This window comes from Schistocerca piceifrons, chromosome 1 (genome assembly GCF_021461385.2).
Source record: "Schistocerca piceifrons isolate TAMUIC-IGC-003096 chromosome 1, iqSchPice1.1, whole genome shotgun sequence".
NCBI lineage: Eukaryota > Metazoa > Arthropoda > Insecta > Orthoptera > Acrididae > Schistocerca > Schistocerca piceifrons.
Window position 1 is genome coordinate 1,142,555,279 of NC_060138.1, and position 144,179 is coordinate 1,142,699,457.

Here is a 144,179-nt window from a genome sequence, read left to right on the forward strand (position 1 = left end):
GTTCTTAATTATATTATATGTAAAAGATGTTGTCGTTCCCCTTTGGAACGGAACTGTGTAGCGCCCGCAAATTGTGGTTGGCCTAGGTAGAAAAGGTGGAACCAAGAGTCAGTCGGGGACGAGCTACCAAATTGTGCACTGGCATGTAAAAGTTGTATATTGTGCTGGTTCCGAGAGAGGCTTTTTCTGCCACTTTCCAATGCCTCGGATGGATGGATAAATAGGTGGAACGATTCTGGAATTGGTATCCATCATCGCCACTAAGAAGGGACGGAGTCCAGCAATTTTGCCTGAAAATCCACCTACCAATATGCAATTGCCACCTCATTGCGCAATCACTGTAACGGAATACTATAATAATGTACAGTGAAGGATCAACTTATTGGATGTGTTAGTGTGCTCAAATATAAGGTAACTTATGATTGAATTCATGTACCTACCTTGATTTTTCCTATCACAACACCTCTCAGGTTCCTATCCATTTAAACTATGATTCCCGAGTGTCCTAGTTTGTAAAAAAAAATGAAAGCCTCAGAACATTAAATAATGTTGTTTGATCTTTGGTAAGAAGGGTGTGTTCAGATTTACTGCGGATTCGGTGGAATTGTGGGAGGTAGTAAATGTAGTCTTGTGAAAGCCTCCCAGGGACGGAAATAGTCTAATTTACAGTTTTATGGAGTTTCTAACTCACCTATTTAATCATTTACTTGAAAGTAGAAGACTATGGTAATAAAGACAATTTGCATTTTCTTTTAAAATTTAAAGATTAAATGCACTTAAAACTTAGGCTTATAAAGTGTTGCTTAGTTAATGATCATAGTGCTGCCTGTAGTAAATTTTAAAAGGTGAGTCAGTTTCTTACAAATATGTTAATTTTGTATCTCAACGCAGTAAAAGTGCAAAACTGCAGTTGTGGAACGTTGTATGTTCGTGTTTGCTAAGTGTTTGTCTATCTTGTGTATTGGAAGTGCATATTAATAGTATAACAGGATCCACAGATTGCCTATTGTGCTAATGCTAGGTAACAAGTAACGGGAAGACCACTCTTTTATGAAAACAATAATTTCTTTATTCAAAGATAGTGAGAAGCAACCTGTTAGTGGATTCCAAATAACTTTCATTTTAAATAGTAAAGTATTTAACTGAGAGAGACTTAACCTATGTCCAATTTATGAGTCTGCAGTGAATGTTAATAGTAACGTTATAAAACTTGTTCCGTTATCTGTTATATTTATGTAAATAGTCTGTCCTGCTCTGTCAGCTTCCAATCTTAACCGTGGACATATGCAGGTGTCAGAGTTCATTGCACTCGTGTGTGGTAAAATATAGGTTGTGTTTGTCCGTTAAAGTTACTAATAACTGTTTTCTTAAATAAGAATGTTAATCATTCTCTTGCCTAATTAGGTTGGCGATCTTTTCCTTTATTCTTTAAACAGTGTAGCTAGGTAAAATATTATTTGCTACTCTTTGAATATTTAAGTAATTCTGACTTTCACTTCCGATAAGCCACTTCCGTTAGGTACAACGCAGTCAATATAACAAAATTCCTCTCAAAGGGTAACACTGCTCTGTTGCGTTTTACCATAATTGCTTTAACAAGATAGTTTTATTTCACAACCTGCCTCCAACTTTAAGTTTATGGTGTAGCAGTAGCATACAGGAGTGTTATAAACTGAGCAGGAACTTTAGTTGCCAGCACAGCACGGTAGCACTACCAATCTGATGGAGTTTGGACAACATAGTGATACAGATTTAATGGCGCCAGTTGGGCGCCGACGAGGAGCCAGTGTGGCGATAGATCCAGTCGACGTTGCTGGCGACCCGTGTGTAGATGCCGGGGTAGGGCGGCGTGGCGCACTCGTAGCCCCATGACGTCAGACCCTGCAGCACGCCCCCGTGCAGCACTGGACCGCCAGAATCACCCTGCGGAAGCCATTCAAGGACATTAGGTTTCACTGGTGACATTTATGATTAGGAAGTTACGTTTTCAAATATCCCTTTGTTCGAACCAGAAAGGTTCAGGTCATTTTCAATGGTTTACCTTCTTAACAAAGGAAGTCAAATCTCTGTGCGGCGAACGGGCTGTAGTGTAGACTGCTTGGGAAATGTGACATCTGTTCATGCTATCACGGTTGATTGTTAACATGAAAGCAAACAAGTTGCCGGGAATTAGCCTAAGTTGTCACCTTTAACGTCCCAATCAGATTGGTTGCTCCTCAACCATATCAGATGACCCTGCTCCATGGGACAATGTGAAGAGCTTTTGAGGTTACAATGCAGGACAGAGAGGCATGGTCAGCTTGTCAAAAACTGTACATCACCTCCCTTAGTCTAAATACACTGATGGGCAAAAACATTAAGACCATTTGCTTAATACCTTGTTTGTCCGTCTTTAGAACGAAATACATCACTGATTCTGCGTATCAGGGATTCGACAGCTTGTTGGTAGGTTTATGGACGTATGTGGCATTATATGTCTGCGCACAGGTCATATGATTTGCGTAAATAACTAACTGCTTATTTGAGTACGCAGTGATGGCGCCCTATAGCGACCTAGATGGGTTCCACAGGATTCACAAAAGGCGAATTTCGTCGCCGAGACATCATCGTGAGTCCACTATAATGTTCCTCAAACCACTGCAGCACGATTCTCTCACCGAGACGCAGACAATTTTACTGCTGAAAGGTGACATTGCTGTAGCATGAAGGGACGCAGGTGGTTCCCAGCTGTCTTCGATTACTACATCTACATGGGAATCCATTCAAGGTAAGTGCCAAAATTAATGACTTTTTTACTGTGACTTCATTATTTCCATTCTGACGATACCATCCATGCAAGCGGAGGAGAATGTCTCCCATAACCGTAACACTGCTCCCATCAGCCTGCGTCCGTGGCACGCTGCACGTTTCGAGCCGCCTTTGTTCACCTCGATGATGGCGTTTGTGGAGATGACCATCGACCAAATGTAGCCAAATGCGGTTAACTCTGTAATGGTTCTTTATTTATGTGATCATTACGGCACTCCAACCCCAGTTCTCGATACCAGTAATATCGTACTACTTTTCTGCGAAGTAACAGACATATTTTTGTGACAATATTCACATTTGGTTTTATTAATGTATAGGTACTCCGATGTATCGATATATTACAGTGATATGGTACTTGTGTGTGTTCATTTCTGTGAGACTGTCATAATCTTTTACTTACTTGTAACCGTTTTGGCGCGAATGCACACAGAGCAGTCTGTTTCACTTTGCAGAAGTTAAGTTGTTATTTCGCTTTTTAAAAGAACAGTCAAGTCTTGAGTTTGGTTAAAGTGGAAATTAAATATATGAAGATTGATATAAAACTGTTTTCTTGATGATATGACAAGTAAGAAGAACTATATGTGAATTTACAAGAAGTTTAAGAAAAATGTGGATCGTGAACACCAAGTCAAAAATTATTTCTACCATACCATTGTTCTGATCTGGGATTGTTTGGTCATTAAGAATTTCCTGAAAAACGCTTTTGTTAGGTCTTCAAATATTGCTAAAATACAGATCTGGACCTTCTAGCAGTCAAAGTGGAATCACCCTAGAATCAACAAGATGAGCCATAACAACTTCGACGAAATCTACATGGGAATCCATTCAAGGTAAGTGCCAAAATTAATGACTTTTTTACTGTGACCTCATTATTTCCATTCTGACGATACCATCCACAGTCAATAACTTTGTTGTTGCCCGATAAAGCGAACATATGCTGCGTGAGCAACATTATTAACCTGATTTATAACCTACTTTGCAAGTGGTGGTATTGTTAGAACCCCAAGAGCTGACATGTTTTCATTGATCGACGGTCTAATCCCGATAGTCCCGTGCCCACTGCAATCGTAACTGACGATGTCATTGGGTCAACATGTGAAGATGTAGGGGTGCTCTGCTGCATAAGTCCTTGTTCAACAATGTACGATGAACGGTGTGCTCCGAAACACTTGTGCGTGCACCAGCATTGTGCAGATAATCGTCTATCCTACTTTACAGAGCACTTAAGTCTCCGAAACCCACGTTTTGTGAAGAGTCGTGGACGTCCAACCATTTACCACCTGGTGATAGTTTCACTGTCCTTCCAGCTCTTTCCGTAGGTGCACATAACGGTATCACGTGAATATTCGACTGGCTTCACCATTTTCGAGACACTCGTTCACAGAGTCTGAGAAATAATAACCAGCCCTTTGTTAAAGTCGCTTGTCTCAATGGATTTGCAGCCCATATCTTCGCTAGGGTGCCCCCCCCCCCCCCTGTCCGTGTCTGCCCCTTCAACATACCTTTTTTTACCGCCTCACGTGCCCGCAACGACACCAGGTGGCGTCGAACGTTGCAGAGGGACGTGGTCATAATGTTTTGGCTGACCATTGTATTGTGCACGACAAACTTTTTTGCCCACTCACATTTAGAATTGGCTTCCAATGTCTTAATCCTAAGCATGACCTCTTGGCCACACTATGTCATGCGGGATGTTTTTCTCAGTTCGCAGGAGTAGTACGATTTCTTGGAATGACTGATCATCCAGTCACTTATCCAAGTTGGTCAGCGAACCACAGGGGACACACTTATGTCAGAGATTATCTGTCGCATTACAGAAAGCGTCTTAAACCTTTATGATCAGTTAGTCGTGACCATGATGGCTAAGTCAGCCGTTAACTGTCGAAAATCCAAGACAACGTCGAAATTTTGCACAAAATCGGAAAATGTAAAGGAATGGATGTCATGGAAGGAATGGAAATATTCATTCACAGACCAAAAAAAATTGAGATAATATTCTAAACGAGGTAACTGAATCCAAAAACTAAAAATTCTTTGGTAGCCTTAAGGGTGTTCTAAAGTAACAGGTTTAAGATGTGGCACTGTTTCCTTTTCGACCGGGGTCGCAGCGTAAAATACGTCATAACATGACATTTTGTAATGAATGACTCCAGGCAAGCTGCAGATAGTTTAATTAGTAGTCCCTCTTCCTTACTACATGATTGTTTCGGCTATAGCGCCATTCTCGAGTAAACGTGTTGCTGTTACAGTGTTCTATGGTTTGTACAAGTTGTACATATAGGTCAGTTTAAATATTCTTTACTTACGCCCATGCTGTACAATTATTTTCGTGAAATACTTTTGACAACTAGACTGACACTTGACATGGATTTCCGTCCACTCATTGTGCCCCCCCCTCCCCCCTACCCTCCCCCTCCCCCTGCAAATACCTCGATAGCCAATACACCATCATAATTATCAACAAAGCAGTATTCTAAGTTCATTAAGATTATGACATTTTATCTATAAGTAAAATATATTTCTATGCATAAAAGACTGATGAGGAAAATTTCCAGAAATACGCAATATATTAAGTGAAACATGGGACAGTTAAATGTGACTGGTAGCAGAAAAATGCAAGTAATTAACTTAGTGATCAATATCCTAAACCTAGTAATTGAGATGAGGAACTATTGGTCAGAATTAAATGTTTACTTTTTTAATCAAATAATGAACTTACACCTTACGACAACACCTTCAGCTCATATGACAGAGCGTCAGCCTTGATGCCTGCATTACAGCGTTTTGTCACATTCACTCGAATGTCCTTGTCGTTTGTTGTACCAACTGCCTACCAGCCAGTTTCGCTCAAGTTTCTACTCAGGTTTTTACATCCATGATTTCCCACACGAATAAATTCATAGGAATTAGAGTGAGTTACCGCTCTGGCATAGGACAGTGCCTTTGGAGGTGCGGATTTCTCTTTTCTTCGCTCGATGTGTTGCGAGATCGAGAAAAATTGCTTGATTCTTCTTGGATCGATTTTTAACTCCAGAGAAGAAGGGGAGGTTATCAATCCAACCAGCTCATGTAAAACTAGTACAACGTCAAATACAGACTTCTCATCCGAATCGGCGGTCGACCATGCTTTTGGCGCCAAATAAGTTAATCGCTACCGCTAACCCGACTTAACACGTGGACAAAAAAATCGTTCAAATGGCTCTGGAGCACTATGGGACTTAACTTCTGAGGTCAACAGTCCCGTATAACTACGAATCGCTTAAACCTAACTAACCTAATGACATCACACACATCCATGCCCGAGGCAAGATTCGAACCTGCGACCGTAGCGATCGCGCGGTTCCAGACTGTAGCGCCTAGAACCGCTCGGCCACCCCGGCCGACAACACGTGGACACAACAGACAAATACGAGTAAGGAGTCGTAACCATTTGTTGATTTGAATATAACTGTTTTATTTCTGCTTGATTTAAATAACGTTGGAAGCGCAATGCTCAGCTACTACCTCTCATTTCGACACCGTATGTTATTTAGTTATCAGGGGAAATACTTAACAGAGTAATCAAAAATGGTTCAAATCGCTCTGAGCACTATGGGACTCAACTTCTGTGGTCGGCAGTCCTCTAGAACTTAGAACTACTTAAACCTAACTAACCTAAGGACATCACACACATCCATGCCCGAGGCAGGATTCGAACCTGCGACCGTAGCGGTCGCGCGGCTCCAGACTGCAGCGCCTAGAACCGCTTGGCCACCTCGGCCAACGCAGAGTAATCATTATCTTTATTTCCCAAGAGCAATTGCGAAGCTAACTGGCGTCCCTATTACAATTTCCATTCCACCTCAATATCTTTATTTAACAGTGCGCAGAAGACAGTAGAATGGTCTGTATTGAACTTGAAATATGGTTAAAATTGAACTTGGATGTGCAATTATTGGCGAAAAAGATACAAACTGTTTGAAAACTAAGTTTCATCATGAATTCCTCTTCGTTACCCAATACGTATTAGGGCAGCAGGCCTTCAACACGATTCCATATGCTTGCCTAAGACCTATTCATCCTTTTCAATTCCAATTGCGGATGCACTGCAGTACATCAATCCACTACGTCAGTTTCACAATATTCCTCCAAACAACTACTGCAGGGGTATATGCTCATGGTCAGCAATGAACACATCAAAAGACGTGATGTAAACATCGTATTAACACTGCACTGTGATACGGAGGAGGTGAATGAAGTCGCCATTCTATAGGCACAGCCGTATTTGACTCACTAAAAGGCAAATTTCCAATGTGATGGCACCAGCCGACCTTCTGAAGTCAGTTCCAACTTGGGCATGCATTTGGCAAGAGATAGGTGCAAAGCCCTTTTTGGCAATTCTAACTTAAGTTTTTCTGAGGTTTCCCTAAATCGCTTGAGGTGAATATTGGAATGGTCCCTTGGGAATGACACGTAGATATCTTTCCTCATCCTTTGCGGTTTAAGCTTGTACTACGTCTGCGACGACATTGTCGCGTGGACAGAACATTAAATCCTAATCTGCCTCACTGTCAGAATGACCAAGGCGGCTTTAGTATCGCAACCGTCTCACCCCTGTCTGGCCAACACTAGAGTTCGACTAGCTGAGGACATAATCAGAAAAAAGACGTTTTGTTTGCAGCACGCTAGACAATGATGCTGTTCGTGAGCCCACAAAGGGAAAAGCCTAGTCCAGCTTCAAGGCTATCGGCAGAATCTACCTCCACATTTGCGCGATTACTCTGCAGTTCACGCTTAAGTGTTTGGCAAAGGAATCACACAGACCCTTTCTAACCATTTCTCGGTCGTTCCAGTGTCGAGTAGCACGTGAGTAAAGTAAACGCCTAGATCTCTGCTTCCTCATATGTTATTGCGATATTCATTTCTCCCTATGTAAGTGGGAGTCAAAAAAATATTCAAGCATTCGGATGTCAACGATGATAATTAAAATTTCGTGACAAGATCTCGCCGCAGAGGAAATCGCAGTTATTTTAATGATCGCCACACCAACTCGCTTATCAAATCCGTGACACTTTCTCCTCTACTTCCTAATAATACAACAGGTCCTGAGCTTCTCTTATTTGAACTTTTGTGATGTCTTCCGTCGATCCTATCTAATACGGATCCCATACTGCGAAGCAGCACTCCAGAAGAGGCCGAAAAAGCGCAGTGTAGGCAGTCTCCTTTGTACATTTGTTGCATCTTCTAAGAGTTCTGCCAATAAAATTCAGTCTTTGGTTCACCTTCCCCACAACATATGGTGGTTCCAGTTTAAATTCTTTGTAAGTGTAATCCCTAGTTATCTGAATCGATTGCTTTCCAATTTCTGTAATTTAAGGTATAGCTGAAACTTAGCAGATTTTTTTAGTACTCATTTGATGGACTTCACACTTTTTATTGTTTAAGGTCAAGTGACAATTCCATGCACATATCTTTTCCAAATCGCTTAGCGTTTACTTTTGATTTCTTAATGACTTTGCTAGGCAGTAAGCGACAGCATAATCAGCAAACAATCCAAGTGCGCTGCCCAGACTGCATCCTAAGCTGTTCATACGGATTAATATCAGGAGAGGTTCTATAAAGCTTTCTTGGGCAACATTTGACATCGCTTCGATTTCACTAGATAACTTCTCGTCAGTTTCTATGAACCGTAACCTCTCTGACAGAAAATGAGGAATCCAGTCACGCAACGGTGCAAGGAGTCTATGTATGTGGCACCCGAATACGATAATAATATTAATGTAAACTAAAATGATCCTAGTATACGACTTTCTAAACGATGTATGTCACTGATAGGCTTTATAATGCGGGTCGCTGACTGTGCACGACTGCAGAGCCAAAGATACTGTTTCTGGTCTGAGATGGTAGTGTTGGAGTAAGAGAGCACTGGACACACAGTTGTAGGTAGCTGTCTGTGCGCGAAAGAGGATGGTGTAAGCGGTTTTTGTTGTGTGCTCTGTGAAGCCACCAACTGTTAGATTAATGTAGGAATTACGAGAACATGTACGCAGAAGTCTTCATGCAAGCAAGGTATACATATTAAATAATTATAATTTTCGTTATGCCAGCGCGTTAGTGTAGATGAGTTGGCTGATAATTTGTAATTGTTGAGTAATCCCAGAATGTACGTAAACCGATTTGATAAAAGATAGTTAGCCATGTCACTTTTGTAATGTTTCTAAGATGTGTTAAGACAGTAGTAAGTAATGTGATGGTTTGGATTTACGCTGGTTTAGTGAGGTTCGATAATACTTGCTGTATAAATCACATTGTTCGTGAATCAGTTAGTAAATATGATGTATTTTTCTGACTAATATAAATTCAATTGTCAGATGTTTTTGAAAAGACAAACTTAACTTGCAATATAATTTTTGCTAAAAAGCTCAGTGTTAGTAATTCACCGCAATCAGTAACGCCTCCCTGTCCAGGTCATGTTTTTCAGAGAAATTGGATTTTTCATAAACGTTTTCATTTATCAGCCAAAAGAATTTCATGTGCATTTCAATTATTATAGCCTGAATAGCACACTGCTGAGCCTGTAGATAGCATGTTTTACTTTTTTCGAGAGAGACCAGAATATAAAGCGGATCACTGTTGTTGCCTTAGACGTAAGAGAATTTAATTTATTGTTATGTGCACAGCGACCAAGGTTATCAGTTTTGAGCAGGGTCAGAGGATTCAGTGCCTAAGGACCTGAATGTGTTTTTGCAGTGACTGTATTTCTTTTTTGGTATTGGGAGTTGCATTACCCAATCAATGCGTTTAAAGTTTTTGCTAACAGTAACGCAGAGTAAGCACATCATTTGCAGTTACAACACGCTACACGATAACTCCAGTTATGTATCCATTCCTCACTCAATATATCAGTCAATAATTTTTAAAAGAACGTTACACTTTCTTTCAACTTAATCAAAAAAAAGAAGTATTCGTTTAAATAATGTTACATCTCAGACGATACTCCGTAAGCAGGCAATGTGATTAGAAGCTGCAAGTGAGGACTGGTGTCAAAAACCTTCTGAAAATCTAAAAACATAGAATCAATTTTGTGGTATTGGTGTTCTGCAGATGGTAAAGGAATAGCAAGTTTTCGTCTGACGCTTACAGCTGTCGTGAGAGATCTGGTCGGCACAATGGTACATTCCCACTGGGTGAGCCACCGCTCCAATGGCTCTGTACCACGAGCGCCCTCTTTCACCCCAATACAGGTGGCCGGGGGCAGCGACTTATCCCACTTGCGTCTGGAGTCTCAACGCAACGACAGCTTCGTTCATCCTTAGTGCAGCGAGCCTCATCCTGGTTGCTCTTGTATGAGATGGACTCTGTTTCTTGCTGCATTAAATAATGAGTCTTGATATTCTTGACAAAATACGAGTTACGTAAATCTTCTGTTTACTATGTTAAGTGGTTCGTTTATCATTTCTACTCCTGTCAAGCTTTACTACGCCCGCAGTTGTCGAACCATTCTGTACCCGTCTCTCCTTACCATTGTGTATGAAGCCGTACACAACAAGTTTGAGGACACCTGTCGAGAGCATTTATCACTCGATGAGAATAAAAACCTACTTATGTGCGTTACTTTCTAAATCGGTAGTGACTGTATCAATAGATCGAGTTCTTAGAGATACGAGGGTAATCCCAAAAGTAAGGTCTCCTATTTTTTTTATAAGTACATTGGCCTGTTTATTTGAACAATGGTTTACATCAGTTTACAGCTTGAACATTTAGCTATTTTTCGACGTACAGCTTGAACATTTAACTATTTTTCAACATAATCACCATTTCAGTCGATGCATTTTTGTAGACGCTGTGGCAGTTTTTGCATGCCCATGTCATACCAGCTTGCCGCCATGCTGTTGAGAAAGTTATGAATCTCTTCTCTCACCTCGTCGTCGGAGCTGAATCGCTTTCCGGCCAATTGTTCTTTTAACCTAGGGAAAAGGTGATAATCACTGGGCGCCAAGTCATGACTATAGGGTGGGTGGGTGATTATGTTCCACTGAAACTGTTGCAGCAGAGCAACGGTTTGCCGAGCGATGTGTGGGCGAGTGTTGTCATGGAGAATGTGTACGCCGTTGCTCAACATTCCTCTTCTTCGGTTCTGAATTGCCCGTTTGACTTTTTTCAGAGTCTCACAGTACCTGTCAGCGTTATTTTTGGTCTCAATGGGCATAAAGTCGACCAACAATACCCATTTCCGATCCCAAAAAACGGTTGTCATGACTTTACCGGCAGACTGTGTTTGAATTTATGCGGCTTTGGCGAAGAAGGATGCCGCCACTCAGGTGTAAAGTGGTATGCCCAGGTTTTGTCACCCGTGACAATTGAGTCCAGAAAGTTGTCCCGTTCGGCTGCAAGGCGGTGGAGAAATGCGTGGGAAGCATCAACTCGTTGCCGCATGTGGTCCTCAGTCAGCATGCGTGGAACCCATCTTGCGCACACTTTTCGGTAGTTCATTGTTTCCGTTAAAATTCTGTGAGCGGTGCTTCGAGAAACCTCAGGAACCAACGTGCAGAGATCATCCAGGGTGATCCGCCCATCTTCACTCTTGCTTTGCTCAACCTTCAACACTGTCTCCGCAGAAATTGAAGGTCTCCTGCTCCTTTGTTCGTCGTGAATTTCGGTCCAACCAGCTGCAAACTCTCTACACCACTTACGAACATTTTTGACATCCATGCACGACTCACCATACAATTGGCGATGGATTTCAATCGGCGCAGTGCCCTTTACGTTCAAAAACCGAATAACTGCATGCAATTCGCACTTGGTGGTAACATCCAACGGGAGCTCCATTCTCAACGATTGCCAAGTCAAGACAGCGCCTCAGCGCTGCGTGCGTATGTTTACTCACAACAAATGGCTCTGAGCACTATGGGACTTAACATCTATGGTCATCAGTCCCCTAGAACTTAGAACTGCGTAAACCTAACTAAGCTAAGGACATCACACAACACCCAGTAATCACGAGGCAGAGAAAATCCCTGACCCCGCCGGGAATCGAACCCGGGAACCCGGGCGCGGGAAGCGGGAACGCTACCGCACGACCACGAGCTGCGGACTACACACAACACGTGAAACACTCTTCATAACAGTGTGACCAACTGCCACACAAACAGAGTTCTGTACTTATAAAAATATGAGACCTTACTTTTGGGATTACCCTCGTAATTCATAATGATCGGAAACAGTATATGTTTCAAAATCCTACTGCAGATCGACGTCAGTGATACGTATTGTCATTCAGCAGATTATTTCTCATTTTTCGTGAACTAGTTGGTCTTGAGCACCATTCCAGTCATTATATACGGAGCTTTTGTCTACCGAGCGATTGTATATGAATCCTAAAAATGGGGCTATTTCGTCAGCATACACGAAAGGAATCTTAACTGGTATACAGTCCAGGCTGAAGACTATAAAATAACTTAAGTTACTTCACTATATCCACTTCCAAATTAGTCGTGTTTGCAACTGTTCTTCATTAGAATTCTGGGATGTTTTCTGCATCTTCTTTGATGAAAGAATTTCGGGAAACCGTGTTTAGTAACTCTCTATTATTGGAGCTGTCATCATAATATTACCATAGTTATAATGCAGTGAAGGTATTTATTGTGCCTTGTTGTTGGTATATGTTACACACAACCAGAATATCTTTGAATTTTCTGCCAGATTTTGAGGCAGAGATTCGTCTCGGTAACTATTAGACGCATCTCGCATGAATATGAGGATAGATTTAGGCCCATTATCTTCCTATGAAGGTGCTCAGATGAACTCTTATCTTAATTATCTTAGATGGTTCTTGTGCACGATCGTAACTATTCCAGTCTGGGAGTACTGTTAATAGCAATTCCCAGGCCAGACAGTCTCAAATCCAGAAGTGATACCCGTGCTTCAACCCATTCCCGTATATAAACAGCAACAGGAAAACTCTTATCTACAACCTGTGAAGAATACTTCAGACTCCTTCCTTAACACATCATGTACGGTTTTTTCACCTTAAAACGGCCAGGATTTGGTCACTGCGACCAGCGGGGAATGTTCCTGCTGTAGCCAGAACAGTGCAACCTCCGTACCGAGGGCTCACGACGCCTGCTTCATGCGAACTGTGTGTGTGTGTGTGTGTGTGTGTGTGTGTGTGTGTGTGTGTAGCACAGCGCTCAGACTGACGTGTCTCAAGCTCAGCACACAACCCTTTTTGTCTACAGCCGACAGCGCCTTAATACTTACATGACAGGTACCGTAGTTCACGTCCTCAAAACGAGCAGCGCAGATCTGCGACGAATAAATGGCGTATCCCATGTCGCCCCAAATCGATGCGCATACTTCTTGGTTCCATTTGTGTAAGTCCTCTTTCTGCAGATCGTCTGTACTTGGTCCCTGGTACTGCAAAATGAATAGTTTATCCTTAGAACCTCACTGTAAGGACACCATCATACTATTCAACTACCGAAATTTAGAAAATAACATCTTTAGGGAATCAATGTACCTCATCTGAAACGAGCAAAGAGTCTTAATGTAAATAGAGGAAAGATGGTACAATTATATCACGCTTTTAAATCTGATACCAGTAATCCGGGAAGTGTTATCCATACTCACGTGTATAATTTTAAGTATCATTGGAAAGTCCCATATTCAGATTGGGAGTTGTAAGCAAAATTAACTATAAATAACAGGTCATGGGTTGGATATATTAACACGAAAAATTAGTGCATACAAACCACACAAGTCTCTCGGTATTTATGTCATTAAAGGAGCATGCTTTTTGCTAGAATAATAAGTACTGAGAAAACTCCAAGCTAATGTAACCTTTCAGCCTCAAGCTAAAACCTCAACCCTTACGGGCTAGGTAAAAAACGACATATATCTACACAAGGTAGTAATATACAAACGCTTGATTCCGCGTGAATGTGGCAGATTACTATACAGGTGAAACCGAAAAGACTCTAGGTAATGGGTTCTATAGCACCAGGACGATCTTGGCCACCTTAAAAGTCAAAAATCAGAGACGGAAGAAGATTGCTTTACTGTGGGTCATTCGATGGACTGTAATAAAACGGAAACTTTCGCTACTGCATCATTGAGGAATCGATTGCTAACTCGAAAGCTGGAAGACTTCATTCATTTGGATGGCGATTTCCTTTTGGACACGATACGAAATATTAGGAAAAATCCATTTCCTAGGTAATCGACATTTCTCTGCTAGCTCAAAGAATTAGGATGATCGATTTGATATCGAAACTGTGGGCTTTCATACAGAGGGCACTTGAACATTCTACAGACTTACACACATCGTAAGAATTAATACGCCGAATTCCGCTATTGACAATCTATATCTTTTTCTCTTAGAAAAATCTCTGACTGCTATAGATACTCTGCCGAACGAAGTCGATGATAGGATTTCAATGAATAATTTCTTTTTGCAGCCCATAAAACTTTATTTAAAATTGGACTTCGACCTTTAAAAAAATAATTGGCATAGATTTCTAATGTCGAATGTGAATGAAATTTTACCGTATTTCTTTCTCCCATGACGTCTAATGCATTGTACCTCTTAAAAACACATGTGATGTAGATAATTGCTATTCAGATGACACTAAGTGCGTCAAAATTGATGAACTAGTTTTACAAAAGGTAACATCAGGTACTCATCATCCTCAAAATTACGGACACAAATTCTTTAGCTCTCTCGTTTTGTCACTCAGCTGCATTTGAATAAATACACAAGGAGTAACTAACAAGAAGGGACCTTAAAAAATAGAGTTATAAGTTATTATGGCATTCCAAGTAACTTTCATTAAATCCCACACTACACCTCAAATCGACAGAGATACATGGCACTTCTGTTCAACATATTCATTAAGTTCTGCAAAGAAAAAAAAAAACGAACGGATATCTATATCAATGGTTTAGCTTCTCGACCATAGAAATCCGCTCCTAGGTCACCGAGAACAGCTTTATGAATGTCTTCATGATTGAAAAATGTCCAATCACTGCGAATCAGTTCGTCGACTGGCATGTAGTCAAGAACTGCACTTTGAATCTGTGTGCAATTTAGACGTTTACCCCTAAACAACCGTACCGGTCCGCGAGCTTCCATTTTGGAGACGTTTCCAGCTGCCGCGTCCATTCACTATCACAGCGTGATGCCCCTACCATCTGTATGGCAGCAGAACTTTGTCTGCAGGAAACCTGGAACATGCACTCTCCTCTGACAATTCGCCACTCTTGATATGTAATGGTCTCAGCGTACGACGACGCTTGTAACTTACTTTTCGAAGTACCCTTCCAAAGTTCCAAAACTTCCATTTAATATATATTGATTGTGCTTAAAATTTAGAAAAACTTCTGAAGCAAGCTTTCGACAGTTTCAGCTCAGTGTTAGCGAGACTTCTCAGAAGTGGGGAAGGGTGGGTCAGGCGGAGGGCGGGGGCAGTGAATCTCCAACGCTCCTAAATTTGACATTGATCTAAAACGGTATTTGTTGGATGTTTTCAACTGCAAAAATATTATCCGCCAGGCCAATTTGATATGAACCGGCAGTGTGGGTCATGGAGATCAAGTCTGTAAGCTTACAGCTTGGCGTCCCTGTGGCTCTAGGGGTCAATAATATTTCAGCGTCAGGCCAATTTGATATGAACCAGCAATGTGAGTCATGGAGATCAAGTCTGTAAGCTTGCAGCTTGTACTCCCTGTGGCTCTAGGGGTCAATAATATTTCATCGACAAATGAGGAAGATGTAAATCAGCGTGCGTTTGGTGGCTGAATCACCACCAAACTAGTCTCTTTCTGCGACGTTCCTGCCATTGCTATGACGCCCACATGAATGTGTAACGAAAATCATTCTACAAACTGTAGCGGATCAGCCTTATTAATAAATAAATTGTTCAAATGGCTCTGAGCGCTATGGGACTCAACATCTTAGGTCATAAGTCCCCTAGAACTTAGAACTACTTAAACCTAACTAACCTAAGGACATCACACACACCCATGCCCGAGGCAGGATTCGAACCTGCGACCGTAGCAGTCCCGCGGTTCCGCACTGCAGCGCCAGAACCGCACGGCCACCGCGGCCGGCGATCAGCCTTATTATTTGTGTAGTGGCACAGGTCAAAAGTGCGTGTAGGTACCGATTATCAGGCTGAAGCACCGAGAGCTCTGTGTCTCTGAGGTTAGTTAAGTAGCTGGCGTCGACTAGAAATCAGTGGCGGTAGTCGAATGTAGGTGTTGAGCGCGTCGCCCTAGACGCTGGCAGACTCTCGCAATGGGCATACTGTGGCAATTGGCACATTTTTATTTAGAGTGGATAGAAAGAGGAATTGTGTGAACAGTACATGAGTGAATGTTAAAGGTACCATCCCAGTCATTACTGGATATTTAAAAAGAAACTCGAAGGAATAATCCGAATGGGACAGAATTCGGTAGATGTGATGTACTTGTACTGACAAACAAATTATTATAGTATCATAAAAACTGGATGATTTATTCAAGAAAAAGAGCTTCGCAAATTGAGTAAGTCAATAACGCGTTGGTCTGTCTGTTGCCGTAATGCGACCAGATATTCTACTTGGCATTGATTGACAGGGTTGTTGGATGTACTTCTGAGGACTATCTTGCCGAATTCTGTCCAGTTGGTAACTTATATCGTCAAAATCCCTGCCCATAATGCTCCAAACGTCCTCAACTGAGGAGACATATGGCAACGCTGCAGGGTGTGGCAACCACGAAGACAAGTAGTAGAGAAGATATTCTATGCCCCGTTTTGTAGCCCTTCTTGGCAAGCCATGCTGGGCTTACTTTTCAGCAAGACAACGCCCACACACTATGAGACTGCTTGTCATCGTGCTTGCCAAACCCCACTTTGGTCACCAAGGTCACTGGATCTCTCCAAAGTAGAGAACGTTTGGAGTATTACGGACAGGTCCCTCCAAACAGCTCGGCATTTTGACGATCTAAGTCACCAACTGGACAGAATCCGGCAAAATCGCCCTCAGAAGAACGTCCAACCAGTTCCAAGCCGAATGACTGCTTGCAGCGCGTTATTGATTTGCTCAGTTTGTAAAGCTCTTTCTCTTGAATAAATGATCCAATTTTTCTGAAACTGCAATCGTTTATTTGTCTGTACATTGCCATCACTACTAGCGATTCCATCCCCGCTCGGATAATTCCTTCGTGGCGTCTTTTTTCTCCTTTCTTGTCTTTTTCCTTATAGTGTACATGCGTATGTGTCTAATCAGAGTGCCGTGTGACTACTATTACTTCAGTTTTGGCTTGCGTCGACATTAACCGTTATTGTTTTTTGTACCTCACATTTGTGTCTAAACAAAATACACTTTTCAGAATAGTAGAACTCCACACCGCCGTTTAGTCCAATGGAACCTATATTCAAATCTGTGTTCGTATCCAGTCCTGTTATATCGTTGTAAAATGTCTCTTTTCAAGCTGATGATCTTTACGCATTAGCCAAGATCAGAAATTAATTTTAGGCTCCATTCTTTATTCCAGTGAAGATTTGTGGCGAAATCTGGAATATTACAAAACTGAAGCAGGATTGTTTTGCTGAAGAGTAGATTTCTCGATTAATTCATTATTCTGTCCTGATATCCAAGCCTCCACATGACTTTCTGTACTACCGCGGATAGAGCACGCACTGCTGCACGTGTGGCACATGGACCACACGCTCTGAAATTACAAAACAAAGTATATTGGGAAACTGCGTCTCCTGAGGATGACGGGACTTCCGATTAGACTCAGGTTTTTAGCACTGACACTGAACCCCATTTTGCAAAGTTTTAATCTGATGATCGCTGTAGACGAAACTGCGTAATAAATAAATAAATATATTAAATTGACTGTTTTCTTCACTAAATAACATGTCCAGTGCCTCGGACTGTAAACTTCGCCAAACGTATTATACTTCACTCACTGTACGAGCAAGCGGAGATGAGACATTAGGTTTCTAATGCAACATTTTCTCGTCACCTTAAAATTCTAGCCCAATTCGGAAAAGAAAGTAGCCACCATTTCCCACACAAACAACACCACTCCGGCTTGTGAGAAAATCTTGTCATTTACAGTGACTGCTCACATTTTCGTTTTGTATTTTCCTATTTTTCAAACTTAGTTCAAAAGCAGCTCCTGAGGAAAGAAACATTTAACGCCGCAACGTCGACGGGCTCGTTAGACTTGGAGCCGACTGGGGAAGAAATTGGCAGTGTTCCTATGAAACGAACCATTCCAGCCCTTGCATCAAGCCAATTAAGTAAAAAAAAAGGAAAAAAATTAAATTACTGGTCGGAAGGAGACTTCAACATGCGTTCTTCCGCTTCGAGGACCAGTTTTCTTTTTTTCTTTTCTTTTTAAGCGGAGAATTTTCCTTGTGCTGTTTAAGACGTTTTATAGTTAATCCGTATAATTAATTGAAATATAAGGACAAAGTTAACTGAGAATCTGAAACTTTGTCCTTGTAAAGCACAGAGACTCTTTATTTCCATAAATTTAAAACTGTTTAACTAAAACTCTTTCTCAAAAATGAGGATTCTAGATCTTCTCCTTTTTCTAATGAAGGAAGCGAAAGCGAAAGCGAAAAACAAGCCTCATTCGCCTAAACGTTGATCTTCTGCCCGGTACGCTTGGCAAGATATTCTCAGTTATACGGACGTCGGCTTCTAGTTAGTGAACGATGAAATCTTAGAGAACGAATTTATTTAATTATAAACAGGGAGGAATCGCAGTGGGCAACGTTCGAATATGCTGACTGTGATCACTGTGTCCTTTCCCTTGCGCCCCCCCTCCCCCTCCCCCCCCCCCCCGCCCGTTCTTTACAATCGTATTTGAATCTCTGGATTCCTGAACCATCTCAGTTCTTCAATTGAAGAAATACCATAGTATCTGCTTAGGTCTTCTGCAAAGGAATGTGGTATCCTGAGCCATATATAGGTATGAGATTTTGGAAATGTTCTTATACTTGTGTTTCAGAGTGCACCTTCTGTTCGAACTTGTTTGGATTCGCTAGACAAAACTATAACAAAAGTATGCGCTATCTACACGTAGCTATCATGCTTACAAGGGAAACTAATCATCGCACGCCACTGACATTTAGTGGTAAGATGGCCCAGTGGGTATCCAATCAAAAACTGAACATAGACTAAACATGAAAACAGGAAGAAGTTGTACTGAACTGTGACAAAAGAAACAAAATAGAAATAGTGAACGCTCCAATCTCAAGATGTGCAACGTCGAGTAAATTGCTGGAACCACCATGTCATGGTTGTGTGGTGACGATATTGGACTACAGAGTGGGAGATTCTTGTTCAAATCTCCCCCGTGCCTTTTATTTAAGAAAATTATGAAGTGACAGTCCGGTCATTGACGTTTCTGTTCGCTGTATACATACTGGCGTCTGTGTCGTGGTGTATCGTCCGCTTGAAACAGGAGGGTGTAAGGAAAGGACTTCCAGGAGTACTTACCTCCTATCTCGTCTACACAAGGACCACGTGTTATGACTCTTGTGCACCGCTTTGGAAGTTTTGTCTCTTGAATTCCTTTGTTGTAACGTAGTCCACACCCGTTTATTTGTTGTTTTCATTTCTGTGAGAGATGCAGAAACTCGCCTGCTCTAACTATTCATCACATTTACTTGCGATGCTAATACATTCTTACCACATGAATCATATTCTATAACCAATACATTGTATGACGGTTTCCAAGACTACAGAAGGAGAACAGACATGTCAATGACGTGATGGAAAGTTCATAATTTAGTAATAAAAGGAGAGGAACGAGGGAGATTTGAATACGAAGTCAGACATCGTGATCGCACAGCCATGACGCCGTGTTTCTGGCAATTCGCTCGATAATGCACATCTTGAGCTTGGACGGTTCACTGTCTCTATTTTTCTTCTTTTTTTACAGTTCACTACACTTTTTTTCTGTTCTCATGCTTGATCTGTATTCTGTTTTTGGTGGGCTATCCACTAAGCTATGTTTCCACTGTGCCGTGTGCTCCTGCGATTTGAATGTTCCGGTGTAGTGTGTTCGATCTCTTTCGATTCGCTTTGCGGTGTGCGGGTTGGTGCGCCCTCGGGGATTCCGTGCGGGAAGCGGAAAGGGAGTTTCAAATTGAGGCACTGTCTTGTTAACTTGTCTAAACTGAATGTACTTGCCTTGTAAAACAGTTCATTACTGATTTTGAGTAGTTTAAGCAGCAGTAGGGCACTCGTTATTCTGGACCAGATTGTACTTGGCATTAATTGCATTGTCTTGGTAAATCGGTGTGCTACGTAAGATTATAACGCAAGCGCCATTGTTGGTAATATTTACCATTTAACTATATGAGTTGGTTCTGTGAATCATTGTGGCACACAAGGTCACCAAAGACAGTGCTACAGTGGGCAGATATTGCTATACGTCTATGATATTATTTCCTGTAAGCCATTGTGCCCATTAGGTTATGTAAGACTTAACTACAGTGACCAGTTTGGTAATTATCTGTGTTTCGTAATAACGTTTTATAAGCATTAAAATTTTAGGAAAGGTTTAAATCTCATATCTGCAGATTGTCTGATGTTAGATAACTTGTTGATGATTCATGTTAAATCAGATGATGTACATTTAAATGGAACAAGTTATGTGTCAATATGTTGTTACCAGTACCCTGCATGAATTTTCTTGCGTAATAAGTTAAATTTTATATTCTATCCTCAATTTGTTGCTCAGCCTTCCACTCCAGCAGCCGTTGTATCCTGCTCTCAACCGTATCAACCACAAAATCTGAAAGGGGTTCGATGGGGTGTTTCCCTTGTTAGGTATTGGAAAGAGTCGCCAGTCGGGCTGGAGAATGTCTTGTAGGTCAAGAACACATGTTGCCGTACGGCGGAGGAACACCAGCCTCTTCCCCTTCCATTGCCATCTGAAAAGCTGGTCACAACAAATACACTTGTCTGCAAGTTGATCTACCAGAAGGCACCTTTGGCATCATGTTCGTAAACACATCGTGCAACATACGTATAGCACGCTATTGTAGTACAGTATGATGAACGTTTCCTCACATTTTTGGCCAGTTTTTATCTGACATCTTAATTGTTAAACCATCTAGCATAGAGAGACAAATAGCTGACTTACCAAGATGACAAAACAACTTGAAACAGAAGCGTATGAAAATGGATTAGAATAGATTCTAGCACTGCACAAAGTGAGAATTAAGAAACTGAAAAACGAAATGTCAGTTCAGTAGTGGTAGCTTTCTTGACGAACTGATAACAGAAGTTAGGTAGACAGTTCTTACCCAGAGACTTCCCCATCCGATCACTGTGACGTTGGCGCCATCTGGAACCTCCTCCCCCTGCGCTGGCAACTGTACTGGCGCCACCGTGACCCCATCAATTGGAAAGGCTGGTGATACCTGCAGAAGCGGAACAATAAGAGTGTAACTGCTGAAATTAAAGCCCCTGAGTGACTGGGGAACACAGTGTCAAAGGAAATAGTGCCACTCAAAATTGATGAAGAAAACATTCATTGTAAAAGTTGGGCTGGGCTTTTACATCAGCAAATTCTCTGCCTTGTAATTTACTTTGGGACTGGCTTGTATCTACTCTAACTATGATGTGTTAGTTTAGCACTGCATCAGGACTACCGTCTTTTCCTTGAAACTAGTGGCTTGAATTGAATAGACTTACATGCAGTATGCACTTGGTCGACTTATAGATCCAGATACTCTAACTTTTCAGCATCCCATGGGTGGGTGATGCATCAAATCGACTCTCCAAAAGGCTGGCTACACTTTGTAGAGGACACAGGTGAGAGCTGCTGAGTTGATATGTCATAGGGTTCCCACGAAATGGAAATTTCCAGAACAACTCCATGTAAACAGCAATAACAAGGGGCCTTGTCACCCGCCTTAATGTAGCACAAAGTAGGAATAAGCAACGGCTGAGGGGGAAGAAAGGAAGATTATGGTTAACATCCCATGTATGGAGAGGTTACTTAGAGATCGTTCACCATCAGCGGAGGAAGTGGAGGCACTCCAAACAAGAATATGGTTACTGGAAGAAGAAAAGTAAATTCCATGTCGATTGGGAGAAACTATAACCGTGAAATAATTTTTTGGAAGTACATCAGCTCGGGGCTGGAGATGATAACCACTCTTTAACAGCCTTAAGCCGTAGTTTTAACAAAAAATAAACTTTAATTGGTTTAATTGAAGTATTTAAGTATTAGTCATAAAAAAGGAATACAATATAATCCTAAGAATCCTAAGAGAGTAAAGAAGTAAGAATACTAGTCTAGATTAGAATTTGTTTGTTTGTATTAACCTGTAAGTAATAGAGAACATAGTGGCTCGCTCTCACTATGTTAAGATCTGTTCCGTAAGAACCTTGTCTCTCTTCGATGTGATGTATAATTGTGAATTGGAAGCTGAAACAATGTATATAAATGATCTATTAGAAAGCATCGGATGATTTTTAAGGCTGTTCGCAGATGATGCAGTTGTCTATATCAAAGTAGCAACGCCAGAAGATAGTAATAATTTGCAGAACGACCTGAAGAGAATTGATGAATGGTGCAGACTCCGGCAGTTGACCCTGAACGTAAATAAATGTAACATATTGCGCATACATAGGAAAAGAAATCCACTACTGTACAGCTACACTATTGATGATAAACAGCTGGAGACAGCGTCTGCCGCAAGATGTCTAGGCGTAACTATCTAGAGCGACCTTAAGTGGAATGACCATATAAAACAGATAGTGGGAGAAACAGACTCAGATTCAACGGAAGAATCTTAAGGAAATGTAATTCATCCGCGAAAGAAATAGCTTATAAGACACTTGTGCGCCCGATTCTTTAGTACTGTTCATCTACCTGGGATCCCTATCAGATAGGACTGATAGGGGCTATAGAGCAGATCCAACGAAGAGCGGCGCGTTTCGTCACGGGATCGTTTAGCTGGCGAGAGAGCGTTACGGAGATGCTAAACAAACTCCACTGGCAGACGTTACAAAAGAGGCGTTGTGCATCATGGAGAGATTTACTATTGAAATTTCGGGACAGCACTTTTCAGGAGGAGTCGGACAACATATTACTTCCCCCACATACATCTCGCGTATTGACCACGAGGAGATAATACGAGAAAAGAGTGCCAATACAGTTTACCGACAATCATTTTTCCCATGTACTAATAGCGACTGGGACGGGGTTGTAGGGGTCAGATAGTGGTACCGAAAGTACCCTCTGCCACACACCATTAGGTGGTTTGCGGAGTATGATGTAGATGTACATGTAGATATCAGTATTGTTAAAATTGTGTTTTATTCCATTGACTCTAAAGATCACCAGTTTTTCCCCTGTGCGATAAATCAGCTAAAGAAACAGCAACCCTTTGTACGGTGACCGGCAAATCCAACACCTTCCATGAAAACCCTGACACGATAAGCAAATCCAGTAATATGTCACATAACTTCGAATAAATCGTGACATTAAATTAACCAAAGTAATACGAGTAACGAGTGAGCAAATGGAATACCACAGACTAACACAAGAATGCCCAAATGCATGTCATACCTTCCCACCGTGAGACAGACGCAGTTCCGAGGGGAGAAACGAGAACAGAAGCCGAGAGCAGAACCGTGTTAAGCTGGAAGGCCCTACGATAAGGGACGGACACCCACGTCGCCAGCTAACCGCTAGGACCACCCCCCAGCTCATGTTAAAAGCTAGAACCCTCCAGAAGAACAGTATAGATCTTACGATAACACAAAAAGGGTCACCCCAGCCCGCAAGTTTTAACGTGAGACTTTTTCGCGTCTCTGTTACGTCAGGACCACCCCCCAGCCCATGTTAAAAGATAGAGCCCTCCAGAAGAACAGTATAGATCTTACGATAACACTAAAAGGGCCACACCAGCTGCAAGTTTTAGCGTGAGGCTTTTTCGCGTCTCTGTTACGTTGCAAACTTTAAAAACATTGCCCCACCACGAAAGGTATAACGTTTCTCATTGGATGGACAGAATTTTTGTAGGCAGAGTTTAAGGTTAACATAGAGACCCTGATTGGTCAGATGAAAACACAGCCAGATAGTTTTTTTAATCCAACTTCGGTAAATTGTAGTAAGGAGAAGTTAGGAGAGAGTTGCTTCCGAGACGGTGAGGTGAGCGGAGTTGTGCTGCTCGCCGCCCCCTGACGAACACCGACAAGGTAATGAACGCACGTGATGCCGCATAACAGTGCATAAAGCTTCACTCAGAACTGCAGAAGTCTCATCTGTTACACCCCCTTTTTGCGTAATACTAGTGTCGATCGTCAATTAAAGCTCATGGTGTTCATATTTGCCACTTGAAGTAAAAATCTGAAACGCGATGATTTTTCTGTTATATAGTTATTGAGAAGCCACATCAGCCACTGTAATTTACGACAAGTTAGATAAGTAATTAATGATAATTGAGGGTCACTGTAGACAATTTTGATAGTTTTCTCTTTTGTGAAACTTAATTTAAACCTAGATTATAGATGTGATATGGCATAGGTCATCCTTTGATCCATTGTAGAACTTGGAAACCCATTGAACGAATATTCGTTAACATTTTTGTTGAACGCAGTTGGTTTTTACCATCCTGTATTAAAACATTTCCTTTTAACAATGCCGGCCGCGGTGGTCTAGTGGTTCTAGGCATGCAGTCCGGAACCGCGGGACTGCTACGGTCGCAGGTTCGAATCCTGCCTCGGGCATGGATGTGTGTGATGTCCTTAGGTTAGTTAGGTTTAAGTAGTTCTAAGTTCTAGGGAACTGATGACCACAGAAGTTAAGTCCCATAGTGCTCAGAGCCATTTGAACCATTTGAACCTTTTATCAATAGTTTTGTGAGTAGAATAAAATTTCCAATGGTAAACTTAACTGCTTTTTCGACGTTATTTTACCAGCTAACGAAACATAGGAAAGCCTTGAACCCCTTCCACTAAATTTAGTTAGTATTAAGATTCTTTTACAGGGAGTGCAGTGGAGCTGACGCTGAAATCATTAAGTATTTGGTTATATCATCGCTAGTCTCACTGAACTCTTCTGAACTCTACATGTCATGTGTGGTCTGACGTCTCCTTACCAGCAACAGGTCCTAGGTTCGAACTAGTCAATTCCCTAAAAAACACGCTCAGAGGGTCGTTGCGCGAAAGTGGTAGGGAGACACGACTTAGAACAAACAGAAAGCACGCAGAATGTTAGACCTTATTTTCGGAGATTGTTAAAAGAGACTGAAATTATAAACAGATAAAGAATATGGACAGCGAACAGCATTGAAGTGATAAAATTGATATTCGTTTTCTGAAATTTTAACGTAGCGAACATTACGCTAAGCGATAGTCAATTTTTCAATAACCGTTCACTATTAACTATCAGCCCAGCATATCTGGCTGCTGTATAAAGCAAGCATTGATATCGTTTTTCGCTACGAAAAAAATTTTTAAAATATAAACAATGTACATTTCAGTTTGCCTGGCCCAAGACTATAAAACCAGATAGCGAAAGACACTTTTATCTGTGATTAATTGCTATTAGGGGAAGTAAATCAACGAAGTTTAGTTCACGATAAAAGTAAACTATATTTAACATTGACCCTGGATACTTTTGCCTTCTTCCACGTCCCTGAGATGCATCGATGAGATTTTCGTAATGAAATGTACTTCTAGAATTTTCACGGGAAAAAACCACGTAACCACATCGGACTTTTAATACAGGTGTTGATAAATATCAACGGGGACAGTTGAAAATGTGTGCCGCGATCGGGATCCGATCCCAGGATCTCCTGCTTACATGGCAGACGTCCTATCCGACTGAGCCCCCAAGGAAACTGAGGACTGTGCAACTCCGTCCTCGATGCCTCAGTCGGATAGAGCGTCCACCATGTAAGCAGGAGGTCCCAGGTTCGGACCCCGGTCACGGCACATATTTTCAACTGTCCCCGTTAATATTTATCAACGCCTGTAAGAAGCAGCCGGCCGCGATAGTCGAGCGGTTCTAGGCCCTTCAGTCCGGAACGGCGCGACTGCTACGGTCGCAGGTTCGAATCCTGCCTCGGGCATGGATGTGTGTGATGTCCTTAGGTTAGTTAGGTTTAAGTTGTTCCAAGTTCTAGGAGACTGATGACCTCAGGTGTTATGTCCCATAGTGCTCCGAGCCATTTGAACCATTTTTTTGTAAGCAGCAAATGGTCTGGATTTCATTGTACGAGGGCAGTTCAATAAGTAATGCAACACATTTTATTTCTCGGCCAAATTTGGTTGAAAAAACCGGAAATTTCTTGTGGAATATTTTCAAACATTCTCGCTTCGTCTCGTATAGTTTCATTGACTTCCGACAGGTGGCAGCGCTGTACGGAGCTGTTAAAATGGCGTCTGTAACGGACGTGCGTTGCAAACAACGGGCAGTGATCGAGTTTCTTTTGGCGGAAAACCAGGGCATCTCAGATATTCATAGGCGCTTGCAGAATGTCTACGGTGATCTGGCAGTGGACAAAAGCACGGTGAGTCGTTGGGAAAAGCGTGTGTCATCATCGCCGCAAGGTCAAGCAAGACTGTCTGATCTCCCGCGTGCGGGCCGGCCGTGCACAGCTGTGACTCCTGCAATGGCGGAGCGTGCGAACACACTCGTTCGAGATGATCGACGGATCACCATCAAACAACTCAGTGCTCAACTTGACATCTCTGTTGGTAGTGCTGTCACAATTGTTCACCAGTTGGGATATTCAAAGGTTTGTTCCCGCTGGGTCCCTCGTTGTCTAACCGAACACCATAAAGAGCAAAGGAGAACCATCTGTGCGGAATTGCTTGCTCGTCATGTGGCTGAGGGTGACAACTTCTTGTCAAAGATTGTTACAGGCGATGAAACATGGGTTCATCACATCGAACCTGAAACAAAACGGCAATCAATGGAGTGGCGCCACACCCACTCCCCTACCAAGAAAAAGTTTAAAGCCATACCCTCAGCCGGTAAAGTCATGGTTACAGTCTTCTGGGACGCTGAAGGGGTTATTCTGTTCGATGTCCTTCCCCATGGTCAAAGGATCAACTCTGAAGTGTATTGTGCTACTCTTCAGAAATTGAAGAAACGACTTCAGCGTGTTCGTAGGCACAAAAATCTGAACGAGCTTCTCCTTCTTCATGACAACGCAAGACCTCACACAAGTCTTCGCACCCGAGAGGAGCTCACAAAACTTCAGTGGACTGTTCTTCCTCATGCACCCTACAGCCCCGATCTCGCACCGTCGGATTTCCATATGTTTGGCCCAATGAAGGACGCAATCCGTGGGAGGCACTACGCGGATGATGAAGAAGTTATTGATGCAGTACGACGTTGGCTCCGACATCGTTCAGTGGAATGGTACCGTGCAGGCATACAGGCCCTCATTTCAAGGTGGCGTAAGGCCGTAGCATTGAATGGAGATTACGTTGAAAAATAGTGTTGTGTAGCTAAAAGATTGGGGAATAACCTGGTGTATTTCAATGCTGAATAAAACAACCGCTGTTTCAGAAAAAAAATGTGTTGCATTACTTATTGAACTGCCCTCGTAATTTGAATTACACGTAATGTCCTCCGAGACCTCGAAAATCTGCGGACTTGAATTTTGTCACCCCATTATAGTCTATGTTAGACAACAATATAGTTCCATACTATGTCAAACACCTTTTGCGTAACTGATATGTTTCTTTGATAGAAGCGGCATAAAACCACGATGACAGTTAATGGTGACTGTTTCTCAAGATGGTCATAAGGATGTGTTGGATACCAAGAGTGATTTGCACCAAAACACGTGAACGTTGATACTATGAACGTTGATACTATGTACATAACGACGAACCTTAGTATAGGAGAACAGACCCACACTAAACAGTATAAAACTATAGTGCAAAATTAGATACTGGAATAAAAGAAAGGTATGTATCCTTGTAGGATAACCTATCTCCGGTCTTATATATGACAGAGATACGAATTATGTTTGTAACGTATTCTAAAATTTCTATAGACACAGGCACACGATAAAGCTAATGAGTAATTTAATAAATTTAAAACTAAGCATTTGTTAGTTGCTGTAAGTCACTGAAATATGAAATTGTTCTACTACACAATGACGGAAAAGAAATGAGGGAATGAACTGTCGTGGTAAATGATCAGATATTCTAGCACCTGTGTACAACGACCTAGAGTTATCATTTGTCAGGAGATAACACATTATATGCTATTTATTCGTGTCAGAAGCATTTACGATGTATAAAATAATGAACAATATATGCATGTGGTGTGTATATACAGGGTGCTTGATTGATCGTGACCGGGCCAAATAGCTCACGAAATAAGCGTCAAACGAAAAAAACTACAAAGAACGAAACTTGTCTAGCTTGAAGGGGGAAACCAGATGGCGCTATGGTTGGCCCGCTAGATGGTACTGCCATAGGTCAAATGGATATCAACTGATTTTTTAAAATAGTAACCCCCATTTTTTATTACATATTCGTGCAGTACGTAAAGAAGTATGAATATTTTGGTTGGACCGCTTTTTTCGCTTTGTGATAGATGGCGCTGTAATAGTCACAAAAATATAGCATACAATTTTAGACGAACAGTTGGTAACAGGTAGGTATTTTAAATTAAAATTCAGTACGTAGGTACGTTTGAACATTTTTTTTTTTTGGTTGTTCCAATGTGATACATGTACCTTTGTGAACTTTTCATTTCTGAGAACGCATGCAGTTACAGCGTCATTACCTGTAAATAACACATTAATGCAATAAATGCTCAAAATGATGCAAATATCCTTCAACTTTCCCCACAGAAAGAAATCCGAGGGCGTCAGATCGGGTGAACGTGCGAGCCATGGTATGACTAATCCACCTGTCATGAAATATGTTATTCAATACCGCTTCAAGCGCACGGGAGCTATGAGCCGGACATCCATCATGTTGGAAGTACATCGCCATCTGTCATGTAGTGAAACATCTTGTAGTAACATCGGTAGAACATTACGTAGGAAATCAGCATATATTCCACCATTTAGATTGCCATCGATAAAATGAGGGCCAATTATCCTTCCTCCCATAATGCCGCACCATACATTAACCCGCCAAGGTCGCTGATGTTCCAGTTGTCGCAGCCATCGTGGATTTTCCGTTGCCCAATAGTGCATATTATGCCGGTTTACGTTACCTAAGTTGGTGAATGACGCTTCGTCGCTAAATAGAACGCGTGCAAAATATCTGTCATAGTCCCGTAATTTCTCTTGCGCCCAGTGGCAGAACTGTACACGACGTTCAAAGTCGTCGCCATGCAATTCCTGGTGCATAGAAATATGGTACGGGTGCAATCGATGATGATGTAGTATTCTCAACACCGACGTTTTTGAGATTTCCGATTCTCGCACAGTTTGTCTGCTACTGATGCGCGGATTAGGCGCGACAGCAGCTAAACCACCTACTTGGGCATCATCATAAGTTGCAGGTCGTGGTTGACGTTTCACATGCGGCTGAACACTTCCTGTTTCCTTAAATAAAGTAACTATCCGGCGAACGGGCCGGACACTTGGATAATGTCGTCCAGGATACCGAGCAGCATACATAGCACACGTCCGTTGGGAATTTTGATCACAATAGCCATACATCAAGACGATATCAACCTTTTCCGCAATTGGTAAACGGTCCAATTTAACACGGGTAATGCATTACGGACTATTGACCCGTGGTCTAGGGGTAGCGTCTTTGATTCATAATCAAAACGTCTTCGGTCCCGCGTTCGATCCCCACCACTGCCTAAATTTTGATAAATAATCAGCATTGGCGGCCGAAGACTTCCGGCATAAGAAGTCAGCCTCATTCTGCCAACGGCCTTGTCAAAGAGGGCGCAGGAGCGGATGGAGGTTCAGGGCACTCTCTTGTCCTACGGGTGGCAAATTGCCCCTAAAGGCGGAAGAATCAGCAATTATCAACGACATGAGGATGCAGAAGGCAATGAAAACCACTGCATTAAAGACACGTAACGTGTATCCACAGGACATGTGGCCTGTAATTGAAGAGGTATCATGATGATTTCTCCATTGGCAAAAGATTCCGGAATAGTCCTCCATTCGGATCTCCGGGAGGGGACTGCCAAGGGGGAGGTTACCATGAGAAAAAGATTGAATAATCAACGAATGGATAACGTTCTACGAGTCGGGGCGTGGAATGTCAGAAGCTTGAACGTGGTAGGGAAACTAGAAAATCTGAAATGGGAAATGCAAAGGCTCAATCTAGATATAGGAAGGGTCAGTGAAGTGAAGTGGAAGGAAGACAAGAATTTCTGATCAGATGAGTATCGGGTAATATCAACAGCAGCAGAAAATGGTATAACAGGTGTAAGATTCGTTATGAATAAAAGGTAGGGCAGAGGGTGTGTTACTGTGAACAGTTCAGTGACCGGGTTGTTCTAATCAGAATCGACAGCAGACCAACACCGACAACGATAGTTCAGGTATACATGCCGACGTCGCAAGCGGAAGATGAACAGATAGAGAAAGTGTATGAGGATATGGAAAGGGTATTGCAGTATGTAAAGGGGGACGAAAATCTAACAGTCATGGGCGACTGGAATGCAGTTGTAGGGGAAGGAGTAGAAGAAAAAGTTACAGGAGAATATGGGCTTGGGACAAGGAATGAAAGAGGAGAAAGACTAATTGAGTTCTGTAACAAGTTTCAGCTAGTAAAATCGAATACCCTGTTCAAGAATCACAAGAGCAGGAGGTATACTAAAAGGCCGGGAGATACGGGAAGATTTCAATTAGATTACATCATGGTCAGACAGAGATTCCGAAATCAGATACTGGATTGTAAGGCGTACCCAGGAGCAGATATACGAGGTGTGGCTAGAAAAAAACCGGACTAGTACTGGTGAAACAATAAAACGAATGCAATAAGGCTGAAAGTCACGTGGCCTGTCACGTGACTCTCGCTCCACCTACTGCTCGAGTTTCATCTGCCTCCTGCACTCAGTCTGGCCGTGGCGTCTGTTTTAAGTAGTTGACGTTTTGTCTGTGCGTCGGAAAATGTTGAGTGTACAGAAAGACATCAAATTTTGTTTCAAACTAGGAAAATCTGCAAGTGAAACGTTTGTAATGTTACAACAAGTGTATGGCGATGATTATTTATCGCGAATGCAAGTGTTTGAGTGGTTTAAACGATTTAAAGATGGCCGCGAAGACACCAGTGATGACACTCGCACTGGCAGACCATTGTCAGCAAAAACTGATGCAAACATTGAAAAAATCGGTAAACTTGTTCGACAAGATCGCCGTTTAACAATCAGAGCAGTGTCTGAGTTAACAGGAGTTGACAAGGAAAGTGTTAGGCAGATTCTTCATGAAAGTTTCAACATGAACAACGTGTGTTCAAAAATGGTTCCAAAGTGTCGCACAATTGAACAGAAGGAACGCCGAAGAATGATTTGTTCTGACATCCTGGAAAACATTGAAAGTGATCCCACCTTCTTACAAAATGTTATTACTTGCGATGAATCGTGGTTTTTTACTTACGATCCCGAAACTAAACGCCAATCGATGCATTGGAAAACTCCTGGTTCTCCACGACAAAAAAAAGCACGAATGTCAAAATCGAAATTCAAGGCAATGATGATTGTTTTTTTTTTGACATCAAAGGGATTGTGCACATTGATTGGGTACCAGAGAGACAAACAGTGAATCAGCATTACTACATTAGCGTCCTGGCTACCCCACGTGAGCGAGTACGGAGAAAACGGAACGATTTGTGGACAAAAAAGTCATGGATCCTTCACCAAGACAATGCCCCAGCTCACAGTGCGTTGTCAGTGAAGACGTTTTTGGTAAAACACAACATTCCCATCTTAGATCATCCACCCTACTCACCTGATTTGGCCCCCTGTGACTTTTTTCTTTTCCCTAAAGTCAAGTCAGCTTTGAAAGGAACTAGATTTGAGACTGTTGAAGCAGTAAAAGAAAAAGCGACGGAAGTAATGTATGGACTTACCGAAAATGATCTGCAGCATTGCTATGAACAGTGGAAAACTCGTATGGAGCGGTGTAGAGACCGAGGAGGAGAGTACATTGAAGGACATAACATGAAATTGTAAATAATTGTAAATAAATGTTTTTTCCAGCATCAGTCCGTTTTTTTTCTAGCCGCACCTCGTAGACTCAGATCACAATATAGTAGTGATGAAGAGTTGAAGACATTAGTCAGGAAGAATCAATACGCAAAGAAGTGGGATACGGAAGTACTAAGGAATGACGAGATACGTTTGAAGTTCTCTAACGTTATAGATACAGCAATAAGGAATAGCGCAGTAGGCAGTACAGTTGAAGAGGAATGGACATCTCTAAAAAGGGCCATCACAGAAGTTGAGAAGGAAAACATACGTACAAAGAAGGTAGCTGCGAAGAAACCATGGGTAACAGAAGAAATACTTCAGTTGATTGATGAAAGGAGGAAGTACAAACATGTTCCGGGAAAATCAGGAATACAGAAATACAAGTCGCTGAGGAATGAAATAAATAGGAAGTGCAGGGAAGCTAAGACGAAATGGCTGCAGGAAAAATGTGAAGACATCGAAAAAGATATGATTGTCGGAAGGACAGATTCAGCATACAGGAAAGTCAAAACAACCTTTGGTGACATTAAAAGCAACGGTGGTAACATTAAGAGTGCAACGGGAATTCCACTGTTAAATGCAGAGGAGAGAGCAGATAGCTGGAAAGAATACATTGGAAGCCTCTATGAGGGTGAAGATTTGTCTGATCTGATAGAAGAAGAAACAGGAGTCGATTTAGAAGAGATAGGGGATCCAGTATTAGAATCGGAATTTAAAAGAGCTTTGGAGGACTTACGGTCAAATAAGGCAGAAGGGATAGATAACATTCCATCAGAATTTCTAAAATCATTGGGGGAAGTGGCAACAAAACGACTATTCACGTTGGTGTGTAGAATATATGAGTCTGGCGACATACCATCTGATTTTCGGAAAAGCATCATCCACACAATTCCGAAGACGGCAAGAGCTGACAAGTGCGAGAATTATCGCACAATCAGCTTAACAGCTCATGCATCGAAGCTGCTTACAAGAATAATATACAGAAGAATGGAAAAGAAAATTGAGAATGCGCTAGGTGACGATCAGTTTGGCTTTAGGAAAAGTAAAGGGACGAGAGAGGCAATTCTGACGTTACGGTTAATAATGGAAGCAAGGCTAAAGAAAAATGAAGACACTTTCATAGGATTTGTCGACCTGGAAAAAGCGTTCGACAATATAAAATGGTGCAAGCTGTTCGAGATTCTGAAGAAAGTAGGGGTAAGCTATAGTGAGAGACGGGTCATATACAATATGTACAGCAACCAAGAGGGAATAATAAGAGTGGACGATCAAGAACGAAGTGCTCGTATTAAGAAGGGTGTAAGACAATGCTGTAGCATTTCGCCCCTACTCTTCAATTTGTACATCGAGGAAGCAATGATGGAAATAAAAGAAAGGTTCAGGAGTGGAATTAAAATACAAGGTGAAAGGATATCAATGATACGATTCGCTGATGACATTGCTATCCTGAGTGAAAGTGAAGAATTAAATGATCTGCTGAACGGAATGAACAGTCTAATGAGTACGCAGTATGGTTTGAGAGTAAATCGGAGAAAGACGAAGGTAATGAGAAGTAGTAGAAATGAGAACAGCGAGAAACTTAACATCAGGATTAATGGTCACGAAGTCAATGAAGTTAAGGAATTCTGCTACCTAGGCAGTAAAATAACCAATGACGGACGGAGCAAGGAGGACATTAAAAGCACACTCGCTATGGCAAAAAAGGCATTTCTGGCCAAGAGAAGTCTACTAATATCAAATACCGGCCTTAATTTGAGGAAGAAATTTCTGAAGATGTACGTCTGGAGTACAGCATTGTATGGTAGTGAAACATGGACTGTGGGAAAACCGGAACAGAAGAGAATCGAAGCATTTGAGATGTGGTGCTGTAGACGAATGTTGAAAATTAGGTGGACTGATAAGGTAAGGAATGAGGAGGTTCTACGCAGAATCGGAGAGGAAAGGAATATGTGGAAAACACTGATAAGGAGAAGGGACAGGATGATAGGACATCTGCTAAGACATGAGGGAATGACTTCCATGGTACTAGAGGGAGCTGTAGAGGGCAAAAACTGTAGAGGAAGACAGAGATTGGAATACGTCAAGCAAATAATTGAGGACGTAGGTTGCAAGTGCTACTCTGAGATGAAGAGGTTAGCACAGGAAAGGAATTCGTGGCTGGCCGCATCAAACCAGTCAGTAGACTGATGACCAAAAAAAAAAAAAAAATGTATCATGAAGCAAATACCGTCCGCACTGGCGGAATGTTACGTGATTCCACGTACTTGTACGTTTGTGACTATTACAGCGTCATCTATCACAAAGCGGAAAAACTGGTCCAACTAAAACATTCATATTTCTTTACGTGCTATACGAGTATGTAATAAAAAACGAGGGTTCCTATATAAAAAAGCAGTTGATATCCGTTTGACCTATGGCACTGCCATCTAGCGAGCCAACTATAGCGCCATCTGGTTTCCCCCTTCAAACTGGACGAGTTTCGTTCTTTGTAGTTTTTTCGTTTGATGCTTGTTTATTGAGATATTTGGCCCGCCGGTCACTATCAATCGACCACCCTGTATATTTACAAGACTATTATTTACACTTTTGCCGCCCAGAAGTTAGCGACCTCTATTGCATTTGGCGTTGCATGTGGCAGGTCTTCTGTTGTGCATGTTGCTGGACATTGGGTACACTGCAACAGGTGGAAGGTCGTCTGCGTTGCTCCACACTCACAGAGAGGTGGCTCCTCTAAGAAACATCATTTAGTCAAATTGCTCTTATATTTCGTGATAACCGAGCGTTGTCTGTTGAGGGATCTCCATGTTCTCCAATTCTCTGTGTATCCGGGTGGTAGCCTTTCGCTTGGTGTAATCCATCCCACAGTACAGGTAAGCCCTGCACGCCATAGTTCGATTCGGCATCGCTATGGTGCCCCAACTAGAGCCTCGGTAGATCTGAGGAAGCTTTTTCTGGATTTCAGTAGTGGGTTTGCCGGTTGATAGCCATATAGGGGGAGGGCTTCAGAAGTTTCTGATTTTTCTTCCCACTTTTTGCTGGTACCTCTCGGCGGATGTCGGGGGGGTGCAATTCCCGCGAGGCTGTACAGTTTATCCAGAGGAGTAGGCTTCAGGCACCCGGTGATGATACGACAAACATTATTAAGAGCGAGATCCACTGTTTTGGCATGGCAAGAACTGAACCACACTGGGCTTGCGTGTTCTCCGGCAGAGTAACACAATGCAAGGGAAGAGGTTCTCACTGTGTTGGCGTGTGCTCCCCACGTTGTGCCTGTTAGCTTTCTGATGATATTGTTCCTGGCTGCCAATTTTCGCTTGGTATTTAGGCAGTGCCTCTTATATGTTAATACACGGTCAAGGGTAACCCCTAGGTATTTGAGATACGTACAGTGTTCTAGTGATGTTACTTCCCAGGTGATTTTGAGGGCTCTAGCTGCCTGCCGGTTTTAAGATCGAAAGCGCAAGTCTCTGTTTTTCCAGGATTTGGTCTCAACTGGTTTTCCCTGTAGTAAGCTGACAGTTCTCTCAATGCTTTAGACAGATTCTCTTCAACAGTTTCAAAGCAGCGGGCTTAGGCGGTGATACCACAATCATGTGCATAGATGAAGCTCTGTGTTCCTTCAGGTAGTGGTTGATCATTTGTATCGATGTTAAACAAAGCTGGTGCAAGCACACTTCCCTTTTCTGTGATCTTCATCTGCTTCTCTCGCCCTGGAATTCAACAAAAAATCTTATATTTTCAAGGAGATTGCTTATGAAACAGGTACGCTGGTAGTCTCTAGTGGCATTGTACAGCTTCATAAGAAGTCTTCTATCATTAACTGTGTCATAAGCTGCTGTTAGATCTATAAATACAGCTCCTGTGATCTCTTCCCTTTCAAAACCATCTTCGATGTGCTATGTTAGTTTCAACACTTGAGATGTACAGCTCTTTCCCTGTCTGAATCCAGCCTGCTGTAGAATGTTTACTGTCTCTAGCTTCTCCGTTAGTCGGTGTAGGATGCGTTTTTCAAGAAGTTTATACAGATGAGACAGGAGAGATATAGGGCGGTAACTTTTAGGATCATTTTGGTCCTTGCCTGGCTCGCGGGTAGCTATAACTTTGGCTTTCCTCTAGAGTTTAGGAATCTTGCACGATTGGACACAGATCTCTCAGCCATGCTTTTGTTATCGGCCCAAAGTTCTTTATCTGCTCAACTCTTATATCATCAAGGCCTGCCGGAGCATTGGTTTCTTGGCCAGGTGGTCTCTCACATGTCTTCTTACCAGGCCTGGCCGAATAAGGTGGTTTCCCATTTTGTATGAGCTGGTGTGCAATTTGATCAGTTCGGACATTCACATGCATATTCGCCTGTGTAGGGTCATTATTCAAGCGTTTTAGAAGCCTCCAGGCCTCGTCAATACTTCTACTAATATCACAGTCTTCCATCAGTTTCTCCCACTGTGTTCTCTTCTCCTCGAAGATTGAGGAGATGACAGATCTAGCTATTTAGGAGGTTTCCTTACTGAATGGGTTTTCATTTTATTGGGTGTAATACTCCTCGAGCAGTGTAGCTGTTTCTGAAGTTACGCCCTGTAGGTAGTTTGTCTTGCAGCCTCTCGGTGTACATGCTCCCGTGCAGAATTTAACAAGCTCAACAAAGTGTTCATACTCTTCAGACACAAGCTTAATTGTATGGACTTTATCGTCCAGCATTTTAGAAAGTTTCGGCCAATCTGATTTCTTGAAATTATACCTTCGTCTAAAACCAATTTCTCGGGGTTTTATGATGGGAAGACGTCGGCACATTATTGGTCTATGTTGTGTGTTAGGTGTAGGATGACACACTGATTTATGGCACTGTTGCGCTGCATTTTCACTCATAAATAAGAGGTCAGGGTTGTACTCTCGTTGCCACCTTCCACTGTCAAAGAATGGAGGTAGTTTACTATCATGAATGAGGGAGAGGGAGTTAGTTTCAGCCCATGATATAACGGCTTCACCATTTTCATCTTCTCGAGTGTATCCCCAGGCATGGCTGTGGCTATTAAAATCCCCTGTTACCACAGATCTCTTTCGCGAATCAAAGTTTTTAGGAGGAACAAAGGAGAATTTTTCAGAAAGAGGCTTGTACACTGACGTGATCACACAGTTGCTGAGTTCCATGGTGATGATCTCGATGTTATTGTCATATGTACAAAATGCACTCAAGACTTGGATTTCTGGCTTGACGACAATAGCGCTACCATGACACTTCCTGGCAGATTAAAATTGTGTGCCGGACCGAGACTCGAACTCAGGACTTTTGCCTTTCCCGGGCAAGTGCTCTACCAACTGAGCTACCCAAGCACGACTCACGCCCCGTCCTTGCTTGGGTAGCTCAGTTGGTAGAGCACTTGCTCGCGAAAGGCAAAGGTCCCGAGTTCGAGTCTCGGTCCGGCACACAGATTTAATCTGCCAGGAAGTTTCATATCAGCGCACACTCCGCTGCAGAGTGAAAATCTCAATCTAGCGCTACCATGTTTAGCATGAGGTACTTCTGCAGCTAGCTGCAAACCAGGTATTTTCGGTCGTCTTTGCTGGGTATCTCTGTGAGTTTCTTGTATGTACAGTACATCACACTTCTGTTCACGGCACAGTTCTTGAAGCATCTGTTGCTTAGGTTGTGACATGCCTTCAATATTTACTGAAATAACTGTCAGAAAAGGTTCTAAAAAGAACCGTTTATTTAAACGTATCTTGTTTAAACTCATGCTAAATCAAAGACATTTTGCGTAATGGAAAAGTCTGCACTACTTACTTTAGTACTAAAATTTAGATAAATATTATATTTTCTGTTAGAGTCTTGTAATGGCCACAACCATGAAATGGGGGAATTCTGTCTGATTTAGAGACGTATATGCTGTCACTGTTGCTGGCTTAATCCTTTCGAAAATTTCAAGAAATGTTAATTTACAAGTGTACTTTAGAATGTCATTCAATGTTCCATGAACTATTTCCTTGAGCATTGTGAAGATAACACTGGAAAAAGCGGCCGCACAGAATCACAAGGAAAGTCATAACGCAAGAAGCCCAGTTCATTTGGGCACTGCGACTAAATAAGAACCCAGTCGTATGTGACCCAATAACCGTCGCATCATAAGGGACTAGGAGGGGGGGAGGACTTCATGCTGATCTTGAAAACATTGTTATCCGGTCGTGTATTACATATTTTAACATTTTGAAAAAGTATTAATTGCTTTTAATGATTTCGTATATGAGATTTTGTACACGATTTAAATATTTCATTAACACTTAACCGAAAAATTTAAGTAATAGTGACTGTGACTTTTCGCATGGTTATATTTCAGGTTCGGGACCATTCTTACACGCCTATATATATTTAAAAAGTGCATTGTGAATAAAACTCAATTATGATTAAGGAAATTTATACGTTTTAAAATTTTTTGCTCTAGTCGTCAAGTATCACTCACCTCAGTATACACGTTGTGAGAGATACATTGGTATTTACAAGATATTTTCGGCTCCTGGGTTCTACGTAGACATCAGTAGCTACTCTAAATTGCATACCTGAGGAGGTATGACCATTCGTTCATTTTCGCTAATGTGGAACACATCTCCTCAGCTCAGCAGATGTTCATACTTGTTAAGGTACGCACTTTAGAGCCCATGTTGATTGGACATTTTTTCTCGTTTGCGTACACACTACCACCACTGAAAGTTACCAGCCCTACACTCTTCGCAGCACAAAGAACCAGTACTTGAATTCAACTGTCAAAGGTATCAGAACGGTTTTCGTTTATAACTTTCGACTCTTTCGTTTCCGGTACAGGGATCCTTACTTCAAATTAATACATTTATCGTTCTCCATCATCCTAGAAAGTCTGTAACGTCATCACGGAAACACCCCATGTATACGTACATTTACACACGCACGCGCCTGTAACTTTGACGCTCTTGTCTCGTTGCATGACGATACCGGACATGGGTTCCTGTTCAAAATACGATGTACTCACTCCCCTCTACAAGTCCTAGAAGTATGTAACGGGAATTTCCGACCACCCTGTATACTATCATCCTCATTTTCATGAAACCGGGTAGTGCTACATGGATACTCCGAAAATCACACTTAAGTGCCTGGCAGAGGGTTCATCTAACCAGCTTCACAGTAATTCCCTGTCAATCCAATCTCGAACAGTGCGATGAAAAACAAACAGCTATATCTTTTCATGCGAGCTCTGATTTCCCTTATTTTATAATGATGATCGTTTCTCCCTATCCATGTCGGTGCCAACAAAATATTTTCGCATTCGGAGGAGAAAGTTGCTAGTTGAAATTTCGTAAAAAGATTTCACCGCAACGAGAAACATCTTTGTTTTAATTATGTCCACCCCAACGCTGTATCATGTCAGTGACACTCTCTCATCTGTTTCTCGATATGCTGCTCTTCTTTGAACTTTCTCCGTGTACTCTGTAGATAGTACCTGGTAAGGATCCCACATGACGCAGCAGTACTCCAAACGAGTACGGATAACCGTAGTGTAGTCAGTCTCTTTAGAAGATCTATTGCATCTTTTAAGTGTTCTGCCAATAAATCGCAGTCTTTGGTTCGTCTGGTCCACAACATTATCCATGTATTCTTTCCAATTTTAGTTGCTCGTAATTGTAATTCTTAGGTATTTAGTTGAATTTACTGACTTCGAATTTGATAGATTTATCGTGTAACCGAAGTTTAACGAATTCCTTTTCCTACTCATGTGGATGACCTCACTTTTTTCATTATTTAGGGTAAATAGTCGATTTTCGCACCATACAGATATCTTTTCTAAATCGTTTTGCAATTTGTTTTGATCTTCTGCTGAATTTACTAGACGATAAACGACAGCATGATCTGCAAACAACCTAAGTCGCCAGCTCAGATTGTCTGCTAAATCGTTTATATAGATAAGGAACAGCAGAGGGGTTGTAACACTGCCTTGGGGGACGCAGGAAATCACTTCTGTTTCCCTCGATGACTTTTCGTCAGTTACTACTAACTGTGGCCTCTTCGACAGGATATCACGAAACCAGTCACATAATTGACACGATATCCCATAACCAGGCAACTGAATTACAAGCAGCTTGTGAGATAGTGCCAAAAGCCTTCTGGAAATTTAGAGATATGGAATCAATTTGAAATCCGTTGTCAATAGCACTCAACACTTCGTGTGAGTAAAGAGCTAGTTGTGTTCCACAGTAACGATGTTCTCTAAAACCGTGTTGACTGTGTGTCAATAGGCCGCTCTCTTCGAGGTAATTCATAATATTCGAATTATATTGTATTATATAACTACCAATGCCCGGTTTTACGGATCTGAAGATGGCAACACTTATTTCCGTAATTAGTAACCCAGTAACTTAGTTAACAGAGCGATCCTGACAGTTAAATTAGTTTTCAAAAGAGGACTACGATTCAAAATTATAGATCGCCTCCTACACTGAATGATCATGTCAGGTAAACGTGACACTGATTTCTTGACGTGAAAAAACGTCTAGGCAGCGGGACTCCGTCGAACGACTTTCTGCGCTCGCCAAAGCACTTGATCTCGTAGCACGGCCTCCGGTTCCTAAGGTCCTCTCCTAACGCTTGTTTAAACAAACCAAATATTTTCTCTTTTTTCCGTAAATATTTCGTACACTCAGTTTGTCCTTCCAATTTCCTCATTGCGAGGTATTTTTGAATAACCTTGACTTTTCAGTTTCCTTGCACCTACAAAATACTCACTTTAAGTAAGGCAATATCGTTGACCCAAGAGTCAGACGGATCGTACTGTGGATGAACGGTGATGACGTCAACCACGTGCAGTGATCCCTCCTCCTTCAGATTGGTGACGCCCGCTCGCACCTCCAAAACGTCGTAGCTGCAGACATAAGACTTTGTTACTGCATCTGTATCTTACAAAAAACTATTATTGCTACATACTGCATCTCAGTCTACACGAGAATGGGAATTTGCGCGAAATTCTTATAAATGAACAGAAACAGAAATAATGGAGCGAGGCACAGAATACTCCCACAGTCTACTGAATTCGAGTGAATATCAAATGAAAGAAGACCAAGAGAAGAAATAAAAGAAGCAAATGAAGAACTAGAAGGAAGAGAAGAGCGTATAGCTGTTATGAAGCTAAAAAGTGGAAAGACAACAAAGCACGATGACATCAAACCAAATATGGTTAAATTCTTGGAGAATAAACAGAAGACCTGCTACTTAAAACGGTGTTGGATGTGTAGAAGACAAAGTAAACCTCTAGAGAGTGGAAAGCCGCAACAATCACTCACATACTTAAGAAGGAGGATAATCGTGAATGTAGTAACCATTACTGTCTCTATATCTGGAAAGATCTACTCAGGTATCTTAGAAACTACATTCAGGAAGGACGTGAATAAAAACTATACGGACCGTATCGCTTTCGCCTAAAGGGAAGCATCCAGGATTTCATCATCACACTTTCAATGGCCAGACAAAATTTTCTGGAGAAAATCAAGATTTCTCATGCTCTATTTTAGGACTTGAAGGACATATTTGAATGTTTCCTGAGAGAAACGCTTAGCAGCACCAGAAGTCAATGAAACATAACCATGATGACACACATAACAAAGAAAAGACACGTTTAAGTACTTGAGCTCTAACATCAATCGAAATGGGAATATGGAAGAAGAGAAATTAGGGAAACATTTAGAACAGTAGGAACAGGTTAATGGTTTCAGACTGAACTTCCTGAACAAGAGAGAGATCTCGAAGGTAGCTCCGTGTAAAGCAAATCGGCCTTCCAGACAGGGAAATGATTACCATTGGCAAGCGTCGCCAAACCCTTGCTGGCCAGGGCGGAATTTAGGACCATGCCCAGGCTCAGTTCGTAACGTCGGTGCTCAAACCCAGTGAATTATATATTTTTGACGGACACTGAGCCCTCGGTCACGCTTTGTGTTGTATGCAGTGCAGAGAGCGACGAACTGGTGCCTACACAACTCTTCACGCCAGTGACTGGAGAGCGCGGCAAGGAATGCTAGTTTTAAAGTACACTGACCTTGAAATGCTCTCACGATACGTTGACGACGAAACCCAAGAGTAAAACGTAAAGACAAGTTGAAAATAGAGCGAGAGACTTTATTAGAACGGCGGGGATTGGCAGGTGACCTCAAGAACTCAGCCAACAGTGACGACGATAACAAAAACCAAGGTCCTATGTGGGGGAACGGAAGGGGAAATGGAGTTATTATTTGGACATGAAAAGTAAGGCTTCGTGGGATGTAGGAGTCTTTCATTTGAGGCTGAAGGAGACGGCTAGGAGCGCAGCAACGCCGATCAGCTGACAGTCGTCTCTGGAGCAAAATGGTCAGATGTCAAACGCCAACGCCGCAGCTTGGATCTGTAAAAAAGAAAAAATAACCTCACTCATTTCATAGCTTCATTCGTCAGCTTCGTAATGAATTGAATATCATTTCATTAACGGTCATAGTAATTGTGACATTTCTAAACTGAAGAGCCAAAGAAACTGGCACACCTGCCTAACACCATGCAGGACCCCCGCGAACACGCTAAAGTTCCGCAACTTGACGTGGCATGGACTCGACTAACTCTGAAGGAGAGCTGGAGGGAACTGACACCATGAATCCTGCAGGACTGTTCATAAATTCGTAAGAGTACGTTGCAAGGCATCCCAGATATTCTCAATAATTTTAATGTGTGGGAAGTTCGGTGGCCAATGGAAGCGTTTGAACTCAGAAGAGTGTTCCTGGAGCCGCTCTCTAGCAATTCTGGACATGTGGGGTGTCACTTTGTCTTGCAGGAACTGCCCAAGTCCGTCGGAATGGATACAGATGATCAGATGGTGTGCTTACGAACGTGTCACATCTCAGAGTGGTATCTAGACGTATCAGGGGTCCCATATCACTCCAACTGCAAATGCCCCACACCATTACAGAGCCTCCACGAGCTTCAACAGTCCCCTACTCACATGCAGGGTCCATGGATTCATGAGGTTGTCTCAATACCGCTCAATCAGGTGGCTGAGTGTACTCTGGTCCATTTTACCACCAACGAAAAATCATTGGCAGTACCAGGGATCGAATGTGGATCCCCCACATGAGGGTAGGTCACACAGACGAAGACATCTTTTGCTTAAGACTTCTTTTTCACTATTTTGATTCTCTCCTTCATCTACTATCTCTTCACATATAAGCATCACTGTATGTCTTACAGCTAGATGACCTGTATGGCACATTTCAGTACTTATCTATTTGCACTATTTTTACTTCCTCCCCCCTCCCCCACACACTGTTCTTACAGAACAGTACGCAAAGGTAACTAACTGACCTATCCACATGTTTTTCACAGACTTTTTCTTGTTGCGCTTCATCACTTTTTTCTCAGAACACTTGCTTTTTTTCCATCCTTCTGTAGCACATTATTTCAGTGAACTCACCCGCCATTCTAATAAAGTCTCTCGCTCTCTTTTCAATTTTTATTTACTTTTTACTCTTGGTTTTCGTCACCAACGTATCGTGAGAGCATTTCACACTCAGTGCACTTTAAAACTAGCTTTCCTTGCCGCGGTCTCCAGTCGCTGGCGTGATGAGTTGCGTAGGCGCCAGTTCGTCGCTCTCTGCACTGCATACAGCGATGCTTACTTGTAGATACACGCAAAGCGTGACTGAGGGCTCAGTGTCCATCCAAAATATATAATTCACTGGGTATGAGCACCGACGTTACGAACTAAGCCTTGTCACGCTCCTGAAATTCCGCCCTTGATATCAAGGCTTTGGCGACACTTGCCAATGGTGATCATATCCCTGCCTGGAAGGTCGAGTTATTCTCCATCTTTACAGTATATCTCCACGGAGCTACGTCCTCGAGCTTTGTCCTCGACGTACCTCCCAGGAAACATATTCCTCCATTCTATAGCGGTTCTTAATACGACTGGATTTCTTTTGCTATAGGAATATTTTTATTTCACTGTCCTGTTTCCTGTACATTGTAACCTCTCTCCCACTATATTTTGTTTACTCTTAACCGAAACAATTACTCATCCACGCCATCGGAGGCAGGTAAAGGATGGTTAATAGATAGAACACAAGTATGTTGCCGAAAAGAATAAACGTTCTCTTTTCTTCACGAATATTGTAGTAATAAAGTCCGCAATTTAAGTGATAGGGTTGCTTTGGAAGGACAACTAGTATGTATTTGGTTTATTGACTTCGAAAGTAACGCGCTTCCTAACAATGGTTACACTCAACTATGCTCGTATTAGCAGTTAAATTTAGCTCCACTTTCCCACTAAAATGTGCCATTACTGCATTGGTTTTCTAAATTAAACTATCATGCTACAGTAGTTCACGGTATCCTTCATAATTGTCTAAATAATAACATAACCTGGCAAAGTACGCTGCTGAGTAAGAATAAAGAGACTGATTTATCCAGTAATTTCATATGTACGTAATTACGCCAACCTATTCCCGAATAAACCGATTAATGAGTCATTGTTACACTACCATTGACGGAAAACTTCCAAACTCGTGTTTTGTCATCTGAAAACTGTCCATTTTTTGTGGGACCTTTTCACGTGAAACCTGAATAACGCCTCCTCCCTTTCTCCATACACACACACACACACACACACACACACACACAAAAGCACGAGAACGATAGCGCTTCTTACACGTCTATTCCGCCAAACGGCTCACTTACTTCATGTTACGGAGTTCCAGTAGCAGGTTGCCTTTTCAACGACTTCCAGCGGCAACCAAAATTTGAATTTCATGTAATTATTGATCGAATTTAAACAGAATATAACTTTTACTCTCTTACAAGCTTAACGTCACATATTAAACATATTAACTAATCTGTAAGATAATCTTACGTTTCAAGCTGTTTTATACGTGGGAGTTCGATGCTTTAACGAATCATGGGAGAGGGGGGGGGAGGGGGAGGGACCAGAGGGAGTTTTCTGGTTATTGAACTCAAACACCCCGATAATGTCTCCTGCCGGCAAAGGTGAGCTCAACTCCGAATGTTTAAGAGAACCAGAGATGCGTAAAGGATATGACTATTTAATACTACTATCAATAGTGGTACCTATCATAATGCCTCACTAGACTTCCGTTTATATTATAATTGCTTTGACTACCAGCTCACTACAGAATTTTGTTCTTGACGAAGTTAATTTCTGTGTTTTTATAGGAAATGAAGTACTTTTCCGCTATGTAATACTATTGTTATTATTATTGTTCTAATTGTGTTTACTCGGGAAATTCAGAGTCCAATCCTTTTTTTATTTTATTTTGAAGAGTACAGGAAAGTGTTGTACCTGTAGGGTAGCATAGAAACGAACACATGTTTTTGTTCTGGCGAGCGTTTCAATAGAGTGACTGACTTCTAAATCACATTGTTAAGCGGCAGTTCATGGCGAGATCATCACATAATCTATTGTTGCACTGATCCCACTCATTAGTATAGTCAATTATTTAACGCTGCATGAAAACTACAGACAATGTTCATTACTCCAAATGACTGCACAGCTAATTGTTTTTGTCCTTTCCTTTTAATGTGGTGAAAGGGACCTGTTATTTCTGCTGACTCTGGGGCTTTCTTTGCCACGCTTGCGACGGGCAGGTTGATTTAGAAGGACCGGAGTATCATAAAATTGTTTGGTGCTGAAAGGCATCCCTACACAGGCACAGAACAGGGAAATGGTAGTCTCCCATGTCTGGACAGCAGAAGTGGAGAGGGCGGACAGTATTTCATAACATCTGCATTGTGCGAGACACTAAAAGGAATCCTTTTGGCTAGATAAGTTCTCCAGGCCAAGTGAAAACAGAGAGGTTCAGACGGTAGGAACAGCCATTGGACGCTGCCATGTCACATGGATTTCCCATGCGTGCCTGTGTGCAAGGCTTTTGGTTGGTCATGGCTGGAAATCTGTCGTGTAATGGGAGAAATGTTTTGCCTTCTTTTCTGCAGCATATCATTATTGATTAACTAAAACAAAATCCGCAAGAGAAAGAAATTGTTAAACTGGTTCAGACAATTATTATTGCTCAGATTCGTCATCCACACCACATGCACATTCCCTAACAACCCATATGGTCGCACTATGTACATGACGATGTTGTACTTTAAAACAGTTTTTCACATATGGAAAAACCTTACTTTTCCAGAGTAAATTTGGTAACTTCACAAACGACTGCAACACACATAACGTGAAATAACAAAGTATATTAAACTTCTATTACAGGGGTAGATCTGGAATGTGTAACAACATACTTCTTCCTGTTTGTTATGGCGTGCACTTTGGTCCTGGCACTGCGATCCAACTGAATAAAAATTAAGCCAGTAAATAAACCCGCTCACCTGCCAACAGAGTCCACACAGTGAGCTGCAGTGATAGCCCAATAGTCGCCGATGATGGACGCACCGCACCAGTGGGCGCCGTTTTTCCGCAGGGACAGCTGCAACACCAGACTTACGTGTCAGTACAAAATGAATCGGTGGATGTTGTACGGTATAAGGATATAGCCCAGAATCACAATATGAACAAACCGATATCATTGTTTCGTACTAACTGAAACAGAATCACACTTCTACTTCACAATACATTTTAATGTTGAAACCCATGATACTTATTGTAAGCTTATTGTCATATCGCTGGCTTAGTTGTGGAGCATATTTGCGGGGAGCCACGTCCGTAGAGAGTCGAGCTCGGGACACGAAACTGTTATGTTGTGTAGTGTGTAGCTCTGTATGCAAGAAGCACTGTTAGCATTCAGGTTGAACTGTTGCTACAAGTGCTACTCTAGGGAAGTGATTAAATAAGGAAGTAATTCAGAGGAAAGCGCGTCAAGATGTAATTAAAAATGAGCAGTGCCGCCGATAACGTATTTATGTATCCTCTCCTTGCGTGTCGCACAGTATCAATCTTCCGCGCCGTGTTCGGTCTCCCAAAATGAATTGATGTGAATCAGTAAAAATTAGTTACCATAAAAGAGTGTAGTCAAGTGCCAGTGTCTTGTAGCGAGCGTGAGGACGTGTGTTCGATCATCGCGTTTCCACATTATCAACAATCAGCCGCGGCGCGATTGTTACGCGCACGCTCGTACAAGTGAGAACTGAGAACTAAGGAAAATTAGCTTTACAAACAGTGTTATCTCGTTACTAGTGACAAGGAGGACTATTACCAGATATCTGTATGTGTGACGAGCGTAAGAACTTTTGTTCGATCTTCATCTACATCTACATCTACATTTATACTCCGTAAGCCACCCAACGGTGTGTGGCGGAGGGCCCTTTACGTGCCACTGTCATTACCTCCCTTTCCTGTTCCAGTCGCGTATGGTTCGCGGGAAGAACGACTGTCTGAAAGCCTCCGTGCGCGCTCTAATCTCTCTATTTTTAAATTCGTGATCACCTCGGGAGGTATAAGTAGGGGGAAGCAATATATTCGATACGTCATCCAGAAACGCACCCTCTCGAAACCTGGCGAGCAAGCTGCACCGCGGTGCAGAGCGCCTCTCTTGCAGAGTCTGCCACTTGAGTTTGTTAAACATCTCTGTAACGCTATCACGGTTACCAAATAACCCTGTGACGAAACGCGCCGCTCTTCTTTGGATCTTCTCTATCTCCTCCGTCAACCCGATCAAGTACGGATCCCACACTGATGAGCAATACTCAAGTATAGGTCGAACGAGTGTTTTGTAAGCCACCTCCTTTGTTGATGGACTACATTTTCTAAGGACTCTCCCAATTAATCTCAACCTGGTGCCCGCCTTACCAACAATTAATTTTATATGATCATTCCACTTCAAATCGTTCCGCACGCATACTCCCAGATATTTTACAGAAGTAACTGGTACCAGTGTTTGTTCCGCTATCATATAATCATACAATAAAGGATCCTTCTTTCTATGTATTCGCAATACATTACATTTGTCTATGTTAAGGGCCAGTTGCCACTCCCTGCACCAAGTGCCTATCCGCTGCAGATCTTCCTGCATTTCGCTACAATTTTCTAATGCTGCAACTTCTCTGTATACTACAGCATCATCCGCGAAAAGCCGCATGGGACTTCCGACACTAACTACTAGGTCATTTATATATATTGTGAAAAGCAATGATCCCATAACACTCCCCTGTGGCACGCCAGAGGTTACTTTAACGTCTGTAGACGTCTCTCCATTGATAACAACATGCTGTGTTCTGTTTGCTAAAAACTCTTCAATCCAGCCACACAGCTGGTCTGATATTCCGTAGGCTCTTACTTTGTTTATCAGGCGACAGTGCGGAACTGTATCGAACGCCTTCCGGAAGTCAAGACAAATAGCATCTACCTGGGAGCCTGTATCTAATATTTTCTGGGTCTCATGAACAAATAAAGCGAGTTGGGTCTCACACGATCGCTGTTTCCGGAATCCATGTTGATTCCTACAGAGTAGATTCTGGGTTTCCAGAAACGACATGATACGCGAGCAAAAAACGTGTTCTAAAATTCTACAACAGATCGACGTCAGAGATATAGGTCTATAGTTTTGCGCATCTGCTCGACGACCCTTCTTGAAGACTGGGACTACCTGTGCTCTTTTCCAATCATTTGGAACCTTCCGTTCCTCTAGAGACTTGTGGTACACGTCTTTCGCGTACTCTGTGTAGAATCGAATTGGTATCCCGTCAGGTCCAGTGGACTTTCCTCTGTTGAGTGATTCCAGTTGCTTTTCTATTCCTTGGACACTTATTTCGATGTCAGCCATTTTTTCGTTCGTGCGAGGGTTTAGAGAAGGAACTGCAGTGCGGTCTTCCTCTGTGAAACAGCTTTGGAAAAAGGTGTTTAGTATTTCAGCTTTACGCGTGTCATCCTCTGTTTCAATGCCATCATCATCCCGGAGTGTCTGGATATGCTGTTTCGAGCCACTTACTGATTTAACGTAAGACCAGAACTTCCTAGGATTTTCTGTGAAGTCGGTACATAGAATTTTACCTTCGAACTCACTGAACACTTCACGCATAGCCCTCCTTACGCTAACTTTGACATCGTTTAGCTTCTGTTTGTCTGAGAGGTTTTGGCTGCGTTTAAACTTAGAGTGTAGCTCTCTTTGCTTTCGCAGTAGTTTCCTAACTTTGTTGTTGGATCACGGTGGGTTTTTCCCGTCCCTCACAGTTTTACTCGGCACGTACCTGTCTAAAACGCATTTTACGATTGCCTTGAACTTTTTCCATAAACACTCAACATTGTCAGTGTCGGAACAGAAATTTTCGTTTTGATCTGTTAGGTAGTCTGAAATCTGCCTTCTATTACTCTTGCTAAACAGATAAACCTTCCTCCCTTTTTTTATATTCCTACTAACTTCCATATTCAGGGATGCTGCAACGGCCTTGTGATCACTGATTCCCTGTTCTGTACATACAGAGTCGAAAACTTCGGGTCTGTTTGTTATCAGTAGGTCGAAGATGTTATCTCCACGAGTCGGTTCTCTGTTTAATTGCTCGAAGTAATTTTCGGATAGTGCACTCAGTATAATGTCACTCGATGCTCTGTCCCTACCACCCGTCCTAAACATCTGAGTGTCCCAGTCTATATCTGGTAAATTGAAATCTCCACCTAAGACTATAACATGCTGAGAAAATTTGTGTGAAATATATTCCAAGTTTTCTCTCAGTTGTTCTGCCACTAATGCTGCTGAGTCGGGAGGTCAGTAAAAGGAGCCAATTATTAACCTAGCTCGGCTTCCGCATCATTAACAATCACCCGCGTCGTGTCGGTTACGCGTACGCTCGTCCGAATGATCTTTTTGGACTGTTAATCATCAAGATTGTTAATTGGGATAAACATTTACTATTTAGAGTGTAAACGGTGCAATCTGTGGTTTCCATATCGTCTCAGAATATACGAGGTGCTTTTAAGTTCTAAGGCCTCCGATTTTTTTTCTCCGGACTGGAAAGAGATAGAAACATGCGCATTGTTTTAAAATGAGGCCGCATTCATTGTCAATACGTCCCGGAGATGGCAGCACCGTACGGCAGATGGAATTTTACCGCCAGCGGCGAGAATGAGAACTGTTTTAAATACTTAAAATGGCGACGTTTTCCTTACTTGAAGAGCGTGCAATCATTCGTTTTCTGAATTTGCGTGGTGTGAAACCAATTGAAATTCATCGACAGTTGAAGGAGACATGTGTTGATGGAGTTATGGATGTGTCAAAAGTGCGTTCGTGGGTGCGACAGTTTAATGAAGGCAGAACATCGTGTGACAACAAACCGAAACAACCTCGGGCGCGCACAAGCCGGTCTGGCGACATGATCGAGAAAGTGGAGAGAATTGTTTTGGGGGATTGCCGAATGACTGTTGAACAGATCGCCTCCAGAGTTGGCATTTCTGTGGGTTCTGTGCACACAATCCTGCATGACGACCTGAAAATGCGGATAGTGTCATTCAGGTGGGTGCCACGAATGCTGACGGACGACCACATGGCTGCCCGTGTGGCATGTTGCCAAGCAATATTGACGCACAACGACAGCACGAATGGGACTTTCTTTTCGTCGGTTGTGACAATGGTTGAGACGTGGATGCCATTTTTCAATCCAGAAACAAAGTGCCAGTCAGCTCAATGGAAGCACACAGATTCACCGCCACCAAAAAAATTTCGGGTAACCGCCAGGGCTGAAAAAATGATGGTGTCCATGTTCTGGGACAGCGAGGGCGTAATCCTTACCCATTGTGTTCCAAAGGGCACTACGGTAACATGTGCATCCTACGAAAATGTTTTGAAGAACAAATTCCTTCCTGCACTGCAACAAAAACGTCCGGGAAGGGCTGCGCGTGTGCTGTTTCACCAAGACAACGCACCCGCACATCGAGCTAACGTTACGCAACAGTTTCTTCGTGATACCAACTTTGAAGTGATTCCTCATGCTCCTACTCACCTGACCTGGCTCCTAGTGACTTTTGGCTTTTTCCAACAACGAAAGACACTCTCCGTGGCCGCACATTCACCAGCCGTGCTGCTATTGCCTCAGCGATTTTCCAGTGGTCACAACAGACTCCTAAAGAAGCCTTCGCCGCTGCCATGGAATCATGGCGTCAGCGTTGTGAAAAATGTGTACGTCTGCAGGGCGATTACGTCGAGAAGTAACGTCTATTTCATCGATTTCGGGTGAGTAGTTAATTAGAAAAAAAATCGGAGGTCTTAGAACTTGAATGCACCTCGTAGATGTTCATAACAGACATAGGACAGTGTTGTGTTTTAACGTCGAGTGGCTCCCCTAAACCCGCTTGCATATCTCGATAGATAATTTCAAGCAAGCCAACAGCAGTGTGGAGCATAACAGTACGACCGCCGCGGGATTATCAGGTACGTGGTGTGGACAGGGCGCACGGTCAAGAAAAGCAACGGTCACGAAACGAGAAGTCAGTTTAACGTACCCCACCCATATGTACTTCCGGGCGTGTTACATTATGTGTAGTCAGTATTAATTTAACCTGTCAGTAATTAAACTGAGGATTTTGGTTAGTCATATATTATCACAATAAAAATGGTTCAAATGGCTCTGAGCACTATGGGACTTAACATCTGTTGTCATCAGTCCCCTAGAACTTAGAACTACTTAAACCTAACTAACCTAAGGACATCATACACATCCATGCCCGAGGCAGGATTGGAACCTGCGACCGTAGCAGTCGCACGGCTCCGGACTGAGCGCCTAGAACCGTTAGACCACCGCGGCCGGCATTATCACAATACATAAACATAATATTTTGTTAGTAAATTTCGCCATCCTCTTTTCTTTCGGAACATTAAAGAACAATGTACGGCAAAAATAAGAGAAACTGGTGTAATTAATGTACATCTAATGAGGAGCAAACAAAAAAAAATACCGTGCGAACACGCCTTGAAGGCCCAACGATACCGACTGACCGCCGTGTCATCTTCTGCCAAAACGTGTCACTGGATGTGAATATGAAGAGGCATGTGGTCAGCACACGGCTTTCGCGACCGTTGCCAGTTTTCGTGCCGCTACTTCTCAACAAGTAGTTCCTCAATTGGTCTCACAAGGTCTGAGTGCACCCGGCTGGCCGACAGCAGTCGGCAGCCCAGACGGTGACCAAAAAAATGGTCCAAATGGCTCTGAGCACTATGGGACTCAACTTCTGAGGTCATCAGTCCCCTAGAACTTAGAACTACTTAAACCTAACCAACCTAAGGACATCACACACATCCATGCCGAGGCAGGATTCGAAACTGCGACCGTAGCGGTCTCGCGGTTCCAGACTGCAGCGCCTAGAACCGCACGGCCTTGTTTGGCCGGCAGACTGTGACCCTTCCAAGTACTAGCCAAGCCCGACAGCTCTCAACTTCGATGATCTGACGGCAAGGCCGTTGACTGTTGAGGAGTATATTGATTTCGTACTAGGTCTACAACTTTGCTTCCGCCGTTTTTTCTCGAAGTTCGGGGATTTATTGTGAAATTTTACAAAAAAATTATTATTCATATTATTGCCCATCGCTGGCCACTATATTATCCCATCTTTCGGATAGCATACGAATCCCGTGGCGGAAGAACTGGGCGTCTTCTGTGGGGATCGATGCATCGATTCAATTTTGCACTTGTTCGTATGATCGGAAGTGCTGGTCAGCCAGACTGTACGCCACTGATCGAAAAAGGTGGTAGTCAGAGAGAGCAACGTATGGAGAATACGGCGGGAGGGACAGAACTTCTCATTTCAACTTTTCAATGTATATTTTGACGGGTTTTACGACATGGGGTCGAGCACTGACCTGCTGCAAAATTACCTTTACGTGTCTATCGCTGTATTGTGGCCGTTTGTGTTTCAGTGCTGAGCTCGAAAGCATCAATTGCTTTCGATAATGATGTCCTGTGACTATCTTCGTCTGTTTCAGTAGCTACGAAAACGTTCTGTCTTCCACCGCCATGCCGGTCTTCGACATCAAAATCACCGTTCTTAAGGCGTTGAAAACATTCTCTGCACGTTCTTCCATTAATAGATCCCTCACCATTGGTCTTACCCAGCATTTTAAGAGCCACAGCCGCAGATTTCTTCATGTTAAAGCAAAAAATTAAAACTTCCCGCAAATGGCGAGAAATGAGTAAGTAAGTTGACGTACTTAATGGAGAATAACCTTATGCTGCAATCACAAATCGACTAATATTTTTATGGCTTTATGTTTACAGATGCCTAAGCTTATTGTATTACAGCTATGACCAACCACCTGAACCTCACTTGCCGCTACTGCCGTCCATTGCAAAACGGCGGAAGCAAAGTTGTAGACCTAACAATACTGAAAACTTCGTTTACAAGGTTCTGATCAAAATCAACAATGAAATTGTTTTCAAAAAAAAAAAAAAAAAACGCTTAGATAAACTTCCGTTGTTGATAGTTGTAAAATATTCCAGAAACTGTTCTTCTGAAATGCTCTCCCGTTAGAGTCGAATTTGTATAAGACAAAGCGGCACGTCGGATTTCTCTCAATCTCTCATAGTTATTATTTAGATTTCAAGCGTGCAATTGTTGTCTTAATATGTTCCAGCATCGGCATTGTAATGGAAATGATTTTGTGAAGTTGTAGGAATACAGGTAGATGGAAAAAATGAAGAATAATAAATCACGAGATTCGAATAACCATAGTTTAATTCATACTAGGGAAAGGCCTGGACCTACTGGACGACGATGTGGACCAACTGCTGCCTTGAAGCAAAAATTTGTATTAAATTATTTCATGTTTTTTGAACACTTGCTTCCTTACTTAAAATACCTATAAGTACACCTCGGCGGGCATACGACTGTTTCAATGTGGATGCATATCATCGTTCATCCCCCAGCGGGAATACAGTGAGGCTGCGAGCGACGAGGAATATGAACGAGGTTGTAACATCAGAGGCGAACAGCAGTCGGGAATTTGAGCCGGAAGGATAGCGTGTCCGGATGGCCGAGGCGGTCGAGGCGAGAGTTCGCGAGAATCTGGGTTCGAGTCCCGGTATGGTTATCAATTTTCAAGAGCAGCTGTTGAATTAATTCCACGTCCAAAGCAGCCAACTCGAACAAATTTCCCTTTAGTTAAACTATTGTTCCAGTGTTTGTCATAGTCCAAAACTGGATAAAGTAAGACGGAATACATGTTAATTTAGTATATGGAACCACCTGCGTTTCGCTGATGATGTAGCACTTATTGTGTATACATCAGATAAACAACCAATGGAAGGACTTAACAGAGTAAGTCTGGAAAATCAATACTATAATGCCGCAATAAATTAATATACATCGATACCTCGAAAACGAAATAGTACCTGTTACCAACAAGTTGACTATTTTTGCACTTACGGAGTTGTAGAAAATAATTGGATCTACAACAAATGACAGAAGACGAAAAATAATCATGAATTACTTTCGTGAACTACGCTTCCTTTTTACAATCAGAATGTTTTACGAGATTTTAGTAATGGCAAAAGACAACGGCTTTCAACACGAAAATCATTCAAAAAATTAATGTCGGTCAGCGCTCAGTGGAGAGATGTAAGCTAGGAACTATGTGGAAGGAGTAGAAAACAAATAAATGGATAGGGAAACAGACATATTTCTGACTCTAACAAAAATGAAATGGAGATGGGCAGGAAAAGTTTGGCGTGGATGTTCATCGGGCAGGGGAAATTCTCTGATGGATTGCAAAGGAAGAGAGAAGACTGAGTGACGACCTAATGGAACTTCGGTAGACGAAATTAGAAAACCTGCAAGAGGAACATCAATGCGTATAGCTGCAGAACGTGTTGCGTGCAAAGTTATAGAGGAGATATTTATCCACTAGTGGCTGGTGATTATGAAAAGTGGATTTATGGCGGGTACTCACCTGTGACGGGAATTCGCCTCGTTCAGCTGGCTCGCCGTTAACTATTCTTCCGTTCAGTGGCGACACCGCCTGCATCGTCGGGGCACCTGTAATACACAACCATAACACACAGAGCTTAGAGAACTACTCTAAAGATGATATTTCGTCTTTGATCCCAACAAAACTCTGCGTTAGGCCCGGTACCAGTGCGGCCGTTGAGCGATGCACCAGATGCATGTTGCCTATTTTAAAGATTTCCAGAGCCAACAAAACTTAGATTTTCAGTATTTCACACAACTGAATGATTGACCGAATTTAAATATTTAAAATGGCATCACAGTTCTCATTAAGATATATAATCTCACGTTACCGGTTTAAGACAGTAATTCAAACATTAAACTTAGAAACTGTGGAGACGTTTTGAGACAGCTTAACTATATTCGTCTAATATCTGAGCGTGAGAGGGCTTAGCGACTTCCGTAAAACTTTACACTTAATTTCAACTGTCTGCAAAACTTTTTCTCGCTGACATCGCACTCAAAATGATAAAAGGGAACTAGTTTATCGCTTACCATATTTCGCTGTTCATACGAGATACTTCAACATAAGACTCAGTATTTTAATTTATTACTTCTTTACTATTAACTCTATTGGAGAAATATTTTACAAATAGTATCCACATACACCGCTGAATGTACCTGCAAATACATAACGCTGTACGATAACGGGACAAGGCATTTTAAACGCGCATCGGAGTTAGATTCTCTAAAGAATCTTGTTGGAAGGGGGGAGGGGGGAAGGAGGCGAGGTGGGTGTTTTTTGGTGCTTTCAGATGCCTCGACAGCAGTGAAGTGATCGCACCGTTATGACGCTGACTTTCTTCCAATTTCGATATATTCACCAGCTTAGCGACTCACACTGCATCGGAAGTCTTATAAGGTAGATTCTACAACCACGAAATTGAAACAGTTCACAGAGATAACAATGATGTTTCAATCCAAAAGATCTTTAAGGAGAAATTGTGGCTGAACCGTCTGCTTCATTCTACAGAATAGCGTTATCTACGTTTTAAGCTAAATTACAATTGATCATTATCGGCTGTGAAATCACTCTGAATGTCTACAAAGTGTTCGCCTAAGCTTTACTGTTTGCACAGAGTGTTCTGAAAGTATTCTTTCACATTAAAACAGGAGGTAGAGAACATCAAAGGAAATATGTTTCGACAGCGAACATATGGGCTCCGAAGTCAAGTCCTAATGCTAGGGAACATTTTGTCAGTGGTGCTGACATATACTGTTGTGTCGGTGTGCTGATTGGGAATGTGTGCTGACATACAAAACTGCTCTGTGTACGTGTGGTTGGAACTGACGTCTAATCGGAAACACGCCAATTCATATGTAACCATCATCGCCTTGTGACAAAAACAGTAAGTTACTTGTAAACATAGGGATTCATGTCCGCAGCTTGTGGTCTAGTGGCTAGCGTTGATAACTCTGGACCACGGGGACCCGGGTTCGATTCCCAGCCGGGTTGGGGATTTCCTCTGCCCGGAGACTGGGTGTTTGTGTTGTCCTCATCGTTCGTGACAGTCGCTAGATTGGACTGTGAAAAAAACTGGACTGTGAAAAAATTGGGGACTTTGTACGGGCGCCGATAACCGCGCAGTTGAGTGCCCCACAAATCAAACATCACAGCGATTATTGCCTTGTGACGACAACAACAGTGTAAATAGAGCGGTTTATGTACACTGAAATGGCTGACATGCGTCCGGAATACGGGTCTGTGAATGGATGAACTGCAGTGAGAGGATGCCGACAGCGCTTTCGCAACCGTCACGTTCCACAACACCAAACATTCGGACGTCGGCATCACCTCCTGCGTGAAATTAGCACTTCCCGTGCAAGTATGCGTGATACAAGTCAAAATCGAACAGTGTGAACTCCCGAAATGATAGAGGAGATTCTGCGACATGCTGAAGACACTCCATCTACAAGCACACTAAGTATTAAACGCATAGTGTCAAATATAGCCTTGCCTGGAATGTGTAACAGGACCAGCAGTTTTATCCTTTCCATATTCAGCGCGCGGCATCATTAGCACTGAAGATTTTTCCCACCACAGACAGTTCGCACAACGGTTTTTACAACAGACTACCCTGCACCCAGAATTTCCGGCCGAGGTCCTGTACACCGACGAGGATTTGTCACCCGTGAAGGATGTTTCAGTATCGTAAATTCGCATGTTTGGGCACATGTGATTCAACGAACTACTCGACTTCGTGTCCATCAACAGCGATTCGGTGTTACTTAGCGAGTGGTACTGATAAGTTTATAGGGGTATACATTCTTATATTCCACCTCAGCGGACAGAGATGTCATATTCTCGTGGAACGTTAGTTGCCGGAACTGCTGCAGGCTGTACATATGAACATCAGACAAAGGATGTGCTTTCAGCACGGTGGGACGTCAGCCCATTTCAGCATTTCTGTGAGGAATCATTTGAGAGCTCCTTTAGGAATCGATGGATCAGGGATGTGACCTAGGCACACAGATCACGTGACCTCAAGTATCTGGATTTGTTACTCGGGAGGCGAATATCAAGGAGTTGGTGTATGGAATAGTTGTGGAAACAGAAGAAGATCTCGTTGCTAGAATTGCCGTCGTCGCAGGTGCCACCGCAGACACGTCAGGAATATTTGAACGAAATTGCTCTGAGCACTGTGGGACTTAACTTCTAAGGTCATCAGTCCCCTAGAACTTAGAACTACTTAACCCTAACTAACCTACGGACATCACACACATCCATGCCCGAGGCAGGATTCGAACCTGCGACCATAGCGGTCGCGAGGTTCCCGACTGAAGCGCCTAGAACCGCTCGGCCAGCCTGGCCGGCGAATCTTCGAACGGACACAACAGTTACGGTCCGACAATGTACCGCGTGCATACGGACCAGTGGTCACGCATTCGAGCAGTTCGCTTGACTGCCACTGCTGTAATTAGCATACTAAACTACCTTGTGTGTAAATCGTCGATAGTATGAAAAACTGTCGTCAGCGACCATATGAATCAGAACTGTTTATATATTCGATAAATTATTTTAATTTTTAAAGGTATTAAACCGAAAAAAATTTTTCGTTGCCCCATAACTGTTCCCAGTTCCTTTATTACAGGATCACACATAATCGGTTTCACGATGATTTAATCGCATCCTCAGGTGAATACATATAACTAATTTAACTTTGGTTCGTTAAAATACACGGCCTCCCAACGTTCGGATGGCGTTCGAATTGCCAGGATCATCTAAAATGTATGGTTACAAGATGAAACATCAAAAATTTGAACGTGCGGCAGGCGCTGGCAGTGTACACGAGTACTGTGTGATCTTCTAATAAATGAACCGCTAACAGCTAATGCGGCTACCAAAAACTTTTCTTAGAAGATTTTAACAGTTTTTATTTGAAATATTTTATCGTGTAACTAAGTTATGGCTGGCCAAACCGTGAAATCATAGATAGATTTGTTTGATGTTCTCTGTCTCCTGTATTAATTTGAATGAATAGTTTCAGAACACACTGTATATTTAACAGTAGCCTAGACTTTCGTGTAAAATGATGGTTTACTGTTATAGATAGCTGTCTTTATTTCTCTTAATCCGTGCTATCTCTGATTTCTCTGATCCTGTCTTAGCGGTCTTCAGACAAAATCTACACTGATGGCAGTGGTACCGTTCTGCTTATTCTCTAAACTCTCTCAGCAAAATTTGGCAAAAAGGAATACCTCCTTCTCTCTAGGGATATCCATTTGAGTTCTCACTGCCATCTCGTTCGAACAAATCTAACAGCGTGCCTCAGAACTGCTCCAGTGTCTTCCTTTAATCCGACCTGCTGAGAATCCCAAGCACTCGAGAAGTATTATAGAATGTCTCGCACAAGTGTTCTATATGCGGTCTCCTTAATAGATGAGCTACACTTTCCTAGAATTCTCCAAGTAAACTGAAATCGAGCTTTCACCTTCCCTACAATCAACCTTACGTGTTCGTTAGATTACATATCGCTTTGCAGCATTACGTCTAAGAATTTAATTGGCAACGCTTTATCAAGAAACACAACACTATTACTGTGTTCGAACATAACAGGATTGCTTTCCTACTCATCTGCATTAACTTGCATTTTTCTATATTTAGGGCAAGCTGCCACTCATAACACCAAAAATAAATTGTTTCTAAGTCACACATGTCGATAAGTGACGGCACTTTACAACATACTACAGCGTCGTCAGCAAACATACGCATATTGCTGTTCACCCTACCCGTCACATCACTTCCCTGGGACACTGCTGACGGTACCTTTGTCTGTGATGAACACTCGCTGTCGAAGACAGAGCGCTGCTTTCTATAACTCAAGACGTCTTCGAGCCACTGACATATTCCGTGAGCTCAGACTTTCGTTAACAGGCTGCAGTGGGGCACTGTGTGAAACGCTTTCCACAATTCTAGGAATATGTGATACGCTCGTGGCCCTTCATCAACGACTCGCAGGAATTTTTTTATTTATTTATCAGTCTTTCTACTGGTTTGATGTGGCCTGACACGAGTTCTTATCCTGTGAAACCTCAGAGTAGCACTTGTGTCCTACAGGGTCAATTATTTTTGGATGTAGTATGTCTTTACAGCTCCCTCTACTAGCATGGAAGTTATTCCCTGATGTCTTAACACATGTCCTCTTCACTGCAAATCGGATGAACACAACAAGCTGAGTTTCGCACGAGCGATGCTTTTTAGATTCGAGCTGATTTTCGGACAGAAGCTCTTCTCTCTCAACGAAAATAATTATATTCGAAATTAAAATCAGATGAAAGTGACGTACATTCAGGAGGACAACGGTTCAATCCCGCGTCCGGCCATCCTGATTTAGGTTTTCCGCGATTTCCCTAAATCGCTTCAGGCAAATGCCGGGATGGTTCCTTAGAAAGGGCACGGCCGATTTCCTTCCCCATCCTTCCCTAATCCGAGCTTTCGCTCTGCCTCTAATGACCTCGTTGTCGACGGGACGTTAAACAGTAATCTCCTCCTCGTCCTCCTCCTCCTCAAAGTGACGTAATGGTCTGTACGTTTGGTGGTTCGTTTTACACGTCACGTCATTTTCGTACCTCGTGAACAGTAACTGGCCTGTGCGTATGCAGCACTCACCTTCTCTTCTGACGAAGTGAAGTTAGTGGCCTGGAGCGATAACGGCGTGTTTCTGAGCGAAGCGATGCCGTGTGAGCAGTACTGTCTGTCGCGCTTGGCAGCTGAAACAATGTTGCGCGAGCAAGAGACGAAATCTCGACGCAACTTGAGTGAACCAGTTCGTTTAAGTACTCGCTAGACGATCATATGAGAAGTACGCACTTGATTAGAAAGTCTTCTGTTCTCCAACATCTTGCAAATATGTACTTAGCTAACTGTTCGATGGAGTGGAATTGTATCGGAGGCTTTCTGGATCTCATGAAAGACGAACTCACGAAGCTATCCTCCAATTAGAACTTTCATCTCGTGATGAAAGTAACAAGCTAGGTTTCATACTATCAGTGCTTACGAAAGTAGTGTTGTTTCCAACAGAGAAGGGAAAATTTCTGTTTAACCGCGAGCACATAGTATTTCTATAATTCCACAACAAACTTACGTCAAAGAGGTAGGTGTCGATTTCTGTGAATCTGCGTTTAAGGGCCGTGACAAAGTGTATCGAGATAGGCCCAAGTCAACCACAAAAAAATAACAGTTTAAGAATTAACTGAAAGTGTCACGTGACTTCTTCTACCTCTCGTGCTCCTACAGTAGATGGACAAAAATTTGGAAACACCAAAAGAAATGCAGATTTCAACCTAAATGCAGATGCTAACCTAGCCTGCAGGTTGCGCTGTTGTATTTCACCATGTACGACATTTGTGCAGCGTTCTCAATGTGTTGCAAGTGGCGGTCGTGGCTCGAACAGTGTTCTGTGTAGTTGTGAGTGCATTATGTCGGAGTTGAGTCAAGTCGAACGTGGCCAAATTGTTGGTGCTCGTATGGAACTTGCTCTAGTTACCAAGGTAGCCGAAGAGTTTGGTGTTTCAGGCAACATACCGAAGTTTTATAGCGCATACAGGAAAAGCGGGAAACATCATCCGCTAAGTCACAACGGTGACAAAACTGTGTGTTGGGTGATCCTGACGAATGGCCATTGTACAGGATTGTGTCGAAAAATAAGTGGACTACACCTGCAAAATCACTTAAAGACTCAATCTCGCACTGGCGAACCCTGTCAGCACCAAAACAACACGAAGGGAGCTCCAAAAGTCCGGAATTGCAGGGCGAGCTACAATTCCAAAACCACTCATCAGTGATGCAAATGCCTGTAACAGGAAAAACGTTGTGCCGAGGTCATAAAACCTGGACTGTGGATCAATGGAAGGAAGCCATTTGGTCGGATGACTATTATTTCACACTGTTTCGAAATTCTGTCTGAATTTACGTCCCAAGAGTGAAACATGTCGGCGTTTCGGTGATGATTTGGACAGCCATATCGTGCCCCTCCATGGGTCCCATGGGTACTCCGGACACTCGCATTACTGCCGAGGATTACATGACCATTCTGGCAGATCAGGTACATCCCACTGTACAATGTTCGTTCTTCAGTGGTGGTGCTGTGTTCCAAGACAGGGCCCTTGTTCACACAGCTTGCATCTTCCGGGGCTGGTTTTCTGACGACGAGAGTGAATTGTCCCATCTCCCATGTCCACCACACCCAACATATCTCGATATTATTGAATCTTTGTTGTCTACTTTGGAGAGAAAGCTGCGTGATCGCAATACACCGCCATCATCATTATCTGAATCAGCCATTATTTTGCAAGAACAATAGTATAACATTATCTTGAAAACCGTACAGAACCTATATTTATCCATTCCGAGACGACTGGAAACTGTTTCAAATAACAACTTTTTTCCTAGAGCATATCACGCATAGTAATGTGCTGTGTTTTTCATGTCTCCAAATTTCTGGCCACCTCTGAGTCTCCTGCTTGCGCTCGGTCGGCTAACATAAACGCAGTGTGTTGCCACAATGTCACACATGTGCTTTACGGTCCATGTTTATGTTTAGAATCCAAAGAATATCTATTAAGCAAAGTTAAATATAGATTATAAAGGACATGTCTGAGACTGTTACTTCCATGATGAATATTATGAAGTGTTTGCGTGGCCCGGTGTCTAGACCATAGGTTGCAAAGACAACACTTTATACATCGTTCTGAAAAGATATACTGACCAAATCAAGGCGAAACGCCTTCCTCTGACACATCCGTAAGCAATTATAATTGTTTATATTAGATCAAATTCAGGCACATTAGCATCTTTCGGCTAATAGCACAACATGTAAAGTGCCGCTAAATACCTAAACGTTCTTGTGTAGTGGAGGAGCGAATGGCATATTGCTGACGAATGTATTACTGTAATTTGAGAAGTTATCCGTGAAAATAGGCATGATAGCTCGAAATTGGTAGTGGTCCAAAAGTAAACTTTCTTAAAAGTATATGTGGCTTGTTACGTTCTTCACCAAGAATCCGTAACGGCCTCGAAGTCCATCAAGGTCCATCATGGATAAAATAATCATGGAAAATCTAAATATGGATGGCCTGATGGAGACGTCCTCCGCAATACGAGCCCGTTGTCTTAATCACTGCGCACCTCTTTCGGTATTTAGGGACAAAAATTTAAGCCGTAGCTGATTAAGGTTAGTAGAAAGGAGAGTAACAGCTTACTTAACATCAATACTCGGACCCATAGACGTGGAGGAAATGAAACAACTCTTATATTTAAGAAAGAAGATTAAACAGGATCGTCGATGCAAGTAGGGTGGCACGGTGCAAGAAAGATTCCTTCGATCAGAGAAGTTTTTGTTGGGGTGCATGGCATTGCACGGAAGCAAATCGTGGACCACCGAAAATCCGGAGGAGAACAAACCAGAAGTAAATGACACGTGGTGCTATCGTAGAAACTTGAAAACTGGATGCACAAATAAAATACGAAATGAAGAAGTGATAGAACGAATAGATAAGGAAAGAAGTTAACAGAAATATTTTACCAGAAGGAGATACATGTTACTAGCAGCGCCTGATACGGTTCCAGGAATGGTTAATAAGGCGCTGGAAAGGATGGTGGTGGGGAAAGATAGGGGGGGGGGGGGTGAGAGGTGAGAGTGTGGTATATACGTGTAAATGGAAAAATTAACACGATGTTACAAAAGATGGATGGCATCCCCAAACCGGTCGAACGTGTGCTGACTTTAAGCAGATTATTTTAAGTAACTTCAACTATACTCTGCAACCCACGTGACGGTTTGTGGAGCAGGGTTTTCATCTGGTACCATCCTTCCTCGTTCCATTCGGGAATGAGTGCCGATATACCTCCAAATTAGGTATAATTTCTCTAATTTTGTCTTTGTGGATAATCCGCAGGACCTATGTGGAAGGAAGTAATATGTTTTTCGACTCTCTCGGAATTACGATAGAAAACCTTTTCGCGATGCACTACTCCTCTCTTCAAGCGTCTTCAGTGGAGTTTGTTCAATATCTCTGTAAATCTCTCACGCCGACTAAACGACCCCGTAACGAACCGCGCCGCTCTTCGTTGCATCTTCTCTATCTCTTTCAAGGGTCCGTTATTGATGACCAGAACTAAGGAATCGATCGAACAGGCTCCTTGTAAGATGCTATTTTGGTGGAGGAATTAAATTTCCTTAACATTCTTCCTGTGAATCTCATACTGGTACCTGTTTTTCCCACTTTTTGCTTTATGTGGTCACTGCGTGTATGGTAGCTCCGGATGGATACTCCTACATATTTTACGGTGGTTGCTGTTTCCAGCAATTTGTCGTCAATAGTGTAGTTGTGCAGTAGAAAACTTCTTTTCCTATGTATGTGCAGTAACATTTATTCACGTTCACGGTCGACTGCCAGCGACTGCACCATTTATCGGTCCTCTGCTGGTTATTTCTGCAAATCGATGCTGTCATCTGGCGTTCCTGTAGGCAACCGCATCATCTATGAACAATCTTAAATAGCATTCGGCACTTTCAGTTCGATCATTTATGTAAATTGCAGTCAATAACAGTTCTATCAGACTCCGCTGGGGCACTCCTGAAATTACCTTCACATCTGTCGATTTTGTTCCGTTAAGAGCGAGATGTTGAATGCCATCTGCAAGGATGTCATGAATGCAGTCGCAGATCTGGTCCGATACTTGGTAAGCTCGAATTTGTTCAACTGAACGACAATACGGGACTGTGCAAATGTCTTGCTCAAGTCGAGGAACATGGCATCAACCTGAGCGCCGACGTTTACAATCTCTGGGGAAATCATGGAGGAACAGACCGAGTTGAGATTCACAAGCTCTCTGCGGAATCCATGTTGATTTTTTATAGAGGATATTCTAAAAATTAGTATCAGTTCAAACATAATGACTTAACACGCAATGACATTCTACATATAAACCAGTGTAAATTTCGACAACATCGATCATCTGAAACCAAATTGACGTTCTTCAGGAAGAGCACCATAAATGTTATGGCTGGAGGTAACCTGGAGCATTCGGTGTTTTCAGTGTTTCTCAAGAAACAGGATATTTGTTGTGACCTAAGAAAGTGTAACACCGTAGTATCAGACTGCATATCTACACGTCAACGTCGTGCTAAGAATTGTAACTTACCCTTAAGGTAGAGAAATGTTATGTAGTACAAATTACGAAATGTAATACTGCAGTAGCAGCCTTCGATTACAAGATTAATTACCGCAAATGACGTCAGATATCCAGTGAAACAATCACATAACCGAAGTGTAGGTAAACGGAATGGTAGAGTTAGATTTATTGATAGGATACTGGGAAATTTCAAGTCGACATCGAAAGTCATCGCTTACTTTATACTTGCGTGACCTGTTCTTAAATATATATCAGGTCAGATTAAAAGTGTTATCGAGCGTACGCAAAGAAAGGCATAGGGACGTTTGAATGACCAAAGAGTGTGACAGACACTAGGCGGTTTACATCTATCGCGAAAATATGACTAAAAAAACTCCAATGATGGGCTTTCAGGTTGGAGATATTAGATTGCACCCTGTGCTCTGACTATACAGGGACTGACATTAAAAAAAAATTCGTCCGAACAGACCTTGAAAGCCCCAACAGCACCGACCGGCCGCCGTGTCATCCTCAGCCAACAGGCGTCACTGGATGCGGATATGGAGAGGAATGTGGTCAGTACGCCGCTCTCCCTGCCGTATGTCAGTTTACGAGACCGGAGCTGCTACTTCTCAATCAAGTGGCTCCTGAGTTTGCCTCACAGGGGCTGAGTGCACCCCGCTGGCCAACAACGCTCGACAGACCGGATGATCACCCATCCAATTCTAGCCCAGCCCGACAGCGCTTAACTTCGGTGATCTGACGGGAACCGGTGTCACGACTGCGGCAAGGCCGTTGGCTAGGACTGAAATTAGACTAGTAATAAGTCGCACGGAGAGCTACGAGTTGTGGTCCTATCATTTCCCCACTTGTGTATTCACCAGGTGACTAATGTTGGCACACGCTGGGAGAGAGGGTGGTACTTTGGAACGTTTTTCAGATATGCGCCTCTACCCACCCCTGTAACAGAAGTTTAATACATTTTCTTATTCCATTTTTAAGTAATAGCATTTATTTTTAGTGCTTTTCTCTGAAATCACAAAGATTACTCCAGTAAAATAACGATTTCAGAAACGTGAAAAAATTGTTCCAAGATACAACTTAGTCATGTACCAAGGAACAAATATTCTATTGACTTTTAAAAGTGTTGTAATTTAGATCATCTCTTCTGTATTTAATAGTCTGTTTGCTAAATTGTTACTCTATTACACACTAATAGTCAGTGATTGAAATCAACTAAAGTAGAAGCATTATCAGAAACCAGTCACGGGTTAAATACATTTTGAAAAAGAAGCATTGGAAACTAACACAAATTACCGTTTTCAGGACAGGTGAAGGTGAACGTGTTAACACATCAAAGAAACTCAGTTCACTTGCAAATATAACTTGGTGCAAGATAGAAGATCTTCCTTCGTTTCAAGGTACAATACGGTGCACCGGTTATGGAGCATGGCTCAACGCTTCACACCTTATATCGCTAGTTGTAAAAATTAATACAATTTTATTCAACATAAAATGCTGCAACTGAAGAATTAACAATACCTTCCAAATAGCTTCCATATATTATGCAACACTTAAATTTATATAACTCAACGTATTTTCAAATGCTGCACAAAATACAACCCTATGTCTCACAGCCACAAAAACGGTAGAAGCTTCTTATGATGGTCTCTGGTGTGGATTCCTTCACGTGATTCTAAAATCGGCCATTAAAGTGAAACACCGACTGCAATTTATAATGTGTTCAAGGCACACTACCCTCTAGGAACTATACGCACCCCTATAGTAAGAAGTACCATCACCACACACTTAGTATTGACATAGATTTAGCGTTGTCGTCTGGCAGTCCCCAGAAATCTGGATGAGACGACGTCGGATCAGTAACAATCGTGCGAAAAACGATATGGTGCTGTTTGAAAAGAGGCGCACTACAAGAAATGTGGCCTTCAGGCAACGAACATAACCATTAACTTGTGGCAACAAGACGTAAACGCAAAAAAAAAAAAAAATGCCAAATATCTCGGCACCGCACGAGATGACACACTCACCAGGTAACAATACACCTCACGAATGAAAAGCAATAGAGAGATTCCATATTCCTAGATTTGCAGAAAATGATCGACAAAGTGCCCCACTGTAGACTATTAAGGGAAGTCCACGTGAACGAAATAGGTTCTCAGATATGTGAGTGCTTCGAAGACTTCGTAAGTAATAGAAAACAACACGTCGTCCTGGATGGAAGGTGTTCATTAGAGACAAGGGTACCCTCAGGAGTGCAACACGGAAGTGTGATAGCACCGCTCTTATTCTATATATACATAAACGGTGTGACGGATAGAGTGGACAACAATCTGCGACTGTTTACTGATGACGCTGTTGTAAATGGGAAAATATCGTCGTCGAGTGACTGTAGGAGGATACAGACTGGCTTAGGCAGAATTTCTGTTTGGGTTTATGAATGGTTTCTTGCCCTAAATTATGGAAAAATTTAAGTTAATGCAAATGAGTAGAAAAAGTAAGGAAGGTGAATGGTAGATTTCAGTTTATTGGCAGAGTTTTAGGAAAGTGTAGCTGGCCTATAAGGGAGGTCGCCTATAGAACAATAGATTGACCATTTCGTGAGTAGTTCACGTGTCTTTGGGATTCCCAGCAAGTAGGGTTAAAGGAAGACATAGAAGCAATTCAGAGGCCAGCTGCCAGTTTTGTAACCGACAGGTTCGATCAACGCCCGAGTATTACAAAGATACTTCGTGAACTCGAATAGGAATCCGTGGAGGACCATACGGTGTTGTTTTCGCGAAACACTATTGAGAAAATGTAGAGAACCGCCATTTGCAGCTGACTATAGAACTATTCTACTACCGCTACTGTTCATTTCGTATAAGGAACACGAAAATAAGAAAAATTAGGGCTCGTGCAGAGGCATATGGACGGTCGTTTTTTCCCACGATCCATTCGTGAGTGGAAGACGAAAGTGAACGATTGTTAATGGTATAAGGTGCCCTCCGTCGTTCACGGTATGGTGGCTCGCGGAGCGTGCGTGCATGCGCGTGTGTGTGTGTGTGTGTGTGTGTGTGTGTGTGTGTGTGTGTGTGTGCAGGTGTAGATTTAGTAGCCAAAGTGAGACGAATATACTTCTCCAATCGAAGCTTCAAGTACGAACGACACAACTATCTTCATGTCTTCGTGAGACAAGTCCTCTAATGCAACGTGATGGCTTGGTCGGCCTTGTACACACTGAACACCACGAGTAAAAGAGCTTGATGGGAAAAACCTACATTTACCTCATTAAAATCATTCTGGGTCCACTGCCGCGACATCTAATAAAATACTTAAAATACTAAAACCGACATTTCAGCCAAGTTGCAGCGGCCGTCCCAAGTGTGCAGGCCAACAGCCTAATTTCCGAATTTTTAATACAAATACCCGACAGCACGTATAGCGAAATCTGTGCAGAAATTACTCCCTCTGATTCGGGATAATATTGAATTCTTTTCTTGAAACAACAAGACCGGTTCAAATGGCTCTGAGCACTATGGGACTTAACATCTGAGGTCATCAGTCCCCTAGAACTTAGAAATACTTAAACCTAACTAACCTAAGGACATCACCCACATCCATGCCCGAGGCAGAATTCAAACCAGCGACCGTAGCAGTCGCGTGGTTCCGGATTGAAGCGCCTAGAAACGCTCGGCCACCGCGGCCGGCTGAAACAAAAAGAAGTTCCAATCTTCAACAAAGACGTATTTTCCTGAGCGAGGCTTTTGGTAGTTTTCTGGCAGTAGTAAGGCAAATTCCCGGATAGAAAACATCTACCAGTCACAAAAAGAAGCCTGAAAGAAAGCATTTCATGTGAAAATAATGTGTCCCACCAGAACAACACTCCTACCCAATGCGGAAAAAGCAGACATTTCGCTAAAATGGGCTGCCCCACTATCCTTTATTGCCCCCTTCGTGGGGACAGGCCAACGGAAGGTGAAAGTCTCCCCGACACCTGACACAGACCCGCTACTCACCCGTGACGCGGTTCGCGGCCACCGCCGCCAGAAACAGAAACGACGTCCACCTCAGCATGTCTCCACCAGTCTGGCCAAACACCCCGCTCTTATAACGGTAGCAATCGCTAACAGGTCTCTTCGACGCAGGAAGTGCTGCGTCTACGTGAGTTCACCGAAATCTCTGCGGCAAGGTCAACTGCTGTGCGAAAACAACTGTCAGATGCTCTTCAAATTATTCCCTGTAATCATTCATAGATAACCGCGCACGTGTAAGCCTCCCATCTCTTCCGCTATACACTATAATCGTCCGTGTTAGTGTGCATCTAATTTGTCGGAAAGGCATCGATTCCGAAGAAAATCTGTAGTGACATCCTGTGTTGTAGTGCCACACCTGCCAGGTCTCTTAAAATTATTCCCTCTGATCACTCACAGATAACCGCAAGTGCTGTTCTCTTTCAACTTTCCAGCTAAACGCGAGTTGTAGACTGAGAAGCAAAGATTATAGTGAGTGCATCTCCACTGCCCACCTTTGTCCGATTTAAAAACACAGTCTTCCCGCGAAATAATTGCAGCGTGTTGCAGTAGCTAAATTCCTTTTGAAATGATATATCTTGGATCGTAAATACCTCCTGACGATACCTAATGAAGCAAAATGTGTAGCAGTTTGTTGTGTATCCAGGCCTACAATTTCGTCTTTACTTCTATATTCTACGAAGTAGTGCCGTAAGTTTTGGGGAGTGCATAGATCTTTGGAAAAGATGTTGAAGTTTTAATATTCATTACTTTAATGGAGTCATGGGTATTAAAAGACAAATGTATCAGATTCGAGTCCCCGTCCAAAACACAGTTTTAATCTGCCAGCAAGTTTCAAATCATCACACACTACAGGTTGAAATTACGTTCTTAAGTCATGAATACTGTCTCAGAATTTTAATGTAAGCCTTGTGTAGAACAGGAAGCACCCACTAATTGATTGTTATATAAAGAAAAGAAAAGTTCGGGATACACAGAGACGTTGCGACTCGTCTCTTTCATGACGCCAAGTCTTCCCCAGGATCGTGGACCGTGGTTTTCACGACCTGGGCTCTCTTCCTGAAGTACTTTGCCATCGTGCTTCTTGAATTTATTTTGGACACGTACGCATTCACGTTACAACCAGGCTCTTTAGTCCTAGAAGTCACCGCAAGATGTTCTCTGGCCTCTGCATCCTATTTTCATATCATCCCTAACATCAGGGCTGCCTCTTCCGCCAGTCCTGGCGTCACCGATGATCTTCCTTCGTCTTTTTTGCCGTGTCTTCATCGCTACCCTGGCAAGAGGCCCTCTTGAGCTACTACTGTATTACCCGGGCCAGGTGACTCAAGGTTTCTTAACGAGGTGTTGCTCATCCCCCTTCCTCCTTTCTCAACCGGACTTGAGGCTGGCTGTGGCGGTCCCATAGTACGTAGGAAAATGGATAAAGTACTCATAATACTGGAGAACATGAACTTTGTTCCATATAATGTTACTCGTTAGCGAAAAACCTTAATTCCTGTTGATATAGCAATAATTACTGTCACTGGTGTAAAGTACACTCGCATATCTATATCTATTCCCATCACTGGATACAATTTTTACAAGAATGGCATTCATAAAAAAAAAATTCAACAAGAAACTCAGTGGCAAAAAAAGAGAAAATTACAGACACAATCCGCGAAAGACTTAATATTTCTGGCTTTGCAGCCATCATATTCGGCTACACGAAGCTCTTAGAGCAGTCGAGAAGGCAGAAGTGGTAAGATGACATAATGTGCTGTGAGGTACCGATGATAGATGGTTTGTTCAGTATGGTTATTGTGAGAAAGACCGCCTGAATTGTGGTCCTATTCCGCAATTGGCTGCTGCATTCGGAAGTTGCGCGCCAAAACGATAATCTCCTGTTATTAATATTAGGAAAATTAAACAGCTTATTTACTTGCATTTCAAATTTAAAGCCTCTCTCAATCGCGTGCTATCATTCCATTATTTCACAAGTATTAATAACCGGCAGAATGATGAACAACTGCCAAAAGAAAAGGCAGACGAAGCACTTCGGTGATCTTCGGAGAGCGCGCCTAACTTGGATGGCGAACGAAGTTGTTCGGCTGTAAGATCAGAGCCGATCCGGCAGTGTCGGAGGACAGACATGTTGTCGGCCGTGGTGTCAGTTAAGCCTTAATTTGAAATGTAGAATTTGTAAATGTGAGATATGTAATTGCGGAAATACGCAGTTCATTAATTTGTCGAAGAATAGAAATTATTTGTGACTCGAACGTGGATTATAATTGTGCAGATTCTCGTGTTCTCCCGTATAAACAAACTGATTGGAAATTGAATTATTTGTAAAATAACGGTCCTCGCTAAGAATTTCGTAAAGTCTCAAGATAATGTACTCATGACCTACGAGCTGTTTTCTGTCTAGGGGACAACAACCATAGAAGACAGTGGGTTGGCGAACATTTGATAGAACTTGTGCCTTTCATTCAGGGCGATGGAAGCAAATAGGCACCTCGCGTGTACTGCAAACTTAGTACAAATGAGATCAGCGGCACGTCATCTGTGGTAACACAGAGGAGGTATGAAGGAGAGAAATATTTTGGAGGGAAAGGGTTTATGATACACATGTGCATATATCACCCTATCTCTCCCTCTCTTTATCTCTCTATTTCATATGTAGTCACCTCAAAGATGTGGACGGGTACAGACTGACCAAGAAAATCTTCGACTTTCGTGATTCAAACCCCAAAACCACAATGCCCTGTTTTAGAAATACCAAAGAAGACCTCCAGCTTCTACAAAGCAAAGACGGCTGTGACAGCAATTCCTTCCCTTAGAAGATAGTGACGAACGGGCTACACAGAGAAGTGCTCCTTGGACATAGGAGCTTGAGCAGGCCCCCTCACAAAGAATGAAGGTAATTTTAGCTTAAAAGAAAGCAAAGTTCACAGCCAAATGTAATTTGTTTTTCGTTTCAGTGAAAGTTTCTGTCTGTTTCTCTTTCTCATTTTGTTGTAACAGTTTAGCATTTACTATGACGTCACTGTTCTAGAAATTTTACATACTCGTATGACACATAGAAAATTTGGTAAATAAAATATGTATTTCCGTTATGTTACACACACTGCATGCTAAAAGTTCAACACACTAACACCTTTACACAATGTACTCTTCTTTGTCACCTTGTAATCGCCACCAGGCACTAGTGAATATTTTTACTGTCATTCTTTCTGTTTTGCTATAAAAAGCCATACTGAAGTTGCAGAGCCCCCATAGGCCTTTACATTTATATGTTAACTTTCTATTTTACTGCGCTGATGGAGTTGCATTTTCCTTGAGATATAAAAGTCTCATCTTTTTCTTCGATAATGAAAGAAGCCGAAGAAATGAATTAAAATTTATACTATGGCCCAGACTTGCAGCCAGGTGCCCAGTTTACTAGGCATATGTGTTAGCGATTACACCAGCGTAGCAGTATAGCTTACGACGCTGCATGGATTTAAGAGGGGGAAAATGGACTGAAAGCGTGAACTGCAGTTTGTGTTAGGGAGGGCAATGCACTGGGATAGTCCATCCAGCTCTGTTAGCAACACTGTTACGGTGGTGTAATAGCTGGCACACCCCAAAAAAGACGTCCAGAACTTCTGAGTCCGCTGATCGGTCCGCACAGGTGGCCACCCAGTTAGTTACTGCTCGCATTGAGACTCACCCGTCAACTGTGGTCCAGTGTGAGGTCGCCCCGGGTCGTGACAGACGGCGAAGACTTCCCAGGGGCCGCACTTAAAGCCTTCCTGGTTAGTCTGCCCCTCAGCCAGATGCATTCGCTTGTCCTGTTTCAAAGGAAACCTCTCAGCCTGAGAGATCGGGGCAATCGCGGTGGGTGGGATGATTCGCAGTAGGGAGCTCCAATGTTACGCGCGTTATGGGGCTCCTTAGAGACATGTCTGCCAAGGAGCGAAAGAAGCCAATGTGCACTCCGTGTACATACCGTATGGAGTCATTCCAGATATGGAAAGGGTCCTCCCGGATGCCATGAAGAGCACAGGGTGCAGCCAACTGCAGGTGGTGGCTCACGTCGGCACCAATGACGTGTGTCACTTTGGATCAGAAGAGATTCTCTCTGCTTTCTAGCGGCTAACAGAAGTGGTAAAGTCTGCCAGTCTTGCTTGCGAGATGAAAGCGGAGCTCGCCATTTGCAGCTTAGTCGACAGGACCGACTGCGGACCTCTGGTGTAGAGCCGAATGGAGAGTCTGAATCAGAGGCTCAGACGATTCTGTAATCATGTAGGCAGTAGATTCCTCGACTTGCGTCATAGAGTGTTTGGGTTTCGGGTTTCGCTGAATAGGTTAGAAGTCCACTACACGCAAGAGGCGGTTACGCGGGTAGCAGGGGGTGTGTGGCGTGGACTGGACGGTTTTTTTAGGTTAGAGGGTCTCCGGGAAACACAGAAAGGGCTTCAGTCTCAATAGGTGCAGGTCGAACACAGGAAGAACATATATTCAGAAACCATCAGTGTAAAAGTTGTGAAATGTCGCAGCTGTGTTGGGAAAGTAGTAGAGCTCAAAACGCTAATAGAAATCATTGATGCTCAAATGGTTACAGGAACTGAAAGCTGGATAAAGCTGGAGATAAGTTCAGCCGAAATATTTGCGAAAGGACAGGCAAAACACAGTTGTAGAGGGAGCGTTTTTTTCTGTTAGAAGTAGTTTGTCTTGTAGCGAAGTTGAAGTAGGCAGTTCCTGTGAGTTAGTCTAGGCAGAGGTCAATCTTGGCGACCGTAATAAAATACTAATTGTATCCTTTTACCGACCTTCCAACTCAAATGATATAACTGCTGAGAAGTTCAAGGAGAACTTGAGTTTAATTTAAAACACATACCCGACTCATGTAGTTATAGTTGGTGGGAACTTTAATTTACCCTCGATATGTTGGCGAAAATACATGTCTAAATTCGGAAGTACGCATAAACGTAATCCGAAACTGTGATAAACTCATTCTCTGAAAAATGAGCCCACACGAATAGTAAACGGTTGTGAAAACACACTTCTTAGCAACAAATAATACTGAGCTAATAACGAACATCAAAATAGATACAGAAATTAGTGAACAGAGGGGTGGCGTAGGGACACTGGATATTGTAATACCCAAATCCTCCAAAAACAAACGAAAAGTATACCTATTCAGTAAACCAGATAAAAATTCACTTGATGCCTTTCTAATAGATAATACTCACTCCTTCCAAATTAACAACGTAAGTGTAGACCACATACGGCTTGAACTGAAAGAGATAGTATCCACAGCAATTGAAAGATTTACACGAAATAAAACAACAAGCAACGGCGCTACTCCCCCTTGGTACACAAAACAGGACAGAACTCAGTTGTAGGGACAACAAAAACAGTATGTCAAATTTAAACGAACAAAAAATCTCCAAGACTGGCGATCTTTTACAGAAGCTCGAAATTTAGCGCGGACTTCAATGCGAGTTGCTTGTAATATTTTCCACAACGAACTTTATCTCGAATCCTGGCAGAATATCCAAAGAGATTCTTGTCGTATGTAAAGACACAATAAATGCCTTCTCTGCGCGATAGCAATGGAAATACTATCGACGACAGTGCTGGAAAAGCAGGGTTACTAAACACAGCCTTCCGAAATTCGTTCACTAAAGAAGACGAAGTAAATATTCCAGAATTCGAATTAAGAATAGCTGCCTGCATGAGTAACTTAGAAGTAGATATCCTTGGAGTAGTGAAGCAAGTTAAATCACTAAATAAAAGCGAGTCTTCGGTCCAGACGGTGCACCAATAAGGTTCCTTTCAGAGTACTTTGATGCAGTAGCTCCATTCTTAAGTTTCATATACAACCTCTCGCTCGACGAAATATTCGTACCCAAAGACTGGAAAGTTGCACATGACGCATCAATATTCAGGAAAGGTAGTAGGAGCAATCCACTAAATTACAGGCCCGTAACATTATCGTCGATATGCTGTAGGATTTTGGAACATATATTGTGTTCGAACATTATGAATCATTTCGAAGAGAGTGGTATATTGACAGACAGTCAACACGGATTTAGAAAACATCGTTCTTGTGAAACACAACTAGCTCTTTACTCACATGAAGTATTGAGCGCTATTGACAAGGGATTTCAAATTGATTACGTATTTCTGGATTTCCAGAACGGTTTTGACACTGTACCACACAAGCAGCTTGTAGTGAAATTGCTTGCTGATAGAATATCGTCTCAGTTACGCGACTGGTTTCGTGATTTTCTGTCAGAGAGGTCACACAGTTCGTATTAACTGACGAAAAGTCATCGAGTAAAATAGAAGTGATTTCTGGCGTTGGCTAAGGTAGTGTAGTAGGCCCTTTGCTGTTCCTTATCTATATAAACGATATAGAAGACTATCTAAGTAGGCGTCTTAGCTTGTTTGCTGACGAAGCTGTCGTTTATCGTCTTGTTAAGTCTTCAGAAGACCAAAACTAATTACAAAACGATTTAGAAAAGATATCTGTATGGCGCGAAAATTGACAATTGACCCTAAATAATAAAAGTATGAGGTCATCCCCACGAATACTAAAAGTAATCCGTTAAACTTCGGTTACATGATAAATTTAAACTTCGGTTACATGATAAATAAGTCAAATCTAAAGCGTATAAATTCAACTAAATACCTAGGAATTACAATTGCGAAAAACTTAATTTGGAAAGAGCACATTAGAAAATTTTGTGGGTAAGGCAAATCAAAGATTGCGTTTTATTGACAGAACACTTATAAAATCTAACAGATCCACTAAAGAGACCGCCTACATTGGAGTACCGCTGCTCGGTGTGGGATCCTTATCAGATAGGATTAACAGAGTACACCAGAAAGTTCAAAGAAGGACAACACGTTTTGTATTATGGAGAAATAGGAGAGAGAGTGTCACGGACATGATACATGATTTGGGGTAACAAAGTGTTTTTCGTTGCATCGGAATCTTCTGACTAAATTTCAATCGCCAGCTTTTTCCTCCGAATGCGAAAATATTTTGCTAGGGCCGAGTTACGTAGGGAGAAACGATCATCATAATAAGACAAGGGAAATCAGAACTCGTACGGATGACTAGGTGTTCCTTTTTTGCGCGCGCTGTTCGAGATTGGATAATATAGAATAATTGTGAAAGTGGTTCGATGTACCATCTGCCAGACACTTATATGTGATTTGCGGAGTGTCTCTATAGTCCTTAGCGGTTGGACTACATCACATGGATTCTTCCAATGAACCTCAATCCGCCTTCGCAGCGACTAATTTTACGTCATCGTTCCACTTTAAATAACTCTGTGCACGTACTCTTAGATATTTTATGAATGTCACTAGTTCCAGTCTAGATTCTGCAATCATGTGATCTGCCTATTGATGCACAACACACTTCGTTTGTTTATGTAGAGGCATCACACGTCGATCCTATGCTGGTTTTCCTTTATTTCGCTACAATTTTCCGGCGTTTGCGACTTCTCTGTATACAACAGCATCCTCTGCGAAAAGCCACATTGTAACCTCCCCGCAAAAATAAGAAAGAAAAGTCAATGATAATGAAAATGTGCCAAAAGTTATCTCCCCACAAAATTAAAGAATAATAATTAAATGTAAATGGGAATAGAGCCAAGTGTAACCTCCCCGCAAATAATGTAAAAAGACTATATTTGAATGTTAATCGAAATAGAGCCAAATGTTGTTGAGCTCCCACAAAACATCGTTAAATTGAAATAAAAGCAACTGTACCTTCGCTACAAAAATATTGAAAAACAATGGCCCAATGTAAACTCGACACAAAAATTAAGAAATGAAGATTGATCATTAAACCCACAATAATAGGGCAGCAGCGCTGACCTTTGGCCCTGTGAAATAATTAAACCATGGTAAATTGAGTCTGGGAGGAAAAGCATAGGAAATAATCTTTCAATTGAAATGAATCTTTTTCTTTAAAACGATTACTTTAAAAACAAAATTATTATTGGGGTATTTCTTGAACAAATTAATTACAATTAACACACATTATCAGATGTGCGCAATGCTGCTTCATTACCTTCTTTAACAATATACCTCGTCCCGAACCTTGAGCAGAGATGTAAAGAGAGCACGCCGCCGACCCATGCCGACGCCCGCTCAGTACTACCGTCCACTCGCTACTACAGTCGGCTGACTACATCCTCTCGCGACTCCCTACACACAACAACTGTTTCTACCGACTCGCTACGTGCTACTGCGATAAATAACTCTCTGGTCAGAGATTCTGTCATGCCTCGCCATCGCTGGTACTGAATACATACTCGTTTCATAACCCTCCACTGGGCGGGGCGGGGGGGGGGGGGTCAAAAATTTGGCAGCGATGGTGAGTCATTTGGACTTGCCATGAGCAACAAATTTTTGTTACCTAATTAACTTTACGATTACAGAATATTCAGATGTAGAACATGAAGTAAATGTGGTGCACATGCACCGAGTACAAAACATATTAGGCAATAACAAAATATGAGTACAAAACATATTAACAAATGACATAAGTGCACACGCACTGAATAACTCTTTAGCATTTTCACAACAAATAAACGTAATGGCAAAAAATCATGTTGACAAGAGACATAAGTGCACATGCACTGTAGTTCAGAACATATCAGCAAATCAAAATGTACATACAATGAGTAGAAATCATGTTAGAAAATGACAAAAGTGCACATGCACTGTAATTCAGAATATATCAGCAAATTGAAAAAATGTATAGGCTATGAATACAAATCATGTTAGCAAAAATGATTTTCACTATGTTACAAGAATTAGGACAGGCAGCTGCACTGAAAGTCATTATCTTTCCACAGAAGTACAACACCAAGTGAGACAATCTGAAGTTCTTTTCCCAGAAGTATTTATCAGCGTAGCCAAGACACTGAAATGTCGTAGTAATATTCCATGTTATCATTTTGGCAGTACATCAGGTACACCAAACAGTGGGACCATAATAACGTCTCCATCGCTTATAGTGGTGGACAGCATGTCGTGTCAACACCACCCTCTTGTAAGGTACACCAACATAGAATTAGTGCAAAACCAAATATAGTGCTCCATGATAAAGAGGATATACAGGACAATGGATATTGCAGTAATTCAGGGTAGTTAGGTCAGAAGATGAAGGACATTAAGTCACATAATAGTTTTCATTGAGAATTACATTGGCATTCATAGCCCAGTTATTGAACATTTCTGTACCATGTATGTAGTATTACAGAAAAATGTTCATTAATTGTTTTACAGAGAACATTGGCACTCATTACCTCATTACAAATCATAGAAGTCATTCGTTTTACAGAGAACATTGAAATTCGTTGCCTAATTACAGATCATCAGAAGTCATTCGTATTACAGAGAACATTGAAATTCGTTGCCTACTTACAAATCATCAGAAGTCATTCGTTTTACAGAGAACATTGAAATTCATTGCCTAATTAGAAATCATCAGAAGTCATTAGTTTTACAGAGAACATTGGCATAGCATTTATAGAGTAGAATAAAAGTATTATTCACTGAAATTATGCGCATAGTATTTATGTATTCAAATGACATACTATTCAGAGCTGATCAGTATTATTCAGTACTCTCTTAAACTGGTATCATTATTTGGGACTGGTAATACATTTTTTTTGTTAGCAATGCATTGCGTTGTGTAATTACAGGGGAAAGAAAAAAAATTTGCTTTTGGGTTGTTGCTGTAAATGAAAATGTGTAACGTCATTCGTCATGAGTCAGCTGTAGCAAGATTATAAAACAAGTAGAGTATATGTAATCACATTCATGAATGACATAGATTTAATGAACAACTGCTTATAGCACATTAATTTCATAAATAATTTCTCCTGCAAAAATATACAAAAATGGATTATTAAACTGAAAGAAGAAACGCATTTTATGCTGAAAAGTAGTGAACTTCGAATTAACAGGTAGTGAAATGTGTATAAAAAATGTGTTCCATAGCTGTCCTTTCCAAAACCTTAAGTCATTATACTATGCAATATAACACCTGCTGTCAAAACGAACTGCAACAAATACCAAAATAACTACATAGCATAAATACATAACTTCCACATTATCCTCATCTGTAAAGAAAAAAAACTTCATTATCCATCTCTTCATTATCTATATTATCATAACTCCATTATTATCATCACCTGTAAAGAAAAACTTCATTATCCATAGTAGCATATTCTTTATCATTATTCATCAGCATTCATTATCATCTGCAAAAAAGTCACTTCATTACTCATTACACAACTATTCCTTATCTCTAGCATATTTCCTCACTAAAACTAAGATGTGTAGTTCTGTCTGACGGCCTGCATCAATCGCCTTTTAGTTAAGACTGCTATTCTACGATGTGTATAGTACATTTTTGTTAATGCTTGTTAATCCTGATCCATTTACTCTTCCTCACGAGGTTTGCATCTTCTTTCATTCATTCCGAAGGTGAAATTCCCATTTTTGTTTAATTTATTTCTTTCACGCATCATTTCTTTCTGAAATTGATGAACAAAGATTACTGTCTTGCATTTACATTATATACTCACTAAATAATGACTGGTTTATAGTAACATAATTAAGCATACAGCATAACATGACAGAAAACGTAATATGTGAAAAACATAGATAGTGTTCAGAGGCAAAAATGTACCCAGTGTATCATAATGCAGCAGCAAAAGTAAAGTAGTCACGATGTCGAGATATCATAAGGCAAAATGTCAAAGTCAACTGGTGTTTGCTATATCTTAACTATTTCACAGTGCATACAAACAAAACATGAAACAATCATATATACATAAAAAATGGAAAATGTGCACAGTCTGATGTGTAACGACAAGAAAAGCGACCTGCTAACCTTACCTTGCCGGGCACTTGCCAAGAAAAAATACGATAATCATTAATAATCAGTCATTTGAATATAATTGCATAAATAGTCATAAAATGTGTAAATTCATCTGGAAAAATATGCACGGTCTGATGTGTAACGACAAGAAGAGCGACCTGCTAACCTTACCTTGCCGGGCACTTGCCTAGAAAAAATACGATAATCATCAGTAAGTATTCATGTGAATATATTGCATAAGTGATCATAAAAATTAGTAAATGGCATTATAGCATGTTAAATCATAAAGTGTCTTCATTCAATAAAAGGTTTGATGTTTGACCAGTGGTGATTGCCTTTGGATTTTCTGGTTCTCAAAGTTTCGACGTGTACAACATTGGGGTGAGGAATGCTGCGAACCCGATATGGACCTGCGTATAGAAGTTCAAATTTACTGCACCTACCTTTTCCTTTGTTGGATAAATAGTGTCTACGTACTAATATTTTCTGTCCAATGCGAAAGTCACGGCGTGTAGAAACCTGTTTTTGCTGTCTTCTCCGGCGCTCTGCGGCACGTTTGATGTTGTTCAGCGCAATGTCAGTTATTTTATGGTGTCGTAGTCGACGACATGTAGGAAAATTTACTAATTCTGTAATTTTGTTAGGTGGTTCAACATTTTTCAGTATAACAGACGGAGATAGCATAGTGGATTCATTTTGTATCGAATTAATTACATCTTGGAATGAGAATATGTGTGTGCCCCAATCAATATGTCTTTCGTGGCAGTATATTCTACACAGTTTACCAATTTCTTTCATTAATCGTTCACAAGGGTTCGAAGAAGCATGGTACTTGGATATATAGATCGGAGAAATGTTTCTAGCTCGTAACATATGTGTCCACATAGCAGAACGAAATTGTGATCCATTGTCAGAAATTACTTTCAACACATGCCCTACATGATATAGAAAATGCTTTACAAATGCTTTCGAAACGATTTTAGTAGTGGCTTTGTGTAACGGAGTGAAAGTAACAAATTTTGAAGTGAGTTCAACAGCGATAAAGATGTAGCAAAAACCTCTATTAGTTCTCGGAATTGGACCAAAAATGTCTACAGCGGCCATATGTCTCAATTTAACAGGTACAATTGGATGTAATGGACGAATATGTGAAGTTGTGTCTGACATAGCTTTCTGGCAGATTTTACATGACTCTAAAACTCGTCGTATACGTTTCTCCATGTTGGTAAAATAACAGTTCTGTCTCAGTATAAGAAAACGTTTTCTGGCTCCGTAATGTGCGTAACTTAAATGAGTATACCAGATTAATTTGTTAACAAGTTCATCAGGAATGCATAATAACCAATTGTTGCTGTCAGGATGAGAGCGGCGAAACAGAATGTCATTGCGTACAGTGTAATGGTTTCTAATCGTAACATTTTTTCTATCTTGCCAGAGGTGTTTAATCTCTCTCCACACGTTGTCTTTACTTTGCTCTTTTGCTATGTCCTGTAATGACGACGAAATAAAATTTTCAAATGCAACTTGTTGAATGTACATAACGCTGAAATTTGCTTTGCAGAAGTTGGTTGCGATGTCATGCTGATTGTTGCTGAGAGAACGAGATAGTGCGTCTGCTATAATATTTTGTGTGCCGGGAATGTGAACAATTGTGAAATTAAATTCCTGTAAATAAAGCTTCCATCTGCTTAATCTGTCGTGTGTGAATTTAGCTGAAAGTAAAAATTGTATAGCTCTATGGTCTGTGTAAACGGTGGTGTGTCTTCCATAAAGAAAGTGCCGAAATCTCGTAAAAGCCCATACAACACATAATGTTTCCAGTTCTGTAACGGAATAATTTCGTTCAGCAGGTGACAGAATGCGGCTTGCAAATGCGATGTTTTTAATTATTGTAGAGCTATCTTCTTCAATTTCCTGGAAAATATGTACGCCTAAAGCGGTGTTAGAACTGTCGGTGGCAATGGAAAAATTTCTAGTAAGATCTGGGTGCGATAAAACTGGTGCATTCAACAAAGCATGTTTCAGGTTCATAAATTCAGAATGTGCTTGCTTATCCCAGAACCAAATAGTGTTTTTACCTGTCAATTGGTATAATCTAGGTGTGTCTAAAGCAGAGTGATGAATAAATTTACGAAAAAAGTTAATTAAACCCAAAAAGCTGCGTAATTGTTTTTTTGTCGTAGGAACAGTAATGTCACGTAAAGCTTGAAGTTTTTCCGGGTCAGGCGCAATGCCTTCTGCTGAAATTATATGTCCAAGAAATTTTATAGAAGTTCTGCCAAAGTGCGATTTACTGAGATTAACTGTGAGTCCTTGTGCACGAAAAGTTTGCAACAGTCGTTCAAGAATCATATTGTGTTCAGACCAGTTAGCTTCTGCAATAAGAATGTCGTCTACGTACGTTGTGATAATGTCTTTCATGCAAACGTATGTCGGATGGCGTCAAAATTAATAACATTTTCGTGAATAACATTCTGCGTGTCTAAAGTAGTGCTTGTGTTACTGGAAGATGCGACCTGTACAGTATCTAGTCAAATTCTATCTGACGTATTATTATTATCAGGAGGATTCTGTGGCATTTCGACTATTTGAACTGTTCTGTTATTTCTTCCAGACGTATTACGCTCTGGGTGGTATCTACTGTCGGGTTCATTCATGAGAATATGTTGTTGTGGATGATTTTGCTGTTCGTAAGACCGACTGTTATTAAACGTACGCTGAAAATTGTGTTCATTGTTTTTACGTCTGTCGTGATAGTCATTTCTATACGGTGCATTGCGATAGGAATTGAAATACTGTGTTTTCCGTACGTAGTTGTTTCTTTACTGCCGTGCGTTACTATTTGTTGTACCTGGGACTACGTGCACGCGGCGAAACATTAAAGCTTGGCTGACCTTGTGCATTACATTGTTGGTTAGGTATGCTAAGCGGCTGACTTTCTTGCTGTTGTGGTGAAAAACATCTATTGTTACCAAAATGTGGTTGCAACTGCTGAAAATTTTACACATACTGATGATTACAATTTTATCTGTTATTGAAATTACGGCGGTAGTTGTCATTACGGGAGTGCCTAATGAAAATTGTCACTTTCGGTAAAAATTTGTCTTATCGGGTTTTTAATTACTACGTTTCTTAATTCTAAATAGGGCAATAGTTAAAGAGCTGTTTTGATAGGTATAAAGGATAGTAGAAGAGAAGGCAGCAGTGCAGAAAACTAAAGATGAAACAGCACTACTACAGCTCGGGGCCCTATGCACGCTACGGCACATATTCATTAAAGCGTAATGAATCCCTTGAGGTCTATTACGCGCTGCAAATAAATTTTAGCTTTTGCGTTGCAGGCAATGGCGGTAAAAATCCAAACACAAATTGCTGTATTCTTGCTAATTCTAATTTCTGCATTATAAGCAATGCTGATGAAAATACAATAGCAAATTGTCGTATCCAGTTCAAAGCTAGTTTCTGCATTAATTTCGTCTTTATGTGATTCTGTTGTGCCTACACGTGTACTACTTAATTCTTGTGCAACAGTTCCAACTTCTTCATTACTGTTACTGGCACAAGCCTTAGTATCCTCACGTAATTGTTCTTTAATATCATGACGTTGTATGGTAACAGCTGTAATCTGTTCACTAACTTGTTTGTTCTGTTCGTTATGGTTTTCTTGTTTTTCATTAGTCAGTTTGAAACTTTCATCAATCATTTCGCTAAGTTGTTTGAAATGGTTGTCTAAACTTTCATTAAGTTGTTTGTTCCGTTCTCTAAATTGTTTGTTCTGTTCATCAAGTTTTTCAATAAGTTGTCTATTCATTTGTAGCAAAAATGCCATAATTTGATCCCAAGTAACATTACCTACTCTATTCTCTGTGCTGTTTGATGGTGTACCTGCAATTGTCGCGCCCTGTGCGACCATTGGTAGAAGTTTTGCCAGTCGGATGTAGTCACTACACCGAAATGAAATAGATCTGTCCTACGAGTATCCTGTTCATTTTCATTAACGAAATTTGTCTGTTCATCACGTGAATTTTGCAAACCGGTTGTGTTAAGCTGCGCAGCGCTCATTGCAACAGAACGCCCCGCGTCATCACTTGTCGTTAAATTAACAGAGGACACAATTAAATTCGTCTGTTCATCACTAGGATCAAAATCGTTATTAGTAGTCGGTACGTACTGATTGTCAATAAACGGAGGATTGTCATCATTACACTGCACGCCGCAAGTACTATCGGTCAAGTTGTTTAAATCGGTAATTTCATTCATTACACCTCGCGATGTACTATTAATAGTTTTTCGCGGCATTTTTACACAAATCACAATTATTCACAATTGAAACAAAAACAATGCAAAATCCAACAAACACAAATACAACAAAGAGCAATGAATTGCCGATGATCTGTGAAAGAAATTGACAAAATTAGTAAATGCGTTGCGCCAAATCCTAATTACATTTAAGTAAATAAGAGCAAATATTGACTACTTCTCAGAAGATTCACAAAGAAATACGATCCTGGCCGGATGTCGCCAAGTGTAACCTCCCCGCAAAAATATGAAAGAAAAGTCAATGATAATGAAAATGTGCCAAAAGTTATCTCCCCACAAAATTAAAGAATAATAATTAAATGTAAATGGGAATAGAGCCAAGTGTAACCTCCCCGCAAATAATGTAAAAAGACTATATTTGAATGTTAATCGAAATAGAGCCAAATGTTGTTGAGCTCCCACAAAACATCGTTAAATTGAAATAAAAGCAACTGTACCTTCGCTACAAAAATATTGAAAAACAATGGCCCAATGTAAACTCGACACAAAAATTAAGAAATGAAGATTGATCATTAAACCCACAATAATAGGGCAGCAGCGCTGACCTTTGGCCCTGTGAAATAATTAAACCATGGTAAATTGAGTCTGGGAGGAAAAGCATAGGAAATAATCTTTCAATTGAAATGAATCTTTTTCTTTAAAACGATTACTTTAAAAACAAAATTATTATTGGGGTATTTCTTGAACAAATTAATTACAATTAACACACATTATCGGATGTGCGCAATGCTGCTTCATTACCTTCTTTAACAATATACCTCGTCCCGAACCTTGAGCAGAGATGTAAAGAGAGCACGCCGCCGACCCATGCCGACGCCCGCTCAGTACTACAGTCCACTCGCTACTACTGTCGGCTGACTACATCCTCTCGCGACTCCCTACACACTACAACTGTTTCTACCGACTCGCTACGTGCTACTGCGATAAATAACTCTCTGGTCAGAGATTCTGTCATGCCTCGCCATCGCTGGTACTGAATACATACGCGTTTCAACATGGAACATACGACTTTATCCATTAAATCTTTTGTACACATCGCGAAAAATAACGGTGCCACAGCTCTCCCTTGTGGTTCGCCCAAACCTAATTTTACTTTCATAGATTTCTCTCCATTGAGTACGGCCTGCTGTGCTCTGTTGCTAGAAACTATTTAATTTAGTCACAAAGCTGGTCCGATATTCCGTAAGAACGTGCTCCGTTCTTTAGGCGGCAAAGCAGAACTGTATCCAATGCCTTCCGAAAGTAAAAGTACACGACGTCAAGCTGTGCACCAGTACCTGCAGCTTTCTGTACCTCGTGTTCAAACTGCGCGACCTGGGTTTCACACCATATTTGTTTTCGGAACCCATCTTGATTCCTACAGAGGAGATTTCGGTTTCTAGAAGTGTCATAATACACGAGCATAAAAAATGTTCCAATGATCCGCAACAGATGGACGTCAGAGACACAGGTCTATAGTTTTGAGTGTATGTCTAGCCATTATTGAAAAGTGGAATGGTGTGCGCATTTTTCCTTTCATTAGGAACACTTGACCGCTTACCGCCTGCGGTACACTACTGCTAGAAGAGCAGTAAGTTCTTTCTGATACTCTGTGTAGAGCCGTACTGGTATCCCGTCAACTCCACAGGCTTTCAAGCTTACGAGCGACTTCAGCTGCTTTTCTATCAGCATGTCGCATATTTCGACATGTCATTTTGATGTTCATGCGACGATTTAAAGGAGGAACTACAAGGCAGCCTTGTACAGTGCAACAGTTTTCGGAAAAAGACGTTTAGTATTTCGACCTTCTCTGCCTCATCTTTAAACTATTGCTAGAGATTTGCGTTGTTAGTTGTACACAGTACATACAGTTGCTGTTACGGAACGCTCGTCAAAGCGAAATTTTCCTGTCACAAGAAGCTAAAACAAGCTGCGAAGTTTAAGATTAAAATTCTTTAGACTAAAGACACGTGAAACAATGTCTTAGAAGCATCGCGTATCAAGTATCCTCAGTTTCTAAAAGCACTGTCGGAAATAGCAGTATGTGCCCACAGGCGTGCTTGTTATTTGTTATACTACAGTCTACGTAACTACGAACTGGCATGACTGGCATGCCGTACGATACTCAGAATATGAGATATGAGAGAGAGAGAGAGAGAGAGAGAGAGGGAGACCAGTGACGCGTCAGAAATCGCTCAGACACTCTTACGCTGTTTAATAAGAAGAGTCACGTTCGCTCAGCGATTTCATGATGACAAGGAACCGTGTTGCTACGTATTTGATTTCTACCGTATGATAACACCTTAGTAGGACATCCGCCACCTCGTGTTATTAGTTGAAGTTCCAGATATCACTGTGAACAGCATCTGCCTCTTACATACATTTAATCACTACTCTTACGTAAATCTCTCTCTGACCCCACACTGGCCGGCCGGAGTGGCCGAGCGGCTCTAGGCGCTACAGTCTGGAACCACGCGACCGCTACGGTTGCAGGTTCGAATCCTGCCTCGGGCATGGATGTGTGTTTTGTCCTTAGGTTAGTTAGGTTTAAGTAGTTCTAAGTTCAAGGGACTGATGACCACAGCAGTTAAGTCCCATAGTGCTCAGAGCCATTTGACCCAATTGACCCCACACTCTCTTAGGCAAGGCAAGAGGAAGTTCACAACCACTGCGTGAAACAACCGCAGGGATGCGAGCAACGTCACAGTATTCAGCAAGGTGGCCGCTGCCACAAGTGAATATTCAGGACTGTTCCTAAATGTATTCGACAGGATGTGAGACGATACGCTGAAAATACGATAAAAGAAACGATTGGAAACAACAAAAGTATGAAGAAAACGAAACAAACTTCACATCAAGCATTTTTATCTTCCACTTTACAGCCACTAAGGTATGGCATCAGCCTATCTTAAAACCAGATTAGCGCTCGCTGCTTCGCTGGCGTAGACCGTATGGTCTGCACGAATTTTAGTGTTGTTCACAAATTGTAATGCCTTTTAAGCTTTTCACACTAATTAAGGCCATATAATCGTGGTCTTTTCCGAATGTACCTCAGACCAAAAAGCCATTCTGTTAGCTGGAGTTCAAAGCTTTTTTATCATGCCTTTTGCTTTCTTGTGGGGATATTTCCATAGCAACTTTCGTCCCTTAACAAATATTTCTTTCATAGCGTGTACGTTTTCACGGCCGGCGTCTTCAGTAATTAAAACGTCCGGGCTAAGAGGCCGTGGTCCAATAGTAGAAATACTTCTCCCTGACGTTTCGTTGCCAGCTGCGGGCAACATCATCTGAGGTGAGTCTACGACCTCAGATGATGTTGCCACGGCCTCTTAGCCCGGAAGTTTTAATGACTGAAATATTTCTTTATATCTGACCGAAAAGTGAAATGCCATTTTTCATAAATTTAGGTTTCATTTTTTTTAATGTAATGAAGTATTATATTAGAAATCTTAATCCACTATTGCACTCCCTTAGGGTTTAAGTTTCCAGAAAGACGTATTTTTTATTTCCAAGCAAGAAGTTAAATATCAGTAATCATAGATATAACCTTTAAAATCTTTTAGTAGTTCTTTAATAATTATGTATTTTCAAACCTTCAGCCGTGATTTTACCCCCCTTAGCATTTCTAGAAATGCTGCAAGATGCATTTTTTTATTTTCTGACTGAGAACCCAAATACCAGTTTTCGTAGTTCTAGCTTCAAAATTCCCTTAATAGCGACATACTTTCAAAAAGCTTTTCATTCCCTATTTCACCCCCATAGGAGTGGCATATCGGACAATCCTTCTTAAACGGTAGCTACAGTACAAGATCCACACGCTCTCCAAATTTCAAGTTTGTATCCTTAGCAGTTTGTGCTGTGCAATGATGAGCCTTTCAGTCAGTCAGGACACAGCCTTATATATATATATATATATATATATATAGAGAGAGAGAGAGAGAGAGAGAGAGATATTAACATTATTATTATTATTATTACTAGTCGTAAAACTCCCAGAGTGGAAAACTCTAAGTAAAGATGGTTCATTTTCCGTTCTTCTTGTTCGTCTGGTTCTTTCTATATACCCACCAGTTTTTCATTGTTTGCAAGAATTAAGCTCTTCTTTCTTCGCTGAATTTTGCTCCGGTTCTTCTAGCTTTCGTCACTGGTTTAACCTCCCGTTTGTCTACTTTTATTCTAAAATTGTTCCTTACTTCTATTTCTTCTTTGGTGATTTTGGCTAATTCCAAGTCTTTTGTGGATCCATTCTCCTGCATTAGCGAGGGAATCTATGTATTTTACTATTCTTTTTGTTAGTCTGTGTTCGGGAAGCCTCATTATGTGGCCATAGAATTTGAGGTGTCTTTTCCTCATGTCTGTCCCTATGTTAGAATACTCTTCAATTTTGGACGTTTTCCGTAGTCTATATCCCTTCTCGGTCCATCTAGGTCCCAAAATGTTCCTAATTATTTTTCTTTCTTCTTTCTTTAGATTTTCTATATCAGTTTTCATGTTAAGTGCCAAGGTTTCGCTGGCATATAATATTGATGGTTTAATTACTGTTTTGTAATGTCTAATTTTGGCATTTAAAGACAAGCATTTTTATTATACAGGTTTTGCATTAATCTTAAACCTTTACGAGCTTTATGTATTCTTTCTTGCTGTGCATATTTTTCAGAGATAATTTCCCCTAGATATTTGAAGTGTTATACTCTGTTCATTTCTCCAGATTTGGTTTGTAATTTGAAAATTTCTAAATTTGTTGTTGTAAACACTGTCTTTTTAAATGACATCTGCAGGCCGACTTTCTCTACGCATTCCTTTGGTAGTACATATCGTCGTGAAACTATGCACTCCTACATTCTTTTAGAGTTTCTATCTATTCTATAGCCATCTCACAAGAATCTGCCATTATTGTGAGATCTTCCGCAAAGGCTAAGTATTTTTTTTTTTTTTTTTTTGTTGCTAATGAAATCGGTTTTAAGCAATTTTCTTCTTCAAGTTTCTTTTACCATTCTTCCATGACTCTGTCTAGAACTCCATTGAACAACAAAGGCGATAACCCATCACCTTGTCTAACCCCAGTTTTTATCTCGAATGGTTTTGAAGGTTTTCCAACAAATTTCACTTTGGATATTATATTTGTTAACGTCTGCTGAATGATTTTCTGAATTTTCCGATCCAATCCTTTTTCTTCAAGAGTCCTAAATAGTGTGGGTCTGTGGATTGAGTCATAGGCCTTTTTGAAGTTGACAACGACATATACTGTAGGCTTGCCTCGCATCTTGCTTATTCTTGGTATTAATTTTAGGTTTAAAATCTGCTCTGTGCACGATCAGTTTGGCCTGAAACTAGCTTGGAAATCTGAGATTTTGGATTCTAGCAGTTGTTGTGCTCTTTCAAGAACACATTCTGATGCCTTCTATGTGACAGGGAGTAGACAAATTCCTCGGTAATTATTCACGTCATGTTTGACCCCTTTTTAATGTAATGGTTTTATTTAGGTACACTTCCAATCTTCTGGGATTTCTTCGGTGATCCATATATTTTGAATAATTCTTACTAGCTCCTTTCTTGAATTAGGCCCTAGACTTTTGAGAAATTCGGCTACAATTCTATGTTCCCCAGAGGCTTTGTTATTTTTGAGTTTCTTTATGTGTTTGATAATTTCTTCTTCTGTTGGCGGAGTAAAATCTTTTTTCTTTTTTTTTGTGGGCCTTTGGTGCTGGATATTGGAAGGGTTGCTTTTGGTTCTGGACAGTTTAGTAGTTTTTGAAAATAATCAGCTAGTACTTCACAATTTTGTTCATTGCTTTGTGCTAAATTCCCATCTGGTTTCCGGAAGCAAAGATTTTGAGGGTTGTATCCTTTAATTTTGTTTGCGAAGGTCTTGTAGAAGCCATGTGTATTATAATTTTTAAAATCTGTTTCTATTAATTCTAGTTGCTCGATTACATATTTTCTCTTCTCTTGTCTGATAATTTTATTCGAAACCTTTCGTGTTTCTAGAAAGTTTTGTGATTCTTCTCAATCTTATTCGAGCTGTATTTTGTGAAGGTTCTCTGCGTAGTTCAACTGCCTTTTCATATTCTATGTTCCACCACGGATGTTTGGGGTTCTTCTGTAGCGGTATTTGTCCCTTGGCTATTTTCGTGATTTTAGTCTTGAATTTTTCCCAGTTGTTTGCAGGAGAATTTTCCCATTTTTCTATTGTTTCTTATTCTGTTAGTTTTTGTAGGTTACATTTTGGAACTACCGGTGATGTTTGTGGCGTTTTTACTCTTTGGGTGAATTGTACTCGAAACCTTGTGATGTAGTGATCAGAGTCGATATTTGTGTATTTCTTAGCTTGGATATCTCTGGTCTCCTTTTAGAAGTCATAAGAGATGGCTACTTGGTCTATCTGAAATTCTCCAAGTTGGCTTACGTGGTATCTACACGTTTCTATTTACTAGGGTTCTTGTTGAAGCTGATTTTCATGTTGAACTGTTGGCAAAGTTGGATTAGTCTCATACCGTTTGTGTTGGCCATTCCGTGTGCTGGGTATAAGCCAACTGTCTTCCTAACTTTTATTTCCTTTGCCAATCTGTGCGTTGAAATCTCCAAGAAGTATTTTGATGTCATTTCTTGGCATTTTAGAGAGTTCAAGTTCTAATCGTTCCCAGAATTTGTCTACATCTTCTTGGTTCTTCCTACTTTGAATTTTGCAAGGTGCATGAACATTAATTAGCGTGTAGTTTTTATTCTTATTTTTAAACCTAAGAAACACTAGTCTAATGTTAATAGTTCTTACAGACTTCATGGATTTAACAGCGGGTTTTTCAACAATAAAGTCCATGTCGAGTATGTTTGCCCCTCTACCAATTTTCCTATCAGTTCCACTTTTGAAGATTCTTAAGCCATTCTAATCAGTGATTTGATCATCCTGGAACCTTGAATTTTGTACTGCTAGGATTTGGATTTCCAGTCTCTTTAATTCTTCTGTTACTATATGTAATTTTTCCTGGTTGTATCAGTATCTGTATGTTTATTGTTCCAACGTAATATTTGTTCTTGTTTTTGTTTTTGGGAAGTTTTGCAGAGTGCTCCACTCACTCAAATCATGTAGGCCCGGTCTCCCCAGAATCCGAACTACCAGTTGCCACCTTTTCACTAGGTGGGTGGATTTTACCACCTGAGTAATTTTGTTATTATGTACACGAACCATGAATTTACTTGTAATTCATAGTTTTGTCTGGCATGTGCCAGTTGATAGGATTAAGGTTGTGGAGCCTTGGAACATGACTCAGCCACCACTAACATGTGGAACAGACACTGTTGGACACCGCCACAGACATGTGGAGCCGTAATACCCTTTGGTACTTGTTTTGGTCCACCCCGGGTATTTTATTTCCCCGGTATCCACCACATCTGGTGAGCATCGCCCTATCCGCCAACTACGGAGGCGCCCGGTGGAGAACTAGTAACTCCCTCGAGAGTTTATTGTTATTATTATTATTATTATTATTATTATTCTCTTGATATTGCTATTTAAGATGTTAGTGACAATTCACAGTGCTGCTGCTTCATGATAATGCACGTCTCCTTATCGCAAATTAAGTCGTAATTCAGAAGTTACGCCAACTTAAGTGGGAGACATTCGAGCACCCCCATGCGATTATCACGCCTTCGGTCCCTTTAAAAAAGCCTTGAAAGATCGACGATTCCTTTCGGACGAGGATGTGCAGCAGGCGGTGTAAGTAGGCTGTTTATGTTTTCTTATTGGCAACGTTACGTAGCGCTCTGTATGAAAATCACTGGCTGTGCTGTTTTATGTTTTCTTATTGGCAACGTTACGTAGCGCTCTGTATGAAAATCACTGGCTGTGCTGTGTGCAGTCTGTAGCTAGTTTGCATTGTTGTCTGCCATTGTAGTGTTAGGCAGCTGGATGTTAACAGCGCATAGCGTTCGGCAGTTGGAGGTGAGCCGCCAGCAGTGGTGGATGTGGGAAGAGAGATGGCGGAGTTTTGAAATTTGTAACACTGGATAGCATGAACTGCTATATACATTATGACTTTTGAACACTATTGAGGTAAATACATTGTTTGTTCTCTATTAAAATCTTTCATTTGCTAACTATGCCTATCAGTAGTTAGTGCCTTCCATAGTTTGAATCTTTTATTTAGCTGGCAGTAGTTCGAGTAACGAAGATTTTTGTGAGGTAAGTGATTTGTGAAAGGTATAGGTTAATGTTAGTCAGGGCCATTCTTTTGTAGGGATTATTGAAAGTCAGATTGCGTTGCGCTAAAAATATTGTGTGTCAGTTAAAGCACAGTCATGTACAATTTTTCAAAGGGGACGTTTCATATGTCGACCCTTAGCCTAGGATACCTCACTGGAATCTTCTGATTTTTTTCTTGTAGTTTGTGTAATTAGTGTAGCTATTGTTTATTGCTAGCGCGTAATTGTAGAGAGAATCTCCTTTGTTGTTGCAGTCTTTCATTGTTGTACAGTAAAACAGTTGTGCCATGCATGTAGATTTGCACCAAGTATTTCGCAGCTGCGCTTGCAATTAACTACATATTATTTTCAGTGCTATGTTAATGTTTTCTCTTATTTTTGCTCTTCAAATTGTGCTTTTCTGTGTTATCGTGTGAAATATTGTGACAATAATGGCGTGTGAAAAACGTAACACTAGGCTTCAAAGTAAATTGAGAAATAATAGTGACGACGAGCGTAGCTTATCAGCACCACTGTGTAGTGAATTAACAGACATTCGAAGTAGTAATTTGGTAATTGTGCATAGGGAAATGGAGCGGGTGGCAAATAATGGTGTAGACAGTGAAACAGGTAGTGAACAAGGAAGCATTATCGATCGATCGGTCTGCAACAGCTCGCCTCAGGAATCCGAAATGACAGAACACAGTATTGCAAATACTGTAGACTTAGGTTTTGGGTCCTCACCGTTTTCTCAAATGAGTCAAGACACATTTTCTGTTTGTCAAAATGTGAATGTTGCCGGTGAAAATGCACTGCCAAAAAGCATAGAGAAACAGATTCCAGACACTAATACATTATTATTGCAATTAATGCAACAAATGGAACAAAATCAGAGACAAATGGGACAAAGGCTTCAAAAGTTAGACACTATGGAACAACACCAGAGACAAACACAGCAACAGTTACACACAATGGAACAAAATCTTCAAAAGTTAGACACAGTGGAACAAAATCTTCAAAAGTTAGACACCACGCTTGAACAAACACGTGAAGATTTAACTACTGAGTTACATAACATCGAATCGAAATGTCAAAAAGTCTGTTGTTGTTGTTGTGGTCTTCAGTCCTGAGACTGGTTTGATGCAGCTCTCCATGCTACTCTGTCCTGTGCAAGCTTCTTCATCTCCCAGTACCTACTGCAACCTACATCCTTCTGAATCTGCTTAGTGTATTCATCTCTTGGTCTCCCCCTACGATTTTTACCCTCCACACTGCCCTCCAATACTAAATTGGTGATCCCTTGATGCCTCAGAACATGTCCTACCAACCGATCCCTTCTACTGGTCAAGTTGTGCCACAAGCTTCTCTTCTCCCCAATCCTATTCAATACTTCCTCATTAGTTATCTGATCTACCCATCTAATTTTCAGCATTCTTCTGTAGCACCACATTTCGAAAGCTTCTATTCTCTTCTTGTCCAAACTATTTACCGTAAATGTTTCACTTCCATACATGGCTACACTCCATACAAATACTTTCAGAAATGACTTCCTGACACTTAAATCTATACTCGAAGTTAACAAATTTCTCTTCTTCAGAAACGCTTTCCTTGCCATTGCCAGTCCACATTTTATATCCTCTCTACTTCGACCATCATCAGTTATTTTGCTCCCCAAATAGCAAAACTCCTTTACTATTTTAAGTGTCTCATTTCCTAATCTATTACCCTCAACATCACCCGACTTAATTCGACTACATTCCATTATCCTCGTTTTGCTTTTATTGATGTTCATCTTATATCCTCCCTTCAAGACACTGTCCCTTCCGTTCAACTGCTCTTCCAAGTCCTTTGCTGTCTCTGACAGAATTACAATGTCATCGGCGAACCTCAAAGTTTTTATTTCTTCTCCATGGATTTTAATACTTACTCCGAATTTTTCTTTTGTTTCCTTTACTGCTTGCTCAATATACAGATTGAATAACACCGGGGAGAGGCTACAACCCTGTCTTACTCCCTTCCCAACCACTGCTTCCCTTTCATGTCCCTCGACTCTTATAACTGCCATCTGGTTTCTGTACAAATTGTAAATAGCCTTTCGCTCCCTGTATTTTACCCCTGCCACCTTTAGAATTTGAAAGAGAGTATTCCAATCAACATTGTCAAAAGCTTTCTCTAAGTCTACAAATGCTAGAAACATAGGATTGCCTTTCCTTAATCTTTCTTCTAAGATAAGTCGTAAGGTCAGTATTGCCTCACGTGTTCCAGTATTTCTACAGAATCCAAACTGATCCTCCCCGAGGTCGGCTTCTACTAGTTTTTCCATTCGTCTGTAAAGAATTCGTGTTAGTATTTTGCAGCTGTGGCTTATTAAACTGATTGTTCGGTAATTTTCACATCTGTCAGCACCTGCTTTCTTTGGGATTGGTATTATTATATTCTTCTTGAAGTCTGAGGGTATTTCGCCTGTTTCATACATATTGCTCACCAGATGGTAGAATTTTGTCAGGACTCGCTCTCCCAAGGCTGTCAGTAGTTCTAGCGGAATGTTGTCTACTCCTGGGGCCTTGTTTCGACTCAGGTCTTTCAGTGCTCTGTCAAACTCTTCACGCAGTATAGTATCTCCCATTTCATCTTCATCTACATCGTCTTCCATTTCCATAATATTGTCCTCAAGTACATCGCCCTTGTATAAACCCTCTATATACTCCTTCCACCTTTCTGCTTTCCCTTCTTTGCTTAGAACTGGGTTTCCATCTGAACTCTTGATGTTCATACAAGTGGTTCTCTTATCTCCAAAGGTCTCTTTAATTTTCCTGTAGGCAGTTTCTATCTTACCCCTAGTGAGATAAGCCTCTACATCCTTACATTTGTCCTCTAGCCATCCCTGCTTAGCCATTTTGCTCTTCCTGTCGATCTCGTTTTTGAGACGTTTGTATTCCTTTTTGCCTGCTTCATTTACTGCATTTTTATATTTTCTCCTTTCATCAATTAAATTCAATATTTCTTCTGTTACCCAAGGATTTCTACCAGCCCTCGTCTTTTTACCTACTTGATCCTCTGCTGCCTTCACTATTTCATCCCTCAAAGCTACCCATTCTTCTTCTATTGTATTTCTTTCCCCTGTTCCTGTCAATTGTTCCATTATGCTCTCCCTGAAACTCTGTACAAACTCTAGTTCTTTCAGTTTATCCAGGTCCCATCTTCTTAAATTCCCACCTTTTTGCAGTTTCTTCAGTTTTAATCTACAGTTCATAACCAATACATTGTGGTCAGAGTCCACATCTGCCCCTGGAAATGTCTTACAATTTAAAACCTGGTTCCTAAATCTCTGTCTTACCATTATATAATCTATCTGATACCTTTTAGTATCTCCAGGGTTCTTCCATGTATACAATCTTCTATCATGATTCTTAAACCAAGTGTTAGCTATGATTAAGTTGTGCTCTGTGCAAAATTCTACCAGGCGGCTTCCTCTTTCATTTCTTAGCCCCAATCCATATTCACCTACTACGTTTCCATCTCTCCCTTTTCCTACACTCGAATTCCAGTCACCCATGACTATTAAATTTTCGTCTCCCTTCACTATCTGAATAATTTCTTTTATTTCATCATACATTTCTTCAATTTCTTCGTCATCTGCAGAGCTAGTTGGCATATAAACTTGTAGGTGTGGGCTTCGTATCTATCTTGGCCACAATAATGCGTTCACTATGCTGTTTGTAGTAGCTTACCCGCATTCCTATTTTCCTATTCATTATTAAACCTACTCCTGCATTACCCCTAACCGACTTTGTGTTTATAACCCTGTAGTCACCTGACCAGAAGTCTTGTTCCTCCTGCCACCGAGCTTCACTAATTCCCACTATATCTAACTTTAACCTATTCATTTCCCTTTTTAAATTTTCTAACCTCCCTGCCCGATTAAGGGATCTGACATTTCACGCTCCGATCCGCAGAACGCCAGTTTTCTTTCTCCTGATAACGACATCCTCTTGAGTAGTCCCCGCCCGGAGATCCGAATCGGGGACCATTTTACCTCCGGAATATTTTACCCAAGAGGACGACATCATCATTTAATCATACAGTAAAGCTGCATGCCCTCTGGAAAAATTATGGCCGTAGTTTCCCCTTGCTTTCAGCCGTTCGCAGTACCAGCACAGCAAGGCCGTTTTGGTTATTGTTACAAGGCCAAATCAGTCAATCATCCAGACTGTTGCCCTTGCAACTACTGAAAAGGCTGCTGCCCCTCTTCAGGAACCACATGTTTGTCTGGCCTCTCAACAGATACCCCTCCGTTGTGGTTGCACCTACGGTACGGCTATCTGTATCGCTGAGGCACGCAAGCCTCCCCAACAACGGCAAGGTCCATGGTTCATGGGGGGAAAAAGTCTGTAATGACGTAAAAACACAAATTTGTGAGCATTTCCAACCTATTTTTTCGCGTCATGAAAATGCAATACAGAATCACGAAGCAGCCATAAAAGAACTGCAAACTATTGTTCATGAAAATCACGACACCTTGCAAGCTAAAATTGACTCAGTTGCATCTACCGATTTGGTTACGCAACTTGCAAAAACTCAAGAAAACTTAAAGGACACAATAGATACGATTTCAACACAAATGGACACTCTGAAACTTGGTTCAGAAATACACACTGAGGAAATAAGTACACTATCGGAGAAAGTAGCAGAACTTTCGGATCAGTTCACTAACTTATCTGCAAAGTTAGATGATGATCTGAATGACACAAGACCTGTAGCCATCACTGACACAGAAGAGTATGAACAAATTAAGAAATTCAAACAAAATCAGAATCAAATTAATACGCAATACAAAAGAGAAATCCGGGAAGTACAAGATCAGTTGGCACAAGTAATACAAAAATTTCATATTTCAGAGGAGACTCGCGCTCCAACACGGGAAGAGGAACTTAGAAATACCGAAAAGCCACAAAATAATAACACAGGGCTTTTCGGAAATTATGAAAGAAATTGGCAAGGTGCACCGAATTTTGAGATGGAACCGCCGAAACGACGTAACAATGACCGATATGCGACTCGCCGACATGATGACTTTGACTATAAGCTGTTCATTACTACACATAAATTCAAAACATTTAAGAATTCTGGCAACCACATTCACCCACAAGCGTGGCTTCATCAATTCTCTCATTGTTTTCCTCCCAACTGGTCGTTAGAACACAGATTAGAATTTATGTGTGGCTATTTAGAGAATGAACCAGCTGTAAGAATGCGATCGGGCATTCATGATTGTCACAGTGAAGGAGATTTTTATCATGCCTTCCTCTCAGCATATTGGTCTCAAGCTGCACAAGACCGAGTAATACATGGCATCATAATGATGAAACATTTCGAACAATCTGAATTTTCCAGTCTTGTGAAATATTTTGAAGACATGTTGCACAAGAATCAGTACCTGTCAAACCCATACAGCCCCTCAGAACTCATCCGCATTTGCTTAATCAAACTGCCTGAACATTTACGACATATTATTTTAGCAGGACGTTGCAAAGACGACATTGAAGTTTTTCAGGGACTGTTAAAAGAACTGGAAATTGACACTGACAATGGCGGAACACGAAAACAGGAGCACAACAATTACAGATCACATCCGTCTCAATTCCGCGATGACAGAAATAAAACACGACAAGGCTATTCTTTCAACGTAAATCATGACCATAACAGACAACACCCATATGACAACCGTTGGCAGAGTAGTAATAATTACAGGGAAAGATCACCTCTCCGCGGTAATGACTATCACAGAGACAATCAGAGAAACAGACAATATGGGAACCAAAATAATTATTATCAAGGGAGACAGAATAACTTTAGATGCAGCGGTCCAGCGTGCAGTTACGATTCAGGGAGAAATTCACCACCACGTGACCGACAAGAAAGAAACTATGGAATCTACCGACATGACGACAGACGATATGATCGTAACGACGGACCTGAATTGCATCAGAACTGGCGGGATTCGAACAGAGCAGGGCCCTCTCGACAAGGTGAATTTGTAGAAGTTAGGTCTCCAAATCCCAATAACGACGCGCGCCAACAAAGACACAATAGGCAATGACTCATACCGCTAGCAGCCACAAAACGTACCTATGAAACTGACGACGCAGCTGCCGTAGCTAGTAATTACGTAAAAATGGAAGACATTAGGGACATCTTACTCCAGGAACACGACGTAAAAAATAAGAACATTGCATATCCTGTGATTCACATTACTGTAAATGACGTAAAATTTACGGCAGTACTTGACTCTGGCAGTCCCATTTCAGTAATTAGTGAAACAGCTTTTAGAAAATGCAACACATCGAACGATTGCCCCACACTTCCGTTACGTAAGATTAAATTACAAGGTGCAATCTTTGGAAAAAGTGTAGATGTACGCCAACAAACCAATTTAGAATTCTTTTGCCAAGCCACAGCTTCTCTATGAACTTTCTTATTGTTCCAATATTATCGACGGAAATTATATTGGGAGTAGACTTTTTGAATGAATACAAAGCAATCTTAAACTTTCACGATGCTGAAATAAGTTTAGAGAAGGAAGGTAAGTCAATAGCTTTGAAATTTGAAGATTGGCTCTCAAGCCATGACGAGGAAATTAATCGGCTTTATCTTCTGTTAGACAACAGTTCGGAATTTTCTACGGAACTAGACACTAACAATCACTCTGCAAGTACTGTCGGGGATGATATCGACGACATATTTGATACTAATGAGTTAATTCAGAATAAAATTCAAACAAATGAGAATTGTAATGACACTGATAGGCAGGACCTTTTTGAGATTTTACAAGCACATTCCACAGTTTTTACTCACAAAACAGGAACAATCAAGGGATTTCAATACCAATTTCGTGTTAGTGAGCATACTAAATTTTGTGTTAGCCCATACGTAATTCCAGCACATTATAGGGACCGTGTTAGAACAGAAATACAATGTATGCTTGACGAGGGCATTATTGAGCCTGCAGTAAGCTCATACAACAATCCATTACATGTTGTTGAAAAGAAAAATGAATCGATCAGGCTTGTCTTAGATTCGAGACAAATCAATACTATCATTATTCCTGAAACAGACAGGCCGCAAACGTTGGAAGAACTACTTCAAAATTTTAATGGTGAAAAATTGTTGTCTTCCTTTGATCTCAGATCCAGCTTTTATCAGATCGGACTTCAACCAGAATGTAGAAAATACACAGCTTTCCTTTGTTTCGGCGTTTGTTATCAGTTTCGGAAACTTCCTTTTGGTTTGAACATTTCTTTGGCAGCATTCATTCGCGGGCTTAATTCCATATTACCTGAGTTCTTAAAACGTCACATCACCTTATATGTGGATGATATTCTAATAGCAGAAGCCTCATGGGAACAACATAATCGCATCCTCAACAGTTTGTTACGTATTTTTGCAGAATCTGGAATTACAGTTAACTTGGAAAAGTCTGAATTCGGTAGGTCAAAGGTGAGGTTTTTGGGACATATTATTTCTTCTGAAGGCTTTCAGCCGGATCCTGAAAAGTTAGAAGCAATCAGAGCCATTCCAGTTCCATCCACAAAAAAACAAGTCCGCAGTTTTCTAGGTCTCGTAAATTTTTACCGTCGTTTTCTGAATATGCAAATTCTTGTTACACCAAAACTTTGCTCTCTCACTGGAAAAAATACTATTTGGAACTGGGACGAACAAGCACAGTTGGAATTCAATTCTTTGAAAGAATCGCTACTTAACGCGCCAATACTAGCTCATCCAGATCTGTCACAAGATTTCTGCCTTAGCACGGATTCTTCTAAAGTCGGTCTTGGTGCCCAATTATTTCAAGAAGCCATAGAAAATGACACTACCATTCAGAAAACCATTGCTTTTGCAAGCCGAGTGCTAATAAAATCTGAAAAAAATTATTCCGTTACTGAATTAGAAGCTTTAGCTATCGTTTGAGCATTTAACAAATTCCGTTTCTTTCTTTCTGGTAAGCACGTAAAAGTATACAGTGATCATCGTGCATTACAATTTCTTATGTCTTCAAAATTAAATCATGACAGGTTAAAACGTTGGGCATTGTTTCTGCAAGAAATCCACTTCACAATAGCCAACATTCCCGGCAAGGAGAACATTGTTGCGGACGCAATGTCACGCGCACTGGCTGGGCTTGAGAAATGTAACACAGAAGGCAACCTCGAGAAAAATTTCAGTATTCTTTACATTCAGAAAGTCGCCTTTGAAAACTTCATCACCACATCTTTAAAGGACATTGCTCATGAACAAGATAAAGATCCGATTTGGAAAGACATCAAGAGCAAATGGCATGAAAAGACACACACACAGATTCGGCATTATTATCTTGTTAGAAACAACATACTGTTCAAACTTCAAACGCTGCACTGTTGATGACAAGCTATGGGTACTTTGCATTCCTGACGATTTTGTTAATAAGCTCATTTGGTACATTCATTTCAGCTATGCACATTTTGGCCCATGAAAATGTTATCATATTCTTCGAACGACTTGTTATTTTAACAATATGGAAAAGAGAATTCGAAGAGTCTTGTCTATTTGTAAACTTTGTCAAAAGGCGAAACCATCTACTATCTCCCATCGTGCTCCGCTGTTTCCTATCATTCCTTCTAAATTAAAAGAATTTGCTGCTGTTGATCTCTTGGGACCCCTTGTCAGAACATCGAATGGATTTTCGTACGTTCTAGTCGCTGTTGAACTTACTTCAAAATTTGTTTCTTTCACACCGTTACGTAAAGCCACTGGAGGGTCTGTATCCAACGCCTTTGTTAAAAATTTCTTACGTGAAGTTGGACACGTTAGTAAAGTAATTTCAGATAACGGACCGCAATTCAGATCTGCTGTTTGGTCACGCATGCTTCGGAATCATAAAATCAAACCTGTTTTTATTGCATTGTACTCACCACATTGTAACCCGTCTGAATGGATTATGAAAGAAATCAATAAGCTTTGCAGACGTTATTGTCAAAGAAAGCATCAGCATTGGGACAGATATTTACACTTATTTCAAAACGTGCTGAATGAAATGCCTCATGACTCCACTGCTTTACCACCTACTCTTGTACTAAAGAATGAAGAACCACCGAACAGAATCAGAGAGCTTGTACCTTTCCCGAATACACGTAAACTTCGACACAAAGACATAATTGACTTGGCTCTTAAAAATATAAAATCTGCAGCAGACAAAAGGAGAAAACTACACGGTAAAGCAAATGCAAAGAAATTATATATTGGTCAGAAAGTTCTCATAAAAGGTCATTCATTGTCACATAAGAAGAAACATTTGAGTCACAAATTCTTTCTAGTTTACAATGGACCTTACAGAATCCGACATATACCACATGATAATTGCATTGAAGTTGAAACGCTGCGTGCTAGGAAGAGTAAAGGTTTACACCACATTTCACATGTAAAACCGTTTATTGAAAGATAATCTGCTTCTTAACTTTGTCTTTGCCATATAACTTTCTACTTTACATTGCTAGTAGGCTTTGTCAGACTTAGAATCTGTTAATATGCAACAATGTTTGAAGTTAAATATCTAGTCAAGAACCAAGAGACTTATTTCAACAGAAATTATGAATGCATTGTTATAGTGAACAGACGACACAATGTTGTTATTTGTACATTCTTGCTTGTTAGTTGCACGATTACGTAACGACTATAAGGCTCACATACTTAGAACATTCACCAGTACTGCTAATGAGATTTTAATGCAACATTTTGGTTTACTTGAAATTTGGTGTATCATGAGGTAAGTACATAGGCTTCTGCAGAACTTAGCTTTCGGAGGACGATAACTACGACACTTCCACAGAGATTATCATACAGCAAGACGCACATTTAGCGCTACAGGACACGTATTTGAGTGATTAATTTTGTACTTAAATCATTTATTTTTTAAAGATATTTGAAGTACAATGATACAAAGGTTTTCTGTGATACATTTCATTCCATTGCTGTAATCTGTAACACCTGAGGGTATAATTACATTAATCCTCAGGGGGGTACACGCTTACTTTGTGTACCATGTGTTTGGCAAGCACAAGGAGCCCTAGCTAATATGGTATTTGCTTATACAACTTTACACATCGGTACCATATTTCTCTAACACACAAATTACACAGCTATCTGATCATTTAACTGAGGGATAAACTTTTTTTCACTACGTTAGTGGCAGATGTTTACGTAATTACACAGTTGGATAACTTCACACTTACGAAATTGTATTTTGTCTGTACTTTGTGAACTGTTTATATTTTTTCGGAATCATTGTGATACTACGAGAGCTTTGAATGATGTATTTGGTATGAGATCATGATTTTTAAGGTATGTTTGAGGTAGATGACACTACTGAAATGAGCAGAGGATATTTTTTAGGGTTTGAAATTATTGCAGAAAGCTACGACGTTTTTGAGATTTGACTGAGGTGTTATGATGTTATTATTATGACGACGATGTGTATTATGTTGTTGAGGAATGTTTATTATGCTACGTATTTCTCATGATGAAATATTGAAGAAGTGTCGATGAATATGTATATGTATAATGAGGTAAGGAATAATGAGTAGTGGTTAGGGACTCTGATTTGTGGAAAAGGATGTTGGAAACCAAGAATCGTACTTTAAGAGTTATGAAATGTGTGTAAATGCGTGAGTGTACCACAATGCCGACGAAAATTTTTTGGATACTGTTATATTTACCGGATTTTGTTTCTACACATTTGTAACGTAAACTTTTGACCTGTGAAATTTTCATATGAGACTGTCACTGTAGCGGAAACTGGTGTCATAAATATTTCGGTAAGAAAGTTAAGTGACTACCTGCATTCATGGGCACCCAGCTGGGCGACAGTCGCCTGGAAAAAAGCCATTAGCGTGTGCCTTTCAGAGGCACAGGTGGAGAAAAAACAAGGGAGGTCATTATCCTCGCTATTGATGTTCCTTTGTAGAAAGCATCGCAAAAACGACACGGTCGAACTTGAAAACATATGATTACACTGTGGAGCTCTTAATTTATGATATTTACTGAAATGCCTAATGAAATGACGAGAAATATTTTTATGTCTATACACCTGATTATGACTATTGTCTTTCTAGTGGAGAGATTTTTTTTACTACCTTATGAAATGCCATATGGCTAATGAGTGATGTTTCATGCCTTCCTTTGTACATATTTGCTCATTTTCTTTAATATCTAGTTTCTAGCTGCACTGCAGCATTGGTTATTATAAAATTTAATAGATGTACTAATATCACTATTTTATGTCTACAGACCCAGTAAAGAATACGTCTATGATGTACTTTCCTAGAAAAGAGAGCACAAATAGACATTTCCCTTCACAGGAATTGCATAAATAATTTTTTTAATGACTTGGTAACTTTCTTGCAGAGTAAGTTTTTGTGATGCATTACTCTAGTGTTAAGATGTGACATAGGTATTAGACATGGCCATTTTTAGTGTAATATTTTTTATGCTTTAGCTTTTTCATGTTTAGGTTTAAGTTATTTCATTTGCTGCTGCTGTTCGCCAGGCATAGTGTTACTGAATTTGACTTTGTATTACTCTGTTAAGCCAGTTTTACTACTTATTTATTTTTCTTGTTTGCTGCACAGTGCCTTATATTAGTTGTAATATTGCAATTGCTTTGCCCATTTGTATTTCTTTTTGTCATTGTTATTTGTATTAATTGTTTTGTGCTGCTGCATTGCCTCGTCCCTTAGTTTAGCATCTGAGCTCAGTAGATTTAAGTTAGCTTAAGAGGGGGTAGACTACATAAGAGAATGAGTTGTGATGAATTGGAAGAAATCCATTGAGAAGCTATAAGAATATGGTTTGGCCAAAAAAAAAGTATTTGGAAGAGGTGATGAACAAAAAAGTAGTGTTTAGACACAACAAGTTTAGGTAGGATTTTCTTGGAAATAAATGATGTAAGATAATGGAAAATAAATAATGAGGTAAGAAATATGTGAACATATAAATACAGAAAGCATGCTTGGATAGGATGTTTTGGTGAAAACAAATGTTGAAATAAGACGAAAGATATGGAATGAAGTTTTGTGTTGGACTGCAGTACCAAATGTTACACTGAAAACGAACCCTGTCCTTTCCATTGTGTTATCCCCCTATGTGTTTGTGTACTCTTGTATATTTCTGTTTTCCTCTCTTTATGTGTTTAGCTAATAAGAGTTATGTTGTAGAATTTTTCTAATAATATGTTATTTACTTTGTAAAGATGTTTAGACATTATTTATTCTGTTTTGTTTTAACGCTCACGTGTGAAGTTGATGGTTCGAAAGTTATTCACACCTTTTATGTATGTACTTATGTCATAATTCCTGTAACACTGATGTATATGTTATTTCGATTCTTTTGTAAAGCCCATATTACTACAAATGTTATCTGTACTAATATGTTCTTTAATGATGTATTTTGTACCTTTGTAATTGTATTTTCATGTTGTAAATTTATAATTGTATAGACACCAGTTCTTCAAATTAAGTTACATTTCACTGCACACGTTTCTGTTGGTCATAGTATATGGACAATATGTGAGAAGTAGGGACTGATAGTGTTGGCACGTGTGTTAATAATTCAGCAACGGACTGGATAACAGCATTGCTGGTTCTAAGGACATTTCAAAAAAAGTTTCTGTGCGTGCACAAGTGGTGGTTTATGGACTTGCTATATTCTCCGCAAGAATCTTCGATGGTGATTGTGCACCTGCACAGTCGCAACGGATGGCTGCTAGCCATCTCTACAAGGACTACAGTGGGTCTGCATCTTTGATGGCCCACCAATACCATTATTTCAACAAGGACTACAGTGGGTCTGCACCTCTGGTGGCCCACCAATACCATAATCTCTGCCAGCACTACTGTGGGTCTGCTCTGTGATGACCTACCTACCAATATTCTTCAAAACTTCGACTGACTCTGCTGTGGGTTTGCTCTGTTGTGGCCCATTACCTGTCTGCATGTCAAGAGTCAGCACTGTCTTTCCGTTGGAAGGACAACACTTCTTCAAGACAGCATGGAAATCCACTACTTCTGTGTGCATTTTCTTTTACTGCTCAGACTTTGAGAAAAACACTGCTATTTTACTGTGCTGAACGATCAGGACTGTCTTTATGGACTGTGAGAAAGTTTTAGCTTTTGACCAACATTGTATCAATAAGTGTGTGCATTTGATTTCTTTGTTATTGTAATTATGAAAAATTTTATCAAATCATTACTGGCCACTGCCCAAAACAATTTGTAATTTTTTTTTTTTTTTTTTTTTTTTTTTTTTTTTTTTTTTTTTTGGGAGCATGGGGGCTATGTAAGTAGGCTGTTTATTGTTTATGTTTTCTTATTGGCAACGTTACGTAGCGCTCTGTATGAAAATCACTGGCTGTGCTGTTTTATGTTTTCTTATTGGCAACGTTATGTAGCGCTCTGTATGAAAATCACTGGCTGTGCTGTGTGCAGTCTGTGGCTAGTTTGCATTGTTGTCTGCCATTGTAGTGTTGGGCAGCTGGATGTTAACAGCGAATAGCGTTCGGCAGTTGGAGGCGAGCCGCCAGCAGTGGTGGATGTGGGAAGAGAGATGGCGGAGTTTTGAAATTTGTAACACTGGATAGCATGAACTGCTATATACATTATGACTTTTGAACACTATTGAGGTAAATACATTGTTTGTTCTCTATTAAAATCTTTCATTTGCTAACTATGTCTATCAGTAGTTAGTGCCTTCCGTAGTTTGAATCTTTTATTTAGCTGGCAGTAGTGGCGCTCGCTGTATTGCAGTAGTTCGAGTAACAAAGATTTTTGTGAGGTAAGTGATTTGTGAAAGGTATAGGTTAATGTTAGTCAGGGCCATTCTTTTGTAGGGATTATTGAAAGTCAGATTGCGTTGCGCTAAAAATATTGTGTGTCAGTTAAAGCACAGTCATGTACAATTTTTCAAAGGGGACGTTTCAGCGGTTACGGTCTCCTTCGTGCAGCAGGACACGGTGTTTTACCAAACAGGTGTCCTCAGCAATGCTCACGGAGATTTAGGCTGATTGGCATGCCGATTCTGGACTGTATGGTCTTCGAAAGGAACCATTTTGATCGTGCATTATATTTACATTGAAGAGCCAAACAATCTGGTACACCTGCCTAATATCATGTAGAGCCCCCGTGAGGGTGCAGAAATGCCGCAACACGACGGGGTATGGACTCCACTAGTATCTGAAGTAGTGCTTGAGGAAATCGACACCATGAATTCTTCAGGGCTGTCCATAATTCCGTAAGAGTACGAGGCAATGGACATCTCTTCTCAACAGCCCGTTAAGGCATCCCATATACGTTCAATAACATTCACGCCTGGGGAGTTTGGTGGACAGCGGAAGTGTTTAAACACAGAAGAGCGTTCCTGGAAATTCTCTGCAGCGGTTCTGGACGTGTGGTGTGTCGCACTGTCCAACTAGCATTTCCGAAGTCCGTCGTAACACGCAATGTACTTGAATGGATGCAGGTAATCAGCAGGAAGCTTACGCACGTGTTACCTGTCAAAGTCGTATCTACTCGTATCAGGCGCCCCACATCACTCCAACTGCACCCGCCCCTCACCATTACAAGACCTTCGCCAGCTTGAACAGTCCCCTACTGACGTGAAGTCCCCTGAATCCATGAGGTTGTCTCCATACCCGTACACTTCCATCCGCTCGATACAATCTGAAAAGAGACTCGTCTGACCAGGCAACATGTTTCCAGTCATCAACACTCCAATGTTGGTGTTGGCGAGCCCAGGCTACGCGTAAAGCTTTCTTTCGTGCAGTCATCAAGGGTACACTAGCGGGTCTTCGGCTCCGAAAGCCCATATCGATGATGCTTCGTTGAATGGTTCGCACGCTGACACTTGTTGATGGCCCAGCATTGAAATCTGCAGCAATTTGCGGAAGGGTTGCACTTCTGTCCAGTTGAACGAATCTCTTCAGTCGTCGTTGGTAATGTTCTCGCAGGATCTTTTCCCTGCCGCAGCGATGTCGGAGATTTGATGTTTTACCGGATTTCTGACATTCACCGTCCATTCGTGAAATCGTCGTACGGGAAAATCCTCACTTCATCACTACCTCAGAGATGCTGTGTCACATCACTCGTGCTCCGACTATAGCACCACGTTGAAACTCACTTCAATCCTGAAAACCCGCCATTGTAGCAGCAGTAATCAATCTAACAACTGCGCCAGACACTTGTCTTTTACACGCATTGCCGACCGCAGCGTCGTATTCTAGCTATTTACACATCTCTGTGTTTGAATACGCATGCCTATACCAGTTTCTTTGCCGCTTCAGTGTAAATTTTTGTATTTTCTGAGGAAAGGTATAATTTCTTTTAGTCTTCAGTGATACATTTTACGTTATTTGATTTACATTTTAAATAATGTGAAAATAGTGTAATGAGTATTGCAAAAATCAGTGTTCATTTATAAACCATTTTGTTAAGCTTTGGAAAGAGAGAAAGAAAGACACACACAGACCACACACACACACACACACATACACAAACAAACAAACACACACACACACACAGAGAAAGAGAGAGAGAAAGAGAGAGAGAGAGAGCTTCGTAGATCAAAGATGGTGTTGTTGCAGCTGAACGAGGCGAAGTGCAGTAGTTGTGAGATAGTGGCCGGCAGTGTGCGCTTAAGTCAGAGCTTTTGAATGACGGTGGATTGTTACAAATACTAATGTTTCTGGAGAAAGCCACTCAATCACAAGGAGAGCCAATATTTACAGAGGCATGGAAAACGCTGCTGCCAGTACAATCTTTATGATGGACATCGAAAATAAACTGAACTCGGCGTAGTCATATCGATCTCGTAATTTTGACTTCAAATGAATAAATTAGGACTATTGGCACCGAATTCCTTTTTAAAGAATTACTTTTTCCACATCATCGCAATCGGTGCTTAGTACCACACTGACCACAAAATATTTTCCCCGTTATATTGTTAATCAATTTTTCCATGTTTATATGTTATGAACATGTACTTAAATGTATTTACGTAAGAGAAATGTTGTGAAATAGATACATGTAAAGAAAACGGTAAATTATAACGTATTATCCAAGAGCATAAGCAGTATATCGATTATAAAGATGTACGTGTCAAACAACGCTGCGAGGCAGGTATCGCTGAGGTAGAGTATGTGTAACAAAGCGCTTATGTTAGGTAGCGCATTAGTAGGCAGTCGTTGCTCAGGAGTAGCAGGGATAGCGCGCCAGAGGCTGTCGCCATTCTCCGAAGTGGGCGGTCGCTTAGTATTAAATATTCAGTGTAATAATTTCAGTCTTGTGTATTAATGATTTATGCAAGAAAGAAGATTTGAGGTAAAATTAATTAAGAAAATGCTGCAAATATTATTAAGCAATTATGATGAAGAATCTTTATACTGTACATTTGTTACATCGATCTACAATAAGGTAATTAATACTCATGTACTTATGTGCTTTTTCTGTAGAACGAATTTGAATGAGACCAGATTTGTATGCGATCCCAAGGTTTTTTTTTATGAAGATCATTTGTAAATGTAATTTCCCCCCCCCTCCGAACCATGGACCTTGCCGTTGGTGGGGAGGCTTGCGTGACTCAGCGATACAGATAGCCGTACCGTAGGTGCAACCACAACAGAGGGGTATCTGTTGAGAGGCCACACAAACGTGTGGTTCCTGAAGAGAGGCAGCAGCCTTTTCAGTAGTTGCAGGGGCAACAGTCTGGATGATTGACTGATCTGGCCTTGTAACACTAACCAAAACGGCCTTGCTGTGCTGGTACTGCAAACGGCTGAAAGCAAGGGGAAACTAAAGCCGTAATTTTTCCCGAGGGCATGTAGCTTTACTGTATGGTTAAATGATGATGGCGTTCTCTTGGGTAAAATATTCTGGAAGGAAAATAGTCCCCCATTTGAATCTCTGGGCGGGGACTACTCAAAAGGACGTTGTTATCAAGAGAAAGACAACTGGTGTTCTACGGATCGGAGCGTGGAGTGTCAGATCCCTAATCGGGCAGGGAGGTTAGAAAATTTAAAAAGGGAAATGGATAGGTTAAAGTTATATATAGTGGGAATTCATTAAGTTCGGTGGCAGGAGGAACACAACTTTTGGTCAGGTGAATACAGGGTTATAAATACAAAATCAAATATGGGTAATGCAGGAGTAAATTTAATAATGAATAAAAAAAATAGGAATGCTGGTAAGCTACTACACACGGCATAGTGAACGCATTTTTGTGGCCAAGATAGATACTAAGCCCACGCCTACCACAGTAGTACAAGTTTATATGCCAACTAGCTCCACAGATGACGAAGACATTGATGAAATGTATGATGAGACAAAAGAAATTATTCAGATAGTGAAGGGAGATGAAAACTTAATAATCATTGATGACTGGAACTCGACAGTAGGAAAAGGAAGAGAAGGAAACGTATTAGGTGAATATGGAATGGGAGTAAAGAATGAAAGAGGAAGCCGCCTGGTAGAATATTGGATAAAGCATAACTTAATCATAACGAACACTTCGTTCAAGAATCATGAAAGAAGGTTGTATACATGGGAGACGCCTGGAGATACTCTAAGATCTCTGATAGATTATATAATGGTAAGACAGAGATTCAGGAACCAGGTTTTAAATTGTAAGATATTTCCAGGGGCAGATGTGAACTCTGACCACAATCTATTGGTTATGAACTGTAGATTAAAACTGAAGAAACTGCAAAAAGGTGGTAAATTGAGGAGATGGGATCTGCATAAACTGAAAGAACCACAGGTTGTAGAGAGCTTCAGGGAGAGCATTAGGGAACGATTGACAAGAATGGGGGAAAGAAATACAGGAGACGAAGAATGGGTAGCTTTGAGAGGTGAAATAGTAAAGGAACAGAGGATCCAGTAGGTAAAAAGACGAGGTTTAATAGAAATCCTTGGGTAACGGAAGAGATATTGAATTTAATTGATCAAAGGAGAAAATTCAAAAATGCAGTCAATTACGCAGGCAAAAAACAATACAAACGTCTCAAAAATGAGATCGACGGGAAGTGCAAAATGGCTAAGCAACGATGGCTAGAGGACAAATGTAAGGATGTAGAGGCGTATATCACTAGTTGTCAGATAGATACTGCCTACAGGAAAATTAAAGAGACCTTTGGAGAAAAGAGAACGACTTGCATGAATATGAAGCGATCAGATGGGAATCCTGTAATAAGCAATGAAGGAAAAGCAGAAAGGTGGAAGGAGCATATAGAGGGTCTATACAAGGGCGATGTTCTTGAGGACAATATTATATAAATGGAAGAGAATGTTAATATCGACTATAGATTTAAGTGTCAGAAAGTCATTTCTGAAAGTATGTCTATGGAGTGTTGCCATGTATGGAAGTGAAACGTGGACGATAAACAGTTTGGACAAGAAGAGAATAGAGGCTTTCGAAATGTGGTGCTACAGAAGAATGCTAAAGATTAGATGGGTAGATCACATAGCGAATGAGGAGGTATGGAACAGAATTGGAGAGAAGAGAATTTTGTGGCACAACTTGACTAGAAGAAGGGATCGGTTGGTTGGGCATATTCTGAGGCATCAAGGGATCACCAGTTTAGTATTGGAGGGCAGTGTGGAGGGTAAAAATCGTAAAGGGAGACCAAGATATGAATACACTAAACAGATTCAGAAGATTGTAGGTTGCAGTAGGTACTGGGAGATGAAGAAGTTTGCACAGGATAGAGTGGCATGGAGAGTTGCATCAAACCAGTCTCTGGACTGAAGACCACAACAACAACAACAACAAATGTGATTTTTATGGTAGGCTTAACAATTGCAAGTCAGTTTCACAACATAGTATGATTTTCAAGTAACATATCTAACTCATTCTCTCCAGTTATGTTCCGCCTACCAGGTCCAAGTCGTTTTTATTTAAACAAATTCTAAATGTGTATCAGTCAAAAATTTTGCATTTTGGCTATTGCTACTGTAGTTAGTTTAGTAGTGCTGAGAGCACAATAACGCGTTATCCAAGGCGACACCAATATGAGATGAAACGTCCCCTTAGAAAAAATTTGTGAATTACTGTGCTGATAAACCTCTTACGTTATTTGATTTTCAAACAGCTGAGCAGAACTGAACGTACTCAGACATTTCGCTCTTTTCTTATTCTGGTCAACACTAAACTGACACACAATATTTTAAAGCACAACGCAATCTGACTTTCAATAATCCCTACAAAAGAATGGCCCTGACTAACAATAACCTATACCTTTCATGAGTCACTTACCTCACAAAAATCTTCGTTACTCGAACTACTGCAATACAGCGAGCGCCAATACTGCCAGCTAAATAAAAGATTCTAACTACTGAAGGCACTAACTACTGATAGGCATACTTAGCAAATGAAAGATTTTGATAGAGAACAAACAATGTATTTACCTTAATAATATTCAAAAGTCATAATATAAAAATATCAGTTCATGATTTCCAGTATTATAAATTTACTCTTTCTGATGGACACACGTCCAGATCGTCCGCTCCCAAAATTCTATGATTTGATTAAATTTTTCATAATTACAATAACAAAGATATCAAATGCACACACTTATTGATACAATGTTGGTCAAAAGCAAAAATTGTTCTAATAAAGACAGTCCTGATCATTCTTCACAATAGTAATTACAGTTTTCTTTTTTTTCCTCAAAGTCTGAGCAGTAAAAGAAAATGCACACGGAAGTGGATTTCCATGCAGTCTTGAAGAAGTAGTGTTGTCCTTCCAACAGAAAGACAATGCTGACCCTTGACCTGCAGACGGTAATGGGCCACATTAGAGCAAACCCACAGCAGAGTCAGTCGAAGTTTTGAAGAATATTGGTAGATAGGTCATCACAGAGCAGATCCACTGTAGTCCTGGTAGAGAGTATGGTATTGGTGGGTCATCAAAGGTGCAGACCCACTGCAGTCCTTATAGAGATGACCAGCAGCCATCCGTTGTGACCGTGCAGGTGCCCAATCACCATTGAAGAGTCTTGCAGACAATATAGGAAGTCCATAAACCACCACTTGTGCACTCACAAAGTTTCTGGAATTGTCCTTAGAACCAGCAATGCTGTTAACCAGTCCCTTGCTGAATTATTAACTCACGTGCAAACACTAACAGTCCCAGCTTCTCACATATTGTGCATATACTATAACCAACAGAAATGGGTGCACTGAAATGAATGCTTAGAAGTTAATTAATCTGATGAACTGGTATGAATTACAATTTTATAACATGAGAATACAATTACAAAGGTACAGAAAACATCATTAAAAATCATAGTAATACAGATAACATTTGTAGTAATACAGGCTTTACAAAAGAATAGAAATAAATATATACATCAGTTTTACATATGTAAGTACATAAAAGATCAGAATAACTTCCAAAAATAATGTCTAAACACCTTTACAACGTAAATAACATATTGTTAATGCAAATTATATTTGAGGATAACAGTATTCCTCAACATAGTGAATGTTGTTAGCAAATGAATGTTGTTAGCAAGTGAATCTTGTTAGCAAAACACATAAAGACAGGAAAAACACAAATACACAAGTGTACACAACACATAGCGGAATAACACAAAAGGAAAGGACAGGGTTCATTTTCAGTGAGACATCTGGTGGTACTGCAGTCCAACCCAAAACTTCATTCCATAGATCTTTCCTCTTATTTCAACATTTGTTTCCGCAAAAAAAGTCCTATCTAAACCTGTTGTCCCTAAAGCCTACTTCTTTGTTCATATTCTCTTTCAAAATAATTATCCTCCATTCTACACGACTTTTTTTGGCCAAACTTATTTCTTATAGCTTCTCAATGCATTTCTTCCAATTCATCACAACTCGTTCTCCTATATAGCCTGCCCCATCTTAAGCTAATTTAAATCTACTGAGTCAGATGCATAAACTAAGGGACGAGGCAATGCAGCAGCACAAAACAATTACCACAAACAGCAATGACAAAAAAATGCAAATTGGCAAAGCTAGCAGGAATAAATATAAATTAGCAAAGCAAATGCAACATTACAACTAATATGAGCCAATATGCAGAAACAAGAAAAATAAATCAGTAGTAAAACTGGCTAACAGGGTAATAGAAAATGAAATTCAGTAGCACTATGCCTGGAAAACAGCAGCAGCAAGTGCTATAACTTATACCTAAACATGACAAAGCTCAAGCAGAAAAAATATTACAGTAAAGATGGCCATGTCTGATACCTATGTCACATCTTAACACTAGAGTGATGCATCACAATAACTTACTCTAGCAGACAAGTTACCAAATCGTTAAAAAATTATTTATGCAATTCCTGTGAAGGGAAATGTCTATTTGTGTTCCCTTTTTTTAATAAAGTAAATCATAAAATTATTGTTTAATGGATCTGTAGACAGATAATATTTACATTAGTACATCTATTAAATTTTATTTTAACCAATGCTGCAGTGCAGCTAGAAACTAGATATTAAACAAAATAGGCATATATATATATATATATATACACAAAGCAAAGCATGAAACATCATTCACTAGCCATATGGCATTTCATAAGGCAGTAAGAAAATCTCTCAAATAGAAAGACAGTTGTCATAATCAGCTGTATAGACATAAAATATTTCTCATCATTTCATTAGACATTTCAGTAAATATCAGAAAGTATGAGCTCAAAACTGTAATCATATGTTTCAAGTATGAGCGTGTCTCATTTGAAATGCTTTCTACATAGAAATGTCAATAGTGAGGTTAATGGCCTCTTTTTTTCTCCACCTAATGGCTTTTTCTCCAGGCGACTGGTACAGCTGGGCGCCCAAAATGCATTACGTCAAGGTCACTTAGCTTTCTTACCGAAATATTTACTACAGCAGTTTGCACTACAGTGACAAGTCTCATATAAAAAAAATTTCACAGGTCGAGAATTTGCATTACAAATGTGTAGGAGCAAAATCCTATAAATATAACAGTGTCAAAAAAATTTCACCGGCATTGTGATACATTCACACATGTACACACATTTCATAACTCTTAAACTACGATTCTTGGTTTCCAACATCCTTTTTCACAAATCAGAGCCCCTAACCACTACTGATTATTCCTTACTTTATTACACATACACATATTCGTCGACACCTCTGCAATATTTCATCATAATAAATATGTAACATAGTCAATTTCCTCATATAGCATCAACTTATTGATCATAAACATACCTCAACAGCATAATACACATCGTCGTCGTAATAATAACATCATAAAACCTTAGCCAAGTCTCAAAAGCGTCGTAGCATTCTGCAATCATTTCAAAACCTAAAAAAAATTCTCTGCTGATTTCAATAGTGTAATCTACCTCAAATGTACTTTAAAAATCATGATCCCATAACAAATACATCATTCAAAGCTCTCATAGTATCACAATATTTCCGAAAAAATATGAAGAGTTCACAAAGTACACACAAAATACAATTTCATAAGTGTGAAGTTATCCAACTGTGTAATTGCGTAAACATGTGTCACTGATGTAGTAAAAAAAATTTTTTGTCTCTCTCAGTTAAATGATCATATAGCTGTGTAATTCTGTGTCACAGAAATATGGTACCGATGTGTAAAGTTGTATAAGCAAATACCATATTAGCTAGGGCTCCTAGATCTCGCTACACACTTAGTACACAAAATAGGGGTGTACCCCCTGAGGATTAATGTAAGGGTAAAAAAATGTGCCAAGTGTCGTAATCATCGTCGTCTGAAAGCAAAATTCTGTAGAAGTCAATGTACTTTCCTCGTAATAAACAAAAGCGAAATGGTATGCGTATAGATATCGTAAGTTATTACGATATGAACAGCTTATAGTCAAAGTCATCGTGTCGGCGAGTCGCATATCGGTGATCAAGAAAGTACTATACTATAATGTATTGTTGTACTACGAAAAAGGCTGTCTCATTGTAGCTATACCACAAAAGTTACTACTAAAACATGTTTTCCTTTCCAGAAGAATTCAGAAAAACTGTGCAGAGATAAAACAGATACACCGCAAAAGCAACAATGTAAATTGTGTCACACATTAGTAGCGTCGTGGTATAATCGTGTAGCTGTCAAATAAACTAACCACTGTGTCATCTGGAATCTCTCAGAAAGTACTTTAAATCCAGAATGTCTTTTCAAGTAAACCAAAATGTTGCATTAAAATATCATTAGCAGTATATGTTCTAAGTATGTAAGCCTTATAGTCGTTACATAATCGTGCAACTAACAAGCAAGAATGTACACAAACAATAACACTGTGTCGTCTGTTCACTATAACAATGCATTCGTAATTACTGTTTAAATAAGTTCTCTTGATTCTTGACTGGATAGTTAACTTCAAACATAGTCGTATGTTAACAGTTTCTATGTCTGACAAAGCATACTAGTAACGTGAAGTGAAAAATTTTATAGCAAAGACTAAGTTAAAAAGCAGATTATCTTTCAATAAACGGTTTTACATGTGAAATATGGTGTAAGCCTTTACTCTTCCTAGTAGTCAGAGTTTCAACTTGAACGCAATTGTCATGCGGTATTCGTCGAATTTTTCTCAAGGTTAGCGTCTATGTTATTTTTCTCTGAGCCAGCCAGCGCACGTGGCTGCCTGCGGTGCGAGTCATTGTCTGCCTCTTTGTTGGCGCGCGTCGTTATTAGGATCAGGAGACCTAACTTCGACAAATTCACCTTGTCAAGAGGACCCTGCTCTGTTTGATTCCCGCCAGTTCTGATGAAATTCAGGTCTGTCGTTACGATTATATCGTCTGTCGTCATGTCGGTAGTTTCCATAGTTTCTTTCTTGTCGGTCACGTAGTGGACAATTTCTCCCTGAATCGTAACTGTGCGTTGAACTGTTGCGTCTGAAGTTATACTGTCTTCGTTGATAATAATTATTTTGGTTCCCATATTGTCTGTTTCTCTGATTGTCTCTGTCATATTCATTACTATGGAAATGCAATCTTTCTCTGTAATTATTTTTACTCTGCCAATGGTTGTCATACGTGTGGTGTCTGTTTTGGTCACGATTTGGGTTGTAAGAATAGCCTTGTCCTCTCCAGTTATTATTTCTGTCGTCACGGAATTGTGACGCATGTGCCCTCTAACTGTTGTGTTCCTGTTTTCGCGTCCCGCGATTGTCAGTGTCAATTTCCAATTCTTGTAAAAGTCCCTGAAAAGCTTCAATATCTTCTTTGCAACGTCCCGCCAAAATAATATGTCGTAAATGTTCAGGCAATTTGATTAAGCAAATGCAGATGAGTTCTGAGGGGCTGTATGGGTTTGACAGATACTGCTTCTTATGCAACATGTCTTCAAAATATTTCACAAGAGTGGAAAATTCAGATTCTTCGAAATGTTTCATCATTATGATGCTATGTTTTACTCGGTGTTGTGTAGCTTGAGACCAATATGCTGTGAGGAAGGCATGATATAATACTCCTTGACTGTGACAATCGTGAATGACCGATCGCATTCTTACAGCTGGTTCATTCTCTAAGTAGCCACACATAAATTCTAATCTGTGCTCCAATGACCAGTTGGGAGGAAAACAATGAGAGAATTGATGAAGCCACGCTTGTGGATGAATGTGGTTGCCAGAATTCTTAAATGTTTTGAATTTACGTGTAATAATGAACAGCTTATAGTCAAAGTTATCGTGTCGGCTAGTCGCATGTCGGTCATTGTTACGTCATGTCGGCGTTTCCATCTCGAAATTCGGTGCACCTTGCCAATTTCTTTCATTATTTCCAAAATGCCCTGTGTTATTATTTTGTGGCTTTTCCGTTTTTCTAATTCCCTCTTCCCTTGATGAAGCGCGAGTCTCCTCTGAAATATGTAATTCTTGTATTAATTGTGCCAACTGATCTTGTACTTCCAGGATTTCTCTGCTGTATTGCGTATTAATTTGATTCTGATTTTGTTTGAATTCCCTAATTTATTCGTACTCTTCTGTGTCGTTAAAGACTACCAGTCTTGTGTCATTCAGATCATCATCTACCTTCGTAGATAAATTATTTAGCTGATTCGAAAGTTCGACTACTTTCTCTGATAATGAACTAATTTCCTCCATGTGTCTTTCTGCACCAATTTTCAAAGTATCTACTGTGTCCTTTAGGTTTTCCTGAGTTTTTGAAAGTTGCGTAACCGAATCGGTAGATGCAACTGAGTCAATTTTAGCCCGCAATGTCTCGTGATTTTCAGGAACAATAGTTTGTAATGCTTTTATGGCTGCTTCGTGATTCTGTAATGCATTTTCATGCCGCGAAAAAATAGGTTGAAACTGCACACAAATTTTTTTTACGTCATTACAGACATTTTGACATTTCGATTCGATGTTATGTAACTCAGTAGTTAAATCTTCACGTGTTTGTTGAAGTGTTTCTTTAATTTGTTTCTGATTTTGTTCCATTTGTTGCTGTGACTGTTTTTGATTTTGTTCCATTGTGTCTAACTGTTGCTGTGTTTGTCTCTGGTGTTGTTCCATTGTGTGTGTCATTGAAGCTTTTGTCCCATTTGTTTCTGATTTTGTTCAAGCGTTGTGTCTAACTTTTGAAGCCTTTGCCCTATTTGTTGCATTAACTGTAATAACAATGCACTGGTGTCTGAAACATGTTCCTCAGTGCTATTCGGCAGTGCATTTGAACCGGCAATATTCGCATTTTGAAAAGCTGAAAATGTATCTTGACTTGTTTGAGAAAACGGTGAGGATGCAAAACCTGAATCTACAGTATTTGCAAGATTGTGTCCTTTCATTTCGGAATCCTGAGGCGAGCTGTTATCGACTGGTCGATCGATAATGCTACCCTGTTCACTAATTGTTTCATTGCCTACACGATTATGTGCCGCCCCCTCCATTTCCCTATGCACAATTACCAAATTACTACTTTGAATGTCTGATAATTCATTACACGGTGGTGCTGATAAGCTACGCTCGTCGTCACTATCATTTCTCAATTTACTTTGGAGCCTAGTGTTACGTTTTTCACACGCCATAATTATCACGTATTTCACACAGCAACAAGAAAAGCACAATTTGAAGACCAAAAATAAGAAAACACATTAACACAGCACTGAAAATAATATCTAGTTGATTGCAAGCGCAGCTGCGAAATACTTGGTGCAAATCTACATGCGTGCCACAACAGTTTTACTATTCTACAATGAAAACTACAACTACAAAGGAAATTCTCTCTACAATTACGCTCTAGCAATAAACAATAGCTACACTAATTACGCAAACTACAAGAAAAAATCAGAATATTCCAGTGAGGTATCCTTGGTTAAGGGTCGACATATGAAACGTTCCCTTAGAAAAATTAGTGAATTACTGTGCTGATAAACCTCTTACGTTATTTGATTGTCAAACAGCTGAGCAGAACTGAACGTACTCAGACATTTCTCTCTTTACTTATTCTGATCAACACTAAACTGACACATAATATTTTTAGCGCAACGCAATGTGACTTTCAATAATCCTTACAAAAGAATGGCCCTGACTAACAATAACCTATACCTTTCATGAATCACTTACCTCAAAAAAATCTTCGTTACTCTAACTACTGCAATACAGCGAGCGCCAATACTGCCAGCTAAATAAAAGATTCTAACTACTGAAGGCACTAACTTCTGATAGGCATACTTAGCAAATGAAAGATTTTGATAGAGAACAAACAACGTATTTACCTTAATAATATTCAAAAGTCATCATATAAATATGTCAGTTCATGATATCCAGTATTACAAATTTACTCTTTCTGATGGACACACGTCCAGATCGTCCGCTCTAAAAATTCTGCCATCTTTCTTCCCAAATCCACCACTGCCGGAGGCTCATCTCCAATTGCGCAACGCTACGCGCTGTTCACATCCAACTGGCCAACACTACAATAGCGAATATTCCAACAAAGCAAAGCAGCCACGGACTGCACACAGCACAGTCAGTGATTTTCATACCGAGCTCTACGTCGCGTTGCCAACTTAAAAACCTAAACAGCCTACTTACAGAGGTAAGAAATTTATTTCACACGGTTTGTGGATTTTCTTACAGGGATCATTTTTGTACTTATTCAGATTTACAGGGCCATAATAAGATCGAGTAGATCTGAGTGTACTTACTTCCAATTTGTAATTATCGTGCACAGGTTTTCAATTAGTTTGGGTTTACTAATATTGCTTTCTTGCTAGGAGACAGATTGTTTAAAACAGGGTCAGGTTAACATACGGATACATATATCAAATACGCAGACAGCACACCACTTGATATAACTGTTCTTTGTTAGACATAAACAACACACCTTACTTTAGGCATAAACGTTACAGTTGTTTGGACTCACCGAAGTAGTCCATCTCACTTCAGTCAACCCTGAGTAAATCGTATTTTCTAATGTGAAACATTGCTTTTATAACACACATTGAAGTCGCTGATACTGCAAGAGGACTGCAAAAATTACGTTACCCACTATTATGGTAGGACAAGTAACTTTTATTAAATGCTTCACTTCGCTGTAGTGTAACACACTCTTTTTCAACATAGTCACTAAGACTCTGCAAACAACAGACAGGAAATCGCACCAGTCGTTAATTTGTCGATGATAGAAATCTATTCATTGTTCACGAGCCATTATATAAATGTCGTGTGATTGTCCTCGTCGTGAAAGAAGGAGGATGTATATGTATGTATTGTTGAGCTAGTCGCCATCTTGATGAGATTCTGTATGAGAAGGAATTTAGTACATGAACTAAACTAAAGTAAGTGTGTTCCCGTATTATTTAACTGATTATTATTGACAGTGTCTGCTTACTACGCTGTGTTGCACGGGATCAGTGGGGAACGTCTGATTTACACTGGGCGAACCTGCCGTTTTGTATGCTCAAGATATCCAGTTACTTCAAATAAATAGGCTAACACGGTCTTACCAGCAGATCTCCGGTCTTCCCCATGTGATCACCGAAAGTTAATAATTATTACAAATGTTTCCAGGAGATCGACAGACAATTTTCGTCGCACTGAGACGTCGAAATTGCTTCACTGCCTTATGGAATTTAAGTTAAGCTCAATTTAATCAGGATAGAACAGTATTGAACTATGTGAATGTGATAAGCCTGCTTTGTGAATGAAAATTCCCTTAACATACGCATGTTTTTACTATCCTGATCAGTGAAGCTAAATCAGGCCGGTGTGAGAGAGGTTTTCTAAATTTTAGATTCCACAAAATTTGGCTTCACTGTGACAGGACACATTTTTGAGCATTATTTAAACATTGTGTGAATTTTATGTTGCATGTGCACGAGAGAAAAGAAGACGAGGCCTGTTCCAGAAGCCACAATTTCGCCACAACCTACGAGAACGTCGTTCAGGCCAGACAATATACAATTAAATTTTTGTAGATAGAAGTTTAGAATAACTATTTAAATGTCTATCGGTTTGAATCAGATTGACTGAGTGACTGTTGGGTTGAACTTTAGATAGTAAGTGTTTATTATAAGTGAGTATTATGCAAAGTTTAGGTCAGTGACATTATTAACTCAGATGCGAGTGGCTTTATATATTTGTTGTTCTGTGTATTAATGGTTTTTACTAGGGCGGCTTATAAAATGGCAATGCAACAGCAAAGCGAATCACAACAGCCCTCAGCTGTTTCTGAGGTTAGTGAAACATTAGACGCTAGCTTAACTGAAGTAGTGGCTAGCGGCAGCATTAGTCAGGCCCCACAACAAAGCTTAACTGTTTCGATGTCATCTGAACAGGACGAAATAAACCCATTGACTGTAATCATGCACCAGTTAACACTGTTAGCCAAAAATGTAACAGAGTTAACTAAAGCACCAATAGAGACTAAAAGGGAAATGAATGAACAATTAGCAGCCAATCAAGTGAAAGTCCAGGAGCAATTAGAAGCTAATCAAGCGGAATTAAATAATAAATTAGTAGAGAGTTTTCAGAAACTTGATAATAAATTAAATAAAACTGCGGAAGAATTGAAAATTCAGAATGAAAAGACAGAATTAAAATTACCTGCTCAAATTGAGCAAGTCACTCAACAGTGTAATGAAAATGCGGAGAAGTTACGCCTAGAGCTAACCGAGTATGTTGCTACTATGCTTGATACTATTAAAGAGCAGGTCGAGTCAATCCCACAGATAGTTCAAGCACAAGAACAGATGCAATGTTCTATGGCGGTAATTCCGGTATTAGTTGAAGTTCAAGATGAATTAAAGCAACAAGTAAATGAGATGTCAGCAGATATGCAGGATTTGAGACTATCACAAGACAAGATCCCGAAGGACATCCAAAATTTGAATAAATCCATAAATAACATAAAGGAGAGACAAGACGAGGTTGATCATAAGGTAAACATTCTCGCGGGAAAATTCTCGCAGTTAAGTTTGGAAAGGCAAAGTATTTCTTCAGACAATATTAAATAAACGGTCAGAGCAGTTATACACGCTATGACCGAGAGTTTTGAAGAAAATGTATCTAATAAAGATTTTCGAGAAGCCAGAGAACAACTAGGCGAAGAACTTTGAGCAGCTATACACGCTATGATCGCGAGTTCTGAAGAAAATGTATTTAATAAAGATTTATGTTAAATATATAATATTAATAATTAATAATAAATATATTAAATATACAGTCAGAGCAGTTATACACGCTATGACCGAGACTAGGCGAAGAACTTTGAGCAGCTATACACGCTATGATCGAGAGTTCTGAAGAAAATTTATTTAATAAAGATTTATATTAAATATATTATATTAATAATTAATATAATTAATAATAAATATATTAAATATAGGTCAGAGCAGCTATACACGCTATGATCGAGAGTTCTGAAGAAAATGTATTTAATAAAGATTTTCGAGAAGCCAGAGAACAACGAGGCGAAGAACTTTGAGCAGCTATACACGCTATGATCGAGAGTTCTGAAGAAAATTTATTTAATAAAGATTTTCGAGAAGCCAGAGAATAACTAGGCGAAGAACTTAAACGATGGAAAGAAAACATTGAGAGATCCTTATACACGCTATGACCGAGAGTTCTGAAGAAAATGTATTTAATAAAGATTTTCGAGAAGCCAGAGAACAACTAGGCGAAGAACTTAAACGATGGAAAGAAAACATTGAGAGATCCTTAAATCTGTCTCGAGAAGATTTGTGTTCCACGCAAGGAAATGAACCCATAACAAGATCTATCAATGAAGCTACATTATTTAACCGATCAAGTACAGACAGGGACATTAATGCACACGTTCGTTTTTGCAATAAACATCAATCACAACACTATGAGGGTAGTCATAATGACTGTAATTGTATAAGCAATACTGAGGATAAAATGCTGAAACAACGTCAATTCCAGATCTACAACCCAGACAAGAAAAATGTTCATCCCGTAGTGTTTATAAGAAGTTTTAGGGGAGTATTGCCAAAAAATCGGAGTGAGTGGCAAAAGGTTAGTTTCGTGACCGGCTATATTCAGGGGTCATGAGCTATATGATATCAACTTGGGACACATATGAAGATTTTGAACGAGCATTTTTATCCAAATACTGGGCCGAAGGAGTACAAGAACGTTTAAGGCAGGGGGTATTATACCCAGAACCTTTTTCCTTTTCACGTGGGTCTTTAAAGAAATACTTTGAGAAATATATAAACAAATCGCGGTATTGGGATAAGCCTATGCCTCTACAAGACGTGATTGGCATATTAAAATCTCGACTTCCGGCCAGCATCAGAAATAGAACGCTGTATATTAATGAGCATAACCTTGACTCTTCCATGACTTCGCTTGACACTATAGATATGATCGAGGAAGATGAACATCGGCCAAGACAACCGGTTATGCAGAGGAGAGCGATTGAGGCGCCAAACGCAAACCAGAACGGAAACGGATTTAATAATTATTATACTAGGAATAGTCAGAGATTCAACGGAAACAATTGCAACGGAAATGGAAATTTCAATAACAGTGCTGCGAGGGGCAGATTCAGAGACAATCGAACAGGTCGCAGATACAGCCTAATGTTTGGAAATGCAAGAGATTATCAGAACCAGCAGTTTTCAAATAATAATAATGCGTACAGAAATTCTGACCCTAGATTTGAAGCAAATATCACAACCAGTCATCAACAACAACCAGTCATAACAGAAGTAGTAGATGATTCAAGAGGAAATAATAATCGACATTTAACTGAAGAGGGCCGCTTTATGCTCCGTAAAGTCGGCCGGGGAACACAAAAGGGGCAAACCTGTTTTAAACGAAATTAATTCCATGGCAATTTGGAGATATAATGAAGGCGAGTTAATGACAGATGAATTGACGAGAGACTTAGAGGCCTGTGTAGTCGAAGATAAAAGGGTTCCTGTGTCTGAGATCATCACAGAAGTGGGAGGAATTTTAACCAATGTTGTATTGGACACAGCTTCATCTACAGACGTAGTATCCGGAACTTTGTTTCGCAAAATTAGTAAAATTAAGAAAATCCCTGTCCTACCAGTATAAAATTGCCGAGTTATAGGTGCAGTGGGAGCAAAATCCCGGAACGTCAAGAAACAAACGCTTAGAGAGATAAAATTGGGAAATGTAGCTAAACAATGCACATTCCTTGTAGTGGAAAAGTTGTTAGTAGGTTATATTCTTGGCATTGGAACTTTGCAAGCCTGCAATTGCAAATTGGACTTGGTAGAAGGAAAGGTGCATTTTAAAATCGAAGATCAATTTGTTACACTGATCTTACTGAGAAAGGAGGCAGTGTATGAGCGATATTTCCGTGGTGCTGCTGTGCAGTTGATTTGTGCTGAAAATAATAATAGGTACCGACTACCGATCAAGTCAATTCAAGTAGAGGATTTCAGACAAACAGTCGAACAGAAGATTGCTGAGTCAGACTGCCTAACGGATAGTCAGAGGGAACAATTATTCGATATATTAACAGAATATGAGTCAGTTTTCGATGAAAAGCCCGGAATTATTAGAGGATATGTTTGTACATTACAGATTAAGCCCCATAACACATTTTGCCGCACACACTATCCCATTCCCTGGCGATTAAAACAACCAGTTCAGGAAGAGATACAAAAAATGTTAAACTGGAATCTTATTGAACCGTCGAACAGCCCATATTGTTCTCCGTTGCTTGTTGTACCAAAGCCAGGAGGAAAAGTTCGATTGGTATTAGATGCAAGGGAAATTAACAAAATTATAGTACCTGTGCGCACACATACGGAGAACATCGATGTGTTAATACAGAAATTTCAAGATGTATCCTATTTACCCAGTATTGATTTGAGAAGTTCGTTCTGGCAAGTCCAGTTAGACAAGGACTCAAGAAAATATACTGCTTTTATATATGGAGGGAGAAGCTATCAGTCCAAGGTCGTTCCATTTGGTCTCAATATCAGCTCTGGAGTTTTTATTTCTGCGTTGGACTATGCCCTAGGACCAGAACTACGTAGTCTAACAACAATTTTTGTGGACGATCTATTAATTGCCTCTAAAACTTGGGAGGAACATGTACAACTTATTATGAGGATTTTTGCTGTGTTCAAACAAACTGGTATAACTGCAAATCAAAAATAAAAAAAAAAAAATTTCTCTGCAGAGAATTAAATTCTTAGGACATATGATCAATGCAAAAGGTATTCTTCCAACAGAAGCGAAGATTAGTGCGATAAAAAATTTTCCAACTCCAAGAAACAGAAGACAACTGAAAGGCTTTATAGGCCTGGCTTCATTTTTTCGTCGATTTATTAAAACTCAATCAATGAACTCTGAAGCACTAAACCGGCTCCTGGGGAAAGATGTACCATGGCAATGGTCTAATGATTGTGAAAAGGCTTTTTGTGAAATTAAGGATCAACTGATTAATGCTCCGTTATTATACCACCCTGATATGAATATCGGATTCTGTTTAGCCAATGATTCATCAGATGTGGGATTAGGATCTTGTTTATTTCAAATCAGGTACATCGATGGTGTAAAGATCTTTTGTCCAATTGCATTTTGCTAGCAGAGTTTTATCCACCTGTGAAAGAGCATATACCACTACGGAATTGGAAGCTTTAGCAGTTATTTGGTCTTTGAAAAGGTTTAATTATTATATATATGGCTCAAGGACAGCCGCTTATTGTGACCACCAATCACTAGCCTTTTTACAAACTTGTAAGTTGCTGCATCCTCGCTTGTCAAAGTGGACGCTGGCGCTGCAAGAATATCAGTTTCAAATTATTCATGTAGCCGGAAAAGAAAATATTATAGCTGACGCGTTGTCAAGATCTCCAGAACGAATAACACCTGAACTGGATGTAAATAATAAGGCAGAATTTCCAGTGCTTCTTCTTCAAGAAAATAATTACAAGTTTTATTATATTCATTTATGTAAGACAATGGCTCAGCTTCAGAAGAAGGATCGACGATGGAATGCTATAATACGACAATTCAATCAACAAAATCCTGTGGTCAATTTGTAATACTACTGGCTTGTGAATAATATTTTATTTTTAAATCTGGGAAGGCTGAGAATCCAAAGTGGTGTGTCTGCATACCCGAAGAATATGAAGGACGATTAATTTGGTTTACATATTTGACCTGGGGTCATGTTGGTGTCGTAAAATGTGCTAATAAGATTAGATATTATTGTAACTTCCCAAATATAAGGCGAAAAGTGCACAAAGTCATACAGAAATGTGTTCTCTGTCAAAAGGCTAAGCCAGACAACAAGGGAAATAAAATTGCGCTTCCCTCAATAATACCTGAAGCACTAAGATCACTTATATCATGTGATATTTGTGGACCACTTCCTAGAGCCAGAGGTGGTGTTAAGTACATTATTGGATTCTGTGATGTGTTTACAAAATATGTTAAACTACATCCTATAAAATCAGCAACTGCAAGAACTGCCGCAGTAAAGTTTGTAAATGACTACATTCCTCATGCAGGGATTCCAAAATCTATAATCTCTGACAATGCGAAGATATTTACTGGATATTTATGGAGAAAATTAGTATCGCAACTAGGAATAAAACAGATATTTACATCTTGCTATCATCCAGAAGGGAATTTAATTGAACGGGTTTTTCGAGAACTAAACAGATTCATGAGAATGTACTGACATGATAAACAAGCTACCTGGGTAAACTATTTGACCGAGTTTGAGTGGATTTATAATAATTTACCTCATAGTTCTACAAACTTTACCCCGAATGAACTGATGTTCAGAGATAACGAAAGAAACTTTTGGGTAGATAACTTGCCTAAACTCGAGGACACCAAAATGTCATAGGAAGAAAAAATTCGCAGTGCTCTCATTAATATTACGGAGAAAGCAAGACAGCGAAAGGAAATACATGACAGAAACATCAAACGGATTCAGACTTTCAATATCGGACAGAAAATTCTTTTAAGAAGACACATCAAGTCATCAAGGTTGAAGAAGACCATCAGAAAATGGAATCCAATTTATACAGGTCCATATATAATAGTTGATATACCGAATCCTGGTGCGTATTTAGTAGCATATCCGGATTCTGGAAGAATAAAAGGATTATTTCCCCATGTAGACCTAAAGAGGTACTTTTGAGGAAAGTGTTTCAAATTAAATGAAAAGTTTGTATGAAGTATTTGGGTGTTGAAAAAAAAAATTGAAGTGCGAAGGACAGTATACCTCAGCTACTGTGATAGGTTAAATGACAGCATGCCAAGCATCTATGATAGTTTAATGAACAGTAAGCGATTGCTTCTGTGATAGTATAGGAATATTTAGAAAAGTAAGTGGAATTGTAGCTATTGCTGCTGTGAAGACTTACGGATTATCTGTCTACACGATGATCACCAAAGAAACTTGTGCGTGTGAAATAATATACATTCAGGGAGTGTTAATCTCCAGTGAGAATAAGTTTACTGAAACTATATGATCGAATACGGCGCTTGCGTGTGAAGTTAGTGTTTGCAAACTGACAGTTCACAGGAGAACAAATGAACCGCGTTAGGAAATTAGAATCGATTGCTACTGTCTACAGATATAAAGACTCGCTGTTTTTTTTCTATTCAAGAGAATTTCTATTCAAGAGAATTTAATTAACTAGCTTAGTGTGTGTTTATAAAATTAGAGTTAATAAGAAAGTTCTTCATTGAATTTATAATAATGTGTCATTTTCCAGTTGGATTTGTTTATTGTTGTATTGCATTCATATATGTTCATGAGAAAATCCGGCAATCGGAGTATAAAAGAGAAAAATTTGATCGTCAATCAATACTAACAAAGATTAATTTCAGCTGGAAAGGTCCTGCAGCAAGACTTCATTAAACGTTCTCTTTCAGCAAAATTTCATTTTAATCATGTATGAGTAAGATATAATTTTTTTTGGAAATTGTCTGAAATAATAAAGTTTTTAACATTCTGACATGCCATCCACATTCGTACTTCAAACCAAATTAGGAAAGGTTCAGATCTACTTCCACCTGGAAAAGCCAACGAAAAAAAAAAAAAATAATAAATAAATAATTAAAACCAGGATTAGAACCTTTCGGCTTACTCAAGAAAATGGATGAAATTATCCATGTTTTCAAAATTGTTTTCCGATCTGGAGTTGTGATATTGTGCAACTACAGTATCGATTAAGACACCTAGGTGTGGAAAGTATAAGACGAATGGATTTTCCCATTCCTCAGATGGAAGCTTGGATAGATCAGGTCCATATTTGAGTTCAAAATGAATCTGGAGAAATTCGACTAACCCTTCTCTTCCAGGAATCTTTAATAGTTGACCATTCCTCAGACGAATTTCGATTGTTTCATGCCGCAATCCTGAGTAACTGTTCCTGAAGTTCCTTCTAGTCTCTCAAATCCGTTACGTCTTCTTTCCGGTACGCCAATGCGACGCCTGTCCTCCGTGCCGTGTCCCATGTTCCTGTTCCATCAGTTTCACCGCAGTTCAGCAAGACATCGATGAACAAAATTTTTCAGAAGATTGTAAAAAATTTGCATGTGTAAAGATTCTTTTTTTTGCTATGAGGCAGATTTTATCTTTCCTATGAAATCTAGAACATCTCTCAAATTTCTAAATTATTCTGTCTTTCCTATCATCTGTGATACCTAGTTGGGGTCTAAGCCTCCAGGTTTTCCGGGGTTTCCCTGTGAAGGCCAGTTCCTGAATAGCTAGACTGATTAACAACTATATAAGTCCATCTTCCCTGGTTGTGTCCGCGGGATGCGGGTATGCCCCAGTACACGTGAAAGCAACAACTAGGTATCTAGGTAACAAAGATACCAAATCTCTTTAAATTCCTGTAATCAAAAAAATTTTACTAACTTCTTAAAATTTATAGGAACGTATGTTCCACAAATTCTAACGAGTTAGCTAAGCCAATAGTTAGCACGCAAAGTGGATACATATCAACTTTGCTCGCTGCGAGGGGCGATGTAATGACTCTTGCAGCGGTCTCTCCGCGATATTTTCAGAAATTTTATAAATTATATAACTCAGTACATATCTCAAAATATCTCTTCTTATCTTACCGATTATCAATGCAAAGTAGTTTCAAGCCCAATTATTCCTTGGAGCGTCCATTTACTCCATGGAAAGCTTCTCTGCTATCTATGTTTTCTCTTAGGAAAAGAATGAAGGAATTCTTGCCGATTAATCGTGAAAGAAGGAGGATGTATATGTATGTATTGTTGAGCTAGTCGCCATCTTGATGAGATTCTGTATGAGAAGGAATTTAATACATGAACTAAACTAAAGTAAGTGTGTTCCCGTATTATTTAACTGATTATTATTGACAGTGTCTGCTTACTACGCTGTGTTGCACGGGATCAGTGGGGAACGTCTGATTTACACTGGACGAACCTGCCGTTTTGTATGCTCAAGATATCCAGTCACTTCAAATAAATAGGCTAACACGGTCTTACCAGCAGATCTCCGGTCAATTATTCCTTGGAGCGTCCATTTACTCCATGGAATAGCTTCTCTGCTATCTATGTTTTCTCTTAGGAAAAGAATGAAGGAATTCTTGCCGATTAATCGTGAAAGAAGGAGGATGTATATGTATGTATTGTTGAGCTAGTCGCCATCTTGATGAGATTCTGTATGAGAAGGAATTTAATACATGAACTAAACTAAAGTAAGTGTGTTCCCGTATTATTTAACTGATTATTATTGACAGTGTCTGCTTACTACGCTGTGTTGCACGGGATCAGTGGGGAACGTCTGATTTACACTGGACGAACCTGCCGTTTTGTATGCTCAAGATATCCAGTTACTTCAAATAAATAGGTTAACACGGTCTTACCAGCAGATCTCCGGTCTTCCCCATGTGATCACCGAAAGTTAATAATTATTACAAATGTTTCCAGGAGATCGACAGACAATTTTCGTCGCACCGAGACTTCAAAATTGCTTCACTGCCTTATGGAATTTAAGTTAAGCTCAAGTTAATCAGGATAGAACAGTATTGAACTGTGTGAATGTGATAAGCCTGCTTTGTGAATGAAAATTCCCTTAACATACGCATGTTTTTACTATCCTGATCACTGAAGCTAAATCAGGCCGGTGTGAGAGAGGTTTTTAAATTTTTAGATCCCAAAAAAAAAAAAAAAAAAAAAAAAAAAAAAAAAAAAAAAAATATTAAACCTGCTTTCTTTGGGATTGGAATTACTGCATTATTCTTGAAGTATGAGATTATTTCGCCTGTCTCATGCATCTTGCTTTCCAGATGGAAGAGTTTTGTCAGGGCTGGCTCTCCCAAGGCTATCAGTAGTTCTAATGGAATGTTGTCTACTCCCGGGGCCTTGTTTCGACTTAAGTCTTTCAGTGCTCTGTCAAACTCTTCACGCAGTATCATATCTCTCATTTTATCTTCATCTACGTCCTCTTCCATTTCCATAATACTGCCCTCAAGTACATTGCCCCTGTATAGACCCTCTATGTACTGCTTCCAACTTTCTGCTTTCCCTTCTTTGCTTAGAACTGGTTTTACATATGAAATCTTGATATTCATACTGATGGTTCTCTTGTCTCCAAAGGTCTCTTTAACTGTCCTGCAGGTAGTATCTATCTTACCCTCACAGGTATACAGATTTTAAAATAATGTCACAGGACGACAGCATGAAAACACGGGACATTGCAAGAAATGAAAGGAAACATGTGAACACAAATATATACTTTGTACTACACACTGAGAGACGCAAACTCTCCTCATTATGGCAAAAGTTAATAGTGAATGTTATTATGAAGCTCTGTGCTAGATCTATGTCAGTTTATGTCGTAGAATAGCTGGAAAGGCAAAATACTTGCTTGGACAGAAAAAATGTCCTAAACTTAGAAAATGATTAGCACGTCTACCATATCATTCTGCAAAACACATGTGAACCATTATTTCAGTACACCTTTCAGTCAAAAATAAGCCTTCTTTCAAACAGATAATTTCAATCCGCATCATGCGACAGTCATCATCACAATAAAATAACACTAGTTAGTTGTACACACTACTCTCCGTTTCCACGACATGTTGAATTTAGAATCACAGATAAATCAAACACCTATCCATTGTAAACATAACATCATTTAGTTTTAACACCGTGACAGCAATTTCTTTCATCAGAAATAATGTATATTTACTACATAATACACGTAACAGGCATTTCTTATAAATTAAGTATTATGTACACTTCATATACTACCGAAACATATGTGTTAAGGTAATACCAGTCTAGCAACGTCAGCTAAAAGAGAACTCTGTGACTCCAAAAAAATCCATTGAGAATCTGACGGCGGCGGCGCTTCGTATCTAGATCGCCAGGAGTTGAAGAAGTGCGTTCGTTCGTCTACTCAGAACCGAATTTGGTTCTATGATCGAGAATCTCGAACCTTTGTACCACAAAACTAAGGGGCGTTCGAAATAACTGGTAAGATGAGAAGCCGTATAGACTTGTAGTAGGGATAAGGATCGTTCAATCGTACGCTGTCAACACAAACTCCTACGGCAGCTTGCTAAATCTACTGCTTATGGTCTCCGACTTTAGCGCAGAGAATAGAAAAAGAAACCCTCGCTGTTGCGCATCAGTACACGGATGTTTTATTAATGACTTCGCCGATATAAACCTAATGCAAAATCTTAAATCATTGTCGAGCACTCTAATAAAGCCAGATATCAAATTCACAAAAAAGTAAATCCAAAAAGAAACGTTAAGGGTGTTCATGATTGTCTTAGTCCTTGATGTACGCTGCCCTGAGATAAAGCACTTAGCTTGCGTCACTTGCACGACGGAATATAGGCAACCAAACGTACACGGAAGGTGTAATAGCTTCCTCCCTTGCAGGCGTCACGGTTGTTCGCTGGAAGCCATGTGCCCTCTTTGTACCATGAGCTTTGGACTTTTCGGTTAACAATAGAAGTGTCTCCGTGCGGCAAGCATGATGGAAAGTAGTACGATATACACATGCCTAGAGTTTCCATTTACATATTACTAATTAAAAAATCGCTACTTATGGAAATAGATGAACTATATGTCCTCGGAGTCTTTCGCGGTGACATGCTTCTGTAAAATCGAAATGACGCGGTTTGCAAACCAAGGAGATTTTATTGAGGGGAAATATATGTTCCGATGACTTACGTACGACACGTGTTGAAAAATGTAATGGGAATGTTGTAATTTCCAGCGAGGTATTAGATCCACGCTATTTCTTTCGTTATTGTGTTGGTAAAAAAGTCTGAAGACTGTAAGTATAGTGTTCGCCACGTCGGATACCTAGTCTGCTGTCAGCTGTTAAAAAAGTTGATCGGATATTTAGTCTGTTGTCAGCTGTCAATGAGGTTACATGTGTTTTGGTACTACCGCAGATTACTTATTTTGTTTACAAATGCATCACAGAACATGTACTAAATTTTAATGATGAATGCAACATAGCTCAGCAACGTTTTAGAAACGTTAAATATTGCTTATTCTTACTCAGGAATGAGTAAAAGCCTTAGCAGAATGTTATGAAGATATTGACGACTTCACAGGGCGCCCCAGCATATCACCAGAAGATGAAATCGTGGAAAAAGTAACTGAAATGATTATGAACAACCGCCAAACCACAATTTATTTTTGCGGCATATTAGTTGGCTCATACCAAGAAGTTTTTTTTGTATTTTTTGGGTATGAAATGGGTGGCAGCAAAATTTGTTCTAAAACTATTAAATCTCGAACAAAATAGCGGCGAATGCAAGGTGCTCAGGAATTCCTAGACAAAGTCAACAACTATGCGGCATTGTTGAAATGTGTCATAATAGGTGATGAAACATGGGTTTATGAATATGACGTCCAAAACAAGACCAGTCGTCCCAGTGGGCGCATTCCGGATCGCCAAAACCGAAACCAGCTCAACGAGTGAGTCAAACGTGAATGCTGCGCTGACCGTGTTGTTCCATTCTAATGGCGTAGAGCACTATGACTTTTTCGTCACAATGTCCAACTATCAGTAAGGGGTACTGCTTATAAGTTTAACATAGTTTGTGTAAAACAGTAAAAAGAATCCCGGAGTTGTGGCAAAAAAATTCATGGCTTCTGCAACTAGAATATAGTACCTGCTCATACTTTGTTGCTTGTTCGTTAATTTTCCTACAAAAAACAATACTTTAACGATGCACCAGCCGCCATATTTGCCAGCAATGTACTTTCTCTGTTTCCAAAAATAAAGTGAGGCGACAGCAGTTTATTATCGAAAAACGATTGGACACTTTCCAATCAGTAAAATACACAATTTCACAGTGGGAGTACTGATGACTAATAAATAAGGCAGTTAAACTCAAGGCTCCCCACATCAGTAAACACAGTTCTCAAAATGCGTATATACAAGGTAATGATTAATAATAATAACAATAATAGTAATAAAGATCATTGTAGTTAAGAGCACAGATAGTCTGCAAAAAATCCGCAGAGTCCTCTAACTGGGATAGTATCAAGAATGTTGCTCCACAGCGTTCAGTCTTGGGTCCCTTATTGTTTTTAATGTACATTCGTGAAGATGCAGGGCTATCTCTTTTTACTGATGATACAAGTGTAGTAATCACTCCCAAAAAACACGAATGAGCTGAGGAAACTGTAAATAATGTCTTTCAGAAAATTGTTAAGTGCTTCTCTGCAAATGGACTCTCACTAAATTTTGAGAAAACGCAGTGTATGCAGTTCTGTACAGTAAATGACGTAACACCATTGATAAATATAGGCTATGAACAGAAGTCTGTTACTAAGCCAGAATATTCAAAATTTCTGGGTGTGTGCACCGATGAGAAATTGAATAGGAAGAAATACACTCCTGGAAATTGAAATAAGAACACCGTGAATTAATTGTCCCAGGAAGGGGAAACTTTATTGACACATTCCTGGGGTCAGATACATCACATGATCACACTGACAGAACCACAGGCACATAGACACAGGCAACAGAGCATGCACAATGTCGGCACTAGTACAGTGTATATCCACCTTTCGCAGCAATGCAGGCTGCTATTCTTCCATGGAGACGATCGTAGAGATGCCGGATGTAGTCCTGTGGAACGGCTTGCCATGCCATTTCCACCTGGCGCCTCAGTTGGACCAGCGTTCGTGCTGGACGTGCAGACCGCGTGAGACGACGCTTCATCCAGTCCCAAACATGCTCAATGGTGGACAAATGCGGAGATCTTGCTGGCCAGGGTAGTTGACTTACACCTTCTAGAGCACGTTGGGTGGCACGGGATACATGCGGACGTGCATTGTCCTGTTGGAACAGCAAGTTCCCTTGCCGGTCTAGGAATGGTAGAACGATGGGTTCGATGACGGTTTGGATGTACCGTGCACTATTCAGTGTCCCCTCGACGATCACCAGTGGTGTACGGCCAGTGTAGGAGATCGCCCCCCACACCATGATGCCGGGTGTTGGCCCTGTGTGCCTCGGTCGTATGCAGTCCTGATTGTGGCGCTCACCTGCACGGCGCCAAACACGCATACGACCATCATTGGCACCAAGGCAGAAGCGACTCTCATCGCTGAAGACGACACGTCTCCATTCGTCCCTCCATTCACGCCTGTCGCGACACCACTGGAGGCGGGCTGCACGATGTTGGGGCGTGAGCGGAAGACGGCCTAACGGTGTGCGGGACCGTAGCCCAGCTTCATGGAGACGGTTGCGAATGGTCCTCGCCGATACCCCAGGAGCAACAGTGTCCCTAATTTGCTGGGAAGTGGCAGTGCGGTCCCCTACTGCACTGCGTAGGATCCTACGGTCTTGGCGTGCATCCGTGCGTCGCTGCGGTCCGGTCCCAGGTCGACGGGCACGTGCACCTTCCACCGACCACTGGCGACAACATCGATGTACTGTGGAGACCTCACGCCCCACGTGTTGAGCAATTCGGCGGTACGTCCACCCGGCCTCCCGCATGCCCACTATACGCCCTCGCTCAAAGTCCGTCAACTGCACATACGGTTCACGTCCACGCTGTCGCGGCATGCTACCAGTGTTAAAGACTGCGATGGAGCTCCGTATGCCACGGCAAACTGGCTGACACTGACGGCGGCGGTGCGCAAATGCTGCGCAGCTAGCGCCATTCGACGGCCAACATCGCGGTTCCTGGTGTGTCCGCTGTGCCGTGCGTGTGATCATTGCTTGTACAGCCCTCTCGCAGTGTCCGAAGCAAGTATGGTGGGTCTGACACACCGGTGTCAATGTGTTCTTTTTTCCATTTCCAGGAGTGTACATTGAAGATCTGCTGAATCTGCTGAAACAGTTAGGTTCAGCTACTGATGCCATTAGGATTATTGCAAATTTTGGTGATAAACGTATCAGTAAATTAGACTACCGTGCCTATTTTCATTCACTGCTTTCATATGGCATCATATTGTGGAGTAATTCATCACCTTGCAGACATTTATGTAAGGAACTCGCGATACAGTACCTTCTCAATACATATATTCACTCATGAAATTTGTTATTAATAACCCATCCCAATCAAAAACAACAGCGAAGTGAATAACTACAGCACTGGAAGAAAGGATGGTCTTCACTATTCTGAGTTAAATCTGAGTTTGGCAGACAACGGGGGGAATTACGCTATCACAAAAATCTTTTGTCATTTTCCAAATAGCATTAAAAGTCTGACAGATGGCCAACCAACATCTAAAAAGAAATTAAAAGAATTTTTGAATGACAACTCTTTCTACTCAGTAGATGAATTTTTAGATATGAAGTAGTAACTGTAAAACAAAATTATATTGTGTAAAGAAAAAGTGTTGTTAAAGTGATACATTCCTATGTGATGTAATATAATGTTGGCAGATCCAAAATAAAATCGCCTTCCTGTCCTTACCAAAATAATTCGTAGTACTAAGTAGTTGCAGCAAGAATTATTGATTGCCATATGGCGTCTCTCGTTAACAGACAAAAACTTCAGTTTATCAAACAAATAATAAGCTTAGCAAATGCACAAGCGACCCAAGGCCCAATGATAAATGCCTACCACAGCGAAACGCTTTCAAACAAATAAATTTTTCACACAAATTTAATTAAGGAACAAGATGCCTCGCCGTTGAATACCAGGTAACGGTGAAACGTTCCCTTTGAACAATTATACATGAGTGTGCTTAAACTGACACACAATATTTTTGGCGCAACGCAATCTGACTTTCGAAAATCCCTACAAAAGAATGGCCCTGACTAATATTAACCTATACCTTTCACAAATCACTTACCTCACAAAAATCGTCGTTACTCAAGCTACAGCAATACAGCGAGCGCCACTACTGCCAGCTAAGTAAAAGATTCAAACTACGGAAGGCACTAACTACTGATAGGCATAGTTAGCAAATGAAAGATTTTAATAGAGAACAAACAATGTATTTACCTTAATAATGTTGAAAACTCATAATATACATAGCAGTTCATGACATCCAGTCTTAAAAATTGCAAAACTCCGCCATCTCTCTCCCCACATCCACCACTGCTGGCGGCTCACCTCCAACTGCGCAACACTACGCGGTGTTCGCATCCAGCTGCCCAACACTACAATGGCAGACAACAATGCAAACTAGCCACAGACTGCACACAGCACAGCCAGTGATTTTCATACAAAGCGCTACGTAACGTTGCCAATAAGAAAACATAAACAGCCTACTTACATAGCTCCCATGCTACCCACAAAAAAATTTTCAAATTGTTTAGGGCAGTGGCCAATAATGATTTGATAAAATTTTTCGTAATTACAGTAAGAAAGATATCAAATGCACACACTTATTAATACAATGTTGGCCAAAAGCTAAAATTTTCTCACAGTCCATAAAGACAGTCCTGATCATTCGTCACAGTAAAACTGCAGCTTGTTTTCTCAAAGTCTGAGCAGTAAAAGACAATGCACACGGAAGTAGTGGATCTCCATGCAGCCTTGAAGAAGTGGTGTTGTCCTTCCAACGGAAAGACGGTGCTGACTCTTGACATGCAGACAGGTAATGCGCCACAACAGAGCAAACCCACAGCAGAGTCAGTCGAAGTTTTGAAGAATATTGGTAGGTAGGTCATCACAGAGTAGACCCACTGTAGTCCTGGTAGAGATTACAGTATTGGTGGGCCACCAGAGGTGCAGACCCACTGCAGTCCTTGTAGAATTAATGGTATTGGTGGGCCATCAAAGATGCAGACCCACTGTAGTCCATGTAGAGACGGCCAGCAACCATCTGTTGCGACTGTGCAGGTGCACAATCACCATCGAAGAGTCTTGCGGACAATACAGCAAGTCCATAAACCACCACTTGTGTACTCACAAAACTTTTTGGAATGTCCTTAGAACCAGCAATGCTGTTATCCAGTCCGTTGCTGAATTATTAACACACGTGCAAACACAAACAGTCCCTACTTCTCACATATTGTCCATATACTATGACCAACAGAAACGTGTGCAGTGTAACTTACAAGTTACTTAATTTGATGAACTGGTGTCAATTACAATTTTATGACATAAGAATACAATTACAAAGGTACAAAATACATCATTAAAGAACATAACAATACAGATAACATTTGTAGTAAAACAGGCTTTACAAAAGAACGGAAATAGACATATACATCAGTGTTACAGGAATTATGACATAAGTAAATATATAAAAGATCAGAATAACTTTTGAAACATCAACTTCACACATGAGCATTAAAACAAAACGTTTAAACATCTTTACAAAGTAAATAACATATTATTAATGCAAATTATATTTGAGGATAACAGTATTCCTCATCATAGTGAATGTAGGTTAGTATTAGAAGAGGAAAAAATTCTATGAAACAGTGCACAGAGACAGGAAGAAAACAAATACACAAGGGTACACAAACACATAGGGGGATAAGACAAAAGGAAAGGACAGGGTTTGTTTTCAGTGTAACATTTGGTACTGCAGTCCAACCTAAAACTTCATTCCGTAGATTTTTCGTCTTATTTCAACATTTGTTTCCACCAAAAAAATCCTATCTAAGCATGCTTTCTGTATTTATATGTTCACATATTTCTTACCACATTATTTATTTTCCATTATCTTACCTCATCATTTATTTCCAAGAAAATCCTACCTAAACCTGTTGTCCCTAAACCCTGCTTTTTTGGTTCATATCCTGTTTCAAAATACTTTTTTTTGGCCAAACCATTTTCTTATAGCTTCTCAATGCATTTCTTCCAATTCATCACAACTTGTTCTCTTATATAGTCTACCCCCTCTTAAGCTAACTTATATCTACTGAGCTCAGATGCTAAACTAAAGGACGAGGCAATGCAGCAGCACAAAACAATTAATACGCACAGCAATGAAAAAAAATGGAAATTGTCAATGCAAGCAACAATATTACAACTAATATAAGGCAATGAGCAGCAAACAAGAAAAATAAATCAGTAGTAAAACTGGCTTAACAGAGTAATGCAAAGTGAAATTTAGTAGCACTATGCCTGGCAAACAGCAGCAGCAAATGTAATAACTTATATCTAAACATGACAAAGCTCAAACAGAAAAAATATTACAGTAAAAATGTCCATGTCTAATACCTATGTCACATCTTAACACTAGAGTGAAGCATCACCTTAACTTACACTACTAAAAATTTACCAATCATTGAGAAAAATTATGCATGCAATTCCTGTGAAGGGAAATGTCTTTTTGTGCTCCCTCGTTTCTTGGAAGTAGATCATAAAATTATTTACTGGATCTGTAGGCATAAAATATTTATATTAGTATATCTATAAAATTTTATTTTAACCAATGCTGCAGTGCAGCTAGAAACTAGATATCAAATGAAATAAGCAACTTTGTACAAAGTGAAGCATAAAAATATCATTCAATAGTCATGTGGCATTTCATAAGTTACTAGAAATTCTCTCAACTCTCGTAGAAAGACGCTTGTCATAATCAGGTGTGCAAGTATCTTTCCAAGTAATGAGCGTGTCGTATTTGCGATGCTTTCTAGAAAGGAATGTCAATAGCGAGGATAATGGCCCATTTTTTTCCACCTAATGGCTTTCTTTTGTCAGACGGCTACCTCTCAGCTGGGCGCCCAAAACCATTACGTCAGGGTCACTTACCTTTCTTACGACAGCAGTTTCCGCTACAGTGGCAGTATCATATAAAAAATTTCACAGGTCGAAAATTTGCGTTACAAATGTGTAGAAACAAAATCCTGTAAATATAACAGTGTCCAAAAAATTTTCACCAGCATTGTGATACATTCACACATATACACACATTTCATAACTCTTAAAGTACAATTCTTGGTTTCCAACATCCTTTTCATAAATCAGAGTCCCTAATCACTACTCATTATTCCTTGCTTTATTACACATATACATATTCGTAGACACTTCTTCAATATTTCATCATAATAAATACGTAGCATCATCAAATTCCTCATATAGCATCAGCTTATTGATCATAAACCTATCTCAGCAGCATAATACACATCTTCGTCATAAAAACAACATCATAACACCTCAGTCAAATCTCAAAAACGTCGTAGCTTTCTGCAATAATTTCAAAACCTAAAAAAAATTCTCTGCTCATTTCAATAGTGTCATCTACCTTAAACGTACTTTAAAAATCATGATCCCATATCAAATATATCATTCAAAGCTCTCATAATATCACAATGGTTCCAAAAAAATATGAACAGTTCACAAAGTACAGACAAAATGCAATTTCATAAGTGTGAAGTTACCCAACTGTGTCATTGCGTAAACATGTGTCACTGATGTAGTAAAAAATTTTTATCTCTCAGTTAAATGATCAGATAGCTGTGTAATTTGTGTGTTAGAGAAATATGGTACCGATGTGTAAAGTTGTATAAGCAAATACCATATTAGCTAGGGCTCCTTGTGCTTGCCAAACACATGGTACACAAAGTAAGCGTGTACCCCCCTGAGGATTAATGTAATTATACCCTCAAGTGTTACAGATTACAGCAATGGAATGAAATGTATCACGGAAAACCTTTGTATCATTGTACTTCAAATATCTTTAAAATATAAATGTTTTAAGTACAAAATTAATCACTCAAATACGTGTACTGTAGCGCTAAACTGTGTGTCTTGTTGTAAGATAATCCCTGTGGAAGTGTCGTAGTTATCGTCCTCCGAAAGCTAAGTTCTGCAGAAGTCAATGTACTTACCTCATGATACACAAAAGTGAAATGTTTTGCGTATAGATATCTTAGTTATTACGCTTATTGCTGTGATGAAGAAAGTACTGTGCTGTAACGTATTGTTGTCCTACGGAAAAGGCCGTCTCCTTGTAGCTATACCACAAAAGTTACTACTAAAACATGTTTTACTTTACAGAAGAATTCAGAAAAACTGTGCAGATATAAAACAGATACACCGCAAAAGCATTATTGTAAATTGTCACTCATTAGTAGCGTCGTGATAAAATCGTGTAGCTGTCACATAAACTAACCACTGTGTCATCTGGTACTTCACAGAAAGTACTTTAAATCCAGAATGTACTTTCAGGTAAACCAAAATGTTGCATTAAAATCTCATTAACAGTACTGGTAAATATTCTAAGTATGTGAGCCTTATAGTCGTTACGTAATCGTGCAACTAACAAGCAAGAATATACACACACACAATAACGCTGTGTCGTCTGTTCGCAACAACAATGCATTCGTAATTTCTGTTTAAACAAGTTCTCTTGGTTCTTGACTGGATATTTAACTTCAAACAGTGTTGCATGTTAACAGTATTTTAAGTCTGACAAAGCATACTAGAAATGTGAAGTGAAAAATTTTATGGCAAAGACTAAGTTAAAAAGCAGATTATCTCTCAATAAGCGGTTTTACATGTGAAATGTGGTGTAATCCTTTACTCTTCAAAGTACTCAGAGTTTGAACTTGAATGCAATTGTCATGCGGTATACGTCAGTAAAGAATACTGGAATTTTTCTCAAGGTTAGCGTCAATGTTATTTTTCCCTGAGCCAGCGGGCGCACGTGGCTGCTTGCGGTGCGAGTCATTGTCTGTTTCTTTGTTGGCGCGCGTCGTTACTGAGATTAGGAGACCTAACTTCTACAAATTCGCCTTGCTGAGAGGGCCCAGCCGTGTTAGAATCCCGCCAGTTCTGATGAAATTGACGTCTGTCGTTATGATTATATCGTCTGTCGTCATGTCGGCAGTTCCTGTAGTTTCTTTCTTCTCGGTTAAGTCGTGGAGAATTTCTCCCTGAATCGTAACTGCGCGCTGGACCGTTGCGTCTAAAGTTATTCTGTCTCCCGTAATAATAATTGTTTTGGCTCCCATATTGTCTGTTTCTCTGATTGTCTCTGTGATAGTCATTACTGCGGAGAGGTGATCTTTCCCTGTAATTATTACTACTCCGCCAACGATTGTCATACGGGTGGTGTCTGTTTTGGTCACAATTTGTGTTGTGAGAATAGCCTTGTCGTGTCCAGTTATTATTTCTTTCATCGCGGAATTGAGACGGATGTGACCTGTAATTGTTGTGCTTCTGTTTTCGCGTTCCGCGATTGTCAGTGTCAATTTCTAATTCTTGTAAGAGTCCCTGAAAAGCTTCAATGTCGTCTTTGCAACGTCCTGCCAAAATAATATTTCTTAAATGTTCAGGCAATTTCATTAAGCAAATGTGGATAAGTTCTGAGGGGCTGTATGGGTTTGACAGGTACTGATTCTTGTGCAACATGTCTTCAAAATATTTCACAAGACTGGAAAATGCAGATTGTTCGAAATGTTTCATCATTATGATGCTATATTTTACTCGGTCTTGTGTGGCTTGAGACCAATATGCTGAGAGGAACGCATGATAAAAATCTCCTTCATTGTGACAATCGTGAATGACCGATCGCATTCTTACAGCTGGTTCATTCTCCAAGTAGCCACACATAAATTCTAATCTGTGCTCTAATGACCAGTTGGGGGGAAAACAATGAGAGAATTGATGGAGCCACGCTTGTGGATGAATGTCGTTGGCAGAATTCTTAAATGTTTTGAATTTACGTGTAGTAATGAACAGCTTATAGTCAAAATCATCATGTCGGCGAGTCGCATGTCGCTCATTGTTACGTCGTTTCGGCGGTTCCATCTCAAAATTCGGTGTACCTTGCCAATTTCTTTCATAATTTCCGAAGTGTCCTGTGTTATTATTTTGTGGTTGTTCTGTATTTCTATGTCCCTCTTCCCATACTGGAGCGCGAGTGTCCTCTGAAATATGTAATTCTTGTATTACTTGTGCCAACTGATCTTGTACTTCCCGGATTTCTCTTTTGTACAGTGTATGGATTTGATTTTGATTTTGTTTGAATTTTCTAATTTGTGCATACTCTTCAGTGTCAGTAAAGGCTACACGCCTTGTGTCATTCAGATCATCATCTACCTTTGTAGATAAATTATTTAGCTGATCCAAAAGTTCAACTACTTTCTCTGATAATGAACTAATTTCCTCCATGTGTCTTTCTGAACCAATTTTCAGAGTATCTACTGTGTCCTTTAAGTTTTCCTGAGTTTTTGCAAGTTGCATAACCGAATCGGTAGATGCAACAGAGTCAATTTTAGCTTGCAAGGTCTCATGATTTTCATGAACAATAGTTTGCAGTTCTTTCATGGCTGCTTCGTGATTCTGTAATGCATTTTCATGCCGCGAAAAAATAGGTTGAAAATGTTCACAAATTTGTGTTTTTACATCATTACAGACTTTTTGACATTTCGATTGAATGTTATGTAACTCAGTAGTTAAATCTTCACGTGTTTGTTCAAGTGTGGTGTCTAACTTTTGAAGCTTTTGCTGTGTTTGTCTCTGATTTTGTTCCATTGTGTCTAACTTTTGAAGATTTTGTCCCATTTGTTTCTGATTTTGTTCAAGCATTGTGTCTAACTTTTGTAGCCTTTGTCCCATTTGTTGCATTAACTGTAATAACAGTGCACTGATGTCTGAAACATGTTCCTCAGTGCTTTTCAGCAGTGAAGTTGCACCGGCAACATTTACATTTTGACAAGCAGAAAATGTGTCTTGACTTATTTGAGAAAACGGTGAGCACCCAAAACCTGAATCTGCAGTATTTGCAAAATTGTGCCCTGTCATTCCCGATTCCTGAGGCGGGCTGTTGCCGACCGATCGATCGATAATGCTTCCCTGTTCACTAATTGTTTCACTGTCTATACCATTGTTTGCCACTCGCACCATTTCCCTATGCACAATTACCAAATTACTACTTTGAACATTAGTTAATTCATTACACGGTGGCGCTAACACACTGCTTTCGTCATCGCTGTCATTCCTCAGTTTACTTTGGAGCCTAGTGTTACGTTTTTCACACGCCATTATTGTCACAATATTTCACACGATAACACAGAAAAGCACAATTTGAAGAGCAAAATAAGAAAACACTGAAAATAATATCTAGTTAATTGCAAGCGCAGCTGCGAAATACTTGGTGCAAATCTACATGCATGCCACAACAACAATGAAAGGCTGCAACTACAAAGGAGATTCTCTCTACTATTATGCGCTAGCAATAAACAATAGCTACACTAATTACACAAACTACAAGAAAAAATCAGAAGATTCCAGTGAGGTATCCTGGCAGGGTCGCCATATGAAACGTTCCCTTAGAAAAATGAGTGTGCTTAAACTGACACACAATATTTTTGGCGCAACGCAATCTGACTTTCGAAAATCCCTACAAAAGAATGGCCCTGACTAATATTAACCTATACCTTTCACAAATCACTTACCTCACAAAAATCGTCGTTACTCAAGCTACAGCAATACAGCGAGCGCCACTACTGCCAGCTAAGTAAAAGATTCAAACTACAGAAGGCACTAACTACTGATAGGCATAGTTAGCAAATGAAAGATTTTAATAGAGAACAAACAATGTATTTACCTTAATAATGTTGAAAACTCATAATATACATAGCAGTTCATGACATCCAGTTTTAAGAATTGCAAAACTCCGCCATCTCTCTCCCCACATCCACCACTGCTGGCGGCTCACCTCCAACTGCGCAACGCTACGTGCTGTTTGCATCCAGCTGCCCAACACTACAATGGCAGACAACAATGCAAACTAGCCGCAGACTGCACACAGCACAGCCAGTGATTTTCATACAAAGCGCTACGTAACGTTGCCAATAAGAAAACATAAACAGCCTACTTTCAATGGCTACACTGACCAGTCTGAAGTGAACAAATTTTTAGGACTCAAGAAGCTTCAAGTAACATTTGAGACAGTTACAGGATAACAGAGTCAAAGGCCGGCGGCCATGCAAGCAAGATCTTTAGTGGGCAAAGGTGCTTTAGGATTTACACGAAATTGGTTAACAATGTAATGCTCATTAGAAATTATTTTAAGGGAACTTAAGCTTACGTCCAGACACGCCTCTGCGGGCAGGCAGACTATCAGGCTTATAAACACAGTTATTCAAGTGAGGTTTAGAAGGAATTATCTGTATTAAATCATAATAGAAAGTTATTGAAAATGTGATGGCTCCCTGGTAGGTGTCACATATAATTGAAATACAGACTCCATGTGTGGCAAACTCTTGATCTCAGGGAATTATAAGCAAGCAAACAACGGCAGCAGCCGACCAAATATACAGAAAGAATTATTAAGGCAAATCGCAATATTATTATTACTCAGGTGGCTAGTTCAGCAACCAGCTAAAAACAAGTAATGTACATTTACTAGAATCCGCTGCCCACCTGTCTCACCATAATAC

The 144,179-nt window shown here is 40.4% G+C and overlaps 1 protein-coding gene and 1 pseudogene across 1 annotated transcript; both read right to left on the bottom strand.

Annotated features, from left to right (window-relative positions):
• Positions 1-1,752: 1,752 nt before the first annotated feature.
• Positions 1,753-68,565, bottom strand: LOC124778612 (trypsin-like). Its single transcript, XM_047253656.1, has 6 exons — positions 68,508-68,565; positions 54,820-54,905; positions 46,322-46,419; positions 40,697-40,832; positions 21,104-21,220; positions 1,753-1,923 (listed from the first exon to the last, which is right to left on the bottom strand). The coding sequence occupies exons 1-6, from the start codon at positions 68,563-68,565 to the stop codon at positions 1,753-1,755; spliced, it is 666 nt and encodes a 221-aa protein (XP_047109612.1).
• On the bottom strand, positions 65,175-65,291 carry LOC124722182 (annotated as a pseudogene).
• Positions 68,566-144,179: the final 75,614 nt, after the last annotated feature.

Excerpts from the sequence above, each read along its gene's own strand:
- LOC124778612 (XM_047253656.1), bottom strand. The coding sequence starts at position 68,565 with ATGCTGAGGTGGACGTCGTTTCTGTTTCTGGCGGCGGTGGCCGCGAAC. Across the intron at positions 54,906-68,507 it reads GGCCGCGAACCGCGTCACGG|GTGCCCCGACGATGCAGGCG; the intron begins GTGAGTAGCGGG and ends TGTGTATTACAG. Across the intron at positions 1,924-21,103 it reads TCGGATGGGGAAGTCTCTGG|GGTGATTCTGGCGGTCCAGT; the intron begins GTAAGAACTGTC and ends TGGCTTCCGCAG.